General features: G+C 48.5%; 5 protein-coding genes across 9 annotated transcripts in view; 4 read left to right on the top strand and 1 right to left on the bottom strand.

The window, feature by feature from the left end:
* LOC144599297 (putative cation-transporting ATPase 13A4) overlaps nt 1–38,537 on the top strand; it is a 56,921-nt gene extending 18,384 nt beyond the window's left edge. The window contains exons 10-30 of the mRNA XM_078410082.1: nt 250–417; nt 2,725–2,882; nt 4,845–5,033; nt 8,479–8,540; nt 9,617–9,767; nt 10,749–10,832; nt 12,479–12,635; nt 14,853–14,970; nt 16,760–16,884; nt 19,084–19,250; nt 20,990–21,100; nt 21,657–21,736; nt 23,271–23,313; nt 25,227–25,336; nt 26,648–26,744; nt 28,471–28,543; nt 30,362–30,536; nt 31,154–31,362; nt 33,886–33,971; nt 36,085–36,165; nt 38,238–38,537. Of these exons, the coding sequence (XP_078266208.1) occupies nt 250–417; nt 2,725–2,882; nt 4,845–5,033; nt 8,479–8,540; nt 9,617–9,767; nt 10,749–10,832; nt 12,479–12,635; nt 14,853–14,970; nt 16,760–16,884; nt 19,084–19,250; nt 20,990–21,100; nt 21,657–21,736; nt 23,271–23,313; nt 25,227–25,336; nt 26,648–26,744; nt 28,471–28,543; nt 30,362–30,536; nt 31,154–31,362; nt 33,886–33,971; nt 36,085–36,165; nt 38,238–38,537 (2,744 nt within the window). The remainder of the gene's footprint in view (nt 1–249; nt 418–2,724; nt 2,883–4,844; nt 5,034–8,478; nt 8,541–9,616; nt 9,768–10,748; nt 10,833–12,478; nt 12,636–14,852; nt 14,971–16,759; nt 16,885–19,083; nt 19,251–20,989; nt 21,101–21,656; nt 21,737–23,270; nt 23,314–25,226; nt 25,337–26,647; nt 26,745–28,470; nt 28,544–30,361; nt 30,537–31,153; nt 31,363–33,885; nt 33,972–36,084; nt 36,166–38,237) is intronic.
* Nucleotides 38,538–43,638: 5,101 nt separating this feature from the next.
* plaat1 (phospholipase A and acyltransferase 1) lies at nt 43,639–53,449 on the bottom strand. The gene is made up of 4 exons (XM_078410083.1): nt 53,381–53,449; nt 51,946–52,084; nt 45,452–45,720; nt 43,639–43,762 (listed from the first exon to the last, which is right to left on the bottom strand). The coding sequence occupies exons 2-4, from the start codon at nt 52,082–52,084 to the stop codon at nt 43,661–43,663; spliced, it is 510 nt and encodes a 169-aa protein (XP_078266209.1). The 5' UTR covers nt 53,381–53,449; the 3' UTR covers nt 43,639–43,660.
* A 6,446-nt stretch (nt 53,450–59,895) lies between these two features.
* polr2h (RNA polymerase II, I and III subunit H) lies at nt 59,896–71,522 on the top strand. Its single transcript, XM_078410084.1, has 5 exons — nt 59,896–60,043; nt 62,120–62,203; nt 63,490–63,583; nt 65,904–65,987; nt 69,277–71,522. The coding sequence occupies exons 1-5, from the start codon at nt 59,971–59,973 to the stop codon at nt 69,392–69,394; spliced, it is 453 nt and encodes a 150-aa protein (XP_078266210.1). The 5' UTR covers nt 59,896–59,970; the 3' UTR covers nt 69,395–71,522.
* A 2,729-nt stretch (nt 71,523–74,251) lies between these two features.
* mfsd8l1 (major facilitator superfamily domain containing 8-like 1) lies at nt 74,252–120,762 on the top strand. 5 transcript variants are annotated; one of them, XR_013548023.1, is made up of 14 exons: nt 74,252–74,473; nt 78,349–78,534; nt 82,776–82,838; nt 83,799–83,918; nt 84,909–84,988; nt 86,573–86,900; nt 90,336–90,409; nt 93,326–93,409; nt 93,519–93,648; nt 94,997–95,119; nt 96,123–96,253; nt 98,056–98,165; nt 99,737–99,796; nt 120,744–120,762. XR_013548023.1 is itself a non-coding variant. In XM_078410917.1 (13 exons), exons 1-12 carry the CDS (start codon nt 74,398–74,400, stop codon nt 98,143–98,145), a joined length of 1,485 nt encoding a protein of 494 aa, XP_078267043.1. In that variant the 5' UTR covers nt 74,252–74,397; the 3' UTR covers nt 98,146–98,165; nt 99,737–102,295. The 5 variants fall into 5 exon arrangements, 3 of the variants coding, with proteins under 3 accessions (XP_078267043.1, XP_078267042.1, XP_078267044.1); XR_013548022.1 differs by lacking the exon at nt 120,744–120,762 and adding an exon at nt 101,562–102,291; XM_078410917.1 differs by lacking the exon at nt 120,744–120,762 and having other exon boundaries at nt 99,737–102,295.
* On the top strand, nt 102,560–103,901 carry LOC144599095 (transmembrane epididymal protein 1A-like). Its single transcript, XM_078409815.1, has one exon. The coding sequence runs from the start codon at nt 102,560–102,562 to the stop codon at nt 103,544–103,546; it is 987 nt and encodes a 328-aa protein (XP_078265941.1). The 3' UTR covers nt 103,547–103,901.
* Nucleotides 120,763–143,496: the final 22,734 nt, after the last annotated feature.

Genomic DNA, 143,496 nt, shown 5'->3' on the forward strand with positions numbered 1-143,496 from the left:
TACTCCAGCACTCTGTGAAACGTCACCTATCCATGTTCTCCACAGATGCTGCCTGACCCACTGAGTTACTCCAGCACTCTGTGAATCGTCACCTATCCATGTTCTCCACAGGTGCTGCCCGACCACTGAGTTACTCCAGCACTCTGTGTCCATCTTAAAAGTAAGCAAGGTTCTGGATTATGTCAGCAGCCACTCACTGTTGACTGATTGCGTTTCGTTGACGAATCTAATCTTTTATTCTCCGCACAGGTGAGAGTATCCCTATCACAAAGACTCCGTTACCCGACGTCGATGCCCACAGCTGCTGGAACGTGGTGTCTGAGGAGCAAAGGCGGCACGTCCTGTTCTGTGGGACCCAAGTGATTCAGTCCAAGCCCGTCGGCCAGCCCAGCGTGGAAGCTGTGGTCTTCCGCACAGGTCGGTCAAAGAGGCAAGAATGGTTCATTGTCGTGTGTCCCACATAGAACAATGGCATTCTCACTAGCAGCAGCACAACACAATATGGAAGCATGCTACACTGTAAACAATATTATAATAATAACAACAACAATAATATAATAATAATAGTCTACGTAGTTCAGAGCTTATTTGAGGTTGCAGTGTTCAAGAGCCTGATGGTTGCTTGGAAGAAGCTGTTCTTGAACCTGGAGGTCACGGTTTTCAGGCTCCTGTACCTTCTCCCCCGATGGTAGCAGCGAGATGAGAGTGGGGCCAGGGTGGTGTGGGTCAGTGAGAGTGTGGCCAGGGTGGTGTGGGTCAGTGAGAGTGTGGCCAGGGTGGTGTGGGTCAGTGAGAGTGTGGCCAGGGTGGTGTGGGTCAGTGAGAGTGTGGCCAGGGTGGTGTGGGTCAGTGAGAGTGTGGCCAGGGTGGTGTGGGTCAGTGAGAGTGTGGCCAGGGTGGTGTGGGTCAGTGAGAGTGTGGCCAGGGTGGTGTGGGTCAGTGAGAGTGTGGCCAGGGTGGTGTGGGTCAGTGAGAGTGTGGCCAGGGTGGTGTGGGTCAGTGAGAGTGTGGCCAGGGTGGTGTGGGTCAGTGAGAGTGTGGCCAGGGTGGTGTGGGTCAGTGAGAGTGTGGCCAGGGTGGTGTGGGTCAGTGAGAGTGTGGCCAGGGTGGTGTGGGTCAGTGAGAGTGTGGGGCCAGGGTGGTGTGGGTCAGTGAGAGTGTGGCCAGGGTGGTGTGGGTCAGTGAGAGTGTGGCCAGGGTGGTGTGGGTCAGTGAGAGTGTGGCCAGGGTGGTGTGGGTCAGTGAGAGTGTGGCCAGGGTGGTGTGGGTCAGTGAGAGTGTGGCCAGGGTGGTGTGGGTCAGTGAGAGTGTGGCCAGGGTGGTGTGGGTCAGTGAGAGTGTGGCCAGGGTGGTGTGGGTCAGTGAGAGTGTGGCCAGGGTGGTGTGGGTCAGTGAGAGTGTGGCCAGGGTGGTGTGGGTCAGTGAGAGTGTGGCCAGGGTGGTGTGGGTCAGTGAGAGTGTGGCCAGGGTGGTGTGGGTCAGTGAGAGTGTGGCCAGGGTGGTGTGGGTCAGTGAGAGTGTGGCCAGGGTGGTGTGGGTCAGTGAGAGTGTGGCCAGGGTGGTGTGGGTCAGTGAGAGTGTGGCCAGGGTGGTGTGGGTCAGTGAGAGTGTGGCCAGGGTGGTGTGGGTCAGTGAGAGTGTGGCCAGGGTGGTGTGGGTCAGTGAGAGTGTGGCCAGGGTGGTGTGGGTCAGTGAGAGTGTGGCCAGGGTGGTGTGGGTCAGTGAGAGTGTGGCCAGGGTGGTGTGGGTCTCTGATGATGCTGGCTGCCTTTTTGAGGCAGTGACTCCGGTAAAGGGCACAATCATCGATTCTTTTATGGAGTGAAGGAAACTCGGTTGAATGAATGAATGAGTGGGTGATTGAGTGGATGCTCATTTGTCACAGGTGATAGATCACAGTGATATTCTTTGATTTGCGTACACAAGGTATGCAAAGAGTGGCCAGGTGAAGGGCCTGACAAAGTTACAAAGTACCCCCCCACGCTGGGACCTGCTTTGTTCTCCCCCCAACCCTCCCCCTCTCTCATGGCAGTTCCCCCACGACGGGTCCCAGCACCAGAGACCCCGGTTCGACCCTGACCCTGGGTGCTGTCTGCGTGGAGTTTGCATGTTCTCCCTGTGACCGCGTGGGTTTCCTCCGGGTGACAATAGACAATAGGTGCAGGAGGAGGCCATTCGGCCCTTCGAGCCAGCACCGCCATTCAATGTGATCATGGCTGATCATCCACAATCAGTACCCCGTTCCTGCCTTCTCCCCATACCCCCTGACTCCGCTATCCTTAAGAGCTCTATCTAGCTCTCTCTTGAATGCATTCAGAGAATTGGCCTCCACTGCCTTCTGAGGCAGAGAATTCCACAGATTCACAACTCAATGACTGAAAAAGTTTTTCCTCATCTCCGTTCTAAATGGCCTACCCCTTATTCTTAAACTGTGGCCCCTGGTTCTGGACTCCCCCAACATTGGGAACATGTTTCCTGCCTCTAACGTGTCCAACCCCTTAATAATCTTATACGTTCCGATAAGAAACCGGGTGCTCCGGTTTCCTCCCACATCCCAAAGACGTGCGGGTTTGTGGGTTAATTGGGCCTCTGTAAATTGCCGCCTAGTGTGTGGGGAGTGGATGAGAAAGTGAAGGAAAACGTTAAAGAGAGAAACGTTTCTCGCAATGACAAGATCTTTTAGCACATTCCTTCCATACGAAAGCCGGAGGTTCTCTGTTTCAGGTTTCTCCACGAGCAAGGGAGAGTTGGTGAGGTCCATCTTGTACCCAAAGCCCATGGACTTCAAGCTGTACCAAGATGCCTTCCGCTTCCTGATGTGCCTGACCATCATTGCAACCATCGGGATGATCTACTCAGTCTGCATCCTCCTCTTCAATGGTGTAGGTCCACCTCTCACCCAGTGCTCCACCCTGACTCCACACTCGGACATCTACACTCCCACAACAACTCTTACTTTAACTATCATGCCTTGCACTAAACCTTATTCCCTTATCCTGGTAGACACAGAGTGCTGGAGTAACCCAGCGGGTCAGGCAGCATCTGTGGAGAACATGGACATGGAACATGGGGGAGACCAGAACCAGGGGCCGCAGTTTAAGAATAAGGGGTAGGCCATTTAGAACGGAGATGAGGAAAACCTTTTTCAGTCAGAGAGTTGTGAATCTGTGGAATTCTCTGCCTCAGAAGGCAGTGGAGGCCAATTCTCTGAATGCATTCAAGAGAGAGCTGGATAGAGCTCTTAAGGATAGCGGAGTCAGGGGGTATGGGGAGAAGGCAGGAACGGGGTACTGATTGAGAATGATCAGCCATGATCACATTGAATGGCGGTGCTGGCTCGAAGGACCGAATGGCCTCCTCCTGCACCTATTGTCTATTGGATAGGTGACGTTTCACAGAGTGCTGGAGTAACTCAGCGGGTCAGGCAGCATCTCGGAAGAGAATCAGTCTGAAGAAGGGTCTCGGCTCGAAACGTCACCCATTCCTTCTCTCCCGAGATGCTGCCTGACCCGCTGAGTTACTCCAGCATTTTGTGTCGACCTTCGATTTAAACCAGCATCTGCAGTTCTTTTTCCTATTCCCTTATCCTGCATCTATACACTGTGACGGCTCGGTTGTAATCATGCATTGTCTTATGCCGACTGGTTAGCGCGCAACAAAAGCTTTTCACTGTACCTCGGCACACGTGACAATAAACTAAACTGAACAGAACTCATCGCACACGCACACGCACACGCACACGCACACGCACACGCACACGCACACGCACACGCACAGAGCAGTGAGTGGCTGAAACTCCTGCTCCGTCTCCCTCTCACAAACCCTGCTGGCTGCTTCTGGTACACAAGGTCATTAGGGATAGGTGCAGAATTAGGCCATTCGGCCCATCAAGTCTACTCTGCCTTTCAATCATGGCTGATCTATCTCTCCCTCCTAACCCCATTCTCCTGCCTTCTCCCCATAACCTCTAAACATAGAAACATAGAAAATAGGTGCAGGAGTAGGCCATTCGGCCCTTCGAGTCTGCACCGCCATTCAATATGATCATGGCTGATCATCCAGCTCAGTAACCTGTACCTGCCTTCTCTCCATACCCCCTGATCCCTTTAGCCACAAGGGCCACATCTAACTCCCTCTTAAATATAGCCAATGAACTGGCCTCAACTACCTTCTGTGGCAGAGAATTCCACAGACTCACCACTCTCTGTGTGAAGAAATGTTTTCTCATCTCGGTCCTAAAAGACTTCCCCCTTATCCTTAAGCTGTGACCTCTGGTTCTGGACTCCCCCAACATCAGGAACAATCTTCCCGCATCTAGCCTCTCCAACCCCTTAAGAATTTAATATGTTTCAATAAGATCCCCCCTCAGTCTTCTAAATTCCAGCGAGTACAAGCCGAGTCTATCCAGTCTTTCTTCATATGAAAGTCCTGCCATCCCAGGGATCAATCTGGTGAACCTTCTCTGTTCTCCCTCTAAGGCTAGAATATCTTTCCTCAGATTAGGAGACAAAACTGTACACAATACTCCAGGTGCGGTCTCACCAAGGCCCTGTACAACTGCAGCAGAACCTCACTGCTCCTAAAATCCATGCAAATCAAGAATCTATCTATCTCTGCCTTAAAAATATCCACTGACTTGGCCTCCACAATCCCACAGATTCAACACCCTCTGGCTGAAGAAATTTCTCCTCGTCTCCTTCCTATAAGAACGTCCTTTAACTCTGAGGCCGTGCCCTCTGGCCCCAGACTCTCCCACACTACATCCATCTTTGCCGCGGCGTTGCTGTTTGCCATGTGTTGGGTTTGCTCGGGGGTTACTGACTGACTTGACCCTTGTGTTGAAGGTGGCGACGGGCAAGGTTGTGCGGAAGGCCCTGGACGTGATAACCATCGCTGTCTCCCCTGCCCTGCCGGCCGCGGTCACCATCGGCATCATCTACTCCCAGGGAAGACTGAAGAAGAAGGGCATCTTCAGCATTAGCCCGCAGAGGATCAACATTTGTGGCCAGTTGAATCTGATCTGCTTTGACAAGGTACGCCTACGATGCATAAAGAAAGCCAATGGCACGTGGGCCTTCATCGCCAGAGGAGTTGAGTTTAGGAGCAAGGAGGTCCTACTGCAGTTGTACAGGGCCCTGGTGAGACCTCACCTGGAGTATTGTGTGCAATTTTGGTCTCCTAATTTGAGGAAGGACATTCTTGCTATTGAGGGAGTGCAGTGTAGACAATAGACAATAGGTGCAGGAGGAGGCCATTCGGCCCTTCGAGCCAGCACCCCCATTCAATGTGTTCATGTCTGATCATTCTCAATCAGTACCCCGTTCCTGCCTTCTCCCCATACCCCCTGACTCCGCTATCCTTAAGAGCTCTATCTAGCTCTCTCTTGAATGCATTCAGAGAATTGGCCTCCACTGCCTTCTGAGGCAGAGAATTCCACATATTCACAACTCTCTTACTGAAAAGGTTTTACCCCATTTCCGTTCTAAATGGCCTACCCCTTATTCTTAAACTGTGGCCCCTTGTTCTGGACTCCCCCAACATTGGGAACATGTTTCCTGCCTCTAATAATAATAATAATAATATTCATTTATTGTCATTGCAACGAGTACAACGAAATTAAAAAACAGCCAATCCTGACGGTGCGTACAAACATATATGCAATAAATGCAAAAACAAATAAATACATAAATACAATTAAATTAAGTACAAGATTTTTTAACGGTGTTGCCTAGTGCACAGGTAGTGTTCAGTTCTCGTATGGCCCTGGGGTAAAAACTGTTCTTAAGTCTGTTTGTTCGGGATTTGATTGACCTGAAACGTCGACCAGAGGGCAGATGAACAAACAGACGGTGGCCGGGGTGGGATGGATCTTTTATTATTTTGCCTGCTCTACTGAGGCAGCGTAGGCTGAACAGGTGCTCCAGGGAGGGCAGTGAGCAGCCGATGATTTTCTGGGCCGTCGTGATGACCCTCTGAAGGGCCTTCCTGTCCTTTTCTGAGCAGCTGGCATACCATGTGGTTATACAGTATGCCAGCACACTCTCGATGGAGCAGCGATAGAAGGACAACATGAGCTTCTCCTGCAGGTTGGTTTTCCTGAGGATCCTCAGGAAGTGGAGTCTCTGCTGTGCCTTCTTTACTGTGGTGATGGTGTTCAACCCCTTAATAATCTTATGCGTTTCGATAAGATCCCCTCTCATCCTTCTAAATTCCAGTGTATACAAACCTAGTCGCTCCAGTCTTTCAACATATGACAGTCCCGTCATTCCGGGAATTAACCTAGTAAACCTACGCTGCACGTCGGTTCACCAGGTTAATTCCCGGGATGGCGGGACTGACATATGATGACAGAATGGGTCGACTGGGCTTGTGTTCACTGGAATTTAGAAGGATGAGAGGGGATCTTATGGAAACATATAAAATTCTTAAAGGATTGGACAGGCTGGATGCAGGAAAAATGTTGCCAAGTTTGCGTGTGACACAACCCTGATTGGACTGATCCAGGATGGGGAGGAATCTGCCTACAGAGGGGAAGTGACATAGCTGGCGTCCTGGTGCCATCGCAACAACCTGGAGCTCAATGCTCTCAAGACAGTGGAACTAATTGTAGACTTTCGAAGAGTTCCCCCTCCCCTCCCCCCACTCACCATCAACAACACCACAGTCACATCTGTGGAGTTCTTTAAGTTCCTTGGAACCATCATCTCCAGGGACCTTAAATGGGGGGCACCATCGACTCCACAGTCAAAAAGGCCCAACAGAGGATGTACTTCCTGCGGCAACTGAAGAAACACAATCTGCCACAGGCAATGATGGTCCAATTCTATACTGCTCTCATTGAGTCCGTCCTCACCTTCTCCATCATGGTCTAGTTTGGCTCAGCCACCAAGCACCACATCCGGAGGCTGCAACGGATCGTTCGCACAGCTGAGAAGGTTGTTGGTTGCAACCTTCCCCCCCATTGACGAACTGTACACTGCAAGGGCCGGGAAGCGAGCGGGCAAGATCATCTCTGACCCCTCTCACCCTGGCCACAAACTCTTCGAAGCACTTCCCTCTGGAAGGCGACTCCGGACTGTCAAAGCAGCCACAGCCAGACATAAAAACAGCTTTTTTTTCCAAGGGTGATAGTTCTACCCAATAACCAAATTCTGTAGTCTCTTTTTTGTTCTGGTTTATTTTCACCCACATGTTTAGACCATAATGGTTTATCCTTATTGTTTTGATGTGTTTATGGTTTATTCTTCATTGTTAACTGTATGTTTGTGTTGTCATTTGTGAGCGGAGCACCAAGGCACATTCCTTGTATGTGCACATACTTGGCCAATAAACTTATTCATTCATTCATTCATGTTGGGGGAGTCCAGAAACAGGGGTCACAGTTTAAGAATAAGGGGTAGGCCATTTAGGACTGAGATGAGGAAAAACTTTTTCACCCAGAGAGTTGTGAATCTGTGGAATTCTCTGCCATAGAAGGCAGTGGAGGCCAATTCACTTGATGTTTTCAAGAGAGAGTTAGATTTAGCTCTTAGGGCTAATGGAATCAAGGGATATGGGGAGAATGTGTTGGAAAAAAAACTGCAGATGCTGGTATAAATCGAAGGTAGACACAAAATGCTGGAATAACTAAGTGGGTCAGGCAGCATCTCGGGAGAGAAGGAATGGGTAATGTTTTGGGTCGAGACCCTTCTTCAGACTGATATGGGGAGAAAGCAGGAACGGGTACTGATTTTAGATGATCAACCATGATCATCTTGAATGGCGGTGCTGGCTCGAAGGGCCGAATGGCCTCCTCCTGCACCTATTTTCAATGTTTCTCTGATACTTTAATTTGATTATTACTTTACTTTAAACCTCAGAGATACAGCGTGGAAACAGGCCCTTCGGCCCACCGAGTTTGTGCCGACCAGTGATCCCTGCCCCCTAGCACTATCCGACACACTGTAGAATTTACTACTTTACCAAAGCTAATTAGCCTACAAACCTGCACATCTTTGGCACGGACCCGGTGGGCCGAAAGGCCTGTTTCCACGCTGTATCTCTAAAGTCTAAAGACCAACAATCACTAGTTCTAACTCACACACTGGGGACAAATTTACAGAAGTAAATTAACCTACAAACCTGTACGTCTTTGGAGTGTGGGAGGAAACCGGAGCACCCGGAGAAAACCCACGCAGGTCACGGGGAGAACGTACTATCTCCGTACAGACACACTTGTAGCTTGGATGGAACCCGGGTCCCTAGCGCTGTGAGGCAGCAACTCTACCGCTGCCTGACCTGCTGAGTTACTCCAGCACTTTGTGTCTATCTTCGGTGTAAACCAGCACCTGCAGTTCCTTCCCACACATTGAGCATTTGGGCGCTGGTTACACAAAGCATGATTCAGGCACGGATGGTCACCATGTTGCATGTAATATATTGGTTTATGTGTGTGAATAGTTTCATCATATTGATATGATATTTCCATGCTGCATACAGACTGGAACTCTGACTGAGGATGGACTGGACCTGTGGGGCCTGGCCACTACTAAAGGAAAAGGGTAGGTCCTCTTCAACTGATTGAACAAACGTTGTAAAAGTTTCCGGTTTTTGGGCGGTCACGGTGGCGCAGCGGTCGAGTTGCTGCCTCACGGCGCCAGAGACCCGGGTTCCATCCCGACTACGTGTGTTTGTACAATAAGTATAAGAAAATAACTGCAGATGCTGGTACAAATCGAAGGTATTTATTCACAAAATGCTGGAGTAATTCAGCAGGTCAGGCAGCATCTCGGGAGAGAAGGAATGGGTGACGTTTCGGGTCGAGACCCTTCTTCAGACTGATGTCAGAGGGGCGGGACAAAGGAAGGATATAGGTGGGAGACAGGAAGATAGAGGGAGATCTGGGAAGGAGGAGGGGAAGAGAGGGACAGAGGAACTATCTAAAGTGGGAGAAGTCAATGTTCATACCACTGGGCTGCAAACTGCCCAGGCGAAATATGAGGTACGGGTGTTTGTACGTTCTCCCCGTGACCTACGTGGGTTTTCTCCGGGTGCTCCGGTTTCCTCCCACACTCCAGAGACGTACAGGTTTGTATGTTGATTGGCTTTGGTAAATTGTCTCTAGTGTGTGTAGGATAGTGTTAGTGTTCGGGGATCGCTGGTCGGCGCGGACCCGGTGGGCCGAAGGGCCTGCTTCCGCGCTGTATCTTTAAACTAAAGTAAAATTTGCTAGAATTGTCAGAAACTTTTTTAAGAAATGCATTTGTGGTTAGTTTTGGCACAAATGCGTTGTGTGGGTCTCCCACACTGTGCCCATCCACAAGAACCCCTTCATAATGTAGTAACTGTCTGAAGAAGGGTCCTAACCTAACACGTCACCTATCCATGTTCTCCACAGATGCTGCCTGACCCGCTGAGTTACTCCAGCACTCTGTGAAACGTCACCCATCCATGTTCTCCACAGATACTGCCTGACCCGCTGAGTTACTCCAGCACTCTGGGTCTACCTTCAGCCCATCAGTGTCTGTGCTGACCCACATGAATTAGCTGTTTGCACTCCCCTGTGTCTTTGTTGTAGCACAGTCTACTGTAGATGTGTTGATGGCCTGTTGGTGATGAGATGTTTCTTACTGGCCAGGTTACAGAGTATACTGAGGTTCAGCACTGGGGTAAGGTTGCCTTGGGGGCCTTTCTTCGGGGCCATGGCCAGCTGCCACTCTCTGGTGCTTCTGGACAACACTCTACAGGGAGACCCCCTCGACCTAAAGATGTTCCAGACCACGGGCTGGGTAAGCTACCGGCTGTTCACATTGACCCACCGCCTCGTGCTTATCGCTGTCAATTGTCAATTTAATTCATCGGTTTGCAGAAGAGCATCCTTCTAGTTTTAATCTTAGAAGTACAACATGGAAACAGGCCCTTCAGCCCACTGAGTCCATGCTGGCCACAGGGTAGAGCTGCTGCCTCACAGCGCCAGAGACCCGGGTTCCATCCCGACTACGGGTGCTGCCTGTACGGAGTTTGTACGTTCTCCCCGTGACCTGCGTGGGACTTCTCCTGGTGCTCCGGTTTCATTCCGCACTCCAAAGACGTGCAGGTTTGTAGGTTAATTGGCTTCCGTAAATTGTCACTGGTGTGTAAGATTGTGTTAGTGTGTGGGGATCGCTGGTCGGCGTAAACTCGGTGGGTCGAATGGCCCGCTGCCACACTGTATCTCTAAACTAGACTAAGCTGTCAGGTTCTGAGTTGTGTTATGATTGATAACCATGTTAAGTATTTAAGAAATCGTTGTCTTTAAGTATGTTCAGGTTTAGGCTTATTATTGTCCTGTGTACCAAGGTTACAGCGAAAAGCTTTGTTCTGCGTGCTGTCCAAACAGGTCAGATATACCAACCAGAAATACAATCAGGTCAAACTCACATACAACAGGTGGAGCAAAGGGGAAGGATATAGTTCTCAGCATTGTAGCGCATCAGTTCCACAGACAAAGTCCAATGTCCGCAATGGGGTAGAGGTGAATCGGACAGTGCCCTAGCTTATGGAAGGGCCGTTCAGAAGCCCGATAACAGAGGGGAAGACCATTAATGGATCTGTTGACCTGGACAAGGTGGATACAATCTGAAACCAGTGTATTTATAGGTAAACTGTAACATAGAAACATAGATAGGTGCAGGAGGAGCCCATTTGGCCCTTTGAGCCAGCACGGCCATTCATTGTGATCGTGGCTGATCATCCACAATCAGTGACCTTCTCCCTTTTATTCAATACAGGAGATAGAAGAAAATACCGTCTTAAAACATCAAACTGAGGATGCACATTCATTCATTGTGAAACCTGGACCCACAGCTTACAAGGTGAACAATGTGAACTAGAAGTGTTGTGTCACAAAACCAACAATGTTTAATTCATCCCAAATATAATATGTTCAGTGTAGTTTATTGTCACGTGTACCGAGGTACAGTGAAAAGCTTTTGTTTCGTGCTAACCAGTCAGCGGAAAGACGATGCATGATTACAATCGAGCACGTTCACAGTGGACCGATACACGATAAGGGAATAACATTTAGTACTTGATAAAGGCCAGTAAAGTCCAATCAAAGATAGTCCGAGGGTCACCAATGAGGTAGATAGTAGTTCAGCACTGCTCTCTGGTTGCGGTAGGATGGTTCAGTTGCCTGATAACAGCCGGGAAGAAACTGCCCCTGAATCTGGAGGTGTGTGTGTTCACACTTCTGTACCTCTTGACCCGATGGGAGAGGGGAGAAGACTGGGGGGTCTACCATCTACTAGTAGGTAAGTGCATTGCTTCCTTTGAACATCAATGGTTCCCAATAAGTCATCAATTCAGATTTAGATTTAGAGATACAGCGCGGAAACAGGCCCTTCGGCCCACCGGGTCCGCGCCGCCCAGCGATCCCCGCACACTAACACTATCCTACACCCTAGGGACAATTTTTACATTTGCCCAGCCAATTAACCTACATACCTGCACGTCTTTGGAGTGTGGGAGGAAACCAAAGATCTCGGAGAAAACTCACGCAGGTCACGGGGAGAACGTACAAACTCCGTCCAGACGGCGCCCGTAGTCAGGATCGAACCTGAGTCTCCGGCGCTGCATTCGCTGTGAGGCAGCAACTCTACCGCTACGCCACCGTGCCGCCCATGGGATAAGTCAACAGTCAAGAGTGTTTTGTTGTCATTTGTCCCAGATAGAACAATGACATTCTTATCTGACCCTTCCATATCTTGTGCCTCCCTCCCCCCGACTCTCATTCTGAAGAAGAGTCTCGACCAGAAACGTCACCTATCCATGTTCTCCAGAGATGCTGCCTGACCCTCTGAGTTACTCCAGCACTCTGTGAAACGTCACCTATCCATGTTCTCCAGAGATGCTGCCTGACCCTCTGAGTTACTCCAGCACTCTGTGTCTACCTTCAATGCCAACGTCCTTTGTCTATTATTTATGCTCTACTGATTCTGGAGCAAACATGTAATGAGCCTCAGGATACGTCTCACAGTCATAGAGTCATGGAGTCAAACAGTGTGGAAACCGACCCTTTGGCCCAACTTGCCCACACCGACCAACATGTCCCACAACACGGACCACTGTGCAGGTCTTTAGTTTAGTTTAGTTTAGAGATACAGCGCAGAAACAGGCCCTTCGGCCCACCGGGTCCGCGCCGCCCAGCGATCCCCGCACATTAACACTATCCTACACCCACTAGGGACAATTTTTACATTTACCAAGCCAATTAACCTACAAACCTGCACGTCTTTGGAGTGTGGGAGGAAACCGAAGATCTCGGAGAAAACCCACGCACTTCACGGGGAGAACGTACAAACGTACAAACTCCGTACAGACAGCGCCCGTCAGTCAGGATGGAACCCGGGTCACCGGCGCTACGTTCGCTGTAAGGCGGCAACTCTACCGCTGCGCCACCGTGACTGCCCTGCTGGGGAGTGGACTTTTGTGAAGGTGTTTGCGCTGTTACATGTTGCAGGTGTCAAAGGAGGGGATTGTTGTCCTGAAGCAATACCCATTCTCATCCAAACTCCAGAGAATGTCCGTCGTTACCCAGGTGATCGGCAAGGGAAGTTTGTCCATCTACGTGAAGGGGGCTCCCGAAATGGTCGTCCGCCTCTGCAAATCCCAAACAGGTGAGAACCCAGGGGAGAGAGGGAACGAGGCAGGGGAGAGAGAGAGGGAATGAGGCAGGGAGAGAGAGAGGGAACGAGGCAAGGGAGAGAGAGAGGGAACGAGGCAGGGGAGAGAGAGAGGGAACGAGGCAAGGGGAGAGAGAGGGAACAAGGCCGGGAGAGAGAGAGGGAACAAGGCAAGGGGAGAGAGAGAGGGAACGAGAGGGGGAGAGAGAGAGGGAACGAGGCAGGGAGAGAGAGAGGGAACGAGGCAAGGGAGAGAGAGAGGGAACGAGAGGGGGAGAGAGAGAGGGAACGAGGCAGGGAGAGAGAGAGGGAACGAGGCAAGGGAGAGAGAGAGGGAACGAGAGGGGGAGAGAGAGAGGGAACGAGGCAGGGAGAGAGAGAGGGAACGAGGCAAGGGAGAGAGAGAGGGAACGAGAGGGGGAGAGAGAGAGGGAACAAGGCAAGGGGAGAGAGAGAGGGAACGAGAGGGGGAGAGAGAGAGGGAACGAGGCAGGGAGAGAGAGAGGGAACGAGGCAAGGGAGAGAGAGAGGGAACGAGAGGGGGAGAGAGAGAGGGAACGAGGCAGGGAGAGAGAGAGGGAACGAGGCAAGGGAGAGAGAGAGGGAACGAGAGGGGGAGAGAGAGAGGGAACAAGGCAAGGGGAGAGAGAGAGGGAACGAGAGGGGGAGAGAGAGAGGGAACGAGGCAGGGAGAGAGAGAGGGAACGAGGCAAGGGAGAGAGAGAGGGAACAAGGCCGGGAGAGAGAGAGGGAACAAGGCAAGGGGAGAGAGAGAGGGGGAATGAGGCAAGGGGAGAGAGAGAGAGAGGGAACGAGGCAGGGAGAGAGAGAGGGAACAAGGCAGGGAGAGAGAGAGGGAACGAGAGGGGGAGAGAGAGAGGGAACGAGGCAGGGAAGACAATAGACAATAGACAATAGACAATAGGTGCAGGAGGAGGCCATTCAGCCCTTCGAGCCAGCACCGCCATTCAATGCGATCATGGCTGATCACTCTCAATCAGTACCCCGTTCCTGCCTTCTCCCCATACCCCCTCACTCCGCTATCCTTAAGAGCTCTATCCAGCTCTCTCTTGAGAGCATCCAACGAACTGGCCTCCACTGCCTTCTGAGGCAGAGAATTCCACACCTTCACCACTCTCTGACTGAAAAAGTTCTTCCTCATCTCCGTTCTAAATGGCCTACCCCTTATTTTTAAACTGTGGCCCCTTGTTCTGGACTCCCCCAACATTGGGAACATGTTTCCTGCCTCTAATGTGTCCAATCCCCTAATTATCTTATACGTTTCAATAAGATCCCCCCTCATTCTTCTAAATTCCAGTGTATACAAGCCCAATCGCTCCAGCCTTTCAACATACGACAGTCCCGCCATTCCGGGAATTAACCTAGTGAACCTACGCTGCACGCCCTCCATAGCAAGAATATCCTTCCTCAAATTTGGAGACCAAAACTGCACACAGTACTCCAGGTGCGGTCTCACCAGGGCCCGGTACAACTGTAGAAGGACCTCTTTGCTCCTATACTCAACTCCTCTTGTTATGAAGGCCAACATGCCATTGGCTTTCTTCACTGCCTGCTGTACCTGCATGCTTCCTTTCATTGACTGATGCACTAGGACACCCAGATCTCGTTGAACTCCCCCTCCTCCTAACTTGACACCATTCAGAGAGAGAGGGAATGAGGCAAAGGAGAGAGAGAGGGAACGAGGCAGGGAAGAGAAAGAGGGAATGAGGCAGGGGAGAGACAGAACGTGTCAGGGGAGAGAGAGAGGGAACAGGGCAAGGGAGACACCGAGGGAACGAGAGGGGGAGAGAGGGAACGAGAGGGGGAGAGAGGGAACGAGAGGGGGAGAGAGGGAACGAGAGGGGGAGAGAGGGAACGAGAGGGGGAGAGAGGGAACGAGAGGGGGAGAGAGGGAACGAGAGGGGGAGAGAGGGAACGAGAGGGGGAGAGAGGGAACGAGAGGGGGAGAGAGGGAACGAGAGGGGGAGAGAGGGAACGAGAGGGGGAGAGAGGCAGGGGAGAGAGGGAACAGGCATTGTGGGCTGAAGGGCCTGTTCGTGTGCTGTACTGTTCTTTGTTCCACGTTGTAACTTATTATTTTGGATAGTGTTTCAGATGTTCTTCGTTGCGTTGGTTCTGTGTAGCGGAGGCGAGGGGGGATAGGTAACAGCGGCTTGCTGCATTAACCTTGGGCTGTGCTGTCTTCTGCAGTCCCACGCACTTTCTCGAGGGAACTCCAGCGCTACACGAAGCAGGGGTTCCGCGTCATTGGGTTTGCCTTCAAATGCATTTGGGACGGCAGTACCGTGAGTGTGGGCAGCTTAACGAGGTTAGCCGCCCGCCGACTACACGACACGACACGACACGACACGACACGACACGACACGAGACAAGACCATACCATGCCACACCACACCATACCAACCCACGCCATTCCAAACCACACCATACCATGCTAAACCATACCATACCACACCATACCGTACCATATCATACCACACTATACCATGCCAAACCACACCACACCATACCACACAATGCCAACCCACACCATGCTAAACCATACCATGCTAAACCATACCACACCACACCATACCATATCATACTACACTATACCATGCCAAACCACACCATACCACAACATACCACACTATACCATACCATCCCATACCACACCATGCCATACCACGCCACACCTTACCATGCCATATCACACCATACCATACCATACCATGCCATGCCATGCTGTACCGTACCATACCATGCCGTACTATACCGTACCACACCGTACCATACCATATGACACAATATGATATGATACGAGATGATTACATACCATACTGTATGGTACGGTGTGATGCGATACGACACGATGCGATGGAACTTTATTTATTCCAGGAGGGAAATTGGTCTGTCAACCGTCATAATACACAACAACACACACGAAACATGAATGTAAAGTGACGAGTGGAAAGGATTGGGGGATGTGCGAAGTTTGGGGGGGAGGGGGGGACGAGGGAGGGGGGGGGGAGGGGGGAGTCAGTCTCAGTGTCAGTCTACCCCACGACAGGAGGGGGAGGGGTTGTACAGTGTGACAGCCACAGGGAAGAAGAATCTCCTGTGTTGTTCGTTCTGTGCTGCATCTTGGTGGGACCAGTCTGTTGCTGAAGGTGCTCCCCAGGTTGACCAGTGTGTCATGGAGGGGGTGAGCTGTATTGTCCAGGATGCTCCACAGTTTGAGGAGCGCCCTCTCCTCCAAGAACCCCTCCCGTGAATCCAGCCCCACCCCCAGGACGGAGCCAGCATGGACACGATGGTCTTCTGACGGCCTGTTAATCACACTCATTGAGTGATGGATCAGCAAAATGTATCAAAGGCACTCGCTAATCGACAATGGGCACCTTGGCACCTTGTCGGCAGATAAAGCTGTAAATTGTCCCTAGTGTGTGTAGGATAGTGTTAGTGTGCGGGGATCGCTGGTCGGCACGGACCCGGTGGGCCGAAGGGCCTGTTTCCGCGCTGTATCTCTAAACTAAACTAAACTAAATGCTGGAGTAACTCAGCGGGACAAGCAGCGTCTCTGGAGAGAAGGAATGGGTGACGTTTCAGGTCGAGACCCTTCTTCAGACTGGGGGCGTCACCCATTCCTTCTCTCCAGAAATGCTGCCTGTCCCGCTGAGTTACAATAGACAATAGGTGCAGGAGTAGGCCATTCGGCCCTTCGAGCCAGCACTGCCATTCACCGTGATCATGGCTGATCATTCACAATCAGTACCCCGTTCCTGCCTTCTCCCCATACCCCTTGACTCTGCTATCTTTAAGAGGATCTAACTCTCTCTTGAAAGCATCCAGAGAATTGGCCTCCACTGCCTTCTGTGGCAGAGAGTTCCACAGATTTACAACTCTCTGGGTGAAAAGGTTTTTCCTCGTCTCTGTTCTAAAAGGCCTACCCCTTATTCTTAGACTGTGGCCCCCCGGTTCTGGACTCCCCCAACATTGGGAACATGTTTCCTGCCTGGAACTGTAAGCAGAGTCATGAGGAAGATCATCCATAAAAGACAAGACTCGGAACATGTTTAGATACATATTAAACATTGCTTTTGTCCAATTTTCCAAAGGGAAGATGTGGAATCTGACTTGATATTCCTTGGGCTATTGATTCTGGAAAACAAACTGAAGCCCCAAACCACACCAGTCTTACTGGAGCTGTCTAAGGCCAGGATTCGGACAGTAATGATCACAGGTACGTAGCAGGTTTAGCTTTTGTACTCTTCCACTGGCACGGGCGACACGGTGGCACAGCGGTAGAATTGCTGCCTCACAGCGAATGCAGCGCCGGAGACCCAGGTTCCATCCCGACCACGGGCGCCGTCTGTACGGAGTTTGTACGTTCTCCCCGTGACCTGCGTGGGTATTCTCCGAGATCTCCGGTTTCCTCCCACACTCCAAAGACGTGCAGGTTTGTAGGTTAATTGGCCTGGTAAATGTAAAAATTGAACCTCGTGTGTGTAGGATAGCGTTAGTGTGCGGGGATCGCTGGTCGGCGCGGACCCGGTGGGCCGAAGGGCCTGTTTCCGCGCTGTATCTCCAAACTAACGTTCGCATCAAGCAGCTGAGCTACAACGGTCACAGGAGGTTGACGGGAATGGTCCCGGGCTGAATGGGTTAACGTATGATGAGCGTTTGAGCGCTCTGGGCCTTTACTCGCTGGAGTTTATTGCAGATGGAATATCGTGTAGCCAAGTGTGGAATCATGTGCTTTGGTGGTAGGAATAAAGGCGTAGACCATTTGCTAAATGGGGAGAGAATCCAGAAATCGGTGGATGAAAGAGGCTTGGGAGTGCTGGTGCTGGATTCCCCAAACGTTAATCTGCAAGTCGAATCTGCCGTAAAGAAAGCAAATGCAATGCTGGCATTTATTTCAAGAGGGCGTGTATACAAAAACAGGGATGTAATGCTGAGGCTCGATAAGGCACCGGTCAGATTTGGAGCATTGTGAGCAGTTTTGGGCCCCATATCTGAGGAAGGATGTGCTGGCTCTGGAGAGGGTCCAGAGGAGGTTTACAAGAACCATCCCAGGAATGAGTGGGTTAACCTACGATGAGCGTTTGTCGGCACTGGGCCTGCACTCACTGGAGTTTAGAAGGATGAGGGGGGACCTCATTGAAACGTACAGAATAATGAAAGGCCTGGATAGAGTGGATGTGGAGAGATTATTCCACAAGGGGGAGAGTCTAGGACCAGAGGGCACAGCCCCAGAATAAAAGGATGTACCCTTAGGAAGGAGATGAGGAGGAATTTATTTTGCCTGGGGTTGGTGAATCTGTGGGATTTGTTGCCACAGAAGGCTGTGAAGGCCAAGTCAGTGGGTATTTTTAAAGTGCAGATTGACAGATTCCTGATTAGTACGGGTGTCAGGGGTTATGGGGAGAAGGGAGGAGAATGGGGTTAGGAGGGAGAGATAGATCAGCCATGATTGAATGGCGGAGTAGACCTGATGGGCCGAATGGCCTAATTCTGCTCCTATCACTTATGAACTTACCAGGAAGGTCTCAGCTTCAGTCTTTGACTGCACCAACTAGCCACGTGCAGAAGAGATAAAATGTAGAAACAAGGAACTGCAGATCCTGGTTTATAAAAAAAGAAGTGCTGGAGTAACTCAGCGAGTCAGGCAGCATCTGCGGAGAACATGGATAGGTGACGTTTCACAGAGTGCTGGAGTAACTCAGCGGGACAGGCAGCATCTGTGGGGAACGTGGATAGGTGACGTTTCACAGAGTGCTGGAGTAACTCAGCGAGTCAGGCAGCATCTGTGGAGAACATGGATAGGTGACGTTTCACAGAGTGCTGGAGTAACTCAGCGGGTCAGGCAGCATCTGCGGAGAACGTGGATAGGTGACGTTTCACAGAGTGCTGGAGTAACTCAGCGGGTCAGGCAGCATCTGTGGGGAACGTGGATAGGTGACGTTTTGGTGCAGGCCCCTTCAGACTGATGGAGTGGGGGCGGGGGTGAAAGCTGTAACAGAGAGGTGGGGACGGGACAAAGGCTGGCAAGTGATGATGACGATGATGATGATGATGACGATGATGATGATGATGATGATGATGAGGATGATGATGATGATGATGATGTTGACGATGATGATGATGACAACGACGATGATGATGATGAAGACGATGATGATGATGATGATGATGATGATGACGATGATGATGACGATGATGAGGATGCTTATTTATTGTCACTAGTACCTAGTGAGTGTCAGTGAGCTTCTTTGATTGTGCACACACAGTACACGAGTCACCACAAAGGTGCCGACAAAGTTCCACAAAGTACTCCGTCCTTCTTCCCCCAGGGACTATCTGAAGTAAATAAATGAGACAGCTAGGTGCTTGTGTTGCTTTCATTGGGCGGAGTTGAAGGTGTGCTTGTTTTGCGCAGGGGATAACCTCCAGACCGCTGTCACAGTGGCCAGGAACTCTGGCATGATCCCAATGGCCCACAGAGTCATCCTGGTCGAAGCCTCAAAGGCAAAGATGTCTGGCACTGCCGTGGTCAGCTGGAGAGTGGTGGAGAATGGCAAGGATCATCGTCCGTCCCCTGCAGGTGTAAGTACCGGGGGAATATCAGATGCTGGGCTTCACAACAGTGGTTGTGTAGGAAGGAACAATACAATACAATACAATATATCTTTATTGCCATTGTGCAGGGGTACAACGAGATTGGGAACGCGCCTCCCATACGATGCAATAAATTAATTAGCTAGTCAGTATTAATTTAAACAACCCAATCAAACAAATTGTAACAGTTTTAAAACAGAATAAAGTGCAAGTAGATCTGTGCCGGTTCACTGTGCGATGTGACCATCCGGCTCAGCAGGACCGGTTCATAGCAGCTATGGCCCTGGGGATGAAGCTGTTCCTGAGTCTGGAGGTGCGGGCGTAGAAGGCCTTGTATCGTCTGCCCGATAGTAGAAGTTCGAACAGACTGTTGCAGGGGTGTGAAGAGCCTTTGTGACTAGCTAATTTAATACTGACTAGCTAATTAAATTATTGCATCGTATGGGAGGCGCATTCCCAATCTCGTTGTACCCCTGTACAATGACAATAAAGATATATTGTATTGTATTGTATTGTATTGGATGCTGGTGGCTTTTCTGAGGCATCGTGTGTTGTAGATGCCCTCCAAGGCTGGTAGCTGTGTTCCGATGGTCCCCTGAGCTCTATGGACTTCCCGCTGAAGAGCTTTCCTCTCTGCCTCCGTGCAGTTGAGTTTACGGGCTTGCTTAGCTGCAGATGCTGGTTTAAACCATAGACACAAAAAGCTGGAGTAACTCAGCGGGACGGGCAGCATCTCTGGAGAGAAGGAATGGGTGACGTTTCGGGTGGAGACCCTTCTTCAGACTCGTACACACGTTTTGATGTTATTTCTATCAACAAATCTTGGATGAATTTGCTCTAAAACTTCGTACCAAATGCATGGGAATAATTCTGGCTGTGTACGTTTGTCATTTGTACCAAAACGGAACAATGAAATTCTTACTTGCTGCAGCTAAACAAGCCCGTAATCACAACAACACACAGATAAATATACGATAACCAATAGTACAGTAAATTAGGTAAGCATAATAGCGCAAATCTGAAGTTAAGGGAATGTGTTTTATTGTCTTGTCCCGAAATGGGACAATGAAATTCGTCCAGTTGTAGCAGGACAGGTCCGTAAACCATTATATCAGTTGGGCGTCACGGTGGCGCAGCGGTAGAGTTGCTGCCTTACTGCGAATGCAGCGTCGGAGACCGGGTTCCATCCTGACTACGGGCGCCGTCTGTACGGAGTTTGTACGTTCTCCCCGTGACCTGCGTGGGTTTTCTCCGAGATCTTCGGTTTCCTCCCACACTCCAAAGACGTGCAGGTTTGTAGATTAATTGGCTTGGTAAATGTAAAAATTGTCCCTAGTGGGTGTAGGATAGTGTTAGTGTGCGGGGATCGCTGGTCGGCGCGGACCCGGTGGGCCGAAGGGCCTGTTTCCGCACTGTATCTCTAAACTAAACCAGAGCAGTCCTAAGCTTCTATCCACCTCATTGGAGACCCTCGGACTATCTTTGATTGGACTTTACTGGCTTTACCTTGCACTAGACGTTATTCACGATACTTATCCTGTATCTACACACTGTAAATCTATCGACTGTAATCATGCACAGTCTTTCCGCTGACTGGTTAGCACGCAACAAAAGCTTTTCACTGTACCTCAGTAGGCGTGACAATAAACTTGAACACGGTACTCCAAAGATGACAATAAACAAAGAAGGTAATTAAATAACAATAAGGTATGTTTTGTGTGTTGAAGGAAAGTAAAATTCCGATGGATGACTTTGAAAAGAATAAAGACTTTCACTTTGTAATGACGGGGAAATCCTACGAGATTCTCGTTCAACACTTCTACCACTTACTGCCTAAGGTGGGTCATGGACCGCAGCGAGACCACACTTGTTAAAGCCCGTCCCAGCTCTGAAATAACAAACACCGTCACACGCTGATAGCAAAGACACATCTTTATAACGCGAGCAGGCGTGGGAGAGAATGGTCACGTACTTGCCAGCTCCTCGTGGTGGCCCCACTCCATTATATTGTGCCCCGGCTGCATATTTATACACCAGTAGTCATGGCTCCAGCTAATCACACAATCAGCACGTTTCTGCACTGGTTCTTACTGTCTAGAACAGACTTGTTGTTCTCTGCTGTACCACTTGGTATCGGTTCCTTTCTCCTTTAGTCACAACAACCTGTGCAGTTCTGCAAAACAACCTGAGCAGTTCTGCAAAAACAACCTGCTGTACTTTAGCTAGCAGTTCTAAGTAAAAGTAAAGCAGGCTGACTGCGCGCAACATGCACTCTGTGCTATGAGCTCTTCAACCCCCACCCCCCTCTACACGCCCTACTCGCCCACCTTCCACTGTTGCGTGCTGTGGAACAACATTGTGACCGTCTGTGACCGGTGTGCTTGTGCCTTTCAGCTGCTGGTTAACACCACTGTCTTTGCCCGAATGTCACCTAACCTGAAGGGCAGCCTCATCGAGGAGTTTCAGAAACTGGAGTAAGTTTTACAAACATAGAAATATAGATAATAGGTGCAGGAGGAGGACATTTGGCCCTTCGAGCCAGCACCGCCATTCATTGTGATCACGGCTGATCGTCCACAATCAGTAACCCGTGCCTGCCTTCTCCCCATATCCCTTGATTCCACTAGCCCCTAGAGCTCTATCTAACTCTCTTTTAAATCCATCCAGTGAATCGGCCTCCACTGCCTTCTGTGGCAGAGAATTCCACAAATTCACAACTCTCTGGGTGGAAAAAGTTTCTTCTCACCTCAGTTTTAAATGGCCTCCCCTTTATTCTTAAACTGTGTGGCCCCTGGTTCTGGACTCCCCCAACATTGGGAACAATTTTCCTGCAAAGGTCTAACTTTTAACTGAGAGAATGACAGACTAAATTATAAACAAAGCCCTTTAAGCACCCCATGTTGATTTGAAGCGTTACCTTTTTAATTCAAATCAAAGATTCAGTGAATTGTTTAATTCAATTAATTCATTCTTGAAGTGGGTAATTCTACATAAATTCATAAGTGATAGGAGCAGAATCAGGCCATTTGGCCCATCAAGTCTACGCCGCCATTCAATCATGGCTGATCCATCTCTCCCTCCTAACCCCATTCTCCTGCCTTCTCCCCATAACCCCTGACACCCGGACTAATCAAGAATCTATCAATCTCTGCCTTAAATATATCCACTGACTTGTGGCCTCCACAGACTTCTGTGTAAAGAATTCCACGGATTCACCACCCTCTGACTAAAGAAAACCAATGTTTCCACGATCTAAAGACACATCCTGAATGTGCCTCAGATCAGTAATCCAACCGAGACAATATTGAAGACCCCGCTGAGCACACTCGCTGAGCCGAATGGTCAAATCCTGCTCCTATGTCTGATCAGCAGGAAAGAACTGCAAATGCTGGTTTAAATCGAAGGTAGACAAAAAATGCTTGAGTAACTCAGCGGGTCAGGCAGCATCTGTGGAGAACATAGATAGGTGACGTTTCACAGAGTGCTGGAGTAACTCAGCGGGTCAGGCAGCATCTGTGGAGAACATGGATAGGTGACGTTTCACAGAGTGCTGGAGTAACTCAGCAGGTCAGGCAGCATCTGTGGAGAACATGGATAGGTGACGTTTCACAGAGTGCTGGAGTAACTCAGCAGGTCAGGCAGCATCTGTGGAGAACATGGATAGGTGACGTTTCACAGAGTGCTGGAGTAACTCAGCGGCTCAGGCAGCATCTCTGGAGAGAAGGAATGGGTGACGTTTCAGTCTGAAGAAGGGTCTTGACCCAAAACATCACCCATTCCTTCTCTCCCGAGATGCTGCCTGACCCGCTGAGTTACTCCAGCTCTCTGTGAAACGTCACCTATCCATTTTCTCCACAGATGCTGCCTGACCCACTGAGTTACTCCAGCATATTGTGTCTGCCTATGTCTGATATCTTTGAATGATGTCTGGAGAAGCATCTTTCCACAGGGAGTGGAGATGCTGATGCTGGAGGTGTGTGTGAATGACCGATGTATTTTATGTTCCAGTTACTACGTGGGGATGTGTGGAGACGGTGCAAATGACTGTGGGGTAAGTCTGGCTGGAATTCCTATCATCAATTTCCAGTTTAGTTTAGAGATACAGCGCGGAAACAGGCCCTTTCGGCCCCGCGAGTCTGCTCCGACCAGCGATCCCCGCACACTAACACTATCCTACACACACTAGGGACAATTTTTTACATATATACCAAGCCAATTAACCTACAAACCTGCACGTCTTTGGAGTGTGGGAGGAAACCGGAGATCTCAGAGAAAATCAACGCAGGTCACGGGGAGCACGTACAAACTCCGTACAGACGGCGCCCGTAGTCGGGATGGAACCCGGGTCTCCGGTGCTGCATTCGCTGTAAGGCGGCAACTCTACCGCTGCGCCACCGTGCTGTTTTCTAGAGTTAATAAGTAAACAATGAGACACTATGCTAAGTTATCGAAGAATTGGGCGCAGCGGTAGAGTTGCTGCCATACATACGGACGCAGCACTGGAGATCCAGGTTCGATCCCGACTACGGGCGCTGTCTGTACGGAGTTTGTACGTTCTCCCCGTGACCTGCGTGGGTTTTCTCCGAGATCTTCGGTTTCCTCCCACACTCCAAAGACGTACAGGTTTGTAGGTTAATTGGCTTGGTATAAATGTAAATTGTTCCCTAGTGTAAAAATTGTCCCTAGTGTGTATAGGATAGTGTTAGCGTACGGGGATCGCTGGTCGGCGCGGACGCAGTGGGCCGAAGGGCCTGTTTCCACGCTGTATCTCTAAACACTAAACTGATTGCAATGAGGCAGACTGGCACAGACGTTTCACTAATTTCACAATCCACATGTATACATTTCCAACATGTTCATCTTCCACCTCTTAATCCTGCAAGTGAATTAAAATGGTGGTAATTAATTTACTAAACCAAATCTTAATCTTGTTGTACAAGACATTGGAGTACTGTGTTCGGCTTTGGTTACAGCAACAGTAAGGATGTGATGCTGCAGAAAGTGCAGTGACAATTTCCCAGCAAGTTGCCAGGACTTGAGGGCCTGAGCTACAGGGAGAGGTTGGGCAGGCTAGGACTCTATTACTTGGAGCGCAGGAGGGTGAGGGGTGACGTTATAGAGGCGTATAAAATCAGGTGTATCAAAGAGGTGTATAAGATCTTACAGAGGTGTATAAAATCATCTTAAAGAATAGATTGGATAAATGTACAGTCATTTACCCAGAGCAGGTGAATCAGGAGCCAGAGGGCTAGGTTTAAGGTGAAAGGGTTAAAGATTTAATAGGAACCTGAGGAGCTACTTTTTCACACAGATTGTGGAACGAGGTGCCGGAGGAGGTAGTTAGTTGAGGCAGGTACTATAACTACATTTAAAAGGCATTTGGACAGGTACATGGATAGGAACGGTTTAGAGGGAATGTGGGCCAAATGTGGGCAGGTGGGACTAGCACAGATGGGGCATGTTGGTCAGCGTGGGGGACCTGGGGCGAAGGTCCTGTTTCCATGCTGTGTGACTCTGTGGTTCCACGATAATGGCTAATAGTGGTTCTCACGGTGGAATGGAGCTGGGAAAATGCAAATTGATTTTCTTTGCTTAGTTTAGAGATACAGCGCGGAAACAGGCCCTTCGGCCCACCGGGTCCGCGCCGACCAGCGATCCCCGCACACTAACGCTATCCTACACACACTAGGGACAATGTTTACTTTTACCAAGCCAATTGACCTACTTACCTGCACGTCTGTGGAGCGTGGGAGGAAACCGGAGCACCCGGAGACAACCCACGCAGGTCACGGGGAGAACGTGCAAACTCCGAACAGACAGCACCCGTAGTCGGGATGGAACCCGGGTCTCCGGTGCTGCAAGTGCTGTAAGGCAGCAACTCTACCGCTGCGCCACCGCGCCGCACTTGCCTCTCGGTTCTCCGGCTGTATCTCTGCGCCACTCTATAACACGTGTGTTTTCTAGGCTTTGAAGACAGCCCATGCAGGGATCTCCCTGTCAGAACACGAGGCGTCCGTATCATCACCATTCACCTCGAAAATACCCAACATCGACTGCGTGCCACAGCTTATCAAGTAGGTCAACACGACTTATTACAACTCCATGTCAAAGCTCCCACTGTTGCAGATGAAGGACAAATGTCTCCCCCTCTCTCCCCCTCTCTCCCCCTCTCTCCCCCTCTCTCTCCCCTCTTTCCCCTCTCTCCCCTCCTCTCCCCTCCTCTCCCCCCCTCTCCCCCCCTCTCTCCTCCTCTCCCCCCCTCTCTCCCCCTCTCTCCCCCTCTCTCCCCCTCTCCCCCCCTCTCCCCCCCTCTCTCCCCCCCTCTCCCCCCTTCTCCCCCCCTTCTCCCCCCTTCTCCCCCCCCTCTCCCCCCCCTCTCCCCCCCCCTCTCCCCCCCCCTCTCCCCCCCCCCTCTCCCCCCCATCTCCCCCCCCTCTCCCCCCCTCTCTCCCTCGACCCCACTGGGAGCTACGGTTTCGTCCCCCATCCCAAAGAGTATTTGTCTTTCACCAACCCAGATAGTTTGTTGCTCTGCAGGAATAACCTTGTCTCCAGGTGTTGCCCTCTATATAGAATCATAAATTCGGCATCACCAGGGGCTATAGGAGTTCCTGTTTTATTTGTTAAACAGGTGGATAAACTTAAAAATGCACAGGCAAATGTTTCAGCACGGGCTCTCGAGAGCAGTGCCTTTTTTTTGTAGACACCAGGAACTGCAGATGCTGGCATCTTGAGAAAAACGCAAAGTGCTGGAGTAACGCAGCGGGTCAGGCAGCATCGGTGGGTACATGGACATAGCGATGCTCCAGGTCTGGACCCTTCTTCACACTCTGGTTCAGAAGAGGAGCAACGTGAAGAAGGGTCCCGACAGGACTAGCAAAAGTGTTCCAGAGACACAAATTCAGTTTCCATCATGGCAACTCGGGAATTAAATTTAAACAATCAATAAAGAATGGGGTATAGGGAGAAGGCAAGAACGGGGTACTGATTGTGAATGATCAGCCATGATCACATTGAATGGCGGTGCTGGCTCGAAGGGCTGAATGGCCTCCTCCTGCATCTATTGTCTATTGACCACTCTGTCTACTTGTGACGCCCTGTTCAAAAGTTCATGTGATAGGAGCAGAGTGAGGCCATTCTGCCCGTCAAGTCTACTCCGCCATTCCATCATGGTTGATCTATCTCTCCCCTTGGGTCGTGTTCTCATCACCAAATTCCTTCTCTCCGGAGATGCTGCCTGAGTTACTCCGGCACTCTGTGTCTATCTGCAGAAGCCTGCGTTGACTGACTTGAGTCCCGCTGGGTTGCTGCATCAGATGATGGGGATTGTGATGGGATTGGTGTACGTTGTGGATGAATGTTGTTGTTGTTGTCGCCACCTACAGGGAGGGCAGGGCTGCGATGGTCACCTCGTTTTGCATATTTAAGTACATGGCGGTATACAGCATGATCCAGTATCTCGGAGTCCTGTGTCTCTACTGGGTATGGGTAACTATTTCACAATTATTTCACATTGGTTTCCCTAACTTCAAGTAACCCTTGCATCCCCTCTCTCTCTCCCTCCCTCCGTCCCTCCCCCAGCCTAGTCCTTGTACCAGTCTTGTTGAGTCTCGTTGTCTGTAACTCATTTTCACCTAGCCCACGGCCTGTCTCCTCTATCATCGTTACTTTCTGGCATATTTTTCATTCACTTGTTCTATATCTCCCTATAATTACCGTCTATGTCTCTCGTTTTCCTTTCCCCTTGACCCTCAGTCTGAAGAAGGGTCTTGACCCGAAACGTCACCCATTCCTTCTCTCCACAGATGCTGCCTGACCCGCTGAGTTACTCCAGTGAACCTGTATTGATTGGATATCGATCAATAGCCCAAAACGACTGGCTTTTATCTCACAAAGCAAGAATATTGGGATTAGCCACCCAGCTAAACTTCATTAACTAAGCAATTCTCAAGATCTACCCAACAACCTTCACAATTCTCAAAGATCATGCCCTAAATTTGGGGTGGACTCGGCGGACAGTCTGAAAGGCCATTATCCACGCTGGAGATCTAAACTAAAGTATGCAAAACATATATAGGAAAATAAACTGCAGATGCTGGTTTAAATCAAAGGTAGACACAAAAACAGCACCTCATATTTCGCTTGGGTAGTTTACACCCCAGCGGTATGAACATTGACTTCTCTAACTTCAGATAGTCCCTGTTTTCCCTCTCTACCCCCTCCCCCTTCCCAGTTCTCCCCCTAGTCTTCCTGTCTTCGACTACATTCTATTTCTGTCCCGCCCCCTCCCCTGACATCAGTCTGGGGAATAGCCAGCACCGCCATTCACTGTGATCATGGCTGATCATCCACAATCAGTACCCCGTTCCTGCCCTCTCCCCTGACTCCGCTATCTTTAAGAGCTCTATCTAACTCTCTCTTGAATGCATCCAGAGAATTGGCCTCCACTGCCTTCTGAGGCAGATTCATAACTCTCTGGGTGAAAAAGTTACTCCAGCATTTTGTGTCTACCTTATGCAAACATATATACGGTATAAATTAGACCTTCAGTGATCTTTTGCAGAACCTCTCAGCCTCAAAGAAGCTTCAAGCCAAGTGACTATCGTTTAGCCGACTAAGTGACAGAGCAGCTTAATATCAGATAGGAAATGTACTTTATATTTCTATTATTCTCACCTAGTCTCGCTCTATTCAAGGGGATCTTATCGAAACGTATAAGATTATTTAGGGGTCGGACACGTTAGAGGCAGGAAACATGTTCCCAATGTTGGGGGAGTCCAGAACCAGGGGCCACAGTTTAAGAATAAGGGGTAGGCCATTTAGAACTGAGAAGAGGAAAAACTTTTTCAGTCAGAGAGTTGTGAATCTGTGGAATTCTCTGCCTCAGAGGGCAGTGGAGGCCAATTCTCTGAATGCATTCAAGAGAGAGCTAGATAGAGCCCTTAAGGATAGCAGAGTCAGGGGGTATGGGGAGAAGGCAGGAACGGGGTACTGATTGAGAATGATCAGCCATGATCACATTGAATGGCGGTGCTGGCTCGAAGGGCCGAATGGCCTCCTCCTGCACCTATTGTCTATTGTCTATTCTTTACCCACACTGTTTCAATTACATTTTGTGTAGACTTCATGAAATATGATATTATAGTCATTTTTATTAAGTGGTGAAAACATGCATGTGCATGAAGTTACCGTTTTCGTTTCATTTTAGGAAGCAAACACCTTTGGGAACTATCAGTTTCTGTTTGAGGATTTGGGTATTACGACAATTATTGGTATCACAAGTAAGTATTCGTACTGCAGTCGTATTTAAATTCCTCCCTAATTAAAGCAGCCCATGGCCGATTGCCAATGTGCGGCCTTCGGTTTCAGTTTGATTTAGTTTAATGTCACGTGTACCGAGGTACAGTGAAAAGCTTTTGTTGCGTGCCAACCAGTCAGCGGAAAGACAATACGTGATTACAACCGAGCCGTCTGCAGTGTACGGGTACATGGTAAGGGAATAACGTTTAGAAACATTGAAACACAGAAACATAGAAAATAGGTGCAGGAGGAGGCCATTTGGCCCTTCGAGCCAGCACCGCCATTCATTGTGATCATGGCTGATCATTCACAATCAGTAACCTGTCCCTGCCTTCTCCCCATATCCCTTGATTCCGCTAGCCCCTCGAGCTCTATCTAACTCTCTTTTAAATTCATCCAGAGAATTGACCTCCACTGCCCTCTGTGGCAGAGAATTCCACAAATTCACAACTCTCTGGGTGAAAAAGTTTTTTCTCACCTCAGTTTTAAGCAGTATTCTTAAGCAGGAACGGGGTACTGATTCTGTATGATCAGCCATGATCACAATGAATGGCGGTGCTGGCTCGAAGGGCCGAATGGCCTCCTCCTGCACCTACTTTCTATGTTTCTAAATGGGACTAGCCCAGTGTGCCAAGTTGGTCAGAATGGACAACGTGAGCCGACGAGCCCGTCATTCTGTGCGAGGCAGAGAGAGATATGGGCCAAATGAGATAATTGGGACCAGTGTAGATGGGGCATCTTGGTCGCATGGATGGATCGGGGCAAAGGACCTGTTTCTGGTGAATGTTGCCAGGACTCGTGGGGCCTGAGCTACAGGGAGAGGTTGGGGCAGGCTGGGACTCGAGGGCCTGAGCTACAGGGAGAGGTTGGGGCAGGCTGGGACTCGAGGGGCCTGAGCTACAAGGAGAGGTGGGGCAGGCTGGGACTCGAGGGGCCTGAGCTACAAGGAGAGGTGGGGCAGGCTGGGACTCGAGGGGCCTGAGCTACAGGGAGATGGTGGGGCAGGCTGGGACTCGAGGGGCCTGAGCTACAGGGAGATGGTGGGGCAGGCTGGGACTCGAGGGGCCTGAGCTACAGGGAGATGGTGGGGCAGGCTGGGACTCGAGGGGCCTGAGCTACAGGGAGATGGTGGGGCAGGCTGGGACTCGAGGGGCCTGAGCTACAGGGAGATGGTGGGGCAGGCTGGGACTCGAGGGGCCTGAGCTACAGGGAGATGGTGGGGCAGGCTGGGACTCGAGGGGCCTGAGCTACAGGGAGATGGTGGGGCAGGCTGGGACTCGAGGGGCCTGAGCTACAGGGAGAGGTTGGGGCAGGCTGGGACTCTATTCCCTGGAGCGCAGGAGGATGAGGGGTGACGTTATAAAGGTGTATAAAATCATGAGGGGAATAGATTGGGGGGAATTGGAGAATCAAGAACCAGAGGACATAGGGTTAAGGTGAGAGAGGAACGATTTAACAGGGACCTGAGGGGCAGCTTTTTCACACAGAGGGTGATGGGTGTATGGAACGAGCTGCCAGAGGATGTAGTTGAGGCAGGGACTATAACAACATTTAAAACACATTTGGACGGGTACATGGACAGGAAAAGGTTTAGTGGGATATGGGCCAAATACGGGCAAATGGGACCAGCTTAGATGGGACATCTTGGTCAGCGTGGATGAGTTGGGCCAAAGAGGCTATTTAAGTGCTGAATGACTTGTAAAGTGTTTTGGAAGAGGTGGTTTTTTCGAGGTACGGGTTTTGTGACAGGATCTGACGGGAGGTTAACGATGCCAACTCAGCCGTGCGTTGTGTTACAGTGAGCCTGAACCACGCGTATCCCAGCCTGCACCCTCACCAGCCGCCCGCTCAGCTGATCTCACCCCCCTTGCTACTCTCCGTCATTCTCAACGTCATCCTCAGCCTGGTCTTGCACATGTTTGGGTTCATGTTGGTGCAGCAACAGCCTTGGTACTCGCCCAACGATATCTACAGGTGCGTATAGACAATAGACAATAGGTGCAGGAGGAGGCCATTCGACCCTTCGAGCCAGCACCGCCATTCAATGTGATCGTGGCTGATCATTCTCAATCAGTACCCCATTCCTGCCTTCTCCCCATACCCCCTGACTCCGCTATCCTTAAGAGCTCTATCTAGCTCTCTCTTGAATGCTTTCAGAGAATTGGCCTCCACTGCCTTCTGAGGCAGAGAATTCCACAGATTCACAACTCTCTGACTGAAAAAGTTTTTCCTCATCTCAGTTCTAAATGGCCTACCCCTTATTCTTAAACTGTGGCCCCTTGTTCTGGACTCCCCCAACATTGGGAACATGTTTCCTGCCTCTAACGTGTCCAACCCCTTAATAATCTTATACGTTTCGATACCCTCTCATCCTTGTAAACTCCAGTGTATACAAGCCTAGTCGCTCCTTCCCCCGGCAACGGCGTGCTACCTTCCACGTGTCTGTGCTCGCACGCCTGACCCGGCTGCTTCTCCCACCTGCTTCAGGAGGCTGGAGAGAGGTGGCCAAGGCAGGGGGGCCAGTTTCATATTTGACAACAATTCCTCATTGGTTACACGATGAAACCACTGAAGATACGTTTCCTTTGCAGCGCCTGTCACCCTGCGAACCTGAGCAGCAATGGCGGCCCGGCCAGTAACCACACGCTGGCCACCAAGTCTGTCTGGCAGGGACCCGATGAAGATTTCTTCAGGAGTTACGAGAATACCACGTTGTACCTCCTGTCCATTTTCAGTTGTGTGACCACTGCCGTTGTCTATTGCAAGGGGAAGCCTTACCGCAAACCCATCTACACCAACCGTGAGCACCGTTAATCTATCCACCAACTGCAAAATTATCATCACTTGGAGGACAATGCACAAACCGAGAACTTGGAGAGCCTCTGCCTCTCATTGTCAGAGACCCGGGTTCAATCCTGACCTCGGGTGCTGTCTGTGTGGAGTTTGTACGTTCTCCATGTGACTGCGTGGGTTTCCACCGGGCGCTCCGGTTTCCTCCCACATCCCAAGTACGGGTTTATAGGTTAATTGGCCCTCTGTAAAATGCCACCTAGTGTGTAGGGAGTGGTAGAATCTGGGGCAATTGATGATAATATGGAGAGAATAGAGTTGGATTAGATTAGTGCAAAACAAGGAAGCGCAGATGCTGTTTTACAAAAAAAAGACAGAGTGCTGGAGTAACTCAGCGGGTCAGGCAGCATCTGTGGAGAACATGGAGAGGTAACGATTTGGGTCAGGTCCTTCTTCAGACTCATTCTCCACAGATGCTGCCTGACCCGCTGAGTTACTCCAGCACTCTGTGAAACGTCACCTATCCATGTTCTCCACAGATGCTGCCTGACCCGCTGAGTTACTCCAGCACTCTGTGAAACCTCACCTGTCCATGTTCTCCACAGATGCTGCCTGACCCGCTGGGTTACTCCAGCACTGTCTTTTTTGGGATTATTTCCAGTTACCTAACCTTAGAAGAGATTGCTCACAATTGGGAATATAAAATCATCCCTAAAATAAAGAGGTGGATGCCCTGAGGTTGGAAGTTAGGGTGAGGGTATTGGTGGATGAGGTCAGCCAATGGTCTGTCCCCTGTGATGGATACACAGGGGATGGACAAATGGAGAGAGACATCAGAGATAGCGTTCATTTTTTTCAGTTCAGTCTAGTTTATGGTCACGTGTACCGAGGTACAGTGAAAAGCTTGTGTTGCGTGCAAACCAGTCAGCGGAAAGACAATACATGATTACAATCGATCTATTTACAGTGTATAGAAATGTTGGTGTAAGAGGGGAGGTTTCAGAGTGTGGGGTGACTGTAATATGTGATTGTAGATCTGCTTCTGTGGCTGGCACGCAAATAGTTGCCTGGGTTTGTAATGGTGAATCATGTGAATTTGAGGGCAGGGTGGAACAGTGTTTACACCTTAGTTTATTATTGTGTCACGCGTACCGAGGTACAGTGAAAAGCTTTTGTTGCGTGCCAACCGGTCAGCGGAAAGACGATACATGATTACAATCCAGCTATTTAAAGTGCATAGATACATGATAGGGGAATAACGTTTAGTGCAAGGTAAAGCCAGTAAAGTCCGATCAAGGATAGTCTGAGGGTCACCGATGAGTAGGGTTGCCAACTGTCCCGTATTAGCCGGGACATCCCGTATTTTGGGCTAAATTGGTTTGTCCCGTACGGGACCGCCCTTTTAGATTTAGATTTACAGATACAGCGCAGAAACAGGCCCTTCGGCCCACCGGGTCCGTGCCGCCCAGCGATCCCCGCACATTAACACTATCCTACACCCACTAGAGACAATTTTGACCTTTTGCCCAGCCAATTAACCTACATACCTGTACGTCTTTGGAGTGTGGGAGGAAACCGAAGATCTCGGAGAAAACCCACGCAGGTCACGGGGAGAACGTACAAACTCCGTACAGACGGCGCCCGTAGTCAGGATCGAACCTGAGTCTCCGGCGCTGCATTCGCTGTAAAGCAGCATCTCTGTAAGGCTGCGCCACCGTGCTGCCCTTGTCCCATATTAGGCCTGGATGTCGATGTAGGCCCGGGGGCTGTAGTCCCAGACAGTGTAGGCCCGAACACTGTAGCCTGGGGGCCGCTGTAGTCCCGGAAAGCGTAGGCCCGGACAGTGTAAGCCCGGACACTGTAGCCCGGGGGCTGCTGTAGTCCCGGAAAGTGTAGGCCCAGACAGCGTAGGCCCGGACACTGTAGCCTGGGGGCCGCTGTAGTCCTGGACACTGTAGGCCCAGACAGCGTAGGCCCGGACACTGTAGCCTGGGGGCCGCTGTAGTCCCGGAAAGTGTAGGCCCGGACACTGTAGCACGGGGGCCGCAGTAGTCCTGGACACTGTAGGCCCAGACAGCGTAGGCCCGGACACTGTAGCCTGGGGGCCGCTGTAGTCCCGGACAGTGTAGGTCCGGACAGTGTAGGCCCGGACACTGTAGCCTGGGGGCTGCTGTAGTCCAGGACACTGTAGGCCTGAAGGCCCGGGCGCCGCCTAACGGAGGTTACATAGCAACCCGCCTCCCGGCCCGGGCGGCCGCCATTGGTGGAGCGGGAGCACGTGGCCACTGGCTGGGTGAGGTCACGTGGGGCGCGGGGCGGTGACGTCACCTTGTCCCGTATTTGAGAGTGAGGAAGTTGGCAACCCCTACCAATGAGGCAGATAGTAGTTCAGGACTGCTCTCTGGTTGGCGATGATGTCGATGAGTTCTGCACCTTGTGTTTGATGCTGCATGTATTGTCTGGGATGGAATTGAACATTATAATTGTGCCTCACAATGACTGGTCAACATGGTCCATTCCCTCTCCCTTGCAGACCTATTCCTGATCATCATCTTGGCTCAGATTGGAATGTGCCTGTACTTCCTGTTTGGTGACGGAGTCATGTACAACGCACTGGGGGTAAGTATGGAGACAGAGTCACACAGTCACACAGAGTCACAGATTCACACAGAGACAGTCACAGAGTCACACAGAGTCACACAGAGTCACAGAGTCACAGAGTCACACAGAGACACAGAGTCACAGAGACACAGAGACACAAAGTCAGAGTCACAGAGACACAGAGTCTCAGAGTCTCAGAGACACAGAGACACAGAGTCACAGAGACACACAGAGTCTCAGAGACACAGAGACACAAAGTCAGAGTCACAGAGACACAGAGTCACAGAGTCACAGAGTCTCAGAGACACAGTCACACAGTCACAGTCACAGAGTCACAGAGAGTCACAGAGAGTCACAGAGTCACAGAGACACAGAGACACACAGAGACACAGAGTCACAGAGACACACAGAGACACACAGAGACACACAGAGACACACAGAGTCACAGAGACACACAGAGTCACAGAGACACACAGAGTCACAGAGACACACAGAGACACACAGAGACACACAGAGACACACAGAGACACACAGAGACACACAGAGACACACAGAGACACACAGAGTCACACAGAGACACACAGAGTCACAGACACACAGAGACACACAGAGACACACAGAGACACATGGAGACAGACAGAGACACACAGAGACACATGGAGACACACAGAGACACACAGAGACACACAGAGACACACAGAGACACACAGAGTCACACAGAGACACACAGAGACACACAGAGACACACAGAGTCACAGACACACAGAGTCACAGACACACAGAGTCACACAGAGACACACAGAGACACACAGAGACACACAGAGACACACAGAGTCACAGACACACAGAGTCACACAGAGACACACAGAGACACAGAGACACACAGAGACACACAGAGTCACACAGAGACACACAGAGACACACAGAGACACACAGAGACACACAGAGACACACAGAGTCACAGAGACACACAGAGTCACACAGAGACACACAGAGACACACAGAGACACACAGAGACACACAGAGTCACAGACACACAGAGACACACAGAGTCACACAGAGACACACAGAGACACACAGAGTCACACAGAGACACACAGAGTCACACAGAGACACACAGAGTCACACAGAGACACACAGAGTCACAGACACACAGAGACACACAGAGACACACAGAGACACACAGAGACACACAGAGTCACACAGAGACACACAGAGTCACACAGAGACACACAGAGACACACAGAGACACACAGAGTCACAGAGACACACAGAGACACAGAGACACACAGAGTCACAGAGACACACAGAGACACACAGAGACACACAGAGACACACAGAGACACACAGAGTCACAGAGACACACAGAGACACAGAGACACACAGAGTCACAGAGACACACAGAGACACACAGAGACACACAGAGTCACAGAGACACACAGAGACACAGAGACACACAGAGACACACAGAGTCACAGAGACACACAGAGACACACAGAGACACACAGAGACACACAGAGTCACAGAGACACACAGAGACACACAGAGACACACAGAGACACACAGAGACACACAGAGACACAGAGAGTCACAGAGACACACAGAGTCACACAGAGACACACAGAGACACACAGAGACACATGGAGACAGACAGAGACACAGAGTCACAGAGACACACAGAGTCACACAGAGACACACAGAGACACACAGAGACACACAGAGTCACACAGAGTCACACAGAGACACACAGAGACACACAGAGACACACAGAGTCACAGACACACAGAGTCACACAGAGACACACAGAGACACACAGAGACACACAGAGACACACAGAGACACACAGAGACACACAGAGTCACAGAGACACACAGAGACACACAGAGTCACACAGAGACACACAGAGTCACAGAGAGTCCACACAGAGTCACACAGAGTCACACAGAGACACACAGAGACACACAGAGTCACACAGAGACACACAGAGTCACACAGAGACACACAGAGTCCACACAGAGTCACACAGAGTCACACAGAGTCACTCCAGCATTTTGTGTCTACCTTTATTTAATCATTGTCAATCAATGGTCCGTGGTTTGTTCTAACATTGTAACGTTACCCCTTCTTTCAGCTTGTGTGCACCCCCACATATTGGAGATTCTACATCCTGGCAATGATTCTGGTTCACTTCCTAGTGATTATGGCCATTGAGGTAAGTTAGAATATCGTTCCTTAATCAGGCATGCTTTTGCCTATTGCGAGTGAAGAGCTGGGGTATTCCACGCGTTTGGAAAAATTATTGGTGAACGGTAAATGAGGGCGTCACGGTGGTGCAGCGGTAGAGTTGCTGCCTCACAGCGTCAGAGACCCGGGTTCCATCCTGACCACGGGCGCTGACTGTACAGAGTTTGTACGTTCTCCCCGTGACCCGCGTGGGTTTTCTCCGAGATCTTCGGTTTCCTCCCACGCTCCAAGAGAGAGCCAAGAGAGAGAGCTCAAGAGAGAGCTAGATAGAGCTCTTAAGGTTAGCGGAGTCAGGGGGTATGGGGAGAAGGCAGGAACGGGGTACTGATTGAGAATGATCGGCCATGATCACATTGAATGGCGATGCTGGCTCGAAGGGCCGAATGGCCTCCTCCTGCACCTATTGTCTATTGTCCAAAGACGTGCAGGTTTATAGGTTAATTGGCTTTGTAAATGTAAAAATTGTCCCTAGTGTGTGTAGGATATTGTTAATAAGCGGGGATCGCTGGTCGGTGTGGACCTGGTGGGCCGAAGGGCCTGTTTCCGTGCTGAATCTCTAAACTAAACTAAACTAAACTAGTGAAGCTAGAAGTTGGCCTTGTCTGTATGTCTATGTGACTGAATACTCCTCCAGCACAATAATCAATGGACGTCACAATTTGGTATATTGTTGCAAAGAGCTTAAGACTTTTAGCATGGAAATGGTCGTGTTTTTATTTTGATTATAATGCCTATTAGTTTAGCTTCGAGATACAAGGTTGCAACAGGCCTTTCCAACATCTCGGCCCACCGAGTCCACGCTGATCACCGGTCACCCCTACTGTAGTTCTGTCCTACACACTAGCGGTAATTTACAGAATTCAAATAACCTGCTACATGTACTTCCCTGGAGTGTGGGAGGAAACCGGAGCACCTGGAGAAACCCCACGTGGTCATGGGGAGAACGTACAAACTCCGTATAGACAGCACGAACATCGATCAGCCAAAATATTATGACCTGATGGCGGCACGGTGGCGCAGCGGTAGAGTTGCTGCCTTACAGCGAATGCAGCGTTGGAGACTCAGGTTCGATCCTGACTACGGGTGCTGTCTGTATGGAGTTTGTACGTTCTCCCCGTGACCTGCGTGGGTTTTCTCCGAGATCTTCGGTTTCCTCCCACACTCCAAAGACGTGCAGGTTAATTGGCTGGGTAAATGTAAAAATTGTCCTTAATGTGTGTAGGATAGTGTCAGTGTGCGGGGATCGCTGGGCGGCACGGACTCAGTGGGCTGAAGGGCCTGTTTCCGCGCTGTATCTCTAAAAAAAAAATCTTTAAAAATCTGATGAGCCAAAACATTATGACCACCTGCCTAATATGCTGTTGGTCCTCCGTGTGCAGCCCCATACGCAGCCGGGTGCGATGCACTGTGTATTGTGACACATTCCTCCCGTGACCACCATTAACATTTTCTGTGACTTGTGCCACAGTCGACCTTCTGTCGGTTCGGACCAGACAGGATAGCCTTCGTTGCCCTCGCGCATCGATGAGCCTTGGGCGCCCAACACCCTGTCTGTCGCCGGTTTGTGGTTTGTCCCTCCTCGGACCACTGTCGGTCGGTACTCACCACTGCTGACCGGGAGCACCCCACAAGCCTTGTCGTTTCAGAGATGCTCTGACCCAGTCGTCTGGCCATAACAATTTGGCCCTTGTCAAAGTCGCTCAGGGCTTTACTCCTGCCCATTTCTCCTGCATCCAACACATCAACTTCATGAACTGACTGTTCACTTGCCGCCTAATATATCCCACCCCTTGACAGGTGCCATTGTAACAAGATCATCAATGTTATTCACTTCGCCTGTCAGTGGTCGTAATGTTTTGGCTGATGGGTGTACATAGCCTGGGTCTCTGGTGCTGGGAGGCAGCAACTCTACCGCTGTGCCACCGTGACGCCCATTCCTTTCGGTAAAATGCCAGGTTTTTTGGATCAATGGGAAATGCAGGCTGCGGGGCAATCGATCAATGACGTTCTTACAATTGAGGCTGCTGATCTTTCCCACAGGAATTGGTGATCGAGAACACGCAACTCTGGCTCTATCTGAAGAAGTGTTGCAAAGTGAAGTCCAGGCGGCGTTACCAGAAGATAGTGCGGATGATTCTGGAGGAGCCGGGCTGGCCACCGCTGGACGGGTCGGGGTGTACGGCCTTCCCCATGGCGGACGGAGAGCTTCACCACGGACTCTCCCACAACAGCCCCCACACGGTCAGCAGAGAGTCAGCCCGGACACTCGCTGTGCCCGACCCTCCGCCTGCCAACGACAGGGCCTGCAGCACCAACGAGGACCAGGACGATCACTTGTAGCACCAACGCTCAACACAGACTCAGGAGGAGGCCATTCGGCCCCTCGAGCCAGCACCACCATTCACCGTGATCATGGCTGATCATTCACAGCCCGTTCCTGCCTTCTCCCCATACCCCCTGACTCCGCCATCCTTAACAGCTCTATCTAGCTCTCTCTTGAAAGCATTCAGAGAATTGTCCTCCACTGCCTTCTGAGGCAGAGAATTCCACAGATTCACAACTCTCTGGATGAAAAAGATTTTCCTCATCTCCGTTCTAAATGGCCTCCCCGTTATTCTTAAACTGTGGCCCCTAAATGTGAACCCAGGTTCACGTTGAACCATCATTCCGTCTCCCCATCATTCCTGCCACCCTCTATCATCTTTTACGTTGCACACCAAGGTACCATTATGGACATAGACACACAAAATGCTGGAGTAACTCAGCGGGTCAGGCAGCATCTGTGGAGAACATGGATAGGTGACGTTTCACAGAGTGCTGGAGTAACTCAGCGGGTCAGGCAGCATCTGTGGAGAACATGGATAGATGACATTTCACAGAGTGCTGGAGTAACTCAGCGGGTCATAGAAACATAGAAACATTGAAAATAGGTGCAGGAGTAGGCCATTCGGCCCTTCGAGCCTGCACCGCCATTCAATATGATCATGGCTGATCATCCAACTCAGTACCTGCCTTCTCTCCATACCCCCTGATCCCTTTAGCCACAAGGGCCTACTCCAGCACTCTGTGAAACGTCACCGATCCATGTTCTCCACAGATGCTGCCTGTCCCGCTGAGTTACTCCAGCACCTGTGAAACGTCACCTATCCATGTTCTCCACAGATGCTGCCTGACCCGCTGAGTAACTCCAGCACTCTGTGAAACGTCACCTATCCGTGCTTACCCATGCGTTTTCTGAATGAAAGCTGAAATGGTGCATTTGAAGAAAGCAGGGCACAGTAAATGCTGGGTGTTTACTGCCTGGTGTGGACCAGCATGAAGCAGAGGTAAACACTCAGTCGTATTGCTACACACGTCTGCCACCAATCATCAATGTGTGTGAGGAGAACCTAACTCACCATGTGATGAAGCTTTCACCAGAGAATATCGTCATCAAGTTTCTCAACTTTAATCCGTTTCACAACTCACCAGAAATTTAGTTTAGGGATACAACAAGGAAGCAGGCCCTTCGGCCCACTGAGTCTGTGTTGACCAGCGATCCCCGCATACTAACACTATCCTACACACAAACACTATCCTACACACACTAACACTATCCTACACACACTAACACTATCCTACACTCACTAACACTATCCTACACACACTAACACTATCCTACACACACTAACACTATCCTACACACACTAACTCTATCCTACACACACTAGGGACAATTTTCAATTTTACCGAAGCCAATTAACCTACAAACCTGCACGTCTTTGGAGTGTGGGAGGAAACCAGAACACCCAGAGAAAACCCACGCAGGTCACAGGGAGAACGTTTTACGTACAGACAGCACCTGTAGTCAGGATGGAACCCGGGTCTCTGGCGCCGTGAGGCAACAACTCTACCGCTGCGCCACCGTGCCGCCTATGGGACTATGTGACAATGTCACTTTCATAATGAATTATTTTTGTATTTGCAGCTTATTAGCCTTGTGGTATTCCAATGATTGTATCTATTTATATAGAACATGTACATTAAATAATTGCAATACTGTCATTGCTTAAGAAATATAAAGAATGACTTTAGATTTTTACGCCTGAAGGTTTTTATTCTGACACAAGAATTTGATCCATTGATCTATAAAGTTCACTCCTGGAATAAGGACAGCTCTCTCCAAAGACGTATAGGTTTGAAGGTTATTTGGCTTGGTATGATTGTAAATTGCCTCTTGTGTGTGTGGGATAGAGTTAGCGTGCGGGGATCACTGGTCGGCGCGGACTCGGTGGGCCGAAGGGCCTGTTTCCACGCTGTATCTCTAAACTAAACTAAATTAGGCCATTCGGGTCATCAAGTCTACTCTGCCAGTCAATCATGAATGGGGGAGTAGACTTTCCCTCTCAACCCCACTCTCCTGCCCTCTCCCCGTAACCCCTGACACCCCTTGGGAAACTAGGAGATAACCAGGAGACATAGAAACATATAGAAGGTTAATTGGCTTGGTATAAATGTAAAATTGTCCCTAGTGTGCGGAGATCGCTGGTCGGCACGGACTCGGTGGGCCGAAGGGCCTGTTTCCGTGCTGTATCTCTAAACTAAACTAAAGTAAACTCTCCCACCTGTGTCATCGGTTTCCCAGCTTCCGTAGTTGGGTGGAAGTTATTCAGAATGATCACAAACCCTGCTGCCTCCCAGCACCAAGTGTGGTCACAATAGTTTAGTATCTCTTCCCCAGGGTGGAATATCCAACACCAGAGGGCACGGCTATCGATGACCATTTTGTGCCGGTATTTTAACTAGGTTTCACTGCAGGCAAGAGTGGAAACTAGAAGCACAGCCTTACCTCCTGCTCCTTGGGAAAATAAGGACATGAAATGAGGTAGAGGCATAAATAAACCTGGGGCTCAGTCAAACTAATGACTGAAGGAAAATAGCACAGGTTAATAAGGCCATGGTATTTACGAGGCTTTCAGATAGGCAATAGATATATCTAGACACAAAAAGCTGGAGTAACTCAGCGGGTCAGGCAGCATCTCTGGAGAACATGGATAGGTGACGTTTCACAGAGTGCTGGAGTAACTCAGCGGGTCAGGCAGCATCTGTGGAGAACATGGATAGGTGACGCTTCACAGAGTGCTGGAGTAACTCAGCGGGTCAGGCAGCATCTGTGGAGAACATGGATAGGTGACGTTTCACAGAGTGCTGGAGTAACTCAGCGGGTCAGGCAGCATCTCTGGAGAACATGGATAGGTGACGTTTCACAGAGTGCTGGAGTAACTCAGCGGGTCAGGCAGCATCTCTGGAGAGAAGGAATGGGTGACATTTCGGGTCGAGGCCCTTCTTCATTCTCAATAGATATAGCTTTCAGGTGACAGGAGCAAAGTTTAAAGGAGATGTGCAGGTCAGGTGTTTTACACAGAGGGTGGTGGGGGCCTGGGGTGGTTGTGGAGGCAGATACGATAGTGGTGTCTAAGAGGCTTTTGGACAGGCACATGGATATGCAGGGAATGGAGGGCTATGGATCACGTGCAGGCAGAAGAGATCAGTTCGGCATCATGTTCATGTCACATGAACATGGCATCATGTTCGGCACAGACATTGTGGGCTGAAGGGCCTGTTCCTGTGCTGTACTGTTCTGTGCTCTATCCTGTACATGGCCTGATTCCTAGAGTCTGCAGAAGTGCCAACACCCAAAACATCACCAGTCCATTCCCTCCACAGATGCTGCCTGATCCACTGAGTTCCTCCAGCACTTAGTGCTTTGCTCAAACTTCCAGCATTTCCTTGTATCTCTTTTCCTTTATCACTGTGGGGGGGGGGGGGGGTCCATTATTTTGCTTAAATATTGCTACCTGCTTGTTTCTAGGGTTTCATATCTCCAAACTGCTTGTATTGCAAACTGAGTTTTAATTTAGTTTAGAGATACAGCACGGAAACAGGCCCTTCAGCCCACCGAGTCCGCGCCGCCCAGCGATCCCCGCACATTAACACTATCCTACACACACTAGGGATAATTGAAAAAAAAAACATTTTACCCAGTCAATTAACCTACATTACCTGTACGTCTTTGGAGTGTGGGAGGAAACCGAAGATCTCGGAGAAAACCCACGCAGGTCACGGGGAGAACGTACAAACTCCGTACAGACGGCGCCCGTAGTCAGGATCGAACCTGAGTCTCCGGTGCTGCATTCGCTGTAAGGCAGCAACTCTACCGCTGCGCCACCGTGCCGCCACCAACACCCACCCTCTGCCAATGGTTTAAAGGTGGAATGTTTGGGTGAAGTTGCCGTGCCACGTTGCTTTGCCCGAGGGTGCCCTGTACCACATTCCCACCCGCCCCACAGAAACCCCTCGCTGGCCAGTAACATCGTAATCCAATGGCTCACAGGCTCGGCTTTGCTGCAGAATCTGCTTAATTAAATAGACAATTTTAAAAAAAGGAATAAAAAGTCTCTTTTCATAAGTTCATGAGTGATAGGAGTAGAATTAGGCCATTCGGCCCATCAAGTCTACTCCACCACTCAACGATGGCTGATCTATCTCTCCCTCCTAACCCCATTCTCCTGCCTTCTCCCCATAACCCCTGACACCCGCACTAATCAAGAATCTATCAGTCTCTGCATCAAAAATACCCATTGACTTGGCCTCCACAGCCTTCTGTGGCACAGAATTCCACACCCTCTGACTAAAGTAATTCCCCCTCTTCTCCTTCCTAAAGGTACATCCATTAATTCTGAGGCTGTGCCCTCTGGTCCTAGACTCTCCCACCAGTGGAAACATCCTCTCTACGTCCACTCTGTCCAGGCTTGGCCCTTTAATTGCACTTTTTCCGTTTTCTGTTTGTTTTTTTCCCGTGGGTTTGCATGAATTTCATCATCAAGAAGAGATTTCAGTGCTGAGGGGAAAAGAACTCTTGACGTTGAAAATATAACACGGTCGGTTATACTGATCACATCTGTGTTGGGAGAGAGTTACAGTAAGCCCTCGTTATAAAGGACCGTGGGGGGGGGGGTGTTGGGGAGGTGAGTGGTGTCCATTACTGACGATTGTCTGCGAGAACTAGGGTTGCCAACTGTCCCGTATTAGCCGGGACATCCTGTATTTTGGGCAAAATTAGTTTGTCCCGTGTGGGACTGCCCTTGTCGCATATTAATAGGGTTGCCTACTTCCTCACTCCCAAATAAGTTTAGACATACAGCGCGGAAACAGGCCCCTCATCCACTGGGTCCGCGCCGACCAGCGATCCCCGCACACTAACACTATCCTACACCCACTAGGGACAATTTTTACATTTACCAAGCTAATTAACCTACATATCTGTACGTCTTTGGGAGTGAGGAAGTTGGCAACCCTAACGAGAACCAAGAAACAAGGAACTGCAGAATAAAATATTTAAAACTGTATAGTAACAAAGGACATCAAACCGATGAATTTGTTGGTTTATTTTTTTTAATAAGTTTTCATCTACAACAAATGCTTCAATAATTTCTTTGCCGTGACCTGTTGTGGAACAGTCCAGCTAATGAGAAGGCGCTGGCAGCGGCTGTGACAAAGGAGATGGCGCTGATGGCTCGATTTGCCTGAGGAAACAAAAAGGAATTTGGCCCTGTGTGAGAACATGCTATCAGCGGCCTTGGGAAGCTGTTGATCAGATGACCTGTTGGGTCATAACATTGAGAAGCCACAAAGTGGTCATCTCTGGAATTCCACAGATGCTGGTTTACAACGGAGATAGACACAAAATGCTGGAGTCGCTCAGCGGGACAGGGCGCATCTCTGGAGGGAAGGAATGGGTGACGTTTCAGGTCGAGACCCTTCCACGTCACCCACTCCTTCCCTCCAAAGGTGCTGCCTGACCCGCTGAGTTAATCCAGCATTTCGTGTCTATCTCTGGAATTGCTTTACTTTTCAAGCAAGTGGGATAAAATACTTTTACAAATCTTACAATAGGTTTTAAAAATAAACAGGCCCTTCGGCCAACGTGACCAGGCCAACCAGCGATCCCAGCACACTAACACTACCCTACACACACTCGGGATAATTTACCATTAGACCAAGCCAATTAATCTACAAACCTGCACGTCTTTGTAGAGTGGGAGGAAACCGGAGCACCCGGAGAAAACCCACGCGGGTCACAGGGAGAACGCACAAACTCCGTGCAGACAGCACCTGTAGTCAGGATCGAACCCGGCATTGTAAGGCAACAACTCTACCGCTACGCCAACGTTCAACCCTTTGTATAACATGCTTTTTTAAGGATAATGATAATTGACTCAAAATCTAATAGATGACTTCATAGTAGCATTGGAGATAGATAGGGTGGTGAGAGGGTGGAGAAGAAGGCTTTTGGAATGCTGACCTTCATCAGTCAGGGAATTGAGTACGAAATGGATGTATAAGGAACTGCGGATACTGGAATTTTGAACAGCGCTAGAAGAACCCAGCAGGTCAAGTAGCATCTGTGGAAGGCAGAAGGGTCCTGACCCACAAGGTTGCCTGTCCATTCCTTCCACTGATGCTGGGTTTAAAGTGAGGAGCCCGAGGAGCAACTTTTTTACATTGAGGGTGGTGGGTGTATGGAGCGAGCTGCCAGAGGAGGTAGTTGAGGCATGTACAATAACAATATTTAAAAGACAGTCGCACCGGTACATGCAAAAAGCTGGAGTAACTCAGCGGGTCAGGCAGCATCTCTGGAGAAAAGGAATGGGTGACGTTTCGGGTCGAGACCCTTCTTCAGACAGCCTGAAGAAGGGTCTCGACCTGAAACGTCACCTATTCCTTTTTCTCCAGAGATGCTGCCTGACCCGCTGAGTTACTCCAGCACTTTGTGTCTATCTTCGATACCATCATCTGCAATGCCTTCCTACGTGGCTTATAGCTGGGAGTGACGGTCGGCCAAGTCACTATCGTGGTGTTGGCCAAGCCACTATTGTATCTGCCACTATTGTACCGTTGGCCACTGTCGTACCGCTAGCCAAGACACTATCGTATCTGTCACTATCATATCTGTCACTATTGTGTCGTTGGTCACTATCGTTTCGTTGCCCAAGACACTATCGTATCTGTCACTGTCGTATCTGCCACTATCGTATCTGTCACTATCGTATCTGTCACTATTGTATCGTTGGTCACTATCGATTCGTTGCCCAACACACTATCGTATCTGCCACTATCGTATCTGCCACTATTGTACCATTGACCAAGTCACTACTGTACTGCTGACCATCTTGTACCGCTGGCCATCTTGTTCTGCTGACCTGTCCACCTACCTGGTCAGAGACACCCTCACCGTAACGAAGCAAGGTGACAAAATGCTCACAGTTGTTCCCGAGCAAATCGTAAGACACTTCCTGTCCGATGAGGAATTCTGCTCGCCTGACGATTTCCTCGACAGTGAGGGGGATGTGGCTGTCATCGTACTTGTTGTTGATTTTGAACGGATCTTGTCCAACCACATCTTTCAGCAGCTGCATTTTTGCCATGGCCTTCCTGCTGAACACGGACTTGGCGCTACTGAACGAGGCAGGTGGTCCTTCCTCTGCCGACAGTGAGCGGGACAAACACGTCAGATGACAAGATGCAAGTACAGCCCCACCACCGATCTCCCGGCACCCTTGGCCCCAGAGCCTTCCCGGATAATCCGTGTTGCCGGACCAACAGAGGTCACGGCCTCCGAGAGGAGTCCGACGGTTCCGGAACGTTCCGCCTCGGCCGCCGAGGGGAGGGGCCGAGATACTGGCCGGCAAAGTCGGCCTGGGGAGTCGGCGGTGGGAACGGATCTGCCGGCTCGGGCCGGGCCGGAGTTCCAGAGCCCCGGCAGCAGGGGGCAGAGTCCACCCGCCGACCGGCCGCGGAAGTCCCGATGAGGTGGAGATCGGCCGCCTCACCCGGCCTGGGGGCCACATCGTCGGGGGGACTTCCAGGGGGGGTTTCAAGTGCGGCTTCGAAATTCTGTCCGGGTTAAAGGAGATGCCTGACCAGCAGTTGCCAGACAATCGGTGGTGGAACTGTATTAATTGTACATATGCAATATCACAGCCACAATTTACATGTCATTTTGCAGTAACAATGTAAATATTACATTGGATTAGAAGGTATTAGGTACAAAGAGAGGTTGGACAGACTTGGAATGTTTTTTCTGGAATGTCGGAGGTTGAGGGGAGACTTGATAGAAGTGTAGAAAATTATGAGCGGCATAGATAAGGTAGACAGTCAGAACCTTTTTTCCCCAGCGTGGAAATGTCAAAGACTAGAGGGCGTAGCTTTCAGGTGAGAGGGGCAAAGGTTAAAGGAGATGTGTGGGGCAGGTGTTTTACACAGAGGGGGGTGGGGGGGGCTGGAACTGGCTGCCAGGGGTGGTGGTGGAGGTAGATACGATAGTGGTGTTTAAGAGACTTTTGGATAGACACATGGGTATGCAGGGAATGGAGGGCAGATAAAATAAAACTTGGCATCATGTTTGTCATGGACATTGTGGGTGAAGGGGCTGTTCCTGTGCTGTACTGTTCTATCGAAGATAGGCAAAAAATGCTGGAATAACTCAGCATCATGGGACAGGCAGCATCTCTGGAGAGAAGGAATGGGTGACGTTTCGGGTCGAGGCACTTCTTCAGTCTGAAGGTAGTCTAATGAGGTGTTGCATTTTGGGACGTCTAACAAGGGCAGGACCTACACAGTGAATGGTAGGCCTCTGTGGAGTGTTGTAGAGCAGAGGGTTCTAGGAGTACAGGTGCATGGTTCCTTGAAGGTCGAGTCACAGGTAGATAAGGTGGTCAAAAAGGCTTTTTTGCACATTGGCCTTCATCAGTCAGAGTATTGAGTATAGAAATTGGGAGGTCATGTAGTAGTTGTATCAGACGTTGGTAAAACTGCATTTAGAGTATTGGGTTCAGTTCTGGGCACCATGTTATAGGAAAGATATTATCAAGCTTGAAAGGGTTCAGAGAAGATTTACGAGGATGTTGCCAAGACTAGAGGGTGTGAGCTATAGGGAGAGGTTGAGTAGGCTGGGTCTCTATTCCTTGAAGCGCAGGAGGATGAGTGGGGATCTTATTAAGGTGTACGAAGTCACGAGAGGAATAGATTGGGTAGATGCACAGAGTCTCTTGCCCAGAGTAGGGGAATAGAGGACCAGATGACATAGGTTCAAGGTGAAGGGGAAAAGATTTAATAGGAATCTGAGGAGTAACGTTTTCACACAAAGGGTGGTGGGTGTATGGAACGGGCTGACGGAGGAGGTAGGTGAGGCTGGGACTATCCCAACATTTAAGAAACAGTTAGACAGGTATATGGTTAGGACAGTTTTGGAGGGACATGGACCAAGCGCTGGCAGGTGGAACTAGTGTGACTGGGGCATGTTGGCCGGTGTGGGCAAGTTGGGCTAAAGGGCCTGTTTCCACGCTGTATCACTCTATGACTCTAAATACAGATGAGTGTGGTCAGATTCGAGGTGAATACATTGAGCGCCAATCTATCCAAGTCATCTAAACACAAAACGTTGGATGTTAACAAACATGCTAGATATTTGACATAATAAACAGAAAATGCTGGAAATGTTTAGCAGCTCAGTAGCACCATGAAGGGAAAAACATGATTATCATTTCAGGTCTCAGCAGAAATTTGGTTTTATTGTCTGCAGGAAAGATCTCCAGGACAATAGAGGAAGGTAATTTCTCTGGGTGACAGGCACAAAAAGCTGGAGTAACAACGGGACAGGCAGCATCTCTGGAGAGAAGAAATGGGTGACCTTCTTCAGACTGGTCAGGGATAAGTGAAACGAGAGATATAGACCATAATGTAGAGAGATAAAGAACAATGAATGACAGATATGCAAAAAAGTAACGATGATAAAGGAAACAGTCCATTGTTAGTTGTTTGTTAGGTGAAAACGAGCTCCCCTAACCAGTCTGAAGAAGGGTCTCGACCTGAAACGTCACCCATTCCTTCCCTCCAGAGATGCGCCCTGTCCCGCTGAGCGACTCCAGCTTTTTGTGTCTATCTTCGGTTTAAACCAGCATCTGCAGTTCCTTCCTACACATTCTCAGGGTGACAACGGCTTGATTCAGTGTAAGAAAATAACTGCAGATGCTGGTACAAGTTGAAAATAAACATAGCACAAAAAGTAAGGAAATTTGTGTTTGGTAGATTATTTCTTTGTTGTAACAATGCGTCTTGGCAATAAATCTTATACCGTTGGAAAGCCTGTTTATTTCCCTTTTAAATGGTGCCACATTTGTAAGGAACATGCATTTGTGGGATGAGCAGCAGAGCTGAGTATGTGGGTTGCGCCCATGAAAAATCTGCCAAATCTTCTCTGCCAATGCCAAACAGCTTATTCTGCCATTGACTCTTGTTCGGTGTTGTTTGGTGGATTGGATGATTGAAGTCTGAAGAAACAAGACATATTGGCAATTTAACAATTTATTCATTTAATAAACAGGAGCCTCAGTAGCGTGTGGAAGAACCATACACAGCCACAACAGCCTGGCACCTCCTCCTCATGCTGGTCACCAGCCTGGTCACACACTGTTGTGGGATGGCATCCCATTCTTCAACCAGCATTTGTCGCAAGTCAGCCAACGTGGTTGTGTTGGTCACTCTGGCACGAACAGCACGCCCAAGCTGATCCCACAAGTGTTCAATGGGGTTGAGGTCAGGACTGCTGGCAGGCCATTCCATCCTCTCCACTCCCAAATTCTGGAGGTAGTCTCTGAGAAACCCTGCTCTGTGGGGACGAGCATTGTCATCTTGGAGGATAGAGTTCGGTCCCAGACTGTGGAGATATGGGATTGCCACTGGTTGCAGAATCTCATCTCGATATCTCTCTGCATTGAGATTGCCTCCAATGATGACAAGCCTCGTTTTTCCAGTGAGGGAGATGCCGCCCCACACCATCACACTGCCTCCACCAAAAGATGTTACTCTATCGGTGCAGCAATCAGCATAGCGTTCTCCGCGTCTTCTCCACACTTTGACCCTATGATCCAACTGCCGTAGGCAGAATCTGGACTCATCGCTGAACATAACGTTCCTCCACATGTTCAGGTTCCAGTGCACGTGTTGCCGACACCAGCGCAAACGGGCCTGACGGTGAAGGGCAGTCATGGCAGGCCTCCTGGCAGCCCTATGAGACCGGAGATCGGCTGCGTGCAGTCTGTTCCGAATTGTCTGGGCAGAGAGCCGTCGGCCATATCGTCCTGCAAACCTTGACTGCAAATCTGTAGAAGACAGCCTACGGTTCCTAAGTGCTGACAGGGTGAGGAAACGGTCTTCTTCGGGTGTCGTCTTCTTGCGACGCCCACTTCGCGGCCTGTCTCTGACATCCCCCGTTATATGGAACTTGGCCTTCACTTTGGAGATGGTACTAGGGCTCACTCCAAATAATGCCGCAACTTGGTTTTGCGGAACACCAGCTTGAAGTTGCCCTATCGCACGGGCCCTATCCAGATCAGTCAAACGTGGCATGCCGATTCTTGGAGCAGACACCTACTGACCACTGTAGCAGGGCCCATGCTCACAGATGCTGCCAATCAGGTGCCAATCAGGCACCTGATTGTCAGCACCTGGTGGTACCAGAAGCTCAAAACAAGAGTCAATAGGAACAGCAGAATAAGCTGTTTGGCATTGGCAGAGAAGATTTGGCAAATATTTCGTGGGCGCAACCCATATACTCAGCTCTGCTGCTCATCCCACAAATGCATGTTCCTTACAAATGTGGCACCATTTAAAAGGGAAATAAACAGGCTTTCCAACGGTATAAGATTTATTGCCAAGAAGCATTGGTACAACAAAGAAATAATCTACCAAACACAAATTTCCTTACTTTTTGTGCTATGTTTATTTATTTCACAAAATGCTGGAGTAACTCAGCAGGTCAGGCAGCATCTCAGGAGAGAAGGAATGGGTGACGTTTCGGGTCAAGACCCTTCTTCGGGATGAAACCGCAGAAGGAGGTATTGGATTTAATTTCCACTCCCGCACTGATGGGAATTGAATTCACAATTCTGGACTCAGTTGAGATCGGTTCACTGATCAAGTAACTTAACCACTGTACTGATGAATGATCTTATAGTGCGTAAAGTCAAGTGGGGAATAGACCGGGTGAATGCACAGAGTCTTTTTCCCAGGGGGAGGGGAATGAAGAAGCAGAGGATATGGGTTTAAGGTGACAGGAGAAAAGGTTCAACATTTCCGTGAGGGGCAGCTTTTTCACATTGAGGATGTTGGGTATATGGAATGAGCTGCCAGAAGAGTTAGATGAGGCAGGTACAATAACAACTCTACTCCTATAACTAATGATCTTATGATCTTAGATGGGGGCATTTTGATTGGCAAGAACCAGTTCTGCCGAAGGGCCTGTTTCTGTGCTGTACAGGGGTGCCAACTATCTCACTCCCAAATAAGGGACAAGTTGACACTCGCCACCCTGCGCTCCACGTGACCTCACCCAGCCAGCGGTCAGGTGCTCCCGCTCCACCAATGGCGGCCACCAAGGCTAGGAGGCGGCTGCTAAGCAACCTCTGGTAGGCGGCGCCAGGGCCTCCGGACCTACACTATCCGGGCCTACAGAGACCGGACCTACACTATCCGGGCCTACACTATCCGGACCTACAGAGACCGGACCTACACTATCCGGGCCTACAGAGACCGGACCTACACTATCTGGGCCTACACTATCCGGGCCTACAGAGACCGGACCTACACTATCCGGGCCTACACTATCTGGACCTACAGAGACCGGACCTACACTATCCGGGCCTACACTATCCGGACCTACAGAGACCGGACCTACACTATCCGGGCCTACAGCGCCCCCCGGGCCTAATACAGAACAAGGGCGGTCCCATACGGGACAAACCAATTTAGCCCAAAATACGGGATGTCCCGGCTAACATCTACTGTGATGGATTTGTAGGACAGCATTTGTGATTGTTGGAATCTGTAATGGTAGCAACTCCTGTGTTTTCCATGGTGTTGCTCAGACAAGGATGTGACTAAAGATCAATGAGGATAGACATGGAATGTGAATGTAATGAGAGTACATGCATATGTATTGGGATTAAGAGAAGATCTTGTGAAATAGAAGTAACTAAATTAATTCTAAAACTTAAACTCAGAACGGGGACTGTCGTCTGTTGAAAGAATGGAGGGACAGGGCTTGTATACACTGGAATTTAGACATATGAGAGGGGGTCTTATTGAAACATATAAGATTATTAAGGGATAGGAGGGGTGGGAGCTGCTTTACGTCCTCATCGTCCACCCTGGGTAGTTCTATGGAACTGGCACAATTTGCAGCAAAGCGTCAACTACGGTACTCTGAAGCACCAATTGCCACTTTTGATTGTTGTAGTTGACATACGAAAGAAGAAGAAGGGGTTGGACACGCTAGAGGCAGGAAACATGTTCCCAATGTTGGGGGAGTCCAGAACCAGGGGCCACAGTTTAAGAATAAGGGGTAGGCCATTTAGAACGGAGATGAGGAAAAACTTTTCCACTCAGAGAGTTGTGAATCTGTGGAATTCTCTGCCTCAGAAGGCAGTGGAGGCCAATTCTCTGAATGCATTCAAGAGAAAGCTAGATAGAGCTCTTAAAGATAGCGGAGTCAAAGCATATGGGGAGAAGGCAGGAACGGGGTACTGATTGTGGATCAGCCATGATCATATTGAATGGCGGTGCTGGCTCGAAGGGCCAAATGACCTACTCCTGCACCTATTGTCTATTGGGATAAAGATTTGCCACCTGAAGCATTCCTTTCCCTTACCTAGTGGTGAGATGTTTATAACATAGCCGTCTCCCAGGTAGAGAGCCCAGTGTTGGTATGCTGGGCGGAATATTTCAATTAAGTCCCCAGGGTGGGGTTCCACTGTGTTGTCCACACTAAAGTGGTCATTAGAAGCCATCTGAAAGGGAAAATACCGATCAACGTGTTAATTACATTTGGTAAGGACTCAACATAATTGATCAAAACGTTCTCATTGAATATGCCAGCCGTTTCTGCCTCCGCTCCAAAGACGTGCGGTCTGGCAGGTTAATTGGCCCTCTGTAAAATTGCCCCTGGTGTGTAGGGAGCGGATGCAAAACCCGCACGTCTTTGGGATGTGGGAGAAAATCTGAGCACTCGGAGGAAACCCACGCGGTCACAGGCAGAACGTGCAAACTCCACACAAACAGCACCCAGAGTCAGGATCGAACTGGGGTCCCAGGCTCTGTGAGGCAGCAGCTCTACCTGCTACGCCACTTTATTCAAATATATAAATAAAGCTCAACATCCAAATCATCAACAGTATTAAATCAACTCATTGAGGAGGAGACTCGTGAATGATTAAAACAAATGATATCAACTCTTCCCAATATGGGAGACTTCATTCACTCTAAGTTCATAAGTTCTAGGGTAGACACAAAATGCTGGAGTAACTCAGCGGGACAGGCGGCATCTCTGGAGAGAATGAATGGGTGACGTTTCAGGGTAGAGACCCTTCTTCAGACTGCTCTAGGTTCTAGGAGCAGAATTAGGCCATTCGGCCCATCAAGTCCACTCCGCCATTCAATCATGGCTGATCTATCTCTCCCTCCTAACCCCATTCCCCTGCTTTCTCTCCATAACCTCTGACAGCTGTACTAATCAAGAATCTATCTATCTCTGCCTTAAAAATATACATTGACTCCACAGCCTTCTGTGGCAATGAATTCCACAGATTCACCACCTTCTGACTAAAGAAATTCCTCCTCATCCCCATCCTAAAGGAACGTCCTTTAATTCTGAGGCTGTGCCCTCTGGTCCTAGACTCTCCCACACGTGGAAATATCCTCTCCACATCCACTCTATCCAGGCCGCTCACTATTCTAAGTTTCAATGAGGTCCCCCCTCATTCTTCTAAACTCCAGCGAGTACAGGCCCAGTGCCGACAAACGCTCGTCATAGATTAACCCACTCATCCCTGCAATCATTCGGCCCATCAAGTCTACGCCGCCATTCAATCATGGCCGATCTATCTCTCCCTCCTGACCCCATTCCCCTGCCTTCTCCCCATCACCCCTGACACCCGTACTGGTCAAGAATCTGTCACTCTCTGCCATAAAAATAACCGTATAAGTTGTGCAACTCGCATGCACTAACTGGCCACAAATGCTGGCTGTTATTTCCTGGGTCTAACTGCGTGGGAGATTTGCCACTGGGCATTGTGAAGCTGACTTACTGTGGTGATCCTAACATTCCACACGGTTGTTCAGCGATGGTCTGGTTAAAGCCTGAGGTGACTGCACTGTGGTAACGGTGTTTGTGAGGTTTTAAAGCAGTTTGGAGCTGCTATGCAGATGTAGTCCGTGGCTGCCTGACTGGCTCGCTGTCTGTGGCGTGGCTTGGCCCACACAACATTATTATGGTAATTCTGCGTCAACATGAAGAGTCGTCATTTTCTGTGCTATTATTTTCTGGAATTCTATTCACGCACCATCACAACAAAAGCTCAGTCCGTGAGTTTCCTATTTCTGTCCATGAAATGCAAGTCAACCCTGTTCTAAAAAAGCAGAAATGTAGTCAAAGAACCCCAGATGCTGGTTTATACCAAAGATAGACACAAAGTGCTGAAGTGACTCAGTGGGTCAGTTAGCGTCTCTGGGGACTGCCTGACCCACTGAGTTACTCCAGCACTCTGTGAAACGTCACCTATCCATGTTCTCCACAGATGCTGCCTGACCCGCTGAGTTACTCCAGCACTCTGTGAAACGTCACCTATCCATGTTCTCCACAGATGCTGCCTGACCCGCTGAGTTACTCCAGCACTCTGTGAAACGTCACCAATCCATGTTCTCCAGAGATGCTGCCTGACCCGCTGAGTTACTCCAGCACTTTGTGTCTTCAATTCAGGTCAGATCTATCGTTAGAGTCTTTAAAAGAACTATTCTTGGCTTTCTTTTGTAAATCACGATGTATTACTGTTAAGAAGAGCATTGCTGTGCTCTGTTAAGTATATTGAGCACTGGTAATTAACGTATTAAGCACTTCAGTCTTTCAAGTTCCATGGAATTTATTTGGTATATTTTCATGTTTGGCACAGACGTTGTGGGCTGAAGGGCCTGTTCCTGTGCTGTACTGTTCCATGTTCTATGTTCATGCATTTAGGCGATAATAATGATTGATTCAAATGTCACTGCACTATAATCTCAATTACATTTTCGTGAAGGGTGCAGAGAAAATTCACGAGGATGTTGCCATGACTCAAGGGCCTGAACTATAGGGAGAGGTTGAGCAGGCTGGACTATATTCCATGGAGTGCAGTAGGATGAGGGGCAATCTGATAGAATAGAATATCTTGCCCTGAGTAGGTTGGGATGAAGGACCAGAGGACTTAGGTTTAAGGTGAGGGGGGGAAAGATTTAATAGGAACCTGAGGGGTAACCTTTTCACACAAAGGGTGGTGGGTGTATGGAACGGGTTGCCAGAGGAGGTAGTTGAGGCAGGTACTTGATACTTGGTACCTGGCAGGTAGATTGGATGTGGAGAGGATGTTTCCATTAGTGGGAGAGTCTAGGACTAGAGGTCGTAGTCTCGGAATTAAAGGACGTTCTTTTAGGAAGGAGATGAGGAGAAATCACGTGAAGATTAAAAATGAGGAACATTTGGATTATCATTGAGATAATATTCTAATCCGGATTCACAGGGTCATTTAAGAATCTCAGGAGATCTCTATCTCACTGATATTAAACAATATTAATTCTTTAGCCCGAAGGTGAAGAATGTGTGGATTTCTTTGCTGTGGAGGCCAAGTCAATGGACATATTTAAGTCAGAGATAGATAGATTCTTGATTGGTACGGGTGTCAGGTGTTATGGGGAGAAGGCAGGAGAATGGGGTTAGGAGGGAGAGGTAGATCAGCCATGATTGAATGGCGGAGTAGACTCGATGTGCCGAATGGCCTAATTCTGCTCCTAACACTTATGAATATTGCCAGCAATTTGGAAATCGAGACATTCTTTGGTGTAATCGACGATTGTACATTGCTTTCACAGCTGAACAAAGACATTTATGTGCTGTATACAACATAATCACTTCCCTTTCAGCAGTAACTATTGTCCAGGAGGGAGAAGCATTTCGCTTTTGTGTAAATGCTGAGAGGTACCTCGTGGTTTCTGGAATGTGCAGTGGTCAGTTAGAACATGTTCATGAATCTACAAAAGTGTCATCAGTAGTTAGGGACAACAATGACCCTGCGTATGATCACCCATACCCTCGCCACGTTAGCATCACGCTGAGGTCCTCCAGCACTTTGTGTTTTGCTCAGGATTCCAGCACCTGCACTTCCTTGTGTTTCCATGGTCAGAATATTTATCATTCCTCAGATAGGTAGAAGTATAGAAAGATTGCTAATCACATTAGGATTGCATTTTACACTCAGTTTCAGCCCATGCCTCGTGTCATAAACTTAAAGGAACAGCTTCTTCCCCTCTGTTATCAGGCTTCTGAACGGCCCTTCCATAAGCTAGGGTACTGTCCGATTCACCTCTACCCCATTGCGGACATTGGACTTTGTCTGTGGAACTGATGATGTTCAAGTCAACAGGTAGAACAAAGGGGAAGATACAGAATGCAGAATACAGTTCTCAGCATTGTAGCGCATCAGTTCCACAGACAAAGTCCAATGTCCGCAATGAGGTAGAGGTGAATCGGACAGTACCCTAGCTTATATGGCCTGAGCTATAGGAAGATATTGGCCAGGCTAGGACTTTATTTCTTGGAGTGCAGGAGGCTGAGGGGTGATCTTATAGAGGTGTATAAAATCATGAGGGGAATAGATAGGGAGTCTTTTACCAAGGGTAGGGGAATCAAAAACAAGAGGACATAGGTTAAGATGTGAAGAACAAAATATAAAACAGGATTGAGGGGCTACGTTCTCACTCAGAGGGTGTTGGGGGTATGGAACGAGCTGCCAGAGGTAGTTGAGGCAGGTACTACAACCACATTTAAAAGACACTTGGAGAGGTACATGGATAGGAAAGGTTTAGAGGGATATGGACCAAACACAGGGAGATGGGACTAGCGTAGGTGGGGCATCTTGGTCGGTATGGAAGGGTTGGGCCGAAGGGCCTGTTTCCATGCCGTAAAACTCTATGATCTCATGGAAGGACCGTTCAGAAGGGCTGATAACAGAGGGGAAGAAGCTGTCCCTGAGTCTGGTGGTGCGCACTTTCAAGCTTCTGCACCTTCTGCCGGACGGGAGCGGGGAGAAGGAGGAACGACCGTGGTGGGACAAGTCTGTAATTATGTTGGCAACGTGAGGTGTGGAGGGAGTCAATGGTGCGGAGTCTGGTCTGTGTGATGGACTGGGCTACATCTACAATTTGGCTATGTCTTGCCGTCTTGGGCAGAGCTGATCCCAAACCAAGCTGTGATGGACCTCAACAATACACTTTCTATGGTGTATCTAAAATGGTGCTGGAATTTATAGCTGTGACTACTCCTCTTTCACAGACCTTCTAAATAAAAGAAAAACCCTGGTCAGATGAGACACACAGCACTGCGCCCAGCGTTTAAATGTAATTGATGATGTATTTTCCATTTGAGCCCAAATCAATTATAGATGAGGTGATACAGTGAGCAGATGGTTCTCCGATCACGGACTGCATTTACAAAGATAGTAGGAAGGAGTCAGCTTATTTTGTGGATTTACATTATTATCTCTGTATTTTAAATACACTAGAATGCTGGAAATTCTACGATTGGCCTGAGGTTATAAAATGTTACTGAATGATGTTTCTTTTTCGGTTTCGGTTTATTATTGTCATGTGTACCAAGGTACAGTGAAAAGACACAAAGTGCTGGAGTAACCCAGCGGGTCAGGCAGCATCTGTGCAGAACGTGGATAGGTGACGTTTCACAGAGTGCTGGAGTAACTCAGCGGGTCAGGCAGCATCTCTGGAGAACATGGATAGGTGACGTTTCACAGAGTGTTGGAGTAACTCAGCGGGTCAGGCAGCATCTGTGGTGAACATGGATAGGTGACATTTCAGAGTGCTGGAGTAACTCAGCGGGTCAGGCAGCATCTGTGGAGAACATGGATAGGTGACATTTCAGAGTGCTGGAGTAACTCAGCGGGTCAGGTAGCATCTGTGGAGAACATGGATAGGTGACGTTTCTAATCTGGACCTTTTTTCAGACTGATGTAGTAAGGGGGGAGAAAGCTGGAAAAAGAGGTGAGAACGGGACAAAGCCTGGCGAGTGATTGTTGGATACAGGTGAGGGGGGGGTTTGCACCAAGGCCAGAGATGAAATGTGAAGTCAGAGGGAGGAATGTAGATGGTTTAGATATATTATTGTCACGTGTACTGAAGTGCAGTGAAATGCTTTGTTTTGCAAGTGATTCAAACAGATCTGATATACCATGCCAAGATACAAACAGGTCTAAAGATCAGATATCTTCTTCTTTTTCTTAGGCCCTTGGCTCCAATAGGCCATTGACAAATGTCCTCCACCACACTCGGTTGTTGGCGGTTTTTTCGAGATCTCCCCAGTTGAGCCCACTCCCAGATATTTCTGCCTGGACCCCTCTTCTCCAGCTGTTCCTGGGGCCACCTCTTTTCCCTTTTCCATTTCAGGGCTTGCCGGGTGATGTTTGTTGCAAGTTTTCTGAGGGTGTGTCCAATCCAACTCCATTTTCTTTTTCGAATTTGTCGCTCTCTCATCTTCCTTTCCGGAGTAGATAATGGACTGCCCACTGGCCAATTTGATCTCCCCTGACTGTGTCCATCTTATTTCTGCCAAGCCCAGGACTGAGAGATTGTAGCGCACCATTTTGTTAGCAGCCTTGCCAGCCTGGAACATGGTTCGGATGTTCCATGTCCCCACAAGGATGGATTTCTTTGGCATCAGAAGGTGTGTCAGCTTCCCAGCGCCCTTGCGGGTTTGGCTGGGAAGCGTCATGCTCCCCATCGTTGGGGCACCTTCTTCAACGAAGTGTGCAATTTGGTTTTCATTCGTTAATGTTTCTGTAACTCACTTTTTTCCATGGTTGGGTTGTTAACCCCACGCCCAACCCCCAACCTGGAAGACCAGGGACTGCTTCGTCTGCCTCCTCACCCATGACCTGTCCGGTTTGGTTGAACCTGCCAGGGATATAAAACCCCATCCGGCATAGCTCACAGGATCACTGGAGTACACAAGCCTCTCCACCACGTCAAGGTTGCAGTCCAGGAGAAGATCAGATATATTATACATAAATACGAAAAGTTCAAAAGATCTGATATACCATACATAAGCACAAACAGATCGAAAGATCAGATATATTATATATAAATACAAACAGATTGAAAGATTAGATATATTGTACATAACTACAAACATATAAAAAGATCAGACATATTATACATAAATATAAACAAATCAGATAATACTGTACAGGTTTGTAGGTTAATTGGCTGGGTAAATGTAAAAATTGTCCCTAGTGGGTGTAGGATAGTGTTAATGTACGGGGATCGCTGGGCGGCACGGACTTGGAGGGCCGAAAAGGCCTGTTTCCGGCTGTATATATATGATATGATGATAAATGCAATCAAGTACAATATGTACACCAATGGGGAAGATAGAGTGCAGAATATAGTTCTTAACAAGTGAAACAGATTAAAACAGTTGAAGCATCTGAGAATATATGATTATTGAATACATAGAAAATGGATGCAGGAGTAGGCCATTCGGCCCTTCGAGCCAGCATTGCCATTCCATAAGATCATGGCTGATCATCCAAAATTAGTACCCCATTCTGGCTTTTTCCCCATATCCCTTGATTCCGTTAGCCCCAAGAGCTAAATCTAACCCTCTCTTGAAAACATTTAGTGAATTGGCCCCAGCTGCCTTCTGTGGCAGAGAAATCCACAGATTTACAATTCTCTGGGTGAAAATATTTTTCCTCATCTCAGTCCTAAATGGCCTCTTTATTCTTAAACTGTGGCCCCTGGTTCTGGACTCCCCCAACATGGGGAACATTTTTCCTGTATCTAGCCTGTCCAATCCTTTAAGAATTTGATATGTTTCTATAAGATCCCCTCTCATCCTTCTAAATTCCAGTGAATATAAGCCCAGTCGACCCATTCTTTCATATGTCAGTCCCGCCATCCTGGGAATTAACCTGGTAAACCTATGCTGCACTCCCTCAATAGCAATAATGTCCTTCCTCAAATTAGGAGACCAAAACTACACACAATACTCCAGGAGCCCTGGACAACTGCAGTAGGACCTCCTTGCTCCTAAACTCAAATCCTCTCCCAATGAAGGCGAACATGCCATTAGCTTTCTTCACTGCTTGCTGTACCTGCATGCTTACTGCATGCTTATGTCCCTGTGGGTTGATGCTGATGCAGGTTTCCACAGAGAATCAATGTGAGACACAGAGAGAGGACTCACACCCAACAAATGTCTTCATCAAGCATGGCGGCAGTGTAGTGCCCTAATCAAAGATGGAGGTGTCGGCGACTTGCCTTTGAGCCTTGGTCGGTAGCCGTTCCCTAATCAAAGATGGCGGCTGCGCCCTGCCTTGATCGACCAAGACGCGGAGCAGGATCAAAGATGGCGGAGGAACCTTGCCTTGATCGCGGCAACGGAGCGTGTAGCAGTGCCCTGATCAAAGATGGTTTCAGCAGAGTGTGTTGAACGATGGCGTCGGAGCCGTGACCTGATCAAAGATGGTAGCGGTCAAATGATCACAACCCGCCTGCCCGGAGCGGCGCTGGAGTCAGCCAGTATCCCGGCGTGTCGTGAGCGGGCGGGCTGCCTCTATCTCCCCCCCGACTCATCACCATGGCCGGCATCCTGTTCGAGGACATCTTTGACGTTAAGGACATTGACCCGGAGGGGATAAAGTTTGACAGAGGTGTGGGGCGGGGGTGAGAGTACTGGGAGGGGAGAGGGGTGAGGGGGAGGGGAGGGGGAGGGGTGAGGGGGAGGGGTGGGGGAGGGGGGAGAGGGGGAGGGGGGGGAGAGGGGGAGAGGGGGAGGGGGGGGAGGGAGGGAGGGGGGGAAGGGTGAGGGGAGAGGGGGAGGGGTGAGGGGAGGGGGAGAGGGGGGGAGAGGGTGAGGGGTGAGGGGGAGGGGGGAGGGGGGGAGAGGGTGAGGGGTGAGGGGGAGGGGGGGAGGGAGGGAGGGGGGGAGGGTAGGAGGGGGGGAGAGGGGGAGGGGGGGAGGGGGGGAGGAGGGGGGAGGGGGAGGGGAGGGAGAGGGGTGAGGGGGAGGGTGGGGGAGGGGAGGGGGGGAGAGGGGGAGGGGGGAGGGGGAGGGGGGAGGGGGGGAGAGGGGTGGGGGTGAGGGGGAGGGGTGAGGGGGAGGGGGGGGGGAGAGGGGGAGAGGGGGAGGGGGGGAGAGGGGGAGGGGGGGAGAGGGGGAGGGGGGAGAGGGGGGAGGGGGGGAGGGGGAGGGGGGGAGGGAGGGAGGGAGGGAGAGGGGGAAGGAGGGAGAGGGGGAAGAGAAAGAGAGAGAGAGAAAGAAAGAGAGAGAGGGGTGGAAGGGGAGAGGGGGTGAGGGAATGGGAGAGGGACAGGAGAGAGTGAGAGAAGGGTGAGAGGTGGAAGGGGAGAGGGAATGGGAGAGGAGGGAGAGGAGGGTGATGAGGAGAGGTAGGAGAGGGGAGGGGGAGAGGAAGGGAGGGGGAGAGGGAGGAGATGGGGGGAGAGGTGGTGAGGGGAGGAGCGAGGAGGGTGGTGAGAGGGGAGGGGGTGGTGAGAGGGGAGGGGGTGGTGAGAGGGGAGGGGGGTGGTGAGAGGGGAGGGGGGTGATGAGAGGGGAGGGGGTGGTGAGAGGGGAGGGGGTGGTGAGAGGGGAGGGGGTGGTGAGAGGGGAGGGGGTGGTGAGAGGGGAGGGGGGTGGTGAGAGGGGAGGGGTGGTGAGAGGGGAGGGGGTGGTGAGAGGGGAGGTGATGAGAGGGGAGGGGGGTGGTGAGAGGGGAGGGGGTGGTGAGAGGGGAGGGGGTGGTGAGAGGGGAGGTGATGAGAGGGGAGGGGGTGGTGAGGGGAATGGGAGAAGGGGGAGAGAGGGGAGGAGAGAGGTGCGGGGGTGGTGAGAGGGGAGAGAGGTGGGGGGAGTGGTGGGAAGTGGAGGGTGATGGAAGGGGGTAGAGCTCGGCTCCATGTGGTGCTGGTGGCCAGTCCCTGGGTAACTGGGTTTTATTTTGCACTTTTTTTCTTTCTTGAACGTTTTTGTTTGTTTATTATATTATCTATTGAGTGCTGTATTTACAAACCTATTAAACTGCGACAAGTAATATTTTTATTGTTCCATTTCAGTACATATGACAATGAAACATGCTCGCCTCCCAGGGCAACAATCTGCCTGCCAAGTAACCCCCTCGCCTGTGTTCAACTATTACCCCCCAGGCTCTGTCCCCCCGTCCTCGCCTCTCTTCCTTATTTCTCCAGAGATGCTGCCTGACCCGCTGAGTTACTCCAGCACTCTGTGAAACGTCACCTGTCCATGTTCTCCAGAGCTGCTGCCTGACCCGCTGAGTTACTCCAGCACTCTGAAAAGTCACCTATCCATGTTCTCCACAGATGTTGCCTGACCCGCTGAGTTACTCCAGCACTCTGTGAAATGTCACCTATCCATGTTCTCCACAGATGCTGCCTGATCCGCTGACCGGCACTTTGTGTCAGTCCCAATAAAACTGTGTGTGTTTTCCAACCTTATACCAGTGATCTGTGAACCCTCTGCTTTCATGGAGTCATAGAGCACAGAAACAGACCCTTCAGCCCATCAATGTCTGTGCCATCCATCAACTATTCATTTCCACTCGTATTTCATGAATCTTTAAAAAAATGTTTCCTGCATTCCCATCATTTCTTACCAACCACCTGCACACTTGGGACCATTTACAGCGGCCAATTAACCTACAAATCCACAAGTAAAATGATATTTTGACATTTGTAGACAGATAATACGATTATTGTTGTCTTTACAGTTTCTCGTCTACATTGTGAGAGTGAATCCTTCAAAATGGACCTGATACTTGATGTAAACATTCAGATTTACCCTGTTGAACTCGGTAAGACACTAACAATGCGATTTTTAACTTGGAAAACTAAAAGTTATGTTAATCATAATTTTAATAATTTTAATGGTAACTATGGGGCGGCACAGTGGCGCAGCCGTAGAATTGCTGCCTTACAGCGCCTGACACACGGGTTCGATCCTGACTGCAGTTGCTGTCTCTACGGAGTTTGCAAGTTTTCTCCGTGACCGCGTGGATTTTCTCCCCAAGATCTTCGGTTTCCTCCCACACTCCAAAGGCGTGCAGGTTTGTAGGTTAATTGGCATGGTATAAATGTAAAATTGCCCGTAGTCTGCGGGGATCGCTGGTTGGTGCGGACTTGGTGGGCTGAAGGGCCTGTTTCCGTGCTGTATCTCTAAACTTAAAAAAAAGAAAAAACTATGAGGGCACACTTGTGTGTTCCATCATTAGTTATACAGCATGGAAACAGGCCCTTCGGCCCACATTATCCCTGCCGCCCAAGAGTGTTCTGTCCAAATGCTGAACTACTGCAGTTCAAAATTGTTTACTTCAAAATGTCATATGATTTTATTTTAATTTACGCAACGAATTTCGTTGATTGCCGTTACGAGGATCAAAATGTAATTATTTTGGTTAGTGGGAATATAATAAAACCTTCCACATTTTGCTGCATTGAATCTGGAATGGTTAGTTTAATTGGATTCAAATTGCAGTGATGTCTGGTTTGACCAAATTACATTTCTTCGAAATATCATAGTGTTGAAGATAGGTAAAATGTTACTTCAATGCAGGGCGGCACGGTGGCACAACGGTAGAGTTGCTGCCTTACAGCGCTTGCAGCGCCAGAGACCCGGGTTCGATCCCGACTACGGGTGCTGCGTGTACGGAGTTCGTACGTTCTCCCCGTGACCTGTGTGGGTTTTCTCAGAGATCTTTGGTTTCCTTCCATATTCCAATATTTCAAGTTTGTAGGTTAATTGGCTTGGTATAAGTGTGCAATTGTCCCTGGTGTGTGTAAGACAGTGTTAATGTGCGGGGATCGCTGGTCGGTTCTGGACTCGGTGGGCCAAAGCTCCTGTATCTTTAAACTAAACTAAAGGTCAAACAAAAGTACATACTAATTCTGCATCGATTTGGTGTGGGTTTGGAGATGGAAATGTTGATGCAATTGCTTTTCAGTAGATAAAATAATTGTAGATACTAGAAGAGGAAATTGTGTTTTGAGTTTATGATTTGTATATGGTTCTGGTTTGCACTGGGGAAGGGTGTAGTGAGGCTTAATTATATATTGCCTGTGTACTGAAAGCTTTTTATTCCAGGTGACAAATTCCGTCTGGTAATAGCAAGCACTCTGTATGAAGATGGAACTCCGGATGATGGAGAATACAACCCCACAGATGACCGGCCGTCTCGGTACGTAGGCATCCTATAACTCGTGAAAGTTGACAGGCTTTTCACAACTTTCCTGTCCTATTTTACCTCGGGTTGAGTTTTATACTTCATACTTGTATGAGTAAACTTGCTGATGTGCAACCACATTACATGGATCATGCGATCATAAGTGGTAGGAGCAAATTTAGGCCATTCGGCCCATCAAGTCTACTCGGCCATTCAATCACGGCTGATCTATCCCTCCTTCCGAACCCCATTCTCCTGCCTTCTCCCCGTAACCCCTCACAACCGTACAAGGCACAAGGAATCCATCGAGGCACAAGGAACTGCAAATGTTGGAATCTTGTGAAAAACACAAGGTACTGGAGGAACTCAATGGGTTCGGCAGCATTGGTGGAAGGAATGACAAATATGAAGAAGGGTCACAACCTGAAACGGCACCTGTCCATTCCCTGCACAGATACTGCCTGACCTGCCCAGTCCCTCTACACTTTGTGTTGTGAACACATTACATGGCCTAACACTGCCCCTTCATTACATTAGATAGACACAAAAAGCTGGAGTAATTCAGCGGGACAGGCAGCATCTCTGGAGAGAAGGGATGGGTGCCGTTTCGGGTCGAAACCATTCTTCAGACTCTCAACCCGAAACGTTACCCATTCCTTCTCTGCAGAGACGCTGCCTGTCCCGTTGCGTTACTCCAGGTTTTTGTGTCTATCTTCGGTTTAAACTAGCACCTGCAGTTCCTTCTTACACCTTTCATTACATAGTTTGTTGATGAAACCTCTATTGACTTCCATTTTCTCGACTAGACTATTTGAACAAACTCCTCGATGGCTTATTGCCCTTTATTCTCTGAAGCCAAGCTCGTTGCAAGTACTGCACACGTCCTACATCGCATCATCCCTCACACATTGACCTCCACTTGTTCCTGGTGAGGCAACACCACAATTTAAAAATTGCACATGTTACGAAAGTATGGATGTCAGCACTTATCTTTTCACCAAGGGTCACTGGAATTTGGAACAAGTTGTAGGCAAATGCAGTGGGTCGATTCTATGCAGTTATTCAAAAACATGTTGGATAAATTCCTAACTAGCAAAGGTCACAGTGTACAGAAGTCAGTGTGGCATTACGCGATGTGCCGCTTTGGTGTCTGAAATGTATTTGATTACTGTGAGAGTGTGGGAGAGATTTGATACGTTTTTTACATTGTCTCATCTCAATTGGCTTGTTTTTCTTTGCACCTCTTCCAAGATTTTCTTCTCTTCTATAGTTACTGCACCTGGAATAAGTTTCAAAATTGAGGACAATGTGCTGTGTTACTTATTTAGTTACCAATGGAGGATGAAATTCTGGCAGACAGATTTGTTGGAATATGGAATTTGATGAGAGTCATGGTGTTGAATTATCCTATTATAGTCTCGACGGCATTAATGTGTTTCCCTGCAATACTTCCAAGAATAGTTACTATATGTCAGTCAACAGTACAACCCCACTTCCTCTTCTCCCCTCTCCCATCGGGCAAAGGGTATATAAGTGTGAAAACGCACACCTCCAGATTCAGGGACAGTTTCTTCCCAGCTGTTATCAGGCAACCAAATCATCCTACCACAACCAGAGAGCAGTACTGATCTAAACCTCATTGGTGACCCTCAGACTATCTCTGATCGGACTTTGCTGGCTTTACCATGCACGAAACGTTATTCCCTTATGTCTGAAGAAGGGTCTCGACCTGAAACGTCACCCATTCTTTCTCTTCAGACATGCTGCCTGTCCCGCTGAGATACTCCAGCATTTTGTGTCTATCTTCGATTTAAACCAGTATCTGTAGTTCTTTCCTACACATTCCCTTATCATGTATCTATACATTAAATGGCTTGATTTTAATCATGTATTGAATTTTTCGGTGACTAGTTAGCACACAACAAAAGCTTTTCACTGTACCTCGGTACTCGTGACAATAAACTAAACTGGAACTGAATTGTGGCTGGCTGTCCCTTTTCTAATTACTACTATACTGGATGACCATTGTAACCAAGTGGATCTTAGTTAAAATACTCCTCATTTCATTCACGAAGAAACCAACCAATAACTTAGTTGTTTAACGCATTGTGTGAATTGATCGTAAGTAGTTTAGTCTTTGTAATTCAAAAAATATTTAAACACTTGGTTTCTGTATAAGAATGTAATTATGGCATTGTGTCATCAGTGCAAATAGTCTAATACCATTTTGCACAGACTAGCCTATATTTCATTCGATCTAGGAAAATGTAAGGAATTTATCTTTGTGCTGTTCCATATGTTGCTACTTTCCTTTTTTCTGTTTGTATATGAACAGGGCAGACCAATTTGAATACGTCATGTACGGAAAGGTTTATAGAATAGAAGGGGATGAGAGCTCAACGGAAGCAGCCACCAGACTGTGAGTATTCGAGTTATCTAAACTGCAATATAATAATTATTGAAATCTCCGAGTGGTTCACTCAGAAAGTTCATGCGCTTTGTTGCAAGTCATTATTTTCTCCCAAAACTCCTTTCAAATCTGATCCAGAATGATTTGCACCAGAACTGCAAAGTATTGAGGAATCGCAACCCGCCTCAGCAATTCGGACCTGCTGACAACTTTATTTTGGTTGCACTCCAGACTTTCGTCTTTGTACTTGTGGTCTGGTTATTGATTATTAGTTATAATTTTTTATTTTATTGTTAGTTTATTATATTATTGATGTGTGGAATGTGTGTTATTGCATTAATGGGCCTGTAAATCAGCAGCAAGTAAGAATGTAATTGTGCTTTTGCCAGTACACATGACAATTAAACACTCTTGATTGTGGAAAGTCTACTATTTAAAAAACAAACATTCTGTTCTAGTACTAAAAGACATTGGGGAGCAAATAATGAAAAAAAATCCCAATTGCAGCACTTGCATTAATAAATGCATTGCACTGCATTACGTGTGAGCTTTCAATAACTATTGATGGACCGGGCTCTCTGTGGTGTCCTTTGTTCCTGGGGGTCCCAGTTACCAAACCAGGCTGTGATTCCACCATTCCGTGTGTTCTCTACGGTACATTGAGATTTTGGCGACAAACAGAATCTCCTCAATACTTTGCAGTTCTGGTGCAATTCATTCTGGATCAGATTTGACAAGAGTTTTGGGAGAAAGTAATGACTTCCAACAAAGTGCATGATGTTTGTGAGTGAACCACTCGGAGGTAGTTGGTGATGATATAGAGAAGCACCTGGATAGATCTTAAAACAGATCTTGGTCATGGATCCTGCAACTCTGGTTGTAGATTTTACATGGGGAAAGAAACATTTTGTTGCACATTTTACTAAATATATCCAAACTCTGGGCACCATGTTCTTGAGAGGGAAGGTTCCAATGTGAAGACTAGAGAATGATCAGATTAAAGAAGTGGGGACTACTTCTCCCATTCAGCTGTGATCTTTGCCTTACTTCTTCTCAGTGGTGAATGATTAAAATTGACCTCATATAGTATAAGAAAATAACTGCAGATGCTGGTACAAATTGAAGGTATTTATTCAAAAAATGCAGGAGTAACTCAGCAGCATCTCGGGAGAGAAGGAATGGGTGACGTTTCGGGTCGAGACCCTTCTTCAGACTGATGTCAGGGGGGGCGGGACAAATGAAGGATGTAGGTGGAGACAGGAAGATCGAGGGAGATCTGGGAAGGAGGAGGGGAAGAGAGGGACAGAGGAACTATCTAAAGTTGGAGAAGTGAATGTTCATACCGCTGGGCTGCAAGCTGCCCAGGCGAAATATGAGGTGCTGTTCCTCCAATTTCCGGTGGGCCTCACTATGGCACTGGAGGAGGCCCATGACAGAAAGGTCAGACTGGGAATGGGAGGGGGAGTTGAAGTGCTCGGCCACCAGGAGATCAATTTGGTTAATGCGGACCGAGCGTAGGTGTTCAGCGAAGCGATCGCCGAGCCTGCGCTTGGTTTCGCCGATGTAAATAAGTTGGCATCTAGAGCAGCGGATGCAATAGATGAGGTTGGAGGAGGTGCAGGTGAACCTTTGTCTCACCTGGAAAGACTTTGGGTCCTTGGATAGAGTTGAGGGAGGAGGTAAAGGGACAGGTGTTGCATCTCCTGCGGTTGCAGGGGAAAGTGCCCGGGGATGGGGTGGTTTGGGTAGGAAGGGACGAGTGGACCAGGGAGTTACGGAGGGAACGGTCTCTGTGGAACGCAGAGAGGGGAGGGGATGGGAAGATATGGCCAGTGGTGGGGTCCCGTTGTAGGTGACGGAAATGTTGGCGGATAATTTGTTGGATCCGCTGGCTGGTGGGGTGGAAGGTGAGAACGAGGGGGATTCTGTCCTTGTTGCGAGTGGGGGGAGAGGGAGCAAGAGCGGAGTTGCGGGATGTAGAAGAGACCCTAGTGAGAGCCTCATCTATAATGGAGGAGGGGAAGCCCCATTTCCTGAAGAACGAGGACATCTCCGAAGCCCTAGTGTGAAACACCTCATCCCGGGCGCAGATGCGGCGTAGCCGGAGGAATTGGGAGTAGGGGATAGACTTTTTACAGGGGACCGGGTGGGAAGAAGTGTAGTCCAGATAGCTGTGTGAGTCAGTGGGTTTATAGTAAATGTCCTTCACTAGTCTGTCTCCTGTGATGGAGATGGTGAGGTCCAGAAACGGGAGGGAGATGTCGGAGATAGTCCAGGTATATTTAAGGGCAGGATGGAAATTGGAGGTGAAGTGTATGAAGTCAGTGAGTTCTGCATGGGTACAAGAGGTAGCACCAATGCAGTCGTCGATGTAGCGGAGGTGGAGTTCGGGGATGGGGCCGGTGTACGCCCGGAACAGGGATTGTTCGACGTACCCGACAAAGAGGCAGGCGTAGCTAGGGCCCATTCGAGTGCCCATAGCTACGCCTCTGGTTTGGAGGAAGTGGGAAGAGTCAAAGGAGAAGTTGTTGAGAGTAAGAACCAGCTCTGCTAGGCGGAGGAGAGTGTTGGTAGATGGGGATTTGCTGGTTCTACGGTCGAGGAAGAAACGGAGGGATTCGAGACCATCCTTGTGGGGGTTGGAAGTGTAGAGTGACTGGACATCCATGGTAAAGATGAGGGAGTGGGGGCCTGGGAACCGGAAGTTATCGAGGAGATGGAGAGCATGTGAGGTGTCTTGGACGTAGGTGGGGAGGGATTTAACCAGGGGGGATAGGATGGAGTTGAGGTAGGTGGAAATAAGTTCGGTGGGACATGAGCAGGCAGAGACAATGGGTCTGCTCGGACAGTTCTGTTTATGGATTTTGGGTAGGAGGTAGAATCGCGCCGTGCGAGGCTGGGGAACTATGAGTTTGGAGGCACTGGGGGGTAGATCGCCGGAGATGGTGAGGTCCGTGATGGTGCTGATGATGAAGGTCTGGTGTTTGTCGGTGGGGTCATGGTCCAGGGATAGGTAGGAAGAGGTGTCTGAGAGTCTGAAATTGTCCTCATGTTCTTCTAATGAAATCAAAGCAGGCCATTTAGCCCACCATGGATGTTTTACCGTTCAATAGGATTATGGTGATAACTGCACCATATTTAACCTCGTGACTGATTTACTGGGGAAAGCTGGGGCAGAGGGTAGCCAATTCATGAGTCATGGGTTCAGAATGACTTCCCTGAAAACTCCAGCCCAGAATTTTACCTATGTTGTGCTGAGATGTTGCAGAAATACTGAATAAATTGTGATCTCTTGCAGGTCAGCCTACGTGTCATACGGAGGTCTACTCATGAGGCTACAGGGGGATGCAAACAACTTGCATGGCTTTGAGGTGGATTCCAGAGTGTATCTCCTCATGAAGAAACTTGCATTCTAAGATCAAATGTCAAGAATCTTAAATTTGCTTAACATATCAATGAAATCAAATATGTTTGTTGATATTAGTCAACAAATTATTTATCACAACAAATGTGTAAATGTCCTACATTTACTGTTCTCCCTGTTTCAAAGGAGATTATGTAGGAAAGTAAATAATTCGTGGCCTTGTTATTTCCAACAAGAACATTTTAAGTGGCCACTTCATGAAAAGAAAGGATATAAAATATAAGTCATTGAACAGTATCCAAATAAAAACTTGTTTTTTGTTTCAAGAATTACATAAAATACTATTTACTGCTTTGAAATTTGGGTTAACTGATCATGAAGAAACAAGGAACTGCAGATGCTGGTTTGGAGAACAAGGGTCCCAACCTGAAAGGTCACCTATCCATGTTCTCCACAGATGCTACCTGACCTACTAAGTTACTCCTGCACTTTGTGTTTTTTTTTAAACTGATCATGAAACTCTTTAATTGAAGTCCACTGTTACAAATCATTCTAAACTAGCACATAAGAACAAAAGGTGGACAAAAGGGGGAATGGCATGTTTGTCTTTATCTCGAGGAATTCAAAAGTAAAGAAATTGTGGTCTGGTTTTACATGGCTGTTGGCTTGTTCAGCTGGAACATTTACATTTATTACGGGCATTGAACCTCGAGAAAGAGATACTGCTGTAAATGTCTGTGTCGAACATGATGCCAAGACCATGGGCGGCATGGCGGCACAGCGGTAGAGTTGCTGCCTTACAGCGAATTCAGCGCCAAAGAACCGGGTTCGATCCCGACTACGGGTGCTATCTGTACGGAGTTTGTACGTTCTCCCTGTGACCGCGTGGGTTTTCTCTGAGATCTTCGGTTTCCTCCCACACTCCAAAGACGTGCAGGTTTGCAGGTTAATTGGCTTGGTAAATGTAAAAATTGTCCCTAGTGGGTATAGGATAGTGTTAGTGTGCGGGGATCGCTGGTCGGTGCGGACCCAGTGGGCCGAAAGGGCCTGTTTCCGCGCTGTATCTCTAAACTAAACTAAACTAAACCAACTCGTATCAGCCTGCACATAATCCACATTGTTACATTCCTTGCATATTCACTTGCCTATCTGAAAGCCTTTTAAATGACCGTATTGTATCTGCCTCCTCCACCACCACCCCTGGCAGTGGGTTCCATGTGAAAATAATGCCCTGCACATCTCCTTTAAACTTTGCCCCTTTTGCCTTAAAGCAATGCCCTCTAGTCTTTGATATTTCTATCCTGGGGAGAAAGGTACTGACTGTCTAGCTAGCCTATCTGTGACACTCAAAGTTTTAAATACTTCCATCAGGTCTCTCCTCAACCTCCAGTGCACCAGAGAAAACAAACAAGTCTGCCTAACCTCTTCCTGTAGCTCGCACTCCTTAATCCTGGCATCCTAAAGTGTTTTACATCTAAATAAATGCTTCTGAAATGTAGCCACTTCTGTGATGTGACTTCGAATCCACAGCTGCCAATTTACCACTTAGAAATTAGAGTAAAATAAAACTTGATGTTGGTTGGATTTGAAATAATAGCTATAATACTAATGAGTTAAAATATGAGGCTGCACTACCCTAAAAGATTGTGCAGTGAACTAATGGAGGTAAGAAACCTACTGCTGGAGAAACTCAGCGAGTCAAGCAGCATCTGTGGAGGAGAAGGGATAGTTGACGTTTTAGGTCCAGATCCTCATCAGGACTAATAGAAATGGTGTGCTGAATCCAGGAAACACCATTTGGATAGGTACTCCAAAAGCATTTTACCTCGTTCCCAAGTTAGTAGAAATCTGGAATGTGCCAATTTAAAAATTGCAAAAGTTAAATGACTTTTCTGTTGAAAAATAAGAGTATCACAGGATTTGTAACAAAGTGGGCAAAAATGGATTTGAGGCACAGAACTGCCAAGTTGTAATTGAATGTGGAGCATGTATGTATGAAGGTATGTCTCGGTCAAATGGGAAGAATTGTTTCCCAATATATGGAGCAGAGACAAGGAAAAATGCATGTTTTTTTAATTTTTTACCTTTACCTCAAAGGGAAGCTCATCTTGCTGTCCACATGTGTAGACATCATTCCCAAGCTCAGAGATAATACATTGTGCCACAAAATAAAGTATCATGTTCCTCCAACAATATGGGGCTTGGTTCTTATTACGCAGCAGCAGTGAGAGATTTTTGCATGCCAAGATCCCGATGTGAATGAGTTGACTGGGGAAGAGAATTTCTCACTGCATTCAAGGAATGGTGCACTTGATGTGACAGCAATAATGTGATATTTTCATGTGATATTCCATGGTGCACATTTTTAAAAACACCAATGTCCACTAAAACAAAAATAGATTTGGACTATATAACTTGTTTATGCACATCCCCGAGAACTAATGAAAATAACAGACAAATTGGTTTTCATCTTCCAAAATCCTTTAAACATCAGAGCAGTGGCTACAGATTGGAGAAAGTAATCCCACCAATTAAAAAAGTAGGAAGTGAAATAAGAAACATTTACAGAGCAGTAAGCCTCATTTCGAGATAGAGATAGATGTAGCTCTTAGGGCTAAAGGAATCAAGGGATATGGGGAGAAATCAGGAACGGGGTACTGATTGTGGATGATCAGCCATGATCACATTGAATGGCCGCCTCCTGCACCTGTTGTCCATGTCAGCAGCTGCTGAGACTGTTGCAACAACGCAATAATGGAATGATGGTTGCATCCGGCATCCGGCAACATGGACGACTACAAGGGAGAGTCCTACCGACTGAGAAGGGCAGTGAAGGATGCAAAAAAGAGGTACCGGGACAAGATGGAGTCACAGATGGAGCAGCAGGACACCAGGCGCCTTTGGCAGGGGCTACGGACTATAACTAGCTACAGGTCCAGCACCCCCTCAACCGGAAGTGCCGGCTCCTCCTTAGCTGATGACCTGAACTCTTTTTACGCACGGTTTGAGACGGGTAACACCACCAGCTCGCCGTCTAAAAACAGCACCGAAGGGGCGCTGGCTAGCGAGGCTGGAGGGGGATCCACCGCCGGGGATGTGCACACATTCTCGGTGTCTGAGCATGAGGTGAGGTGGGCTCTGACGCGTGTGAACACGAGGAAAGCTGGAGGCCCAGATGGTATATCTGGGCGAGTACTAAAGTCTTGTGCTACTCAGCTTGCTCCAGTGCTCACCACAATATTCAACCTCTCCTTGGCAAAGTCCGTGGTCCCTGCATGCTTCAAAAGATCCATCATTGTACCGGTGCCAAAGAATGCCTCTCCAGCGTGTTTAAATGACTACCGACCGGTGGCCCTCACCTCGGTTGTCATGAAATGCTTGGAGAGGCTAGTCAAGAAGCACATCTGCGCCCTCCTTCCTCGCAACATGGACCCACTACAGTTCGCATACCGTCCGAACAGGTCCACGGATGATGCGGTCTCCCAGGTTCTACACACCGCTCTCTCTCATCTGGACAGCCAGGGGGGCTATGTGAGGATGCTGTTCATTGACTTTAGTTCAGCATTCAACACAATAGTCCCCAGCAGACTGGTTGAGAAGCTGCTGGAACTGGGGCTTAGCACCCCTCTGTGTGCCTGGGTCCTGGACTTTCTCACTGCCAGGCCCCAAGTGGTCAGGATGGGGGAACACACATCTAGCTCCCTCACCCTGAACATAGGATCCCCCCAGGGCTGCGTCCTTAGCCCCCTATTGTACTCCCTGTACACACATGACTGTAGGGCCAGGTTCAGCTCAAACTCCATCATCAAGTTTGCTGATGACACTGTGGTGGTGGGCCGGATCTCCAACAACGATGAGAAGGCCTACCGGGAGGAGGTGGCTGATCTGGCACTCTGGTGTCAGGACAATAGCCTCCTCTTGAATGTCACTAAAACAAAGGAGCTGATTGTGGACTTCAGAAGGGCTAAACATCCAAGGACGTACACGCCACTGGAGATAAATGGGTCTATTGTGGATAGGGTGAGCAGTTTCAAATACTTGGGAGTCCGCATCGCAGAGGATCTGACGTGGGCAACGCACATTGCCGCACTGGTGGGTAAGGCTAAGCAGCGCCTTTACCACCTTAGACAACTGAGGAAATTCAGAGTGTCGCTGAGGATCCTTCATTGCTTCTACTCTGGGGCTGTAGAGAGCATCCTGTCCGGCAACATTACAGTCTGGTTTGGGAACAGCTCTGCCCAGGACAGGATGGCCCTGCAGAGAGTAGTGCGTTCGGCAGAACGCACCATGGGAACTACACTCGTCCCCCTGCAGGACCTATACATCAGGAGGTGCAGATCCAGAGCAAGCAAGATCATGAGGGACCCCTGCCACCCCAGTAACGGACTGTTCCAGATGCTACGGTCAGGCAAACGCCTCCGCTGTCACGCTGTGAAAACGGAGAGGATGAGACGGAGCTTCTTCCCACAGGCCATCAGGACTGTCAACTTTGATAACCCCAGAGACTAAATTTTTGTCGACACTTTTGGTGCTATGTTTAGTAACTTATTAACTTTATTTATTGTAACTGTAATTATTTTTGTGCACAACCCGCAGGCATTGCCACTTTCATTTCACTGCACATCGAGTATGTGTATGTGACAAATAAATTTGACTTGACTTGACAGGCGCGGAACCGGCACTGAGTCCAGAGGAGGCAGTGCGCGGAGCCGGCAGTGGGTCCATAGGAGGCAGTGCGCGGGCGCGGAGCCGGCAGTGGGTCCATAGGAGGCAGTGCGCGGGCGCGGAGCCGGCACTGGGTCCAAAGGAGGCAGTGCGCGGCCACGGAGCCGGTAGTGGGTCCATATGAGGCAGTGCGCGGGCGCGGAGCCGGTAGTGGGCCGGCTAGAGTCACTGGTGCGCAGGCGCAGAGCCGGCAGGAGAGGGGGAAGGAGGAGGGGAGAGGCGCGTTCCCGCCGGCCCGAGGGAAGGAGCCGTCGACGGCGCCCGGCGGAGCGGAGACTCAACCCGGCCCCCCAACCCCCCCTGACCCGACCCGACCCCAAACCCCGCGTCATGGAGACGCGCACCAAGCGCAGGCTGACCAACGGCGCCATCGGGCTGCTCTTCCTCTTCAGCGGCATCGAGTACGGTGAGGGGGAGTGAGGGGTGGGTGAGGGGGAGAGGGTGAGGGGGAGAGGGTGAGGGGAAGGATGAGGGGGAGGGTGAGGGGGAGGGTGAGGGGGAGAGGGTGAGGGGGAGGGGGTGAGGGGGAGAGGGGGAGGGGGTGAGGGGGAGGGGGTGAGGGTGAGGAGAGAGTGAGGGAAAGGGGGAGGGGGGAGTGAGGGGGGAGTGAGGGGGAGAGGGTGAGGGGGAGAGGGTGAGGAGAGAGTGAGGGAAAGGGTGAGGGGGGAGTGAGGGGGAGAGGGTGAGGGGGAGAGGGTGAGGAGAGAGTGAGGGAAAGGGGGAGGGGGGAGTGAGGGGGGAGTGAGGGGGGAGTGAGGGGGAGAGGGTGAGGGGGGAGTGAGGGGGAGAGGGTGAGGAGAGAGTGAGGGGGGAGTGAGGGGGAGGGGGGAGTGAGGGGGAGAGGGTGAGGGGAAGGGTGAGGGGGAGGGGGAGGGGGAGAGGGTGAGGGGAAGGGTGAGGGGGAGGGGGGAGTGAGGGGGAGAGGGTGAGGGGGAGAGGGTGAGGGGGAGAGGGTGAGGGGGAGAGGGTGAGGGGGAGAGGGTGAGGGGGAGAGGGTGAGGGGGAGGGTGAGAGGGGGAGGGTGAGGGGGAGGGGGGAGTGAGGGGGAGGGGGAGTGAGGGGTGGGTGAGGGGAGAGTGAGGGGAAGGGTGAGGGGGAGGGGGGAGTGAGGGGGAGAGTGAAGGGTGGGTGAGGGGGAGTGAGGGGGAGGGGGAGGGGAGGGGGAGAGGGGGGAGTGAGGGGGAGAGGGTGAGGGGGAGGGGGGAGTGAGGGGGAGAGGGTGAGGAGGAGGGGGAGGGGGAGAGGGTGAGGGGGAAGGGGGAGGGGGAGAGGGAGAGGGGGGAGTGAGGGGGAGAGGGAGGGGGAGAGGGTGAGGGGGAGGGGGGAGTGAGAGGGTGAGGGGTGGGTGAGGAGAGAGTGAGGGAAAGGGGAGGGTGAGGGTGAGAGGGGGAGGGGGAGGGGGAGAGGGGGAGGGGGAGAGTGTGAGGGGGGAGGAGGAGGAGGAGAGGGGGTGAGGGGGAGAGGGTGAGGGGGAGAGGGTGAGGGGGGAGAGGGTGAGGGGGGGAGAGGGGGAGAGAGGGTGAGGAGGGGAGGGTGGGGGGGAGAGGGAGAGGGTGAGGGGAAGATGAGGGGGAGAGGGTGAGGGTGAGGGGGGAGGGTGAGGGGAGAGAGGGTGAGGGGAGAGAGGGGGAGGGGGGGGGGTGGAGTGGGGAGGGGGAGAGGGAGGGGGCGGGGGGGAGTGGGGGGGGGGAGGAGTGGAGGAGGTGCAAACCGCGCTCCATCCACAAAGGCTGAGTAATTTGGCACCCAGCTAATGTAGGACTGGCCGATTAAATATTTATTACTGATGCTGGTTTAATCAAAAAGTATTTAGAATGACCTGAAAGTTTTCAAATACACTCCCAACAACTTTTTGGAAAGTGCATTGAGTGATTAATGTTTCCATTGAGATGCAGAAGGAAGATGGTTATTTGGCTCGGACTCAAATGGCAAACACGTTGCACAAGTCCCAGGCAAATTGCCTGAGCGGGCATGCTCACACTGGACTTAATGCCAAATCCAGTCTGTGTTCCATCTCAGCAAGATTTCATCAGAGGTGGTCATTTGGCACCTAACCTCACACATAGAGGCGCAGAGTGTAGCAGCACGATACAGACCCTTCGACCAAACTCATCCATGCCCACCAAGATGCCCCATCTACTCTGGTCCCAGATGTGCGTGTATGGCACACGTCACACTATACCTTTCCTATTTGATGCATTGCCTTCAGTCCAGTATCAAGAACTAGAGGACATAGGTTTGAGGTGAGAGGGGAATAATTTAACAGGAACCTGAGGCACAGCTTTTTCACACATAGGGTGATGGGTATATGGAATGAGCTGCCAGAGGAGGTTGTTGAGGCAGGTGCATTTAAAAGATATTTGGACAAGGAAAGGTTTAGAGGAAGGTACACACAAAATGCTGGAGTAACTCAACGGGTCAGGCAGCATCTTGGGAGAGAAGGAATGGGTGACGTTTCGGGTCCCGAAACGTCACCCATTCCTTCTCTTCCGAGATGCTGCCTGTCCTGCTGAGTTACTCCAGCATTTTGTGTCTACCTTCGATTTTAACCAGCATCTGTAGTTTTTTTCCTACAGGGGAAGTTGGACTGAAGGGTCTACTTAGTACTATATAACTCTGACTTTCGATAGTTGATTTGCACTGTGATATGTCCGAACCTAAGAGGAAGCAATGTTTTCAAGTTGGTCCACTGTAGTTCAGTGTGCAGAGCTGGATATACCTTGGTCTACACCCTTCTTCTGCCTTCTTGCTCTGTCTGTCCCTACGTAGGTAGGTTAGGCAATGCAGTTAGATAGAGCTCTTAAAGATAACGGAGTCAAGGGATATGGGGAGAAGGCAGGAACGGGGTATTGATTGTGGATGATCAGCCATGATCACAGTGAATGGCCTACTCCTACACCTATTGCCTATTGCATGGGAAGCCAGCCTCTCAGGGTGCAAAATCCAGATCATTAGCCCAAGCACCTCAGCAAGTTCATGTAAAAGTTTAAAGAAAAACAAGAGTAAGCATACATTTAAAAAACAGCTGGGAACTTGAAACAAAACTACGAGATGCAGCAAAAAAAAGAAACCCAACAGGTCTGGCAGCATCTGTGGAAAGAGAAACAGTTACTATTTCAGATGAGGAACCCATCATCAACATCCAGAGAGAAAAATAAATCAGCATTTTGTTGGGTTCACTCCGTTCATGATTTTTTGTCCTGCCTACATGCTATGAACAGCTCATCTCACACACCTCGAAGCCGACTGTGTTGGTGTGCCCCCACTAACACATTTCCTCTCCTCCATTTCAGACACTTCCATTGCTCAGCCCTTTGTTGTTTCTTCCTCCAATGCCACTTTTTTTTGTTTTTCAATAGACAATAGAAAATAGGTGCAGGAGAAGGCCATTCGGCCCTTTGAGCCAGCACCGCCATTCGATGTGATCATGGCTGATCATTCTCAATCAGTACCCCGTTCCTGCCTTCTCCCCATACCCCCTGACTCCGCTATCCTTGAGAGCTCTATCTAGCTCTCTCTTGAATGTATTCAGAGAATTGGCCTCCACTGCCCTCTGAGGCAGAGAATTCCACAGATTCACAACTCTCTGACTAAAAAAGTTTTTCCTCATCTCTGTTCTAAATGGCCTACCCCTTATTCTTAAACTGTGGCCCCTGGTTCTGGACTCCCCCAACATTGGGAACATGTTTCCTGCCTCTAACGTGTCCAACCCCTTAATAATTTTATACGTTTCGATAAGATCCCCTCTCATCTTTCTAAATTCCAGTCCATACAAACCTAGTCGCTCCAGTCTTTCAACATATGACAGTCCCGCCATTCCGGGAATTAACCTAGTAAACCTACGCTGCACGCCCTCAATAGCAATAGCTAATTTCCTTCTACATACAAGAAAGTGGCCCACTTTTTTCAACTTTTTCTCTCTTATCATTTTGTGTTTGCTTTGTCTTTCTCACTGTATTTCTGTACATCAACCGATGTACTTGGTGCTCATCCAAACCATAGATGATCCAGTGAAGACACAGGAAAAAGCAGATGATTTAATCTTGCGCAAAACACAGGGTGCTGAAGGAACTCAGCAGGTCAGGCAGCATATGTGGAGGGAATGGACAGGTGACGTTTCGCTTGGAATCCTTCAGATTCTACAGAACATAAACCATATAGTTTACAGTATATAGCTTAATGTTTCCAAATGTAGATTCTTGTTACAAAAAAATGTAATGCAAGTGTTAAAAGGAATATTTCAGTTTGTAATCTAAAATTGATTTTAACCTTTTTTCTCAGCTGTAATACTTCCAACGATCTGGGCTTATCTTGAGACACTGCAAGCTGAGCCATACTTCCTGGGTTTGGGGCTATCGGCATTCAGTTTCAGTGGCCTGATCGCTGGCCCTATCCTTGGTCATATATCAGACCGATCAGGGAGGACAAAGCCCATCATCTTATTTGCTAATTTGTTTGAGATTGTAGGTAGGTGTTGTTTTCCATTTAGTCACAAGTCAAGTCTGTTTAATTGTCATGTCCAGAAGATTGCTTCCAACATTTTTCAATGTGTATTACTGATAATAAGTTTGTGCATTCATTATATCGAAAATAAATTACGTAGTTAGACACAAAATGCTGGAGTAACTCAGCGGGTCAGGCAGTATCTCTGGAGTGAAGGAATGGGTGACGTTTCAGGTCGAGACCCTTCTTCAGACTGAAGGGTCTCGACCCGAAACGTCACCCATTCCTTCTCTCCAGAGATACTGCCTGACCCGCTGAGTTACTCCAGCATTTTGTGTCTACCTTCGTGTTATATTGTCATGCACACCAAAACTGAACAATGCTTGCAGCAGCTTTAACAGGTCTGTAAACACGCTACTCACTGACAACATTATAACCCCAGAGACTAAATTTTTGTCTACACTATAGTAACATTAACTTTATTTATATGCTGTAACTGTAATTCTTTTCTGTGCACAATCCGCAGGCATTGCCACTTTCATTTCACTGCACATCGTGTATGTGTATGTGACAAATAAATTTGACTTCACTTGACTTGAAATCTGAGAACGTCTAATACATTTAAAAATAACAAAATTAGTGCAGAACAAATGCCCAAAGTCCCTTGTGTAGTTTGTAGCTTAGTGAGTGTTTTTAGAAAAGTGGTGCCATAGTGTGGCAACATTTTGCAAACAGGCCAGGATTAAATCTAACAGTTCGTTAAAATAAAATCTAACAGTTCGTTAAAATAAGAAGTTGTGGTGGTAGCTGAACAGAAAAGGAGAGAATGGTGGTGGAGAGAGAAGTAGAAATTGTGTTGTTTGCATTAAGGTTATATTAATATCATTTTGCCACCATTGAGAAAAATATTAGACAATAGACAATAGGTGCAGGAGTAGGCCATTCGGCCCCTCGAGCCAGCACCGCCATTCAATGTGATCATGGCTGATCATTCTCAATCAGTACCCCGTTCTTGCTTTCTCCCCATACCCCTTGACTCCGCTATCCTTATTGCCTCTTGCCCCAACTGCACCTGGTTTGTGCGATAACAACTTGTGGAATAAATGGTAGCAGCTCTACCAGTGGCACAGCTGCTGCCTCGCCTCAGAGTGCCAGAGACCTGGGATTGATACAGATCTCAGGTGCTGCCTGTGCGGAATTTGCATGTGATCCCTGGGACCCTGTGGGATTCCGCTCGTTGCTGCGGTTTCCTCCCACATCCCAAAGACGTGTGAGTTTGTAGGTTGACACAAAATGCTGGAGTAACTCAGCGGGTCAGGCAGCATCTCTGGAGAACATGGATAGGTGACGTTTCGGGGTCAGACCCTTCTTCAGACTGAAGAATGGTCTCGACCCGAAACGTCACCCATTCCTTCTCTCCCAAGATACTGCCTGACCTGCTGAGTTACTCCAGCATTTTGTGTCTACCTTCAATTTAAACCAGCATCTGCAGTTGTTTTCCCTATCAGTTTGTAGGTTATTTGGTCTCAGTAAATATGCCGGTAGTGTGTAGGGAGTGGATGTGAAAGTGAGATAATATATATAACTAGTGTGAACGGCTGATCCATGGACTCGGTGGGCCAAAGTCCATGCTGTATCTTTCGATCAATCAAAGAAACAAGCATTTAATGGAGGATCCTATTACAAAAATAAATAATTAAAAGTGTAAGGATGTGCAATTGCTTTGGAACATGAGAGATGAGGTCATTTGTTTAATAAATGCAGGTAAAGAGTAAGACCGAGTTTATAAAAACTTGACTCCACCTGCTTCTGTCATCCAGTAATCAACCTGAACCCAGATGCTTGTTGGCTATTAAATTCATTTTTTAGTGTAAACATTAATTAATTAAATACCTATATTTAGTATACGAGGGTGAATTATTTAACATGTTGGGTGATATATTAATGAGAATGTAGACCAGGTCAGTTGTCCTGAACAATAATAATAGTGGCAAAAGAAATTCCATTCAAGACTGGCCTTTTCACTTTTTGATGCTCTTACAAACCACTGGAATTTTCTTGTCACATATAAGGATCATTTGGTACGGCACGGCACTTTATTAGTTACATGTACCGAGGTACAGTGAAATTCATTTTTGTATACAGTTCAGTACAAGTATCAGTATACATAGGAAAGAAAACTAAAGATGCTGTTTAAATCGAAGGTAGACACAAGATGCTGGAGTAACTCAGCGGGTCAGGCAGCATCTCTGGAGAGAAGGGATGGGTGACGTTTCGGTTCGAGACCCTTCTTCAGTCTGAAGAAGGGTCTCAACCCGAACCGTCACCCATTCCTTCTTTCCCAAGATGCTGCCTGACCCGCTGAGTTACTCCAGCATTGTGTGTCTACCTTCGTGTTATATTGTCATGCACACCAAAACTGAACAATGCTTGCAGCAGCTTTAACAGGTCTGTAAACACGCTACTCACTGACAACATGATAAATCATAGAACGTCCAATACATTTAAAAATAACAAAATTAGTGCAGAACAAATGCCCAAAGTCCCTCGTGTAGTTTGTAGCTTAGTGAGTGTTTTTGAAAAAGTGGTGCCATAGTGTGGCAACATTTTGCAAACAGGACAGGATTAAATCTAACAGTTCGTTAAAATAAAATCTAACAGTTCGTTGTGGTGGTAGCTGAACAGAAAAGGAGAGGAATGGTGGTGGAGAGAGAAGTAGAAATTGTGTTGTTTGCATTAAGGTTATATTAATAGCATTTTGCCACCATTGAGAAAAATATTGCCTCTTGCCCCAACTGCACCTGGTTTGTGCGATAACAACTTGTGGAATAAATGGTAGCAGCTCTACCAGTGGCACAGCTGCTGCCTCGCCTCAGAGTGCCAGAGACCTGGGATTGATACAGATCTCAGGTGCTGCCTGTGTGGAATTTACATGTGATCCCTGGGACCGTGTGGGATTCCGCTCGTTGCTGCGGTTTCCTCCCACATCCCAAAGACGTGTGAGTTTGTAGGTTGACACAAAATGCTGGAGTAACTCAGCGGGTCAGGCAGCATCTCTGGAGAGAAGGAATGGGTAACGTTTCGGGGTCAGACCCTTCAGACTGAAGAATGGTCTCGACCTGAAACGTCACACATTCCTTCTCTCCCAAGATACTGCCTGACCTGCTGAGTTACTCCAGCATTTTGTGTCTACTTTCAATTCAAACCAGCATCTGCAGTTGTTTTCCCTATCAGTTTGTAGCTTATTTGGCCTCAGTAAATATGCCGGTAGTGTGTAGGGAGTGGATGTGAAAGTGAGATAATATATATAACTAGTGTGAACGGCTGATCCATGGACTCGGTGGGCCAAAGTCCATGCTGTATCTTTCGATCAATCAAAGAAACAAGCATTTAATGGAGGATCCTATTACAAAAATAAATAATTAAAAGTGTAAGGATGTGCAATTGCTTTGGAACATGAGAGATGAGGTCATTTGTTTATTAAATGCAGGTAAAGAGTAAGACCGAGTTTATAAAAACTTGACTCCACCTGCTTCTGTCATCCAATAATCAACCTGAACCCAGATGCTTGTTGGCTATTAAATTCATTTTTTAGTGTAAACATTAATTAATTAAATACCTATATTTAGTATATGAGGGTGAATTAATTAACATGTTGGGTGATATATTAATGAGAATGTAGACCAGGTCAGTTGTCCTGAACAATAATAATAGTGACAAAAGAAATTCGATTCAAGACTGGCCTTTTCACTTTTTGATGCTCTTACAAACCACTGGAATTTTCTTGTCACATATAAGGATCATTTGGTACGGCACGGCACTTTATTAGTCACATGTACCGAGGTACAGTGAAATTCATTTTTGTATACAGTTCAGTACAAGTATCAGTATACACAGGAAAGAAAACTAAAGATGCTGGTTTAAATCGAAGGTAGACACAAAATGCTGGAGTAACTCAACGGGTCAGGCAGCATCTGGAGAGAAGGGATGGGTGACGTTTCGGATCGAGACCCTTCTTCAGACTGGTGTCAGGGGATGGCGCGGGACAAAGATAGGATGTAGTCGGAGACAGGAAGACTGGTCACTACATATACTATACATATGTTATCACTATACATAAGCAGGTAGATACATATTAGATAATCATCTGAGATACAGTATAAGTGTATAGCAGTAGTACTTGAAAATGAAGTGAAAAATGTGATTCAGATGTAATGTGTGGAAACAATGATTCTTGGGGATTAATGCCGCAACTTTGTTTTTAGGCAATTTTATGTACTTCATGGGATATTCAAAATGGTTACTATTTGGTAGTCGACTTGTAGCAGGTAAGGTGAAGTTACAAGCAGCTTCCATAGGAAGCCTTCCATTGTTTATCTTTCTCAACTATTTAATTTACTTTGTCACCCTCGTAAAGTTGCTGAGATTTTGTTTGTATCGAGCTGTCAAGTAAAAGGTCATTTATCGGAGGTAGGAATGATTACTTTTTGTTCTCCATGAGCATTTCTGAACAGGTGTTGAACATATGATTCTAGTAAATGGTGCGTAAACATAGAAACATAGAAAATAGGTGCAGGAGGAGGTCACTTGGCCCTTCGAGCCAGCACCGCCATTCATTGTGATCATGTCTGATCATCCACAATCAGTAACCCTGCCTGCCTTCTCCCCTTATCCCTTGATTCCACCAGCCCTTAGAGCTCTATCTAACTCTTAAATGCATCCAGTGAATTGGCCTCCACTGTCTTCTGTGGCAGAGAATTTCACAGTTTCACAACTCTCTGGGTGAAAAAGTTTCTTCTCACCTCAGTTTTAAATGGCCTCCCCTTTATTCTCAGACTGTGGCCCCTAGTTTTGGACTCCCCCTACATTGGAAACATTTTTCCTGTATCTAGCTTGTCCAGTCCTTTTATAATTGTATACATCTCTATAATATCCCCTCTCATCTTTCCAAACTCCAATGAATACAAGCCCAGCTTTTCCAATCTTTCCTCATATGACAGTCCCTCCATCCTGGGGATTAACCTGGTGAACCTACACTGCACTGCCTCAATAGGCAAGGGCGACCTTCCTCAAATTAGGAGACCAAAAATGCACACAATACTCCAGATGTGGTCTCACCAGGGCCCTGTACAACTGCAGTAGGACGTCTTTGCTCCTGTATTCAAATCCTCTCGTTGTGAAGGCCAACATGCCATTGGCTTTCTTCACTGCCTGCTGTACCTGCACGTTTACTTTCAGTGACTGGACTTTTCCCTCCCAAGAAAAGCAATGTGCTCGTTTCTCTGCAGGCATTGGGACAGGTGCTGGTGCGTGCATTTTTGGATATCTTACTCGGTCTACCACTACAGAGGAACGAGCTACAGTATTCGCAATCGTCATGGCTGCACGACAGGCTGGGCTGTTGATTGGTAAGTAAATAGAATATAGAACAGTACCGGGTAGACACACAATGTTGGAGTAACTCAGCGAGTCAGGCAGCATCTCTGGAGAGAAGGAATGGGTGATGTTTCGGGTCGAGACTCTTCTTCAGACTGATGTCAGGGGAGGGGGAGAGACAAAATCTCGCAGGCAGCGAGTTCCAGGCACCCACCACCCTCTGTGAAAACAAAATGCATACTTTAATAACTCAGCAGATCAGACAGCATCTCTGGAGAAAAGGAATAGGTTATGTTTCAGGTCGAGACCTTTCTTCCATCTCGACCTGAAACATTACCTATTCCTTCTCTCCAGAGACACTGCCTGTCCCGCTGAGTTACTCAAGCTTTTTGTGTCGATCTTTGATTTAAACCAGCATCTGCAGTTCCTTCCTTCGCATACTTTAATGCCAGATTCAAGTCTCTATTCAAAGTATTAGTTTAGAGAGCAACTTAATATGTGATTACTTCCTCACACATGCAGGAGAAGGAGGCATCGGTAAAGATACTGCTGTATTGCTATGCCATGTTGATTAGATGTAGAATGCGAAATGAAGTGCAAGAGAGGTACCAAACTTGTCCAAGATAATTTGCGCAGATTTTTAGAATTTAACTTTGCATGGTCAATTTACGCAATGAAGCTGAGCATAACACAACATGCTGGAGGAACTCAGCGGGTCAGGCAGTATCTGTGGAGGGAATGAACAGACGATGTTTCGGGTTGGGACACTTCTTCAGTCTGACAAAGTGTCTATGTCCTCCACAGATGCTGCTGAGTTCCTCCAGCACTTTGTGTTATGCTCAGGATTCCAGCATCTGCAGTTCCTTTAGCACCAGCAAGGGAAGCAGACTGACATTGTCCGAATGTAAACTTGCTTCTGCCTCAGAGGTAACTTTGTAAGCATCCAAATATTTAGCAGGGGGTCAATTAACCCATAAAATGTTACAAAATTAATTTAAAATTTTTTTTTTAACTCATTTTAGGACCAGGATTTAATTTATTCCTGAGACTTTGCAACTTCAATCTGGGGCCATTTAAAGTCAATAAATACACTTCACCTGGGGTAAGAATTACTCTTTATTTTTTAAAGATTTTATTTTGTAAATGTATGTACTATTAAGAGTAAGAATAAGAAGTAATTGAGGAAGGTACTATAACGTCTTTATAAAAAGACACCTGGTCAAGTATGTGGATAGGAATGGTTTAGAGGGATTTGGGCAAACGTGGGCAAAAAGGAATAGCTTAGTTGGATCTTTCTGGTCAGCATGGATGAGTTGGGCCAAAGGGTCTGTTTCCGTGCTGTATGAGTCTAAGTGTGTTTGTTATGTTATAGACTGCAGAGCATAAACTAATGCCTCAAACTCATTCTTTTTTTCTTTATTACAAATGTTGTTTAATAATTAAAAAGAGAAACTTGGGGAATCCATGACCGATCTTAAAAGCCAGTCTTATTAGCTAAATCACAACCAGTATGCAGACAAGCAACATAGTGACACAGCGGTAGAGACCCGGGTTCGATCTTGACTATGGGTGCTGCCTGTGCAGGTTTGTAGGTTAATAGGGTTCTGTAAATTGTTGCTAATGTGTAGGGTTGAACTAGTGCATGGGTGATGATTGGTCGGCACGGATTTCGAGGCCTGAAAGTCCTGTTTCCCTGCTGTATCTCTAAACTAAACTAAACAAGTGCGTGAATGAAGGTGAACTTTTAAGATTGCTTCCGACTTGTGATTTGATTTAAAGGTGCTAAGCCAAACGTGTGTTTGTTCTTGAGAGCTCAAACATTGTGCTAAGCGATCCAAGATTATTTAGACTGGCCTTTCTTTTAGGAAAAAAAGTGACTTTTGCTTTCATGTAATTCACGGTGTTTTTGAAAGATACCTGATTGGCAGATGGGGGGAATAAGGACAAAGGCTGGAGGTGAAAAGAGACAAAATGGTGTCAGATAAGGAAAGGTCAACACAAAATGCTGGAGTAACTCAGCGGGCCAGGCAGCATCTCTGGAGAGAAGGAATGGGTGACGTTTCACAGAGTGCTGGAGTAACTCAGCGGGTCAGGCAGCATCTCTGGAGAGAAGGAATGGGTGACGTTTCAGAGTGCTGGAGTAACTCAGCGGGTCAGGCAGCATCTCTGGAGAGAAGGAATGGGTGACGTTTCACAGAGTGCTGGAGTAACTCAGCGGGTCAGGCAGCATCTCTGGAGAACATGGATAGGTGATGTTTCACAGAGTGCTGGAGTAACTCAGCGGGACAGGCAGCTTCTCTGGAGAGAAGGAATGGGTGACGTTTCGGGTCGACACCTTTCTTCAGACTGAAGTCTCCAGAGATGCTGCCTGTCACGCTGAATTACTCCAGGGTTTTGTGTCTACCTTCGGTTTAAACCAGCATCTGCAGTTCTTTCCTACTCGGATAAGGAAAGATGAGGAGGAGTGAAATGTAAAGTCAGAGGGAGTGATAAGAGCATAGTGGTTTGGTACTGGTGTAACTAAGAAAAACCAAAGTCTGAGGAATGGTCTTGATCCCAAACATCGCCTGTCCATTCCCTCCGCAGATGCTGCCTGACCACTGAGTTCCTCCAACACTTTGTGTTTTGCGCAAGATTCCAGTATCCGCAGTCTCTCCTGTTTTAAGTCTTGCTCATCTTATTGCAGCTGTTCATGTGTTTAATGTGGATTATTCTGCAAGTGGTTATTATCTTCATGTACTATGACCTTCCGTCGGTTCCCGTGCACAATTCCAGAGGACCAGTGGTTTGTGTTGAAGAGGAGACAGAGCCTCTGATTGACGATGTGAATGATGGTGGTGCAGACAGCAGCCGGTACGCCACTGCTAATGAACACGACAAATCTCACGTCCCGCCAACATGTGAAACGGGCGGGGAGAACAGCACAGCCGATGAATATCACGATATTCCCAATGGCCACATCGAAGACTGTAAAACCAATAATAATCCATTCCACAATTTCAGTGCTGCAAAAGGTAAGGTATCAGTAATCTGTATAAACTCTAATCCATTTGTGCCGTCCTGTATTCAAAGCAACAACCACCCAGAGCTTATGGAGATACAAGGATCTGCAGATGCAGTTAGAACCTTGTGCAAAACACTAAATGCTGGAGGAACATACGAGTATGTTGCCAAAACTCAAGGGTCTGAGCGATTGGGAACTAGGTCCTTGCACTCCTAAATCCATCTCCTCTAAAACACTCCATCAGTTTTTGTCACCCTGCTCTGGTAAAGATGCCATTAAGTTGGAAAGAGTGCAGAGAAGATTTATGCTGATGTTGCTAGGACTCGAGGGTCTGAACTATAGGGAGAGGTTGAGCAGGCTGGAACTTTATTTGCAGGAGCACAGGAGGCTGAGGGGGGATCTTATAGAGGTGTACAAAATCATGAGAGGAATAGTTAGGGTAAATGCACAGCGAATCTTTCACCTAGGCTAGGGGAATCAAGAACTAGTGGGCAGTGACGGTGGCACAGCGGTAGAGTTGTTGCCTTACAGCAAATGCAGCGCCGGAGACCCCGGTTCCATCACGACTACGGGTGCTGTCTGTACGGAGTTTGTACGTTCTCCCCGTGACCTGCATGGGTTTTCTCCGAGAGCTTCGGTTTCCTCCCACACTTCAAAGACGTGCAGGTTTGTAGGTTAATTGGCTTGGTAAAAATGTAAAAATTGTCCCTAGTGGGTATAGGATAATGTTAATGTGCGGGGACCACTGGTCGGCGCGGACCCGGTGGGCTGAAAGGGCCTGTTTCCGCGCTGTATCTCTAAACTAAATGAGTGGGCATAGGGTTAGGGTGAGAGGGGAGAGATTTAATAGGAAACTGAGGGGTAACTTCTTCACTCAGAGGGTGGTATAAATGGAATGAACTGCCAGGGGAGGTAGTTGAGCCAGGCACTGGGACCGCATTTAAAAGACACGTGGATGGGTACACGGATGGGAAAGGTTTGGAGGGATGTGGGCCAAACATGGGCAAATGGGACCAGCTTAGATGGGGCATGTTGGTCAGCATGGCCAAGTTGGGCTGAAGGGCCTGTTTCAGTGCTGTATTGCTCTTTGACTCAATGAACATAGCGGGTCAGATGATGAGTTCCTCCAGCACCTTGTCCTTTGAACCCAATTATGTTTCCCTGGATCAGTGTGCATACTCGTGCAAACCCTTGAGATTTCTATTTGCATTTTAAAGTTTTTCTTAACTCGTTAAGTAGCTAGCTACAGTATCTGTAACTGCTCAGATTTGAAATTTAAATCTGCATCTCTCTTCAGCTTGTTTGCGCCAATTATTGAAAATATCAGTATTGAAACGTGTGTTTCTGATTTAATGTTTCAAATCTGTGCCGTTTTAAAGATATTTTTGGCTCTTTTGCTTGTAATGGGGTTGAGAAACGTATTGTCCCCAATCCTGGTGCGACAAGTGTAAATAACGTGAAAGCACAATTATTTTGTGGCAAGTCTGAAGCTTTTAAACAAAATATACCCCTTTGCATATTCTTCAGAAGTTACTTAATCTTTCATATCTATTTTAGCACCATTTGTTTTCTTTCAGTTTTGTAAATGTTTTCCATTTCAGTTTTACTGTATTCCATAATCCTGATTTTTGTACTTCGACAAAGCACAACAATAAGAAATGTAATAATATCTTATATGTCAAAATCACAAGATCCAAAAATATTTTTTTGATTGAATGATATAGCATAGAAACAATCTTCCGAGCCCACGCTGGCCAACGATCACCTATTCAAACTAGTTCAATGTTATCGCACTTTTGCATCCACACCATATACACATGGGGTAATTTACAGAGGGCCAATAAACTTGCAAACCTGTAGAAAATAACTGCAGATGCTGGTTTAAATCGAAGGTGGACACAAATGCTGGAGTAACTCAGACCCTTCTGCCCGAAACGTCACCCATTCCTTCTCTCCAGAAATGCTGCCTGTCCCGCTGAGTTACTCCAGCATTTTGTATCTACCTTTAACCTGCTGTCTTTGGGACGGGGGGGGGGGCACCCGGAGGAAACCCGTGCAGGCACAGAGAGAACATGTAAACTCTGCACAGACAGCATCCAAAGTCAGGATTGAACCCGAGTGAATGAAAGAGTTCAAGTTTTTATACTTCAAAAAGCCGATGCTGCAATGTGCAAAACTACAATGTGATTTTATTCTTGGTTCCAGTTTATTATTGTCCATTTTGCAGATGTTTTGACAGTCCCAATGTGCCACCTTGTGGACAAAAGATTTTATCTCTGAGTACCATAGATCGATCCAACATATATGAATGTATTTGCCTATTATACATAACAAGTATTAGCAGCAAACAATTTTTATTTAAAGTTTTCCATGAAAGACAGTTGGCTGGCATTTTGAACTTCACTGGGTTAGATGGAGATAAATGGACATCAAAGGGAATTAAAAAACTCCAATGTGTAGGAAGGAACTGCAGATGCTGGTTTACACTGAAAATAGACACACAATGCTGGAGTAACTCAGTGGACAAGGCAGCATCTCTGAAGAAAAGGAATTGACGTTTCGGGTTGAGACCCTTCCTCAGATGGGTCAGTAAAAACTCCAACGATTGGACTGGTATCATGTCATAAGTAAGGTGAAGGTTGTTGGAGATCATCATGCTGCCCCCTGTCTGAAGAAGGGTCTCGACCCAAAACGTCACCCATTCCCTCCCTCCTAGATGCTGCTGAGTTACTCCAGCATTTTGTGATACCTTCGATTTGTACCAGCATCTGCAGTTATTTTCCTACACATGCTGCCCCCTGGAGGTCATCTGGACAGCGACCTAGTCCCACAGCATAGAAGACACTGAGCTATTTCTTAGCTTTCTCAAAATGTCCAGTCAGGGTTTTATTTCTATCTTTTACTACTTAACCAGTAAGTTGACAGGATCATTAACCATCTGTTGTAAAATAGTCCGAAAAAGAGTTCTGACCTGAAACGTCACCCATTCCTTCTCTCCAGAGATGCTGCCCAACCCGCTGTTACTCCAGCACTCTGTGAAAAGTCACCTATCCATGTTCTCCAAAGATGCTACCTGGCCCGCTGAGTTACTCCAGCACTCTGTGAAACGTCACCCATCCATGTTCTCCACAGATGCTGCCTGACCCGCTGAGTTACTCCAGCACTCTGTGAAACGTCACCTATCCATGTTCTCCACAGATGCTGCCTGACCCGCTGAGTTACTCCAGCACTCTGTGAAACGTCACCTATCCTTTTTCACCAGAGATACTACATGTCCCGCTGAGTTACTCCAGAACATTGTGTCTATCTTGTTATAGAACACATCTCATTTTTTCATTTCAATAAAATAAGTGTTCAAAATAACCAAGAATCCATTGTATTTTATTGAAATTTCCAGTTCTGTTAAATTCATTATTTAATCAGTCAGTGTTTTTATTTATTTCAGAATATCTACGCGAGGAAGTGGTTGTTGTTTTGACAGCACAATTCATTACTCTCTTCAACCAGACTGCGCTCGAGGTATTCAACACTCTACTATAGTCCAGCACCCAGTCGAAGTAGGGGTGTGATGCAATAGTAGGTTGGTGCTGGACTTGTAATCCAAAGGTGTACCTAACAAACCAAAGTCTGACAAATGGCCCCGACCCCAAGCATTGCCTGTCTCCATTCCCTCCACAGACGCTGCCTGACCCGTTGAGTTCCTCCATTACTTTACGGTTTGCTCAAGGTAGCACCATCTGCGGTCTCTTGTGTCTCTCATAAACTGAAGTTACATAATCCTGGACCCAAAAGCTGGCATTGTAAATGTGGCCAATGCGCTTACTGATTTATAAACTCACCTGAGATAGACACAAAAAGCTGGAGTAACTCAGCGAGTCAGACAGCATCTGAAGAAGGGTCTCAACCCGAAATGTCACCTATTCCTTTTCTCCAGAGATGCTGCCTGACTCGCTGTTATTTCAGCTTTTTGTGTCTACCATTTAGGGTGGCACGGTGGCACAGCTGTAGAGTTGCTGCCTTACAGTTCCATCCTGACTATGGGCGCTGTCTGTACGGATTTTGTACATTCTCCCCGTGACCTGCGTGGGTTTTCTCCGAGATCTTCGGTTTCCTCCCACAATCCAAAGATATACAGGTATGTAGGTTAATTGACTTCGTAAAAGTGTAAAATTGTCCCTAATGGGTATAGGATAGTGTTAATGTGCGGGGATCACTGGTCGGCGCGGACCCGGTGGGCCAAAAGGGCCTGTTTCCGCACTGTATCTCTAAACTCATTTAAGCCAGCATCTACAGTTCTTTCCTACACATTATAAATTCATCTTGTTCACTAATGTACTCGTAGGAAAGGAAACTGGATTCAATACAAATCAGCAAAGACAGACAGCTGGGTTCATTCTGCAGCAATCTGCTCATCAGCATTTGTGGAGTTAAATATAAATCATAGAGGGCATGCGACAGGCTACTGAGTCCATGCCGACCATCGATCACACGTTCACACTAGTTCTATGTTATCCCATTTTCTCAACCACTCCCTACACACTAGGGGGATATTTACAGAGGGACAATGAGCCTACAAATCCATGCGTTTTTGGGATGTGGGAGGAAACCGGAGCAGCCGGAGAAAACCCACACAGTCACAAGACGAACGTGCAAACTCCACACAGACAGCATCCGAGGTCAGGATGGAAACCAGGACTCTGGTGCTGCGAGACAGCACCTCTACCAGCTGTGCCACTGTGCTGCCCCTTTTTCAATGTTTAGTCAAACTGGACACTGTCATGCCCACAAAATTACACTTTTTAAGCTAATGTCAGAAACCCTTTCTTCACTAATTCTGCATTTGTCTTGCGAGTCAGTAAACAAAGAAGATTTCTTTCTGAAGAAGGATCCCGACCCAAAACGTCACTTATTCTTTTCTCCAAAGATGCTGTCCGACCCGCTGAGTTACTCCAGCACTCTGAAACGTCACCTATCTATGTTCTCCGGAGATGCTGCCTGACCTGCTGAGTTACTCCAGCACTCTGAAATGTCACCTATCCATGTTCTCCACAGATGCTGCCTGACCCGTTGAGTTACTCCAGCACTCTGAAATGTCACCTATCCATGTTCTCCACAGATGCTGCCCGACCCGCTGAGTTACTCCAGCACTCTGTGAAACATCACCTATCCATGTTCTCCAGAGATGCTGCCTGACCCGCTGAGTTACTCCAGCACTCTTAAACGTCACCTATCCATGTTCTCCACAGATGCTGCCTGACCCGTTGAGTTACTCCAGCACTCTGTGAAACATCACCTATCCATGTTCTCCAGAGATGCTGCCTGACCCGCTGAGTTACTCCAGCACTTATCTTCAGAACCTTCCCCATCCATTGGAACCAAACGACGTGGTTTAGTTGAAGACCTGTCGTTCCAGCCCGAGGCCACCACTGCAGGTGATCCTCAGGGGCTCAGCCCAAACTCCGCTCTATATACAGAACCTGAGGTCAGGATGGAACCTGGGTCTCTGGCACTATAAAGTAGCAACTCTTACTGCCCTAGTCCTGGCTTGTCCTGAGCTCACCAGTCTTCTGCTTTATAGACTTTTCCGCTTCCATGGTTAATGATGGGTGGTTGTGATAACTGAATAATATTCAGTTCCATTTGCACCTTCTTGGAGAAGGAGGCGGCAGTTTCTGCTCAGAGCAAGGACTGGATAACGTTCGCATTTAGGTTGACAGTCGCCGCAGTAGTGCCAGACCTCGTCAGTCTTGAGCCAGCGAAAGTTGAACCACCTCCCTTGACATACAGTGGCATTTCCATTGATTAATCCTCAATCAACACTTGGCTGTATACACAAGGAACTGCAGATGTTGGAATTTTGTGTAGAACAGGGCGGCACAGCTGGTTGAGTTGCTACTTTACAGCGCCTGACTACGCCTGCTGTCAGTACGGAGTTTTTACATTCTCCCCGTGACTGCGTGGGTTTTTTTCCCCCAAGATCGTCGGTTTCCTCCCACACTAGGTTGATTGGCTTGGTATAAGTGTAAATTGTCCCTAGTGTGTGTAGGATAGCGTTAATGCATGGGGATCGCTGGTCGGCGCGGACTTGGGTCGAAAGACCTGTTTCCACACTGTATCTCTGAACTAAACATAAAGTGCTGGAGGAACTCAGTGGGTCAGGCAGCATCTGTGGAGGGAATGGACAGTCCAAACAAGGGTCCCAACCCGAAACATCTGTCCATTACCTTCACAGATGCTGCCTTGTCCACTGAGTTCTTCCAGCACTGTGTTTTGGACTACATTATAGTTAGTTGGTAATTAAATTGCATTCACAACATTGCTTCAGATCTTTCTGCGGTTGTTAAAATCTTTTGAATGCAGAGATTTTATTTTATTGCTTTTAGAAAGAAAATATGTTTAACACAGTAAAGTTAGGAATGTTTTTTTCCACTTTAGACAATGGTTACCCCAATTACACAGAAATATTTCAACTTTGGAGAACTGGAGAACAGTTTGATGTACTGTGCATGTGGTGTTGAGGTAAGCTTCAGAATGCATTTCAACATTACCGTGCATTGTGGATTTGATTTCTAAAAATCTATAGGCATTCAAACACAGATCTGGGATGACCTAATTTTCTGTTTTGTAGGTAATAATTGGATTTTTTATTGTGAGGTGGCTAAGCACTAAATTTGCAGATCGAGTAATTCTGGCTCTGGGGCTTGTCATTTGCAACATTTCTTGTATTTGGTGTTTAATCTTCTTGGCAAATCCTAAAGGTAACAATTTTATTGTATTTGTGCCTGTTTTACACACCCACCACGGGGTTTTCAAGAATAAATATTTCTCCAACTAGCTATCGTTTCTGATCTAGAAACAGTTTGTTCAGTGAGGGTGTAGATATCCTCTGTGCAGGGTAAAGGTTTGTGACTGACATTTGGAAACTAGTGTAGATATCTGTGTCGACAAATCGGTTAGTAAATTGTATAAAGCTCTTACAATTGAAGTGAACCCAATACAAGATGAAAATAGTGCTGTATATTGCTGATCAGGTAGGTCGCAAAGGAACTCTACTGATATTGCATGTTCATAAGTGATAGCAGAATTAGGTCATTCGGCCCATCAAGTCTACTGCACCATTCAATCATGGCTGATCTATCTTTCCCTCTCGACCCCATTCTCCTGCCTTCCCTCCGTAATCCCTGACACCTGTACTAATCGATTGCATGTGCAATCATATCAGTTAACAATGTCCATGTTCGCCTTATTTTGGTTTAAACCAGTAGTGTACCAGCACAGTTTGAAAAGATTGATGTACTGTAGTTAATATGTCAGATGATCTGGGGTATATATTTGGAAGCGTTTTGTCTATGTAAAAAGCATTGCTTAAATTCTTCCTGTTGACCTCACCTTGGAGTAGGTCTTAGTATTTGCTGTCCAGAAGCAGTTTTTAAAACTTTTTGCATGTGTGCTGATGTGGATTTCAAGGCATTGATGAATAAATGAATGAATGAATAAGTTTGTTGGCCAAGTATGTGCACATACAAGGAATGTGCCTTGGTGCTCCGCTCGCAAGTAACAACACGAACACACAGTAAACAATTAAGAATAAAGCATAAACATTAAAACATTAAGAATACAACATTACAGTTTAAACATATGAGTGAAATAAGCAAGAAGAGACTGCAGACTTTTTGTTGTTGTGTAGAGCTACTACTCGCGGAAAAAAAGCTGTTTTTATGTCTGGCTGTGGCTGCTTTGACAGTCTGGAGTCGTCTTGCAGAGGGAAGTGCTTCAAAGAGTTTGTGGCCAGGGTGAGAGGGGTCAGAGATGACCTTGCCCGCTTGCTTCCTGGCCCTTGCAGTGTACAGTTCTTTCACCTCTAGCTCTAGAGGCTTGCCTCTGCTGGGCAAGGAGCAAGGTCTGTCCCTGAGAGAGCTTCTTGCTACTTCACTTCCCGAAAATTACCTCCCAACCAATATTTTTACAAAGTGTCACTACATCCACAATATCTGCTCCCCCCCCCCAGTGTTCAACTACAAATAAATAGCATTGGAACTTTGTCCAATCAGCCTTAGATTTGTTTTCAATAGGCAGGTTTTTAACCTGCACTCTATTCTTTCACAGGAAGTTTTGCCGCGTCGCTCACCGAGTTTGTGGTCGGCGTGTTTCTCCAAATCCTAGGCTTGCCCTTTGTCGCCGTATCTCAAGTATCTTTGTTTTCAAAACTTACAGCAGAGAAAACACAAGGTCAGTTGATTGTGGTTTCTCTTCTTCTCCCACACCCTCAAGTTTTTGTGACCTGTTTATACTGTAGAATTACACTTAAGATAATAACTATAGTCAGAGAGTCATAGATTGATATAGTGTGGAAACAGGCCCTTCGGCCGAACTCGCCCACATCGGCCAACAATGTCGCAGCTACTCTAGTCCCACCTGCCTGTGTTTGGTTCATATCCCTCCAAACCTGTCCAACTGTTTCTTAAACGATGGGATAATCCCAGCCTTAACTACCTCCTCTGGCAGCTCGTTCCATACTCCCACCATCCTCTGTGAAAAAGTTACCCCTCGGATTCTTATTAAATCTTTTCCCCTTCACCTTGAATCCTCTGGTCCTCGATTCCCCAACTCTGGGTAAAAGACTCTGTGCATCTACCAGATCTATTGCTCTCATGATTTTGTACACCTCTATAAGATCTATAGAAGATATAAGATGTAGTTGGTATCATTGGTGGGCCTTCAGTCTGAGGAAGGGTCCCGACCCGAAACATCACCCATCCATGTTGTACTGAGATGCTGAAGATGGACACAAAATGCTGGAGTAACTCAGTAGGTCAGGCAGCATCTCTGGAGTGAAGGAATGGGTGACGTTTCGGGTCGAGACCCTTCTTCAGACTAGAGTTGGGGGAAAGGGAAACGAGAGATATAGACAGTGATGTAGAGAGATATAAAACAAATGAATGAAAGATATGCAAAACATCCAGAGATGCTGCCTGACCCCATTCTCCTGCCTTCTCCTCCCCACAACCTCTGACACCTGTAATAATCAAGAATCTATCTCTGCCTTAAACATATCCACTGAGTTGGCCTCTACAGCCTTCTATGGCAAAGAATTCCACAGATTCACCACCCTCTGACTAAAAAAATGTCCCCTCGTCTCCTTCCCAAAAGAACGTCCTTTTATACTGAGTAGAGTGGATTAATTTTAACGTCTCTGTGTTTAGCTCTGAATTGTCTCCTTTATCTTTTGCAGGATTCAGTCATGGACTGCGTCGATCAATAGGTGCAATTGCCACAATAATGGGCCCTCTGTGGGCTGGAGGATTGATTAATAATCTTTATATCATGTTAGGAGTCATGATGGGACTTCTGACACTTCTAACTGTAAGCAAAATGAAAATAGGGTAGCTCACTAAAATGTAGATTGCGTTAGGATTTCTCACATGTTCATAAATTGGAAATCCATTTGCAGATTCTGAACACCAAGGGTTTTTGACCATTGTAGTTATATGAGCAGTGATAGTCCCTACAGTGGTGCAGTGGTAGAGTTGCTGCCTCACAGCACCAGAGACCCAGGTTTGATCATGACTGTGGGTGCTGTCTGTACGAAGTTTGTACGTTCTCCCTGTGACCTGCATGGATTTTCTTCAGGTTCTCCGGTTTCCTCCCACACTCCCAAAAGGTTTGTAGGTTAATTGGTCTTGGTTAAATTGTCCATAGTGTAAAGGATAGTGTTAGTGTGAGGGGACTGATGGTCGGCGCGGACTCAGTGGGTTGAAGGGCTTGTATCTGCGTTGTATCTCTAAAAACTAAATAAAACTACTGCTCAGTACAGACTAAAAGCTCTGTGCGTGACAATACATCAGAGCGTGTGAAACCAAGAAGGCCTTTACCCCGGCTGGCAGATTGACTGGGACGTTGGAGTTAACCTCATGCCTCAACTCAGCCAATTTGAGTTGGAACAGAGCTTTGACTCCACAGTGTCTGAAACGTCACCTGTCCATTCCATCTGCTATTCGCTGTTTGAACCGCCGAGTTCCTCCAGCACTTTAAGCTTTGCTCAGGAGCTTTGTCTAACCATTTCTGAACTCTTCCTTCAATTGACAAGATCAAAGCTAATTGAGAATTCCTGCTGCCTGCTCAGATTATTTCTGGATATGTAAGAATGCTAGACCAGCATGGCTTGTAGACCAAGGCTTCTGCTAATCCATGGGTACCTGTGAATGAGTGATGCCCTTCACAGTATGGGCAAACTCTGCATCACCTTGATGCACACCCATTTCTCCCACCTCTATTTACCCTTTGCCCATCCCCTCCCACTTAGATCCTGTCCTCTGGCTTCACATTTTCCGTGTCTTCTCTCATCTCTCACCTGTCTTTTCATCTCAGGCCTTTGTCTAACCATCTGCCAATCAAAACCTCCCTCACCAGTACCCACCTATCACCTGAGATGGCCGGCACGGTGGCACAGCGGTAGAGTTGCTGCCTCACAGCGCCAGAGGCCCGGGTTCCATCCTGACTACGGGTGCCGTCTGTACGGAGTTTGTATGTTCTCCCAGTGACCGCATGGGTTTTCTCCGGGTGCTCCGGTTTCTTCCCACACTCCAAAGGTGTACAGATTTGTAAGTTAATTGGTTGGTGTATGTGTAAATTGTCCCTAGTGTGTGTAGGATAGTGTTAATGTGCGGGGATCCCTGGTCGGTGCGGACTCAATGGGCTGAAGGGCCTGTTTCTGCGCTGTATCTCTAAACGAAACTAGTGTACGGGGTGATCGGTGGTCGCTGCTTACTCTGTGCACCGAAAGGCCTGTTACCGCGCTGTATCTCTAAACTAAACACTTAGCAGCCTTTGTCCCGTCCCCACCCCTCTTCCGGTTTCCTTACCCCCCCCCACATTCAGTCTGAAGAAGTGTCCCGATCTGAAACATCACCTATCCAAGTTCTTCAAAGATGCTCCCTGACCCATTGAGTTACTCCAGCACTTTGTGTCTTTTAAAAAAATTATTTTTAAAAGGCTTGTGTCACTTTACCAGAATCTACATAATCACATGCAACATGCCAATCTTTTTGGTTTTATAAAGGAATGGAGGATGTATAAGTCGAGTTTGATTATTTAAATCCAAATAGTAATAATATTTGCATGAAAATGAATGAACTGCATTTGGGTAACTTTGTTCTCTGCTTCAGGTGATGATGATATTCTCCTACAGCTATCTGGTGGAACCCGCTCCAACACTAATGTCATCTGGGAACAGACGGAACATGGATGATGACTGATTAAAATGTCATGAACTCATGTAAGAGTACAAGCTAAAACTGAGGGGCAAAAATATAACTGTCTGAGGAAGGGACGCGACCTGAAACGTCGGAGTTCTCCACAGATGCTGCCTGACCCGCTGAGTTACTCCAGCACTCTGTGAAACGTCACCTTTCCATGTTCTCCACAGATGCTGCCTGACCCGCTGAGTTACTCCAGCGTTTCGTGTCTACCAGTTTGATTAACTGTTCGGTTTTAACTTGTCCCCTACCCACGATGATTCTTTTTTTTGCCTTGTCATATTTTAATTTCTAGTGCATTAAAATGAAAATCAGTGAAATGTTGATTTGCACCAAATGTCCATCCCCCCCCCCCAATTTTCACAATGTCCAGTCCTGCTGTGCAAGGCACCGTTTACTACATGATGCTGCCACATTGAATGTGGACATTCTGTTCAATCAACCTTTTGTACGTCGTGGTGAATGTAAAGAACAATAATGTTGTATCAAGTGATCGGGGGAACTGTAGAAAGGCAATATTAAAATGTGAACTAAAGAATGCAGTCTTGTTCATTTCAGGTCCTCTCGCAGTACAGATGCTCCTCGACTTACAATGTGGTTACGGTCTGATAAACCCGTCGTAAATTAAAAATATCACACGTCGAAAACGCATTCAATACACCTAACCTACCCAACATCACAGCCACCTAACCTAACCTGATCATTATGGTCGCCTAACCCACCCAACATCATAGCCACCTAACCTACCCAACATCACAGCCACCTAACCTACCCAACATCACAGCCACCTAACCTACACAACATCATAGCCACCTAACCTACCCAACATCACAGCCACCTAACCTACACAACATCACAGCCACCTAACCTACACAACATCACAGCCACCTAACCTACACAACATCACAGCCACCTAACCTACACAACATCACAGCCACCTAACCTACTGAACATCACAGCCACCTAACCTACACAACATCACAGCCACCTAACCTACACAACATCACAGCCACCTAACCTACCCAACATCACAGCCACCTAACCTACACAACATCACAGCCACCTAACCTACCCAACATCACAGCCACCTAACCTGATCATTATGGTCGCCTAACCTACCTAACATCACTGCCACCTAACCTACCCAACATCATAGCCACCTAACCTACCAACATCACAGCCACCTAACCTACCCAACATCACTGCCACCTAACCTACCCAACATCACGGTTTCCTAATGTGTATCGTTTTTGCACCATCATAAGTCGAAGCATCATAAGTCAAGGAGCATCTGTATATAGTTTCTATAATTTATATTTTAAATTGTAGAACATGATTTTGAGAAAATTTATTTTTAAATCACTGTTAAATTAACTGCGTTTAAGATAAAAGCACATTTTCTGCATTCAGATGTAAGTGTACATCAATTATGTTCTGAAACTTAGGAAAATAAACAATGATAGATGTGACAGTGTGACGATGTACGCCTTTCATAAATGTATTTGATGGAGTATGTTTTGTATTGACGTTGGACATGGCTGTGTTTTAAAAAAGAACATGTAATAAATAACTAATTTAATTCTGATTTCAGTTCTCTTATAGAAAACTAGCAAATTTGTCTGCCTTAGGGCAACTTTAAAGGTCGAGCATCGTAAGTATTAACTTCACTCCCCGTGTCTTACCTGTACTTGCACCTATTTCCCCCCTCGCCCTCCCCTTCCACTTACATTCCTCCCTCTAGCTTCACAACTTCAACTCTGTTGTCTCCCACCATCTGCCTTTTCATTTCTGGCTTTTGTCCACCATCTGCCTCTCAAGACCCACCCTTCCTCTCACCTGTATCAACCTATTACCTGCCCTGCTTTGAGGCCCCTCCTCTTTTCAAGCTTTCTTTCTCCCCCCCCCCCCCCCCTCCCTCTCTCCTGCTAAAATCAGTCTGAAGAAGGGTCCCGACTTGAAACATCACTCCCTCATCCATCTAAACTCCAGTGAGTACAGGCCCAGTGCCGTCAAACGCTCATCATAGGTTAACCCACTCATTCCTGGGATCTTTCTTGTAAACCTCCTCTGGACCCTCTCCAGAGCCAGCACATTCTTCCTCAGATATTGCTCACAATACTCCAAATGCGGCCTGACCAGCGCCTTATAGAGTCTCAGCATTACATCCCTGTTTTTGTATACACGCCCTCTTGAAATAAATGCTAGCATTGAGTTAGCTTTCTTTACTACCGATTCGACTTTTTGTGAATCCTGCACCAGCACTCCCAAATCCCTCTGTACCTCCGATTTCTGGATTCTCACCCCATTTAGAAAAGAATCTACACCTTTATTCCTACTCCCAAAATACAAGACTCCACACTTTGCTCCACTATATTCCATCTGCCACTTCTCTGCCCACTCTCCCAACCTGTCCAAGCCCTTCTGCAGAGTCCCTGCTTTCTCTACACTACCTGCCCCTCCACACCTGCCAAACTGTGTTACATCCCTGTGACTACAGCACCCATAGTCAGGATGGAACCCAGGTTTCTGGTGCTGTGAGGCAGCAAATATCGCCGCACCACCTTGCCGCCCAAGACCTGTGTAGAGTTTGCACCTGAAGTGCCTGTTTCTCTGCTGGATGATTCTGTGACGTAAGAATGGTATATACGAGGAAAAATGCCATCTCCATACTTCTCTCCATGTCCCACAGCTCCTTGAAATGGATATCTACTGTCTCTTTATTCCTTGATTCCTTTAGCCCTAAGAGCTAAATCTAACTCTCTTGAAAACATCCTGTGAATTAGCCTCCACTGCCTTCTGTGATAGAGAATTCCACAGATTCACAACTCTGGTTGAAAAAGTTTTTCCTCATCTCAGTCCTAAATGGCCCACCCATTATTCTTAAACTGTGACCCCTGGTTCTGGACTTTCCCTCAACACGGGGAACATTTTTCCTGCATCCAACCTGTCCAATCCTTTAAGAATTGTATATGTTTCTATAAGCTACCCTCTCATCCTTCTAAATTCCAGTGAACATAAGCCCAGTCGATCCATTCTTTCAGCTCCTTGCCCCCAGTGGGAGTCCCGTTTTAATCAGGCGTGGGCTGGCAAGGGCCAGGAATCTATTAATTTTCCATTGCCAATCAAATGAGAAGTTTTGGTTTCTAACCAGTTAATAATTTCTGTGTTCACCAAACACAGAGAAATACTGGAGCAGGGAGGGGCAAGGGAATCAGATCAGCACTGCCTCACTGTGTCAAAGACCAAAGAGAAAATCCTTTAGGCAAAGCCCAAGAAAAAATCCCTTGCCTGGAACAATTTAGAACAGTTTAGAGATACAGCGCGGAAACAGGCCCTTCGGTCCACCGGGTCCGCGCCGACCAGCGATCCCTAACACTATCCTGCACCAACTAGGTACAATTTTCACATTTACCAAGCCAATTACCCCTCAAACCTATACGTCTTTGGAGTGTGGGAGGAAACTGAAGATCTCGGAGAAAACCCACGGGGAGAACGTACAAACTCCGTTCAGACAGCACCCGTCGTCGGGATGGAACCCGGGTCTCCGGCGCTGCATTCGCTGTGAGGCAGCAACTCTACCGCTGCGCCACCGTGACCGCCCTATAGAGGGGAGCAAAAGGAAAATGCATTCCATCCTTGCGTGTGTTACTGAAATTAGGTATTTTGAGCCAAATTTATTATCGTGGTTATTACTGGAGTATATTCCAAAATATTTTATATCTCTTATTCTTAAGTTGGAAAGGGTGCAGAAGATATTCAGCAGGATGTTAGTATCTGTGGGGAGAAGGAATGGGTAAGGTTTCAGGTTGAGACCCTTCTTCAGACTAGAATCAGGGGGAAATGGAAATGAGAGATATAGACGGTGATGTAGAGAGATATAGAACAAAAAATAGTCTGATGAAGGGTCTCGACCCAAAACGTCACCCATTCCTTCTCCCCAGAGATGGTGCCTGTCCCGCTGAGTTACTGCAGCATTTTATGTCTTATCTTCAGTTTAAACCAGTACCTGCAGTTCCTTCCTACACCAGGAAGTTACCTGGGCTTGTGGGGTTGAGGTGCAGGGAGAGGTTGGGCAGGCTGGGAGTTTTTTCTTTGGAGTGTAGGAGGCTGAGGGGTGATCTTGTTGAGGTGTACAAGATCATGAGGATCATGGATAAAGTGAACGCTCACAGTGTTTTCCCCAAGAAAAGAGGGTGGGTAGGGTATGGGGGAGGAGAGAGGGTGGAAGGGGAGGAGAGAGTTTGGGAGGGGAGGAGAGAGGGAATGAGAGAGTTTGGGAGGAGAGAGGGTGGACGGGGTGGGGAGAGGGAGGGAGGGAGGTAGGTGTGTCTCCAGTGTTGCATCCAGCACTGACTGCCCGATCCGGTCGGGCGGGTTGTGTGTGTGCTGTGTGTGAGTGAGTGAGCCCACGACCATGGGCACCTTCATCGGCCACATCTCCCCGGGGGTGGCGTTCTGCTCGTTCGGGCTGCTGTACGCGGTGCGGCTGTCGGCGTTGCTGGCTGGGGGTCAGGGGCAGGGATGTGCTGGGGGGCAGGGGTGTGCTGGGGGGTACCGGTGTGCGGTGTGTCAGGGGCAGGGACAGGGGCAGGATCAGGGCGGCGCGCCCCGGCACAGCCACAGGAGGAGGAGGATGTCTGGCCTGCGGGGCTGTGTGGCCAGGTTGCCGGCCGAGGGGGTGATGAAGGTGGTGTACAGCACCATGGCCGTGCTGGCTGAGTTCTTCTACCCACCAGGTGTGGACAAGCTGCAGCTGTACGAGGCTGGGCAGCCGGGCTCGCCGTTCCGACACCCCAGCGAGTGGCAGCACGCCACCATGTACGCCTACTTCGCCCTGAGCGGCTGGGTGGACATTGTCAGCCGCACCTGCCTACCTGGCCGCCTGCACCTGGCCGAGAGGGTGGCCATCGCCCTGGCCTTCTACATCGAGGCGTTGTTGCTGCTCCACCACACCCACGGCAAGCAGCAGGTGGAGAACGCCGTGCACTCTCTGCTACTCCTCGCCTGTCTCCTGGTCTGCCTGGTGCTGACGGTGGAGGTGTGGAGACCAGACGACCCCGTGCTGTGGATGGCCAAGACCTGGCTGGTGATGGTGAAGGGCAGCTGGCTGCTCCACTCGGCCTTCATCCTGTACCGGCCCTTCCTGGGGCAGCCGTGGCGGGACGGGGACATGGCCAACCTGATGTTCCTCACCAACTTCTTCTGCTGGCACCTGGCCCTCGACGCCCTGCTACTGCTGGCCATCTACCTGCTGACAGCCATGTGTCTACGCCGCTGCTACAACAAGGCGAGGCTGCCCCTCAACCTGGCCTCGCCCGACGGCACAGCATCCCGGGGAGACTACCACACAGTGAGGGCAGCCGAGGAGGAGACACACTTGCTGCAAGAGTGCCAACCCTGACACCCCCCCAACACCCCCTGGACCAACGTCGGTGCTTGGTGGGCAGGGCAGGGAAGAGGGCGAGAGATTCGACGCCAGAGGTGTGATCTGCTCTCCCTTGAACCTCACCTCCTCCCCCTACCCTCTCAATCCCCCTCCCCTACCCTCTCCATCCCCTCCCTCTACCCTCTCCATCCCCTCCCTCTACCCTCTCCATCCCCTCCCTCTACCCTCTCCATCCCCTCCCTCTACCCTCTCCATCCGCTCCCTCTACCCTCCCCACCCCCCTCTCCATCCCCCTCCCTCTACCATCTCCATCCCCCTACCCTCTCCATCCCCCTACCCTCTCCATCCCCCTCCCCTACCCTCTCCATCCCCCTCCCCTACCCTCTCCACCCCCCGCCCCCTACCCTCTCCATCCCCCTCCCTCTACCATCTCCATCCCCCTACCCTCTCCATCCCCCTACCCTCTCCATCCCCCTCCCCACCCTCTCCATCCCCCTCCCCCTACCCTCTGCATCCCCCTCCCCCTACCCTCTGCATCCCCCTCCTCCCCCTACCCTCTGCATCCCCCTCCTCCCCCTACCCTCTGCATCCCCCTCCTCCCCTACCCTCTCCATCCCCCTCCCCTCTCCATCCCCCTCCTCCCCTACCCTCTCCATCCCCCTCCCCTACCCTCTCCATCCCCCTCCCCTACTCTCTCCATCCCCCTACCCTCTCCATCCCCCTCCTCCCCTACCCTCTCCATCCCCTACCCTCTCCATCCTCCTCCCCCTCCCCTCTCCATCCCCCTCCCCTACCCTCTCCACCCCCCTCCCCTACCCTCTCCACCCCCCTCCCCTACCCTCTCCATCCCCCTCCCCTACTCTCTCCATCCCCCTACCCTCTCCATCCCCCTCCCCTACCCTCTCCACCCCCCCCCCCTACCCTCTCCATCCCCTCCCCTACCCTCTCCATCCCCTCCCCTACCCTCTCCATCCCCCTACCCTCTCCATCCCCTCCCCCCTACCCTCTCCATCCCCCTCCCCCTACCCTCTCCATCCCCTCCCCCCCCTACCCTCTTCATCCCCCCACCCTCTCCACCCCCCCCCCCCAAACCCTCCAACGAGCCTTTATTTATCATGTGGACTGACCACGGAACTATGACATTCCTACTTGCAGCAGACTTTCACGTAGAGTAATATCACAATCGATAGCACAATAAATCAATGATCGGTAATACTAGGTAACTATAATGGTGCAGGACTGGAGTCCGTATTGCAACCAAAGGACACAGTCCGCAGAAGATCACAGTTGCTGAGGTCAATGTTGTACAGAGTTCAAGAGCCTGATGGTTGCTGGGAAGAATCTGTCCCTGAACCTGGAGGTCACGGTTTTCAGACTCCTGTACCTTCTTCCCCATGGTAGCAGCGAGATGAGAGTGTGGCCAGGGTGGTGTGGGTCAGTGAGAGTGTGGCCAGGGTGGTGTGGGTCAGTGAGAGTGTGGCCAGGGTGGTGTGGGTCAGTGAGAGTGTGGCCAGGGTGGTGTGGGTCAGTGAGAGTGTGGCCAGGGTGGGGTGGGTCAGTGAGAGTGTGGCCAGGGTGGTGTGGGTCAGTGAGAGTGTGGCCAGGGTGGTGTGGGTCAGTGAGAGTGTGGCCAGGGTGGTGTGGGTCAGTGAAAGTGTGGCCAGGGTGGTGTGGGTCAGTGAGAGTGTGGCCAGGGTGGTGTGGGTCAGTGAGAGTGTGGCCAGGGTGGTGTGGGTCTCTGATGATGCTGGCTGCCTTTTTGAGGCAGCGCCTCCTGTAGATCCCTTTGATGGTGGGGGGGTCGGTACTAGGGTTGCCAACTGTCCTGTATTAGCCGGGACATCCCATATTTTGGGCTAAATTGGTTTGTCCCGTAAGGGACTGCCCTTGTCCCGTATTAGGCCCAGGGGGGCACTGTAAGGCCGGACACTGTAGGCTCGGACAGTGTAGGTCCGGAGGCCCGGGCGCCTCCTAACGGAGGTTGCATAGCAACCAGGCGGCCGCCATTGGTAAAGCTGGCTGGTTGAGGTCACGTGGGGTGCGGGGCGGTGACGTCACCCTTTGTCCCTTATTTGGGAGTGAGGAAGTTGGCAACCCTAGTGAGTACCCGTGATGGACTGGGCAGATGGTGGGTGGGTGGTGGGGGGGGGGGGGTCAGTACCCGCGATGGACAGGGCAGATGGTGGGGGGGGGGTCCAGTACCCCTGATGGCCGGGCAGTGTCCACCACTCTCTGTAGATCCCACATTCCAGGGCGTTGGAGTTACTGAACCTGGCCGTGATGCAACCAGTGAGGACTCTCTCTCCCGGACACCTGTATTAGTTTGACAGAGTGTGCTGCAACTTTTATATGTATAAACCTGAGTTTGTGACTTATTTTGCACTGTTTTCTAATTGACCCGTACGGCAGGATGGTTCAGACCTCCACATGTTGCAAACCGAACATCTTGAGCTGTTTACCTTTTATTACTTAAAATATATAATTAAATCAATTGATTTTAAACATTTTAAAGCAGCTGTTTACTCTTTGTGGAAGGAATGTTATGTTTGAAGATGCGCAAGTATTGCCAGCGAGCGTAATGATTCACTTTAATCTGAATGTTCACCTGGAAATTTAGTGGCTAATTTAACTATTGATTAAATATTCAATCGTTTGGATCATCTAGACTTAACCAATGTAGAGCAACACATCACATCAATGAATCGGAATAGTTTTCATCAGTTCACAAGACATAGGAGCAGAATTGGGCCATTCGGCCCATCGAATCTTCTCCACCATTCAATCATGGCTGATCTATCTTTCCCTCTCAACCCCATTCTCCTGCCTTCTCCCAATCTCCTTTGAACCCGTTACTAGTTAAGAACCTCAATCTCCACTTTAAAAATATCCAATGACTTGGCTGCCACTCCTGTCTGTGGCAGTGACTTCCACAGATTCACCTTACTCTGGCTCAAATAAATCCCCCCTCTCCATCCCATTTGAAAGTTTCTCTTCCATCCCTCTTCACTTCCAAATATACCAGTCTTTTTCTCGGCATCATGTTTGGCACTTACACTGTGTGCTGAAGGGCCTGTTCTTGTGCTGTTATTGCCACGCGTACAGATACAGTGAAAGTTTGTGTAGGAAGAAAACTGCAGATGCTGGTTAAAATCGAAGATAGACACAAGATGCTGGAGTAACTCAGCGGGTCAGGCAGCATCTCATGAAAGAAGGAATGGGTGATGTTTCGGGTCGAGACCCTTCTTCAGACTGATGTCAGGTGATGGGGCGGGACAAAGATAGAATGTAGTCGGAGACAGGAAGACTAGTGGGAGAACTGGGATGGGGGAGGGGATAGAGAAGGAAAGCAGGGACTATCTGAAGTTTAGGAAAAAAACTGCAGATGCTGGTTTAAATCTGTAGACGCAAAGTGCTGAAGTGCGGTCAGGCAGCATCTCAGGAGAGAAATCTGAAGAAGGGTTTCGACCTGAAACGTCACCCATTCCTTCTCTCCTGAGATGCTGCCTGTCCCACTGAGTTACTCCAGCATTTTGTGTCTACCTTCTACTATCTGAAGCTTGTTCTGCGCATTGTCCAGTCCAATCCCACTGTACATGAGGACAATAGATTAGGGTCGCCAACTGTCCCGTATTAGCCGGGACATCCCGTATTTTGGGCTAAATTAATTTGTCCCATAGAAACATAGAAAATAGGTGCAGGAGTAGGCCATTCGGCGCTTCGAGCCTGCACCGCCATTCAATATGATCATGGCTGATCATCCAACTCAGTATCCCGTACCTGCCTTCTCTCCATACCCCCTGATCCCTTTAGCCACAAGGGCCACATCTAACTCCCTCTTAAATATAGCCAATGAACTGGCCTCAACTACCTTCTGTGGCAGAGAATTCCACAGATTCACCACTCTGTGTGAAAAAAAACGTTCTCATCTCGGTCCTAAAAGACTTCCCCTTATCCTTAAACTGTGACCCCTTGTTCTGGACTTCCTCAACATCGGGAACAATCTTCCTGCATCTAGCCTGTCCAACCCCTTAAGAATTTTGTAAGTTTCTATAAGATCCCCCCTCAATCTTCTAAATTCCAGCGAATACAAGCCGAGTCTATCCAGTCTTTCTTCATATGAAAGTCCTGCCATCCCAGGAATCAATCTGGTGAACCTTCTCTGTACTCCCTCGATGGCAAGAATGTGCCCTTGTCCCGTATTCGTAGGGTTGCCAACGTCCTCATTCCCAAATACGGGACAAAGGGTGACGTCACCGCCCCGCGCCCCACGTGACCTCACCCAGCCAGTGGCCACGCGCTCCCGCTCCACCAATGGCGGCCGCCCGGGTCGGGCAGGAGCACGTGGCCGCTGGCTGGGTGAGGTCATGCGGGGCGCGGGGCGGTGACATCACCCTTTGTCCCATATTTGGGAGTGAGGAAGTTGGCAGCCCTACAATAGATCCTCTTGTGGAACGGCAGTTTAATGTAGATAAGTGTGAGGTTATTCACTTTGGAAGTAAGAATAGAAAGGCAGATTATTATCTGAATGGTGTCAAGTTAGGAGGAGGGGGAGTTCAACGAGATCTGGGTGTCCTAGTGCATCAGTCAATGAAAGGAAGCATGCAGGTACAGCAGGCAGTGAAGAAAGCCAATGGAATGTTGGCCTTCGTAACAAGAGGAGTTGAGTATAGGAGCAAAGAGGTCCTTCTACAGTTGTACCGGGCCCTGGTGAGACCGCACCTGGAGTACTGTGTGCAGTTTTGGTCTCCAAATTTGAGGAAGGATATTCTTGCTATGGAGGGCGTGCAGCGTAGGTTCACTAGGTTAATTCCCGGAATGGCGGGACTGTCGTATGTTGAAAGGCTGGAGCGATTGGGCTTGTATACACTGGAATTTAGAAGGATGAGGGGGGATCTTATTGAAACATATAAGATAATTAGGGGATTGGACACATTAGAGGCAGATAACATGTTCCCAATGTTGGGGGAGTCCAGAACAAGGGGCCACAGTTTAAGAATAAGGGGTAGGCCATTTAGAACGGAGATGAGGAAGAACTTTTTCAGTCAGAGGGTGGTGAAGGTGTGGAATTCTCTGCCTCAGAAGGCAGTGGAGGCCAGTTCGTTGGATGCTTTCAAGAGAGAGCTGGATAGAGCTCTTAAGGATAGCGGAGTGAGGGGGTATGGGGAGAAGGCAGGAACGGGGTACTGATTGAGAGTGATCAGCCATGATCGCATTGAATGGTGGTGCTGGCTCGAAGGGCTGAATGGCCTACTCCTGCACCTATTGTCTATTGTCTATTGGCACGCAGAGTCGCCACGTTCCAGCCCCGTCTGGGCCCAGGGAGATGTGCCTTCTCCTAGAGTCACAGTAATGTCCAGCAGCCGCCCCGCTGCTACTGTCTGCCAAGGTGACCATGTCCCGCTCACTTCCTGAACGCTGAATCTCCCAAACTCATGGTCTTTGATCGGGGAAATCAATGGGTCTGCAAACACTTCCACTTCTTCCCATCGGTCTAATCCAAATCACCATTCCTTTAGAACATATAACATCCAGCACAGGCACTCCATGGGCGCGCAGGTATTGTAGGGTAATTGGCTTGGGAAATGTAAAATAAATTGTCCCTAGTGTGTGTAGGACAGTGTTAGTGTGGGGGATCGCCGGTCGGCGTGGACCCGGTGGGCCGAAGGGGCCTGTTTCCGCTCTGTATCTCTAAACAAAAAAAGAACGGGCCCTTCGGCCCACACTGCTGGTGCTGAACATGATGCCTCGTTAAACTGATCTCATCTGCTTGTACGTGATCCACATCTCTCAACTTCCTGTGCTCCCATGTGCTATCTGGAAGCCTCTTTAACTTTACAGACATTTTCACTCAGACATCCAGCCAAGTGGCATTGGAGAGAGGGAGAGAGGGAGAGAGAGAGAGAGAGAGAGAGAGAAAGAGAGGGAGAGAGAGGGAAAGAGCGAGAAAGAGGGAGAGGGAGAGAGAGCGAGAGAAAGCAAGAGAGGGAGGGAGAGAGAGAGAGAGAGAGAGAGAGAGAGAGAGAGAGAGAGAGAGAGAGAGAGAGAGAGAGAAAAGAGCGTGAGGGAGAGAGAGAGAGAGAGAGAGAGAAAGCATGAGGGAGAGAGAGAGAGCGAGAGAAAGCGAGAGAGAGAGTGAGAGGGAGAGAGAGAGAAAGAGCATGAGGGAGAGAGAGAGAGGGAGAGAGTGAGAGAGTGAAAGAGCGAGAGAGAGTGAGAGAGAGCGAGAGAGAGAGAGAGAGTTAGAGGGAGAGAGAGAGAGGGAGAGAATGAGAGGGAGAGAGCATTAAAGAAACTTCCACAAAAGTAAGTGCAGTGGATCATCTCCACCTTGTCAAGGACAATAAGGGTTTAATAACAGTGGGCATGTTTACCCAGTCGCCCATATCCTAAGAATCAATGAAGGACATTTGGACAGGTGCATGGATAGAACAGGTGTGGAGGGATACGAGACCAAGTGGACACGTTGGGCCCAAACCTCTCCTGCATTGATGCAGCACCCTCTCCTCCCCTCTCCCTCCCCTCCCCCTCCCACCCCCCTCCCCCCCCCCACTCCACTCCATCCACCTCAACCCCCCTTATCCCTCCCTCCCTCCCCCTCCCTCCCTAGGAGATAAGATTTAAACTTTAAAACGTGAATAACTTAAAAAATATAACACCAATTTCAATGAAACGTCTTCCATTAGCACCAAAGGGACGACGGTGAGTAAGGTGGGCCTAAAATTGTCGCGCTATCGTGTACCGTCTTGGCTGTAGTTTAGGAACAAACAAACAAACAAACGAGAGTTTTAGTATATAGATGGGCCAAATGCAGACAGCTGCGACTGGTGTAGATGGGGCAACTTGGCCGACATGGGCAGGTTGGGCCGAAGGGCCTGTTTCCACGCTGTATGACTCTATGACAATAACTCTATGTCACTAAAGATTCTAAAAATGCATGAATTATTCCCCACTAAAATGAATGAATGGTTTGGTGGAAACCAATAATGTCACAGCTACAATCAACGTCAAAAAGGGTCCCGATCCCAAACGTCATTTGTTCATTTTCCTCCACAGATGCTGCCTGATCCTCTGAATTCCTCCAGCACTTTGTATTTTGCTCAGGACTCCAGCATCTGCAGTTCCTTGTGTCTGCAGGGAATGGTTTGAGCCATGGGTTTCTCAAATGTTACGGGTCGTGAAACCTATCTAGTATTTGTTTGTAGTTAAGTGAAGGTAGTTATCGAATAGTCGTATAATAAACATCAACCGCATTGAATAATGTGTGTGTCTTAGAGGAAGACATTAGGGCCAGCCAGTAAAGTAGAAGTCATTCCAGTGAACGATTGCATTTACTTTATACTTCTCGCCTTGAGAAAATAAACCCAATAACGGAAAAAGACGTTGATAACAAAAGGCTGTTTATTTTTGCGTGGTGGAAGTGTTTGATTAGAAACAATAGGTTTGTAAGACATTGCTATTCCGAGTAGCTGTGAGCAAGCATTGCCCTGTTGTTTGTTGTGGGTGAAACCTCATGGAGACCAAAAGCATTAGACATCAAAACAGAAGGTGTTGAAAACACTCGGCAGGGCGGGCAACCTCTGTGCACGGGGAAACACAGCCAACATTTCAGCTGAAAGACCCTCCACGCTTTCAATCGATACCAACACGAGTGATTGCAATGGAGATTTTTTTCCATCTATTGTTCCCTGATCAGTTATTCCTGGCTCAATAAGTTTACATGTCTAGGAAAGAACTGCAGATGCTGGTTTACACCTAAGATGGACACAAAAAGCTGCAGTGACTCAGCTCTCTGGAGAGAGCTAGATAGAGCTCCTAAGGATAGCGGAGTCAGGGGGTATGGGGAGAAGGCAGGAACGGGGTACTGATTGAGAATGATCAGCCATGATCACATTGAATGGCGGTGCTGGCTCGAAGGGCCGAATGGCCTCCTCCTGCACCTATTGTCTATTACATATAACATATAACAACTACAGCATGGAAACAGGCCTGTCCGGCCCTACCAGTCCACGCCGACCATTCTCCCTGACCTAGTCTCATCTACCTGCACTCAGACCATAACCCTCTAATCCCCTCTCATCCATATACCTATCCAATTTACTCTTAAATAATAAAATCGAGCCAGCCTCCACCACTTCCACCGGAAGCCCATTCCATACAGCCACAACCCTCTGAGTAAAGAAGTTCCCCCTCATGTTACCCCTAAACCTTTGTCCCTCAATTCTGAAGCTATGTCCCCTTGTTGGAATCTTCCCCACTCTCAAAGGGAAAAGCCTACCCACGTCAACTCTGTCCGTCCCTCTCAAAATTTTAAAAACCTCTATCAAGTCCCCCCTCAACCTTCTACGCTCCAAAGAATAAAGACCCAACCTGTTCAACCTCTCTCTGTAGCCTAAGTGCTGAAACCCAGGCAACATTCTAGTAAATCTCCTCTGTACCCTCTCCATTTTGTCGACATCCTTCCTATAATTTGGCGACCAGAACTGCACACCATACTCCAGATTCGGCCTCACCAATGCCCTGTACAATTTCAACATTACATCCCAACTTCTATACTCGATGCTCTGATTTATAAAGGCAAGCATACCAAACGCCTTCTTCACCACCCTATCCACATGAGATTCCACCTTCAGGGAACAATGCACAGTTATTCCCAGATCCCTCTGTTCCACTGCATTCCTCAATTCCCTACCATTTACCCTGTACGTCCTATTTTGATTTGTCCTACCAAAATGCAGCACCTCACACTTATCAGCATTAAACTCCATCTGCCATCTTTCAGCCCACCCTTCCAAAAGGCCCAAGTCTCTCTGTAGACTTTGAAAATCTACCTCACTATCAACTACTCCACCTATCTTAGTATCATCTGCATATTTACTAATCCAATTTGCCACACCATCATCCAGATCATTAATGTAAATGACAAACAACAGTGGACCCAACACAGATCCTTGGGGCACTCCACTAGACACTGGCCTCCAACCTGACATACAATTGTCAACCGTTACCCTCTGGTATCTCCCATTCAGCCATTGTTGAATCCATCTTGCAACCTCACTATTAATACCCAACGATTTAACCTTCTTAATCAACCTTCCATGTGGAACCTTGTCAAATGCCTTACTGAAGTCCATATAGACAACATCCACAGCCTTGCCCTTATCAATTTCCCTGGTAACCTCTTCAAAAAATTCAAGAAGATTAGTCAAACATGACCTTCCAGGCACAAATCCATGTTGACTGTTTCTAATCAGGCCTTGATTATCCAAATAATTATATATATTGTCCCTAAGTATCTTTTCCATTAATTTTCCCACCACAGACGTCAAACTAATAGGTCTATAATTGCTAGGTTTACTTTTAGAACCTTTTTTAAACAAAGGCACAACATGCGCAATGCGCCAATCTTCCGGCACCATCCCTGTTTCTAATGACGTTTGAAATATTTCCGTCATAGCCCCTGCTATTTCTGCACTAACTTCCCTCAATGTCCTAGGGAATATCCTATCAGGACCTGGAGACTTATCCACTTTTATATTCTTCAAAAGTGTCCGTACCTCCTCTTCTTTAATCCTCCTAATTCCCATCACTACTCTACTTGTTTCGCTTACCTCACATAATTCAATATCCTTCTCCTCGGTAAATACCGAAGAAAAGAAATTGTTTAATATCTCCCCCATTTCTTCCGGCTCAGCACATAGCTGTCCACTCTGACTCTCTAATGGACCAATTTTATCCCTCACTATCCTTTTGCTATTGACATATCTGTAGAACCCCTTGGGGTTTACTTTTACATTACTTGCCAAAGCAGCCTCATATCTTTTTTTCGCTTTTCTAATTTCCTTTTTAAGATTCCTTTTACATTCTTTATATTCCTCAAGAACTTCATTTACTCCCTGCCGCTTATATTTATTGTATATCTCCCTCTTTTTCCGAACCAAGTGTCCAATTTCCCTGGAAAACCACGGCTCTTTCAAATTATTATTCTTTCCTTTCCACCGAACAGGGACATAAAGACTCTGTACTCTCAAAATTTCACCTTTAAATATCCTCCATTTCTCTATTATATCCTTTTCATAAAACAACAATTTCCATTTCACTCCTTTTAAATCCTTTCTCATCTCCTCAAAATTAGCCTTTCTCCAATCCAAAATCTCAACCCTTGGTCCAGATTTGACCTTCTCCATAATGATATTGAAACTAATGGCATTATGATCACTAGACCCAAAGTGCTCCTCAACACATACCTCCGTCACCTGACCCATCTCATTTCCTAACAGGAGGTCCAACACTGCCCCTTCTCTGGTAGGCACCTCTACGTATTGCTGCAAAAAACTATCCTGCACACATTTTACAAACTCCAAACCATCCAGCCCTTTAACAGAATGTGATTCCCAGTCTATATACGGAAAATTGAAATCACCCACAATCACCACTCTGTGCTTACTACTAATATCTGCTATCTCCTTACATATTTGCTCTTCCAATTCTCGTTCCCTATTTGGCGGTCTATAATACACCCCTATAAGTGTTGCTAAACCTTTCTCATTTCTGAGTTCCATTGAAGTTCTATTGAAGTTTAGATACTGTATGTCTTGTAAAGTGTAATTGCTTGTTCCTGTACTAGTGCGCTCTGTGTTAGGCACCTCTCTTGTTACCCAGCGTGGCTCTCAATTGTTTAGGTTAGTTTAGAGATACTGTACGGAAACAGTCCCTTCGGCCCACTGATTCCATGCCGCCCATCAGTCACCCATTCACGTTAGTTCTCTGTTATCCCGCTTTCTCTTCCACTCCCTACACACGAGGCGCAATTTACATCAGGCCCATTAACCGGCAAACCTGCACGTCTTTGGGATGTAGTTTAGTTTAGTGTAGAGATACAGCGTGGAAACAGGCCCTTCGGCCCAACAAGTCCGCGCCGATCAATAAGCCCTACACTAACACTATCCTAAACACTAGGGCCAATTTACAATCTTTATCAAAGCCAATTAACCTACAAACCTGCACGTCTTTGGAGAGTGGAAGGAAAACGAAGCACCCGGAAAAAACCCACGCAGGTCACGGGGAGAACCTGCAAACTCCGTGCAGACAGCACTTGAAACTAAATGAATCAATAAGTTAATGTTTTATTTACTTCAAAAGACTCTTGACTGCAAATAAATGATGGCACCAATCAGCAGGTCAGAATGTAGAAAGAGGTAGACTTCCTGATGGTTCTCACCATTTGCTGTTTTTATCCCTGATTTCCAGCATTATCAGTTTGCTGATTGTTGTCATACTGTTAGGGTTGCCAACTTCCTCACACCCAAATACGGGACAAAGAGTGACGTCACCGCCCCGCGCCCTACGTGACCTCACCCAGCCAGCGGCCAGGTGCTCCCTCCCGGCCCGGGCGGCCGCCATTGGTGGAGCGGGAGCACGTGGCCGCTGGCTGGGTGAGGTCACGTGGGGCGCGGGGCGGTGACGACACCCTTTGTCCCTTATTTGGGAGTGAGGAAGTTGGCAACCCTACTAATACGGTACAATGGCGGTCCCGTACGCGGACAAACTAGCCCAAAATACGGGATGTCCCGGCTAATACAGGACAGTTGGCAACCTTAATCTATTGTCCTCATGTACATTACCCTAACTTGGGTAATACGACCCTAACCTACGTGTCGTATCCATGACGAAATACATCAGAAGACAAAGGTGCTTTTATTCTCTGAGTGCAACTGTGTTAATCCATTTGCTTCCTCCAAAGCATTGAGCAATTGTTTAAAGCATGTTACTAATGCCAACAAGAGATAATGCTGGAAGAACTCAAGGGGTCAGGCAACATCTCTGGAGGGAAATGGGCCAGTGATGGTTTAGAGTATGAAGAGGTTCCCCACCCGAAACGTCACCCATCCATGCTCTCCACAGATGCTGCCTGACCCGCTGAGTTACTCCAGCACTCTGTGAAACGTCGCCTATCCATGCTCTCCACAGATGCTGCCTGACCCGCTGAGTTACTCCAGCACTCTGTGAAACGTCACCTATCCATGTTCTCCACAGATGCTGCCTGACCCGCTGAGTTACTCCAGCACTCTGTGAAACGTCGCCTATCCATGTTCTCCACAGATGCTGCCTGCTGCATCACTAATGATAGAGTGTGACCATGATGTGTCAACACCATGACCCAATGAAACTCACTGACCAACATCCACCATGCATGTGCCACCACCGCCAGGCAATTGACCATCGCCACTCACAGTGAATCAATGACCACCAGTCATGCATTGACCAACAGTCATGCATTGACCAGCAGTCAACCAATGACCAGCAGTCATGCATTGACCAACAGTCATGCATTGACCAGCAGTCAACCAATGACCAGCAGTCATGCATTGACCAACAGTCATGCATTGACCAGCAGTCAACCAATGACCAGCAGTCATGCATTGACCAACAGTCATGCATTGACCAGCAGCAACAAGTTATCCATTTACCGTATACACGCACACACATACACAGACACACACACACACACACACACACACACACACACACACACACACACACACACACACACACACACACACACACACACACACACACACGTTTCATGTGAGGACCCATCTTTAGACATGCTGAGCAAATTTGCTGAGCAAAAAGTTACTAATTAAAGTCAGTGAATAAAATGTCGTTATTTGAACTCCTGCCATGCACTCCTGTCAACCAGGGCCAATGGAAATTGCCCGCTATCAGTCTGCATTATAAACATCGTACAGCAATCACAGCTAGCCCATAATATCCAAACATCACCAGTTACAAACCAGTTGTGCAGCTTTGACATGGGAGTGTTTGCATGTGCAGCCTCACAGTTATCCATTCATGCTTTTACACTTGACGTTTCATTTAGATTTCGATTTTTTAGATTTAGAGATACAGCGCGGAGACAGGCCCTTCGGCCCACCGGGTCCGCGCCGCCCAGCGATCCCCGCACATTAACACTATCCTACAAAGTCAGCATGGATTTATGAAAGGCAAATCATGCCTGACGAATCTTATAGAATTTTTCGAGGATGTAACTAGTACAGTGGATAAGGGAGAACCAGTCGATGTGTTATATCTGGACTTTCAGAAGGCCTTCGACAAGGTCCCACATAGGAGATTGGGGTACAAACTTAAAGCACACGGTATTGGGGGTTCAGTGTTGAGGTGGATAGAGAATTGGTTGGCGGACAGGAAGCAAAGAGTAGGAATAAACGGGTCCTTTTCGGTATGGCAGGCAATGACTAGTGGGGTACCGCAAGGCTCAGTGCTGGGACCCCAGTTATTTACAATATATATTAATGATTTGGACGAGGGAATTGAATGCAATATCTCTAAGTTTGCGGATGACACGAAGCTGGGTGGCAGTGTTAGCTGTGAGGAGGATGCTAGGAGGCTGCAGAGTGACTTGGATAGATTAGGAGAGTGGGCAAATGCATGGCAGATGCAATATAATATGGATAAATGTGAGGTTATCCACTTTGGCGGCAAGAACAGGAAAGCAGAGTATTACCTGAACGGTGACCGATTGGGAGAAGGGGAGATGCAACGTGACCTGGGTGTCATGGTGCACCAGTCATTGAAAGCAAGCGTGCAGGTGCAGCAGGCAGTGAAGAAAGCGAATGGTATGTTGGCATTCATAGCAAGAGGATTTGAGTATAGGAGCAGGGAGGTTCTGCTGCAGTTGTACAGGGCCTTGGTGAGACCGCACCTGGAGCATTGTGTACTGTTTTGGTCTCCTAATCTGAGGAAAGACATTCTAGCCTTAGAGGGAGTACAGAGAAGGTTCACCAGATTGATCCCTGGGATGGCAGGACTTTCATATGAAGAAAGACTGGATAGACTGGGCTTGTACTCGCTGGAATTTAGAAGACTGAGGGGGGATCTTATTGAAACATATAAAATTCTTAAGGGGTTGGAGAGGCTAGATGCGGGAAGATTGTTCCCGATGTTGGGGAAGTCCAGAACCAGGGGTCACAGCTTAAGGATAAGGGGGAAGTCTTTTAGGACCGAGATGAAAAAACATTTCTTCACACAGAGAGTGGTGAGTCTGTGGAATTCTCTGCCACAGAAGGTAGTTGAGGCCAGTTCATTGGCTATATTTAAGAGGGAGTTAGATGTGGCCCTTGTGGCTAAAGGGATCAGGGGGTATGGAGAGAAGGCAGGTACAGGTTACTGAGCTGGATGATCAGCCATGATCATATTGAATGGCGGTGCAGGCTCGAAGGGCCGAATGGCCTACTCCTGCACCTATTTTCTATGTTTCTATGTTTCTATGCCCTTCGAGCCAGCACCGCCATTCATTGTGATCATGGCTGATCATCCACAATCAGTAACCCGTGCCTGCCTTCTCCCCATATCCCTTGAATCCGCTAGCCCCTGGAGCTCTATCTAACTCTCTTTAAAATTCATCCAGTGAATCAGCCTCCACTGCCTTCTGTGGCAGAGAATTCCACAAATTCACAACTCTCTGGGTTATGGGGTTAGGGAGACAAAGATCAGCCATGATTGAGTGGTCGAGTGGACTCGATGGGCCAAATGGCCTAATTCGGCTCCAATAACGTGAACTTATGAGCTTACTATCGCTGGTATTTGTCAGTACATTGCAGGTATGTGGGAGTGCCGGGGTTTAAAGTGTGTTATAACAAGGGGGCTGGCTATCAGAAGCAATCTGTGCCAGATGTAATTAAAGCACACTAATGAGATTAGGCCCGTGTGATCAGATTGCAACAGCCTGGTCTTGTTGGTTGTAGACAAGGTTCATACATAACTCGCACAGACGAGGTCAATAATACAAGCTGAATGTACCGGGCCAGCCCACTCAAACGCTGTGAAATGTAGAAACATAGAAAATAGGTGCAGGAGGAGGCCACTTGGCCCTTCGAGCCAGCACTGCCATTCATTGTGATCATGGCTGATCATCCACAATCAGTAACCCGTGCCTGCCTTCTCCCCATATCCCTTGATTCCGCTAGCCCCTAGAGCTCTATCAAACTCTTTAAAATTCATCCAGTGAATTGGCCTCCACTGCCCTCTGTGGCAGAGAATTCCACAAATTCACAACTCTCTGGGTGAAAAAGTTTCTTCTCACCTCAATTTTTAATGGCCTCCCCTTTATTCTTAGACCGTGGCCCCTGGTTCTGGGCTCCCTCAACATTGGGAACATCTTTCCTACATCTATCTTGTCCAGTCCTTTCATAATTTTATACGTCTCTATAAGAAGGTTGAACAACTTCAGGGGAAAGTTCGTGTATTTTCATTCATTGGTGCCTGATGGCAGAGTTTTGTCAGGTCGACATCCATGTCAGTTGTCTTAATTCATCCACAATCTAATGATGATATTAATTGGTATTTGTTTCTTATTGAAGAAGGGTCTCGACCCAAAATGTCACCCATTCCTTCTCTCCAGAGATGCTGCCTGTCCCGCTGAGTTACTCCAGCAGTTTGTGTCTATCTTTGGTTTATTATTGTACCGAAATACAGAGAAAAGCTTTGCTGAGTTGAATCGCAAATGCAGCGGGTGGAGCTGCTGCCTCACAGCGCCAGAGACCCGGGATCCATCCTGACTACAGCTGCTGTCTGTACGGAGTTTGTACGCTCTCCCCGTGACCTGCGTGGGTTTTCTCCGGGTGCTCCAGTTTACTCCCATGTTCCAAAGGCGTGCAGGTATTCTAGGTTAAATAGCTTTGGTAAAAATCGTGTGTAGGATAGTATTAGTGTACGGGGTGATCGCTGGCCGGCGCGGACCCGGTGGGTCAGAGGGTCTGTTTTCGCGCTGTATCACTAAACTAAAATAAACTAAACAAAGGAAAAGAGGTTTAAGCTAGTGGAAAGATTGTATTTGATGATATTAGATCCTCCTTTGGAAGCTGCATGCACAGACGTGCCTGATTTTGCATCATCTCTGAAGAAGGGTCTCGACCCGAAACGTCACCCATTCCTTCTCTCCACAGATGCTGCCTGACCCGCTGAGTTACTCCAGCACTCTGTGAAACGTCACCTATCCATGTTCTCCACAGATGCTGCCTGACCCGCTGAGTTACTCCAGCATTTTGTGTCTGCCATGTGTTTTTAACCGCAGGTTGCAGTGATATTTCATCAGGGCGGCGCAGCGGGTGGAGCTGCTGCTTCACAGCGCCAAAGACCCGGGTTCAATCCCGACCTCGGGTGCTGTCTGTGTGGAGTTTGCACGTTCTCCCTGTGACTGCGTGGGTTTCCCCCGGGTGATCCGGTTTCCTCCCACATCCCAAAGACGTGCGGATTTGTGGGTTAATTTGCCCCTCTGTAAATTGGCCCCTAGTGCGTAGGGAGTGGATGAGAAAGTGGGATCGATGGGCGGGGTGGACTCGGTGGTGGGCGTGGACTCGATGGTCGGCGTGGACTCGGTGGTGGGCGTGGACTCGGTGGTGGGCGTGGACACGGTGGGCGGCGTGGAATCGGTGGTCGGCGTGGACTCGGTGGTGGGCGTGGACGCGGTGGGCGGCGTGGACTCGGTGGTCGGCGTGGACTCGGTGGTGGGCGTGGACTCGGTGGGCGGCGTGGACTCGGTGGTGGGCGTGGACTCGGTGAGCGGCGTGGACACGGTGGGCGGCGTGGACACGGTGGGCGGCGTGGACACGGTGGGTGGCGTGGACACGGTGGGCGGCGTGGACTCGGTGGTGGGCGTGGACTCGGTGGGCCGCACGACCTGATTCCATGCTGCATCTTTCAATCAATCGAGAAATTTCTCCAGTCAAAGCACAGAGGGTGGCGGGTGTGTGGAACGAGCTGCCAGAGGAGGTAGAAACATAGAAAATAGGTGCAGGAGTAGGCCATTTGGCCCTTCGAGCCAGCACCGCCATTCAATGTGATCATGGCTGATCACTTAAAAATCAGTTCCTGCTTTTCCCCCCATAATTCCTTGATTCCTTTAGCACTAAGGGCTAAATGTAACTCTCTCTTGAGATAGTTGAGGCAGGGATTATCACAGCATTTAAAACACATTTGGACAGACCTGTGGACAGGAATGGTTTTGAGGGATATGGGACTAGTGTTGGTCAGCATGGCCGGGATGGGACGAAGGGCAGTGTGACTCTAGGACTATCTCTGTACCTGGCCTCCTACACAGTCTAGCGATACAGCACGGAAACAGGCCCTTCGGCCCACCGGGTCCGCGCCGACCAGCGACCCCCGCACATTAACACTATCTTATACCCACTAGGGACGATTTTTACATTTACCAAGCCAATTAACCTGCAAACCTGCACGTCTTTGGAGTGTGGGAGGAAACCGAAGATCTCGGAGAAAACCCACGCAGGTCACGGGGAGAACGTGCAAACTCCGTACAGACAGAGCCCGTAGTCGGGATGGAACCCGGGTCTCCGGTGCTGTGAGGCAGCAACTCTACCGCTGGGCCACTGTGCAACACTGACAACAATGAACCTTCTGTCTCCGACCTTATCCTTCATCAGATTAACAATGTCACATCACCAGCTATTTTAGACTTACATTTCCAGTTCTGTAATCTCCCTCAATTCATTGGTTGATCTTGGAAACGATTTGGTTGCCACACCCCATTGTGAAGGGGGGAGGGATTGGGTGGTGACGCTGAGAAACAGGGTGTGGGTGTGTACACTGAGACTGTTGATCATTGTGGCTGCTGCCCTACATGATGGAAACATCCCCTGCACATAATGTCACGTCCCCTGGCCCAGGGGAAGAGAATCCTCAAAAGATGGACACAGAGTGCTGGAGTAACTCAGCGGGTCAGGCAGCGTCTGTGGAGAACGTGGATAGGTGACGTTTCACAGAGTGCTGGAGTAACTCAGCGGGTCAGGCAGCATCTGTGGAGAGAAGGAATGGGTGACGTTTCACAGAGTGCTGGAGTAACTCAGCGGATCATATCATATACATACAGCCGGAAACAGGCCTTTTCGGCCCTCCAAGTCCGTGCCGCCCAGTGATCCCCGTACATTAACACTATCCTACACCCACTAGGGACAATTTTTTTTTTTTTACATTTACCCAGCCAATTAACCTACATACCTGTACGTCTTTGGAGTGTGGGAGGAAACCGAAGATCTCGGAGTAAACCCACGCAGGTCACGGGGAGAACGTACAAACTCCTTACAGTGCAGCACCCGTAGTCAGGATCGAACCTGAGTCTCCGGCGCTGCATTCGCTGTAAAGCAGCAACTCTACCGCTGCGGGTCAGGCAGCGTCTGTGGAGAACGTGGATAGGTGACGTTTCACAGAGTGCTGGAGTAACTCAGCGGGTCAGGCAGCATCTGTGGAGGGAAGGAATGGGTGACGTTTCAGGTCGAGACCCTTGTTCAGTGTGCATTCTTCAGTCTTCCTCAGTCTGTGCGTCGTGAAAGGCACAGTGGCGCAGCGGGTAGAGCCGCTACCTCACAACCCCAGGGACCCAGGTTCCATACTGACCTCGGGTGCTGTCTGTGTGGAGTTTGTACGTTCTCCCTGTGACCTCGTGGGTTTTCTCCGGGGTCTCCAATTTCCTCCCACGTGTCATTCTATGAGAGATGTGGTGCCAATGAGCTGGTGAACCTACAGTGGGCATTGCAGGTGAAACGTGTGGACCATGTACCAGATAGTATAAGAAAATAACTGCAGATGCTGGTACAAATCGAAGGTATTTATTCACAAAATGCTGGAGTAACTCAGCGGGTCAGGCAGCATCTCGGGAGAGAAGGAATGGGTGACGTTTCGGGTCGAGACCCTTCTTCAGACTGATGTCAGGGGGGCGGGACAAAGGAAGGATATAGGTGGAGACAGGAAGATAGAGGGAGATCTGGGAGAGGGGAGGGGAAGAGAGGGACAGAGGAACTATCTAAAGTTGGAGAAGTCAATGTACCATGTTCCTCAGACCCAACTACAAGCAACTAACACACATCCAATTCAATAACTTATAGAACGTGCCAAGCTTGCAGTGTTTTCAAGACCTTTATCATGAAAGAGCTATTTATCTTTTCATTATTTTCAACTTTGTTTATACAAACTAATGGAATCAATGTGATTTTAAAAATCCAAAGTTTACTTTAGATTCTGCCTTTCCTGCACAGCCTCCTACTAAATAAAAAGAATCTGTTCAAATCTGTAATTTGAGTTAATGTGTAGGAACATTGCCGATGTTTATGTTGCATGGATAGGGTTTACCAACTGTCCCGTATTAGCCGGGACATCCCGTATTTTGGGCTCAATTAGTTTGTCCCGTACGGGACCGCCCTTGTCCCGTTTTAGTAGGGTTGCCAACTTCCTCACTCCCAAATAAGGGACAAAGGGTTACGTCACCGCCCCGCGCCCCTCGTGACCTCACCCAGCCAACGGCCACGTGTTCCCGCTCCACAAAATGGCGGCCGCCCGGGCCGGCCGGGAGCACGTGGCCGCTGGCTGGGTGAGGTCACGTGGGGCGCGCGGGGTGGTGACGTCACCTTGTCCCGTATTTGGGAGTGAGGAAGTTGGCAACCCTAGTGCAGGATCAAATAGGAAGCTTGGTCTCACACACACACACACACACACACACACACACACACACACACACACACACACACACACACACACAGAGCAATGCACAGACTATTATTTGCAATGTGTTCTTCACGTTTGTAACTTTTCTGTGAGAAGCCCAGAATTGAAGAAAAATGTCTTAAATAAACGTTGACAAATCTAAAAAGCAATACGAGAAGTCCCAGGTTCACGATACATTTCTCATGTTACCGCATAACCTGCTGGAACATATTTAATATGTTTAGGTTTATATGGAGGTGCAGTATCATGTATTAAATCAATGCAATCTGCTCAGTCCGAATGCTCTGAAATTTGTGTGCAATGTTTTGGTTCAGTGACAATCAGAGTCACAGAGTGATACAGTGTGGAAACAGGCCCTTCGGCCCAACTCGCCCACCCCGGCCAACGTGTCCCAGCTACACTAGTCCCACCTGCCCGCGTTTGGCCCATATCCCTCCACATCTATCCTATCCCGGTCCTAAAATAGACACAAAACGCTGGAGTAACTCAGCGGGAATGGGTGACTTTTCAGACTGAACAATGGTCTCGACCAGAAACGTCACCTATTCCTTCTGTGCCTTTCACTATTCTGTACTTTTCAATGATGTCGCCCCTCATCCTTCTAGACTCCAGCGAGTGCAGGCCCAGTGCTGTCAAACGCTCATGATTTGTTAACCCACTCATTCCCGGGATCATTGCTGTAAACCTCCTCTGGACCCTCTCCAGAGCCAACACATCCTTCCTCACGTACGGGGCCCAAATTTGCCCACCCTTAAGCCCGCCTCATCAGTCAACATGGACCACCCATCCCTTGTCCCAACTCCAGTTCCTCAAAACCCTCTTCTCCCCAAACTCTTAGAAATGTATCTAGCTCCTCTTTAAATGCCACCCTTGCTCAACACTACACGAACCTGTGGATGAAACAATCCCACAACATAGAATGCACAACTGGTCAGCACAAGAACTGGCCCTTCGGCCCACAATGTCTGTGCTAAACATGATGCCAAGAACCCTTCCCCTCTTCCTGCTCCCCCCCAAACCCACACCACCGTCCCACCCCCCAACCCCTGACCCTGACCCTTGTGTCCCACCCGGACTCACACTTATTTCTCCCCCCTCCCTTTCCAACTACATCCTTCCTCCAGCTTCACAATTGACAATTCTTCAATCCTTTCGTCTCCCCCTTTCTGTCTTTCCATATCTGGCCTTTGTCTGAACATCTGCCTATCAACCCCCCCCCCCCCCCCCCCCCTCACCTGTATCACCTGCTACTGTACCTGCCAGGATTTGTCCGGCCCCTCCTCTCTTCCCCCTGCTCCCAACAATCAGTTTGAAGTAATGGTCCCGACCCGATACGCCACCGAGCCATGTTCCCTGGACACTCTGGAGTTCAGAGGGATATGGGCCAAACACAGGCAGGTGGGACTAGTATAGATGGGGCATGTTGCTTGGCGTGGGCAAGCTGGGCTGATGGGCCTGTTTCAATAGGCAATAGACAATAGACAATAGGTGCAGGAGGAGGCCATTCGGCCCTTCGAGCCAGCACCGCCATTCAATGTGATCATGGCTGATCATTCTCAATCGGTACCCCGTTCCTGCCTTCTCCCCATACCCCCTGACTCCGCTATCCTTAAGAGCTCTATCTAGCTTTCTCTTGAATGCATTCAGAGAATTGGCCTCCACTGCCTTCTGAGGCAGAGAATTCCACAGATTCACAACTCTCTGACTGAAAATGTTTTTCCTCACCTCCGTTCTAAATGGCCTACCCCTTATTCTTAAACTGTGGCCCCTTGTTCTGGACTCCCCCAACATTGGGAACATGTTTCCTGCCTCTAACGTGTCCAACCCCTTAATAATCCCTCCGTAACTCCTTGGTCCACTCGTCCCTTCCTACCCAAACCACCCCATCCCCGGGCACTTTCCCCTGCAACCGCACGAGATACAACACCTGTCCTTTTACCTCCCCCCTCAACTCCATCCAAGGACCCAAACAGTCTTTCCAGGTGAGACAGAGGTTCACCTGCACCTCCTCCAACCTCATCTATTGCATCCGCTGCTCTAGATGTCAACTTATCTACATCGGCGAAACCAAGCGCAGGCTCGGCGATCGCTTCGCTGAACACCTGCGCTCGGTCCGCATTAACAAAACTGATCTCCCGGTGGCCGAGCACTTTAACTTCCCCTCCCATTCCCAGTCTGACCTCTCTGTCATGGGCCTCTTCCAGTGCCATAGTGAGGCCCGCCGGAAATTGGAGGAGCAGCACCTCATATTTCGCCTGGGCAGTTTGCAGCCCAGTGGTATGAACATCGACTTCTCCAACTTCAGATAGCTCCTCTGTCCATCTCTTCCCCTCCTCCTTCCCAGATCTCCCTCTATCTTCCTGTCTCCACCTATATCCTTCCTTTGTCCCGCCCCCCTGACATCAGTCTGAAGAAGGGTCTCGACCCGAAACGTCACCCATTCCTTCTCTCCCGAGATGCTGCCTGACCTGCTGAGTTACTCCAGCATTTTGTGAATAAATCCCTTAATAATCTTACACGTTTCGATAAGACCCCCTCTCATCCTTCTAAATTCCAGTGTAAACAAGCCTAGTCGCTCCAGTCTTTCAACATACGACAGTCCCGCCATTCCGGGAATTAACCTAGTAAACCTATGCTGCACGCCCTCAATAGCAAGAATATCCTTCCTCAAATTTGGAGACCAAAACTGCACACAGTACTCCAGGTGCGGTCTCACTAGGGCCCTGTACAACTGCAGAAGGACCTCTTTGCTCCTATACTCAACTCCTCTTGTTATGAAGGCCAACATTCCATTGGCTTTTTTCACTGCCTGCTGTACCTGCATGCTTCCTTTCAGTGACTGATGCACTAGGACACCCAGATCTCATTTGTATGACTCTATGACGCAGGGACATGCTACAGGGGGTAAGTAGAAGCTTAGAGACTCAGAGATGTGGGTCTGCAGGTGACCACACCAGGAGCGGAGGGTAAGGACCAGGAAGAGATGACCACACAATTATAAAGAGAAAGGGAAACGATGAAGAGGATAGGACCTGGACAGTGCAGGAAGGAACTGCAGATGCTGGTTTAAACCGAAGATGGACACAAATTGCTGGAGTAACTCAACTCAGCGGGACAGTATAGAGTGGATGTAGAGAGGATGTTTCCACTGGTGGGAGAGTCTAGGACCAGAGGGCACAGCCTCAGAATTAAAGGGCGCTCTTTTAGAAAGGAGGTGAGGAGGAACCTTTAGTCAGAGGGTGGTGAATCTGTGGAACTCATTGCCACAGAGGGCTGTGGAGGACAAGTCAGTGGATGTTTTTAAGGCAGAGATAGACAAGTTCTTGATGAGAACGGGTGTCAAGGGTTATGGGGAGAAGGCAGGAGAATGGGATTAGGAGGCAGAGATCATCCACGATTGAATGGCGGAGTGGACTCGATGGGCCGAATGGCCTAATTCTGCTCCTATAACTTGTGAACTTGTGAACTTAAAGGATTCCACACTCACTCCTGTTCCTACTGTCATGTTTAGGCTTTAGAGATACAGTGTGGAAACAGGCCCTTCAGCCCACTGAGTCCGCACTGACCAGCGATCCCCGCGTACTAGCACTATCCTATACACACTGGGGCCAATTTACAAAGGGCCAATTAACCTACAAACCTGCACATCTTTGGAGTGTGGGAGGAAACCGGAGCACCCGGAGAAAACCCACGCAGGTCACGGGGGGAACGTGCAAACTCCATAGAGGTAGCTCCCGTAGTCAGGATGGAACCCGGGTCTCCGGCGCTGTGAGGCAGCAGCTCTACCCGCTGCGCCACCGCGCCAGCCTCAGGTGGGGAAGGTGAACCAAGAACAACTTTGTAAAATGTAAGTAGATAGATATTTAAAAGGGACATTCATATTCAGACAAAGACCGCCACGCAAAACTGCTGCCGAGCAAACGTGTTGATGTGAGTCGTGTGTGAAGCCAGTCTATCCCCGCGAGACCAGGCACCTCTTTGTTCACAGGCTTTAGTGATACAGCGTGGAAACAGGCCCTTCAGCCCATCGAGCTCACGGTAACTAGCGATCCCCACACACTAGCACTGCCCTACACACACTGGGGACAATTTGTACATTTATACCAAGCCAATTAACCTACAAACCTGCACGTCTTTGGAGCGTGGGAGGAAACCCACGCGGGTCACGCGGAGAACGTGCAAACTCCGTACAGACGGCGCCCGTAGTCGGGATGGAACCCGGGTCTCCGGCGCTGTGAGGCAGCAACTCTACCCGCTGCGCCACCGCTTGGTCTTTCGGTAAATCCCGGACCGGGATAGGATCGGGAAGATTGGACAAAGCAGAGGTAAGAGATACCTGGGCGATTGACCAATGTGCACTGCAGGGCTGTGGACTGGAGTTTGGAGCTAACAGAGGCCCAGAGTGGTCTGGATAGAGTGGATGTGGGGAGGATGTTTCCACTAGTGGGAGAGTCCAGGACCAGAGGCCACAGCCTCAGAGTAAAAGGACGTTCCTTTTGCTGGTCGGCGTGGACTCGGTGGGCCGAAGGGCCTGATTCCGCGCTGTATCTCTAAACTAAACTAAATTAGGCCATTCGGGTCATCAAGTCTACTCTGCCGTTCAATCAAGAATGGGGGAGTAGACTTTCCCTCTCAACCCCACTCTCCTGCCCTCTCCCCGTAACCCCTGACACCCCTTGGGAAACTAGGAGATAACCAGGAGACATAGAAACATAGAAAATAGGTGCCGGAGGAGGCCATTCGGCCCTTCGAGCCAGCACTGCCATTCAATGTGATCATGGCTGATCATCCATAATCTGTACCCCCTTCCTGCCTTCTCCCCATATCCCTTGATTCCGTTAGCCCTGAGAGCTAAATCTAACTCTCTCTTGAATATATCATGCAGACTTACATCACTCCCATTGTTGTAGAACATGGAACAGGGGGTCAACAGCGGTAGAGTTGCCACCTCACAGCGCCCGAGACCCGGGTTCCATCCCGACTACGGGCGCTGTCTGTACGGAGTTTGTACGTTCTCCCCGTGACCTGCGTGGGCTTTCTCTAAGATCTTCGGTTTCCTCCCACGCTCCAAAGACGTACAGGTGTGCAGGTTAATTGGCTGGGTGAATGTGTATAATTGTCCCTAGTGTGTGTAGGATAGTGTTAATGTGCAGGGGCCACTGGTTGGTGTGGACTCGGTGGGCCGAAAGGCCTGTTTCCGCGCTGAATCCTGAACATACTGTGCTGAAGGAAGATGTACAAATCATCTGGGCCCCCTCCTGCATTAGTTCTTCGATGGGGAGTATGAATTGGAGAATTGAACTAAGCTGGTCATTAAGTTTAATTCCGTTCCGGGCCATTACTGATTTGTCTCACACTCCATTACATTTGTAGACTTTTCATAATTTGCCCATTCAGAGGCAAAGGGTGTTATCTTATCCGCGGTAAAACTCAGCAAAAGATGAACGTTGTGTTCAGCAGTGCGGCCCACAGTTTACTGGAGCCTGGGAACTGCAAGCTGCCCACTGTGATGGCTTGTGTTGGAAGGAACTGCAGATGCTGGTTTACACCGAAGATAGGCACAGAAAGCTGGAGTAACTCAGCGGGACGGGCAGCATCTCTGGAGAGAAGGGATGTGTCCAGACCCAAAACGTCACCCAAAGCCGATGGAAGACAAGATTGTTCCACACTTTTAGACGGAGCAGCTTTGACCTTGTTTCTGAATGGGATGCTTAAAACTGCAACTCATTTTGACATCAAAATGTGAACGGAGTTTGCACGTTCTCCCCGTGACCTGCGTGGGTTTTCTCCGAGATTTTCGGTTTCCTCCCACGCTCCAAAGACGTGCGGGTTTGTAGGTTAATCGGCTTGATAAATGTAAAAAAAATGTCCCAAGTGTGTGTAGGATAGTGTTAGTGTGCGGGGATCGCTGGTCGGCGCGGACCCGGTGGGCCGAAAGGGCCTTTAGTCCCTAAACTGAAGTTGGAGGTTCTGACTGCAGCATTGGTTCGACAGATGAATGAGCCAGCAGGTGGAGACAAAGGACTAACGTTGGCAGATAGCGGCGTGGGTTTGGAAGATAGCCCTGTGCTAAGTGGAAACTCATGTGATGTGACCTTGTCCACATTCCTCTGTGTGATGCCGCACAGAGGCAACACAAGGGCATGGCCTACAGCTTCTGGCCCAGCTAAAGCCGGAATTATAGTTTAGTTTAGAGATACAGCACGGAAACAGGCCCTTCGGCCCACCGAGTCCGCGCCGGCCAGCGATCCCCGCACGTTAACGCCATCCTACACACTAGGGACAATTTTACACTTATACCAAAAGCCAATTAACCTACAAACCTGCACGTCTTTGGAGCGCGGGAGGAAACCGAAGATCTCGGAGAAAACCCACGCGGGTCACGGGGAGAAGGTACAAACTCCGTACAGACGGCGCCCGCAGTCGGGATGGAACCCGGGTCTCCGGCGCTGTGAGGCGGCAACTCTACCGCTGCGCCACCGTGCACTTGCCCGCCATTAAATGATCTAAAACAGAAGAAACATCTGGTTGTTTCCTGGTGCTGGGCCTTGCACTGCAAATGGTAACGTCAGCACGCACCCCGTTCAACGCACGATGCTGCTTTACCCAGGCAGCCGTTCAGTTCCAGAGACCTTGAAGTCCATTAACCGTTGCACTGTGTGATGGAAACAAAGTCATTTTCAATGAGGATTGAAAGGCCATTGATTTAAACATTTAAACATTTCACAGAGGGGGTGCAGAGCATCAGAACGTTCTGCCGGGGATTCACTTCAGTGTTGATTATAAACGACAATAGACAATAGGTGCAGGAGTAGGCCATTCGGCCCTTCGAGCCAGCACCACCATTCACTGTGATCATGGCTGATCATCCACAATCAGTACCCCGTTCCTGCCTTCTCCCCATACCCCCTGGCTCCGCTATCTTTAAGAGCTCTATCTAGCTCTCTCTTGAAAGCATTCAGAGAATTGGCCTCCACTGCCTTCTGGGGCAGAGAATTCCACAGATTCACAACTCTCTGACTGAAAAAGTTTTTCCTCATCTCCGTTCTAAATGGCCGACCCCTTATTCTTAAACTGTGATTATAACGCTTTTTCATGGTAGATATTCATGAGTCGTAAGGGTTTTCTTTCAGAGTGGTTTTGCAGCAACACTGGAGAGGAGGGAGAACGCCCAGAAACGAAACAGGTTGCACACTGCCCGGTCTATCATGGGGACTGACCCCCCCCCCCCTCCCCACCATCGAAGGGACCTACAGGAGGCGCTGCCTCAAAATGGCAGCCAGCATCATCAGAGACCCACACCACCCTGGCCACACTCTCACTGACCCACACCACCCTGGCCACACTCTCACTGACCCACACCACCCTGGCCACACTCTCACTGACCCACACCACCCTGGCCACACTCTCACTGACCCACACCACCCTGGCCACACTCTCACTGACCCACACCACCCTGGCCACACTCTCACTGACCCACACCACCCTGGCCACACTCTCACTGACCCACACCACCCTGGCCACACTCTCACTGACCCACACCACCCTGGCCACACTCTCACTGACCCACACCACCCTGGCCACACTCTCACTGACCCACACCACCCTGGCCACACTCTCACTGACCCACACCACCCTGGCCACACTCTCACTGACCCACACCACCCACACCACCCTGGCCACACTCTCACTGACCCACACCACCCTGGCCACACTCTCATCTCGCTGCCACCATTGGGAAGAAGGTACAGGAGCCTGAAAACCGTGACCTCCAGGTGGCACGGTGGCACAGCGGTTGAGTTGCTGCCTCACAGTGCCTGGGACCCGGGTTCGATCCTGACCATGGGTGCTCTCTCTCTTGTGTCGATTTGTATGTTCTCCCTGTGACCACGTGGATGCTCCGGTTTCCTCCCACACTCCAAAGATGTGCTGATGTGTTGGCTAATTGGATGCGGTACATTGCCCCAAGTGTTAGGATCGAACTAGTGAACAGGTGATGGATGGTCGGCATGGACTCGGTGGACCGAAGGGGCCTTGTTCACGCTGTACCTCCCAACTAAACTAAACTAAGATCAAGGGAAGTAGGTCAGTGTCTCTGCCTGACTCACCACCCTGTCCCCAGTGAGATGAAGCATCCTGGTCCAGTCGCCATCTACAGCCCCAGCAAATGGAGCCAGGCCCACTGGCAATTCAGACAGTCTACCCACTGTCCCAGTCTACCTGGGGTCTCACTAGAGGTCGCCAACTTGCTCACTCACAAATAAGGGACAAAGGGTGACGTCACCGCCCCGCGCCCCACGTGACCTCACCCACCCAGCGGCCACGTGCTCCCGCTCCACCAATGGTGGCTGCCCGGGCCGGGAGGCGGGTTGCTAAGCAACCTCCGTCAGGCAGCGCCCGGGCCTTCGGGCCTACTGTCCGACCTACAGTGGCCCCAGGGTTTACGGTGTCCGGGCTTACAGTGTCCGGGGCTACAGCGCCCCCGGGCCTACAGCGCCCCTGGACCTACGGTGTCCGGGGCTACAGTGTCCGGGGCTACAGCATCCCTGGGCCTACAGCACACCCGGGCCTAATACAGGACAAGGGCGGTCCCATACGGGACAAACCAATTTATCCCAATGTACGGGATGTCCTGGCTAATACGGGACAGTTGTCAACCCTAGGTCCCACACACTGACCCAGTCTATCCACGGTCACTCGTACAGGCAGAGCAGAGCCACAGAGGTTTGTTATCCTGCACTCACCTCTGGGGCCGTGAGGGTTTGAGTGAGACACGTTCTGTCTGTTACTCTCATCAATCCCTCTCCCTCTCTCCCTCTCCTTCTCCCTCCCCCCTCTCCCTCTTTCTCTCTCTCCAGAGACCCGGCACTGTGAGGCAGCACTACTGCTGCACCACCATATTACACAGAATATTGCAGTGTGAGTGATTTACAGAGAAGGGTGTTTTTCAAAGGATGTTGCCAGGACTAGAGTGTGTGAGCTACAGGGAGAGGTTGAGCAGGCTGGGTCTCTATTCCATGGAGCGCAGGAGGACGAGAGGTGATCTTATAGAGGTGTGTAAAATCATGAGAGGAATAGATCGGGTAGATGCACAGAGTCTCTTGCCCAGAGAAAGGGAATCAAGGACCAGAGGGCACAGGTTCAAGGTGAAGGGGAAAAGATTTAATAGGAATCTGAGGGGTATCTTTTTAACACAGAGGGTGGTGGGTGTGTGGAACAAGCTGCCAGAGGAGGTAGTTGAGGCTGGGACTATCCCAACGTTTAAGAAACAGTTAGACAGGTACATGGATAGGACAGGTTTGGAGGGATATGGGCCAAGCGCGGGCAAGTGGGACTAGCGTAGCTGGGACATTGTTGGTCAGTGTGGGCAAGTTGGGCCGAAGGGCCTGTTTCCACGCTGTATCACCCTATGACTCTATGACGCTAAGCTGTTAATAAACAGTGTAATTGAGGCACTGATGTCCCTCGTATCTCACCGGCCGTGGTGAATGACATATGATGGTGTAGATTAGGCAACGGGTTCGACCGAGTGTGTCCCGCATCACAGGATAAGGGAACTGTGTGCAAGATACATCTTCTGGATGCACTGGGACGCATCCTCAGTGATGTGACCTGGGGTCATGGGGTGTTTGGTGTCTCACAACATCAGACACCCACCCTCGCCCAGGCCACCCAGCCGGGGTTGATCAGGCCCCGACTTGCGTCCCAGCAGCAACTGCCCACGGATCAGCCCTCTTAATCCAAAGCCATCTCGTGGCTTTCTCTGCGGCTTCGCTTGCAGATTGAATGGCCCCCTTCTTTGCCAGCCCCGTAATGCCCAATTGGTTGAGGACTTTGCAGAGTGAGCGACCTGCAAAGCCTCTGCAGCCCACCTCTATGGGTTCATGGTATGTCTTCCAGCCTCTGTCCCGGCACATCTTCACCAGCTCCTGGTACTTTGCGCGTTTCCTCTCATTTGCTTCTTCCACACGCTCATCCCAGGGCACCGTCAGCTCCAGAATGATCAGCTGCTTTGTCACTTCGGGGGTGATGATCATTTCTGGCCGGAGTGATGTTGCTCTGATGTGCTGTGGTGATTTCAGTTGTTTGCCCAGATCGACGTGCAGCTGCCAGTCAGTGGCCGTGTAGAGGAGGCCCGCCCTTGTTTTACCGAGCGGATAAAATACAGGGAATAGTCATGATTAATAGCTCCTCTTCATCCTGTACCTGTTCCCCCTTGGTCAATTAATCCGCCGTCATGGTCTCCAATTCCACTGCTTCGCCGATGATATCCAGCTCCTCATCTCCACCAAGTCAATCTCCACCGCCACACACTCAATCCTGACAAACTGCATCACTGAAATAAAATCTTGGCTTCAAATCAATTTCCTCAAACTAAACTGTGACAAATCCGAAATCGTCATCATTGGACCAAAAACGCTCACCAAATCCACCCACAACTTCACCCTCAATATTGATGGTCTCCCAGTATCCACCTCACCTCACATCCGGAATCTTGGAATCATCTTTGATCAAACCCTCTCCTTCGACAAACACATCAAACACATCACAAAGACAGCCTTCTTCCACCTCAAAAACATCGCCCATCTCCGTCCATCCCTCTCCTCCACAGCTGCAGAAACCCTCATCCACACCTTCATCACCTCCCGTCTGGACTACTGCAACAGCCTCCTCTATGGTTCACCCTCAAAAATCATCAATAAACTTCAATACATTCAAAACTCCGCTGCCCGTCTACTCACCCACTCCCCGACCCGTGACAATATCACCCCCGTCCTCTACAAGCTCCACTGGCTCCCCATCCCCCAGAGAATCCAGTACAAAATCCTCCTCATGACCTACAAAGCCCTCCATAACCTGGCCCCATCCTACCTGACTGACCTCCTCCACAGACACACTCCCACCTGCACCCTCCGCTCTGCTGCTGCTAACCTCCTGTCCCCCCCCATCCGGACCAAACTTAGATCCTGGGGGGACAGGGCTTTCTCCATCGCTGCTCCCACCCTCTGGAACTCACTACCCCAAACCATCAGAGACTCCTCCTCACTCACCACATTCAAAACATCACTGAAGTCTCACTTGTTCAACACCGCCTTCAATCATTGACCGCCGCGCCACCTTATTCATCCTTTCCTGTTCGTTTATTTATTTATCTTTATGTTATATCTAATATGTAAAGCGTCTTTGGGTTTCTAGAAAAGCGCTATATAAATGTAATGCATTATTATTATTATTATTATTAATAAACATGTAATGCTATCGTTGTTCAGCATCAACTAACGTAGGTTTCTACGGTTACTAATTGTTTTAAACTTGGCAGATAAATGTTTCAAGAACTCCCGCTGTGTTTGTTTGTACACCCTGTCCCCAGATCCCCATCCTGTGCTTCACCTTTCAGCCGCTGCGGTTCACCAACACTGCCGGCACACAGACTCACACCCCAGTCGTCAAACATCCATGCACGATGCACTGGGCCCAACCAGGGCTGGACAATAGGAGATTTATTCCGGAATTTACACCCGGAACGAAGACCGCATTTACAAAGTTTAGACAATAGACAATAGGTGCAGGAGGAGGCCATTCAGCCCTTTGAGCCAGCACCGCCATTCAATGAGATCATGGCTGATCATTCTCAATCAGTACCCCGTTCCTGCCTTCTCCCCATTCCCCCTGACTCCGCTATCCTTAAGAGCTCTATCTAGCTCTCTCGCTCGCTCTATCTAGCTCTCTATCTCTTTAGAGATAGAAACATATGAAAATATCCCCTCCGCAGATGCTGCCTGACCCGCACTGAGTGCCTCCAGCACTTTGTATTTTGCCCCACATTCCAGCAGCTTGCGTTCCATTTCTATTTTTTTTCAGTTTAGAGATACAGCGCGGAAACAGGCCCTTCGGCCCCCCGAGTCCAGGCCGACCAGCGATCCCCGCACACTAACACTATCCTACGCACACTAGGGACAATTTACATTTATACCAAGCCAATTAACCTACACACCTGCACCTGGAAACATAGAACAATATCGAAGGTATCACAAAATGCTGGAGAAACTCAGCAGGTCAGGCAGCATCCAGGAGTCACACAGTACGGAAACAGGCCCTTTGGCTCCACTCATCCAAGCTGACCAAGATGTCCTGTAAAGCTAGTCCCATTTACCCACATTTGGCCCATATCCCTCTAAACCATTCCTATCCATGTACCTGTCCGAATGTCTTTTAAATGTAGTTATAGTACCTGCCTCGACTGAGGGGGGAAAGATTTTATAGGAATCTGAGGGGTAACGTTCTCACACAAAGGTGGTGGTGGGTGTATGGAATGAGCTGCTGGAGGAGGTAGTTGAGGCTGGGACTATTCCAATGTTTAAGAAACAGTTAGACAGGTACATGGATAGGACAGGTTTGGAGGGATATAGACCAAACGCAGGCAGGTGGGACTAGTGTAGCTGGGACATGTTGGCCGGTGTGGGCAAGTTGGGCGGAAGGGCCGGTTCCACGCTGTCTCATTCTAATCAGGCCACTGGATGTTTTCAAGAGAGAGTTAGATTTAGCTCTTAGGGCTAACGGAATCAAGGGATGTGGGGAGAAAGCAGGAACGGGGCAGCATCTCCGGAGAGAGGGACTTGGGTGACATTTCGGGGGGAGACATAAAACAATGTGAATGATCAGCCATGATCACATTGAATGGCGGTGCTGGCTCGAAGGGCCGAATGGCCTACTCCTGCACCTGTTGTCTATTGTCTATTGAGACCCTTCTTCAGATGGGGAGAATACTGATCAGTCAGATCATATTGTATTATTTCATCACAAAATGCTGGAGTAACTCAGCGGGTCAGGCAGCATCTCAGGAGAGAAGGAATGGGTGACGTTTCGGGTCGAGACCCTTCTTCAGACCTTGTATTATTTCATTCTTATTTATCTATCTATCTATCTATCTATCTATTTATTTATCTATCTAGTTCTTTATTTATTTATTTATTTGTTTATTTATCTATTTATTTACCTATTTATCTATTTATTTATTTATTTATTTACCTATTTATCTATTTATTTATTTATTTATTTATCTATTATCTATTTATTTATCTATTTATTTATTTAGTTATTTATTTATCTATTTATTTATTTATTTATTTATTTATCTATCTATTTATTTATTTACTTATCCATTTATTTATTTATCTATTTATTTATTTATTTATTTATCTATCTATTTATTTATTTACTTATCCATTTATCTATTTATCTATTTATTAATTTATTAATTAATTAATTTATTTATTTATTTATTAATTTATTAATTTATTTATTTACTTATTTATTTATTTATTTATTTATTTATTTATTTATTTATTTATTTATTTATTTATTTATTTATTTATTTACTTACTTACTTATTTATTTATTTATTTATTTGTTTATTTATTTATTTATTTATTTACTTACTTACTTATTTATTTATCTATTTATTTATTTGTTTATTTATTTATTTATTTATTTATTTATCCGGTCAATACAACAGATTGACCATACAGTTGTGAAAGTTAAATGGTACGAAATCATTGTATCATAAATAAAACAATATGATCACACATGATATTCTCTGACCGAAGAAAAATGTGTAGGCAGAAGCCAAAGCTGATTGTGCCTACCCTTAATACTTCACAAAGCATTACCCTAACTAGCCAAAATAGCAGTGAAACAAAACAATAAAGCAAAATATAAATTTTTAAAACACAACATCATAAGTCAGAAGCAGATAGACAAAACGTAGAAAGAAACACAAATATAATCAAGAACCATCATTTCTGTCATGTCAGTCTTTCAAATACAATATTTTTGAACATTTTCTTGAATTTACACATTAGTAATGTGTGTAAATTTAAATTATTTTAATTAACTGTGGCAAATATTCATACATTGATCCCTTTAACGGTCACACATCTATTTTTCACATTTGTCATATCATATCATATCATATCATATATATATAGCCGGAAACAGGCCTTTTCGGCCCTCCAAGTCCATGCCGCCCAGCGATCCCCGTACATTAACACTATCCTACACCCACTAGGGACAATTGTTACATTTACCCAGCCAATTAACCTACATACCTTACATGCCCTTACCCTCTTTTTTTCAAACATATAATTCCCCCTGAGTGGATACTTGCTCTCCCTCACTGAAACCAAACCCCTCAGATACAGTCAGGAAGTGTTCTTTCCTTTGCTCCAAACATTATTTGTAGGGTATTAAAGTCTACCAGGTCCATAGGTTTTAGCGCATATGATTTCATAAATAATGGGTTGGTTGGTTGGTTCATTATACTCATATTGTACATGGCTACCAGCAAGCCAGACCCTTGTGATCTTGTACACCTCAATAAGGTCACCCCTTAGCCTCCTACACTCCAAAGAAAAAAACTCCCAGCCTATCCACCCTCTCCCTGTAACTCAAACCCAGGAAAGCCTTTTAATCCCTTATTACATTAACTGCAAAACATCCACATTACACAGACGTAAAAAAATACATTTTGCGGTAGAGTTTTTTTTTTAACCTGTCAATTTTACACAGCTTATTTTGAAACCACCAGCAGAATGTTCTAAAATAATTATTCCTCAATTGTTTATTTGGATCCTTGCAAATTCACTCTCTCCTTTAGCTGCTTTTGAGATATATTTTACTTTGCCAAATATACGTCAGAAAATACCTTTCTGCTTTGCTCTATAATGATTTGTACTCTAGACTGGGATCATAATCGTAATCATAATCTTAGTTTATTAGCCAAGTTTGTGTTGCAGCAGCAGTTTGATTTGCTGTACGGTCATACCAATCAAATACAACTTATTTAGCCCATGGGTTCATTTTCCAAAGGAAGTATAATTGGACTGGTTAATGATATTCAGTAGCTAGAAGTGAGACTGCAGCTCAATGGATAGTGTGTAGGAAGAAATGGTTTAAACCAAAGATGCACACAAAAAGCTGGGGTCACTCAGTGGGTCAGGCAGCATCTCAGCCGAGAAGGAATAGGTGACAATAGACAATAGACAATAGGTGCAGGAGTAGGCCATTCGGCCCTTCGAGCCATTCAATGTGATCATGGCTGATCATTCTCATTCAGTATCCCGTTCCTGCTTTCTCCCCATACCCCCTGACTCCGCTATCCTTAAGAGCTCTATCTAGCTCTCTCTTGAATGTATTCAGAGAATTGGCCTCCACTGCCCTCTGAGGCAGAGAATTCCACAGATTCACAACTCTCTGACTGAAAAAGTTTTTCCTCATCTCTGTTCTAAATGGCCTACCCCTTATTCTTAAACTGTGGCCCCTGGTTCTGGACTCCCCCAACATTGCGAACATGTTTCCTGCCTCTAACATGTCTAACGCCTTAATAATCTTATACGTTTCGATAAGATCCCCTCTCATCCTTCCAAATTCCAGTGTATACAAGCCTAGTCGCTCCAGTCTTTCAACATATGACAGTCCCGCCATTCCGGGAATTAACCTAGTAAACCTACGCCTCACGCCCTCAATAGCAAGAATATCCATCCTCAAATTTGGAGACCAAAACTGCACACAGTACTCCAAGTGCGGCCTCACTAGGGCCCTGTACAACTGCAGAAGGACCTCTTTGCTCCTATACTCAACTCCTCTTGTTATGAAGGCCAACATTCCATTGGCTTTCTTCACTGCCTGCTGTACCTGCATGCTTCCTTTCAGTGACTGATGCACTAAGACACCCAGATCACGTTGTACGTCCCCTTTTCCTAACTTGACACCATTCAAATAATAATCTGCCTTCCTATTCTTACCACCAAAGTAGATAACCTCACACTTATCCACATTAAACTGCTTCTGCCATGCATCCGCCCACTCACACAACCTGTCCAAGTCATCCTGCAACCTCATAGCATCTTCCTCACTGTTCACACTGCCACCTAGCTTTGTATCATCGGCAAATTTGCTAATGGTACTTTTAATCCCTTCATCCAAGTCATTGATGTATATTGTAAATAGCTGCGGTCCCAACACCGAGCCTTGCGGTACCCCACTAGTCACTGCCTGCCATTCTGAAAGGGACCCATTTATCCCCACTCTTTGCTTTCTGTCTGTCAACCAACTTTCTATCCATGTCATTACCCTACCTCCAATACCATGTGCTCTAATTTTGCCCACCAATCTCCTATGTGGGACCTTGTCGAAGGCTTTCGAAAGTCGAGGTACACCACATCCACCGGCTCTCCCCTGTCAATTTTCCTAGTTACATCCTCAAAAAATTCCAGTAGATTAGTCAAGCACGATTTCCCCTTCGTAAATCCATGCTGACTCGGAACGATCCTGTTACTGCGATCCAAATGCTCAGCAATTTCGTCTTTTATAATTGACTCCAGCATCTTCCCCACCACTGATGTCAGATTAACTGGTCTATAATTTCCCGTTTTCTCTCTCCCTCCTTTCTTGAAAAGTGGGATAACATTAGCTACCCTCCAATCCACAGGAACTGACCCGGAATCTATAGAACATTGGAAAATAATTACTAATGACGTTTTGGGTCAAGACTCTTTTGGTCTGAAGAAGGGCCTCGACCTGAAAAGTCGCCTATTCCTTTTCTCCAGAGATGCTGCCTGACCCGCTGAGTTACTCCAACACTCTGTGAAACGTCACCTATCCATGTTCTCCACAGATGCTGTCTGACCCGCTGAGTTACTCCAGCACTCTGTGAAACGTCACCTATCCTTGTTCTCCACAGATGCTGCCTGACCCGCTGAGTTACTCCAGCACTCTGTGAAATGTCACTTATCCATGTTCTCCACAGATGCTGCCTGACCCGCTGAGTTACTCTAGCTTTTTGTGTCTATCTTAGAAGGATAGAGCCCACAGTAGAGGCAGCAACGTGGGAATTCAATTGGTCAAATCAACCTGCCTGTGCAATCTGTAAACCCTAACTTCAACCAATAGAGTCGTAGAGTGATACAGTGTGGAAACAGGCCCTTCGGCCCAACTTGCCCACATCGGCCAACATGTCCCAGTTACACTAGTCCCAAATGCCCACGTTTGGTCCACAACCCTCCAAACCTGTCCTATCCATGTACCTGTCTAACTGTTTCTTAAACGATGGGATAGTCCCAGCCTCAACTACCTCCTTTGGCGGCTTGTTCCATACATCCACCACCCTCTGTGTGAAAATGTTTCCCCTCAGGTTCCTATTAATTCTTTCCCCCTTCATCTTGAACCTATGTCCTCTGGTCCTCGATTCCCCTACTCTGGGCAAGAGACTCTGTGCACCTCAATTCAGCTTGGGTGACAAATCTTTCTTTTCAACAGGGCGATATTGGCAAAGAGAACTAGTTTCACTGCCAAAGAAATATCCTTGCTTCAGAAAGTGTTAAGTGTGAAATGCACAGTTTTCAAATATTTGCCCTTTTAAAAAAATAATTATTTGATTTTAATCTCGCTTAAAAAAAACAAAACTCCCAGACTGGATTTAATTTTTTATAAATAATTTCATTATTTTAACTTTCGCTGATATCAGCTGCATTTTAGTTCTTTTGATTTTAATCTTGCTTTAAAAACAAAACTCCAGATTGGACGTGGTTTATAAATATAGTTTCGTTACTTTAAGCCGCTGGTATCTGGTGTGTTTTTGGGGGCAGTCAGTGCCTGCTGGAGGTAAGACTGAAGGTCATTCACCTCATTTGTGGAAGCAAACCTCTCACCAATTCAGTCCCGTCCCGATCACTTCGAGCCATGCGGCTGATGTGGTGGAGATATCGAGGATGTTGCCGGGACTAGAGGGTGTGAGCTACAGGGAGAGGTTGAGCAGGCTGGGCCTCTATTCCATGGAGCACAGGAGGGCCTGCAGCGCGTTCCTGACCCCACCCCCACCCCCACCCCCACCCCCACCCCCACCCCCACCCCCACCCCCACCCCCACCCCCACCCCCACCCTACCCCCACCCCCACCCCCACCCCCATGTCCATCCCCACCCCCACCCCCACCCCTACCCCCAACCCCACCCCCACCCCCACCCCCACCCCCACCCCCACCCCACCACAACCCACCCCCACCCCCACCCCACCGCCACCCTCACCCCCATGTCCATCCCCACCCCTGGCAGCACGTTCCTGACCCCACCCCCACCCCCACCCCCACCCCACCACCCACACCCCACCGCCACCCCCACCCCCATGTCCATCCCCACCCCTGGCAGCGCGTTCCTGACGCCACCCCTACCCCCATCTCCACCCCGACCCTCACCCCTGGATGCGTGCTCCACGCCCCAACCCCACCCCTGGCAGTGCGTTCCACACCCCCACCCCCACCCCTGGCAGTACGTTCCACACCCCCACCCCCACCCCTGGATGTGTGTTCCACACCCCCACCCCCATCCCTGGCAGTGCGTTCCACACCCCCACCCCCACCCCTGGCAGTACGTTCCACACCCCCACCCCCACCCCTGGATGCGTGTTCCACACCCCCACCCCCACCCCTGGATGCGTGTTCCACACCCCCACCCCCACCCCTGGATGCGTGTTCCACACCCCCACCCCCACCCCTGGCAGTGCGTTCCATGCCTCCAGCACCTCCAGTCTTTGATGCTTGCTACCCTGAGAGGATTCTGCCTGCCTACTCTAGAACGGTCTACTCTAGAAGTAAGAGCTCTTGAGCATTGCCCAAATAATAGGTGGCATGGTGGCGCAGCGGTAGAGTTGCTGCCTTGCAGTAGCAAAGACATGGGTTCAATCCTGAACTCTGTGCTGTCTGCACGGAGTTTGCACGTTCTCCCCGTGACCTGATTGGGTTTTCTCCAGGAGTTTCGGTTTCCTCCCACACTACAAAGACGTGCAGGTTTGTAGGCTGACTGGCTTGGTGCAAATTGCAAATGCAAATTGTCCCTAGTGTGTGTGGGATAGTGTTAGTGTGCAGGGATCTCTGGTCGGCACGGACTTGATGGGCCGAAGGGCCTGTTTCCACTCTGTATCTCTAAACTAAACTAATTTCCAATAAATTGTTATTTTAGTTTTGCCTATATCTTCTTTCTATAGCTGTGCACGTTTTTTAAATCTTTTTATATATATATTCTTTTGAACTCTAGCTGCCTGTCCATTGATGCAAGGAAGTGATCTTTTGCATTATGTATCAGCTGTCCTTTGTTCTGCTGTCTTTCATTTCAACCTGTTAAGATGCCTGTTTATGTTGTTCTATTGAAATAAATACACCGTAGAGTGATACAGCAGGGAAACAGGCCCTTCGGCCCAACTAGTCCATGCTGACCAACATGCCCCATCTCCCTTAGTCTCATTTGGCCCATATCCTTCTAAACCTTCCCTATGCATGTACTTGTCCAATGTCTTTTAAACGTTGTTATTGTATAACAAGCCTCATCTACCACCACTGGCAGACACGAAAAAACTGGTCAGGCAGCATCTGTGGAGAACGTAGATAGGTGACGTTTCACAGAGTGCTGGAGTAACTCAGCGGGTCAGGCAGCATCTGTGGAGAACGTGGATAGGTGACGTTTCACAGAGTGCTGGAGTAACTCAGCGGGTCAGGCAGCATCTGTGGAGAACGTGGATAGGTGACGTTTCACAGAGTGCTGGAGTAACTCAGCGGGTCAGGCAGCATCTGTGGAGAACGTGGATAGGTGACGTTTCACAGAGTGCTGGAGTAACTCAGCGGGTCAGGCAGCATCTGTGGAGAACGTGGATAGGTGACGTTTCACAGAGTGCTGGAGTAACTCAGCGGGTCAGGCAGCATCTGTGGAGAACGTGGATAGGTGACGTTTCACAGAGTGCTGGAGTAACTCAGCGGGTCAGGCAGCATCTGTGGAGAACGTGGGTGACCTTTCAGGTCGAGACCCTTCTTCAGACTGAGAGTCAAGAGAAAGGGGAACGTGAGATATACACAGAGCCAAGGAGAAATTAATGGAGGATATCATCCTCTGTTGTTATAGTACCTCCTCTGGCAGCCCGCTCCATACACCCACCACCCTCTGTGTGAAAAAGTTACCCCTCAGGTTCCTATTAATGTTGCCCCCTCGGGTTCCTATTGAAATCTCTCCCCTCGAATCTTAAACCTATGTCGTCTGGCTCTTAATTCCCCTACTCTGGGTATAAAGACTCAGTGCGTCCTCCTTACATGTTCCCCTCATGATTTTCTACACCTCTATAAAGATCACCCCTCATCCTCCTGCACCCCAAGGGTTAAAGTCCTAGCCTGCCCCAACCTCTCCCTGTAGCTCAGTCCCTCCAGTCCTGGCAACGCGCTCTTTTTTCCTTCTTGTTTTCTGTTGTTTAAGAAATAATTGTGAAGACAGTTCTGTATATTGAGACAGAAATTCAATTATTATAATTTTCAGAAAACAGTAACTGTATATTTTGCTTTTGGATTAATGTGGTGGGATTCGGTTGCCATGGTCGCCATTCCCAGTTGACCTC

This window comes from Rhinoraja longicauda, chromosome 13 (genome assembly GCF_053455715.1).
Source record: "Rhinoraja longicauda isolate Sanriku21f chromosome 13, sRhiLon1.1, whole genome shotgun sequence".
In the NCBI taxonomy this organism is placed as follows: Eukaryota; Metazoa; Chordata; class Chondrichthyes; order Rajiformes; family Arhynchobatidae; genus Rhinoraja; species Rhinoraja longicauda.

Excerpts from the sequence above, each read along its gene's own strand:
- plaat1 (XM_078410083.1), bottom strand. The coding sequence starts at position 52,084 with ATGGCTTCTAATGACCACTTTAGTGTGGACAACACAGTGGAACCCCAC. Across the intron at positions 45,721-51,945 it reads TATAAACATCTCACCACTAG|AGGAAGGACCACCTGCCTCG; the intron begins GTAAGGGAAAGG and ends CACTGTCGGCAG. Across the intron at positions 43,763-45,451 it reads GTGAGGGTGTCTCTGACCAG|GCAAATCGAGCCATCAGCGC; the intron begins GTAGGTGGACAG and ends TTGTTTCCTCAG.
- polr2h (XM_078410084.1), top strand. The coding sequence starts at position 59,971 with ATGGCCGGCATCCTGTTCGAGGACATCTTTGACGTTAAGGACATTGAC. Across the intron at positions 62,204-63,489 it reads GATTTACCCTGTTGAACTCG|GTGACAAATTCCGTCTGGTA; the intron begins GTAAGACACTAA and ends TTTTTATTCCAG. Across the intron at positions 63,584-65,903 it reads ACAGATGACCGGCCGTCTCG|GGCAGACCAATTTGAATACG; the intron begins GTACGTAGGCAT and ends GTATATGAACAG.
- mfsd8l1 (XM_078410917.1), top strand. The coding sequence starts at position 74,398 with ATGGAGACGCGCACCAAGCGCAGGCTGACCAACGGCGCCATCGGGCTG. Across the intron at positions 83,919-84,908 it reads ACAGGCTGGGCTGTTGATTG|GACCAGGATTTAATTTATTC; the intron begins GTAAGTAAATAG and ends AACTCATTTTAG. Across the intron at positions 90,410-93,325 it reads TCAACCAGACTGCGCTCGAG|ACAATGGTTACCCCAATTAC; the intron begins GTATTCAACACT and ends TTTCCACTTTAG.
- LOC144599095 (XM_078409815.1), top strand. The coding sequence starts at position 102,560 with ATGGGCACCTTCATCGGCCACATCTCCCCGGGGGTGGCGTTCTGCTCG.